The 144,179-nt window shown below is 39.3% G+C and overlaps 3 protein-coding genes and 1 long non-coding RNA gene across 20 annotated transcripts in view; 3 read left to right on the top strand and 1 right to left on the bottom strand.

Annotated features, from left to right (window-relative positions):
• Positions 1-45,051: 45,051 nt before the first annotated feature.
• Positions 45,052-56,357, bottom strand: SRSF3 (serine and arginine rich splicing factor 3). 2 transcript variants are annotated; one of them, XM_001369963.4, is made up of 6 exons: positions 56,218-56,357; positions 53,983-54,190; positions 52,340-52,474; positions 50,090-50,128; positions 49,336-49,422; positions 45,052-49,177 (listed from the first exon to the last, which is right to left on the bottom strand). In XM_001369963.4, the coding sequence occupies exons 2-6, from the start codon at positions 54,186-54,188 to the stop codon at positions 49,150-49,152; spliced, it is 495 nt and encodes a 164-aa protein (XP_001370000.1). In that variant the 5' UTR covers positions 54,189-54,190; positions 56,218-56,357; the 3' UTR covers positions 45,052-49,149. The 2 variants fall into 2 exon arrangements, with proteins under 2 accessions (XP_001370000.1, XP_007483848.1); XM_007483786.2 differs by lacking the exons at positions 45,052-49,177; positions 49,336-49,422; positions 50,090-50,128 and adding an exon at positions 51,568-51,736.
• A 686-nt stretch (positions 56,358-57,043) lies between these two features.
• On the top strand, positions 57,044-106,649 carry LOC103094191 (uncharacterized). Of its 2 annotated transcripts, XR_462454.3 has the most exons (5): positions 57,044-57,402; positions 58,030-58,258; positions 68,144-68,224; positions 93,911-94,095; positions 105,248-106,649. It is a non-coding gene; the product is annotated as an uncharacterized LOC103094191 (long non-coding RNA). The 2 variants fall into 2 exon arrangements; XR_001628251.2 differs by lacking the exons at positions 93,911-94,095; positions 105,248-106,649 and adding an exon at positions 73,757-73,889 and having other exon boundaries at positions 57,048-57,402.
• A 6,844-nt stretch (positions 106,650-113,493) lies between these two features.
• Positions 113,494-131,151, top strand: LOC130457358 (parathyroid hormone 4-like). The gene is made up of 2 exons (XM_056818139.1): positions 113,494-113,779; positions 130,792-131,151. Exons 1-2 carry the CDS (start codon positions 113,697-113,699, stop codon positions 131,057-131,059), a joined length of 351 nt encoding a protein of 116 aa, XP_056674117.1. The 5' UTR covers positions 113,494-113,696; the 3' UTR covers positions 131,060-131,151.
• Positions 131,152-139,426: 8,275 nt separating this feature from the next.
• Positions 139,427-144,179, top strand: part of STK38 (serine/threonine kinase 38) — a 38,478-nt gene continuing 33,725 nt past the window's right edge. For 4 of the 15 annotated variants that reach the window (XM_007483794.3, XM_007483793.3, XM_007483790.3 and 1 more), the window contains exons 1-2: positions 139,428-139,565; positions 141,605-141,656. The gene's annotated coding sequence lies outside the window, so the exon portion shown is untranslated. The other 11 variants (XM_001378866.4, XM_007483795.3, XM_007483791.3 and 8 more) reach the window with 5 other exon arrangements.

The raw sequence follows: 144,179 nt of genomic DNA, 5'->3' as shown, positions 1-144,179 counted from the left end.
TAGCTAGGTGACCCTGGGCCAGTCACTTCACCTCATGTGTCTCAGTTTCCTCATCTGTCAAATGAGCTGGAGAAGGAAATGTCAAACCACTAGCTAGGTGACCCTGGGCCAGTCACTTTACCCCATGTGTCTCAGTTTCCTCGTCTATCATATGAGCTGGAGAAGGAAATGTCAAACCACTAGCTAGGTGACCCTGGGCCAGTCACTTCACCCCATGTGTCTCAGTTTCCTCATCTGTCAAATGAGCTGGAGAAGGAAATGGCAAACCACTAGCTAGGTGACCCTGGGCCAGTCACTTCACCCTGTTTGCCTCAGTTTCCTCGTCTATCAAATGAGCTGGAGAAGGAAATGTCCAAGCATTCCAGTATCTTTGCCAAGAAAACCTCAAATGGGGTAACAAAGAGTAGGACACAACTGAAACGACTAAACAAAATAGGCCTGGGAAGGTAGAAAGAGGCAAGGTTGGGGAGGGCTTTAAAACCCAAATAGATTTTATATTTGATCCCGAAGGCTGCTGGGGGGTGGGTGGCTTTAGGAATATCAGTTAACAGCTGAGCAGAGGATGGGTTGGAGTTTCAAGAGACAAGGCAGGGAGACCCATCGCCAGGCTCTCACGCCAACGATCAGGAGGGTGAGGCGACGAGGACCTGTAGCAGGCGCAGCTGCCGTGAAGGATGGCCGATGCCTTTTGATTCTTGCATGAATTGGACTTAAGTGAGGCGGTCACACAAAGGCATCAGCCTCGCTCTCTCTTCCAGAAGATGAAAACGTGTGTGGGTTTGTGGAGTCTGAGAAAGGAGTCAAGAAAGATAGCTAGGCTGCAAGCCTGGGTAAGTGGAGTCTGGAGGTGTTTTTAGCAATAAGAAGAAGGTTTAGGGGGCAGCTGGGTAGCTCAGTGGATGGAGAGCCAGGCCTAGAGACGGGAGGTCCTGGGTTCAAATCTGACCTCAGACACTTTCCAGCTATGTGATCCTGGGCAAGTCACTTAAACTCTCTTTTTGCTTCCATTTCTTCATCTGTAAACTGGGGGTAATAACAGCAACCTCCCCCCTTCCCCAGAATTAGTGTTGGGAACAAATGAAAACATATTTATAAAGTGCTGAGCACAACATCTCTCTCATAGTAGGGATTCAATAAAGGCTCATTTCCCTGCTCTGTTTGTGTGTGTGTGAATGTGTATACAATAGTCCTAAGGCAGAAGAAGGGTCAGGGCTAGGCAATAGGAATTAAGTGACTTACCCAGGGTCACACAGCATTTGGTAAATAAATGCAAATATATGATAAATAGTAGTGTTTCTACAATTGTCTGTTCTAGCCAATCCTACTCTAAGTTTGGGCAGCTAGGTGGCCAAATGGATAAAGCACTGGGTCTGCAGTCAGGAAGAACTCAGACACGTCCTAGCTGGGTGACTCTGGGTAAGTCACTTAACTCCCATTGCCTAGCCCTGACCCTTCTTCTGTCTTGGGACCAATACACAATATTGATTCTAAAACAGAAGGCAAGGTGTTTTTTTTTTCTTTAAACAAAGAATGAACAGCTCTAACCATTAGATAGCACCATCCGCACTAGAGAAGAAAGTTAGCATCGATCACTAGAAATGATAAGTTAGTCTGCTTCAGCTGGAAATAAAGAACACAGCATTAGAGCTGCCTGACAGGGCAATGGGCTGTCCTGTAAGGTAGTAACTTTCCCATGACTGGAAGTATTCAAGCACAAACTGGGAGGAGGCTGTGTGGCAGCTCGAGGCAGAGGAGGCGGCACTAGGTGACTGGTCACAGGCATGGCAGGATGAAAGCAAAGTCACTGGAAAGGAGCCTCACCCAGAGCTGCTGGCCCTCTGTGCCACCTGTCTCCCTTTGAGAGGAAGGCTTTGTCTATTGTTCTGAGCAATCCCGACTTCAGCAAACAGGTGGGGGAGCCGCCTGCACTTGGGGGAGCCTTCTCCCCCTGTCAGCCTCCCCCTAGCAGCCCCTCCAGTGACATCACCCATCTTTTCTGTAAGGCCAGCACAGCAACGGGTGTTGCCACAGGGAGTTGGTCTCTGGAGCCCTGCTTTGAATTATTTTAAGACCAAGCAAAACAAGGCAGAGTCTCATCCCAGAAACGGCGGCCTGCCCATTCGTGAAAATCAAATACACCCATGGGGAGAGAAAGAGAGAGAGAGAGAGAGAGAGAGAGAGAGAGAGAGAGAGAGAGAGACAGAGACAGAGACAGAGAGAGAGAGAGACAGAGAGAGAGACAGAGACAGAGACAGAGACAGAGACAGAGACAGAGACAGACAGACAGAGACAGACAGACAGAAAGAGAGAGAGGGAGAGAGAGAGGGGGGTAGAGGGAGAGAGAGAGAGACAGACAGACAGACAGAGACAGAGACAGAGAGACAGAGACAGAGAAAGAGAGAGAGAGAGACAGACAGAGACAGAGAGAAAGAGAGAGAGGGAGAGACAGACAGTGACAGAGAGACAGACAGACAGAGAGAGAGAGGGAGACAGAGACAGACAGAGACAGACAGACAGAGATAGACAGACAGAGACAGAGATAGAGACAGAGACAGTGACAGAGAGACAGACAGACAGAGAGAGAGACAGAGAGGGAGAGAGACAGAGACAGAGACAGACAGACAGAGACAGAGAGAAAGAGAGAGAGACAGAGAGACAGTGACAGAGAGAGAGACAGGCAGACAGAGAGACAGAGACAGACAGAGACAGAGAGAAAGAGAGAGACAGAGAGACAGTGACAGAGAGACAGACAGACAGAGAGACAGAGAGAGAGGGAGAGAGACAGAGACAGACAGAGACAGAGAGAAAGAGAGAGAGGGAGAGAGAGACAGAGAGACAAGTGACAGAGAGACAGACAGAGAGACAGAGACAGACAGACAGAGACAGAGACAGAGAGAAAGAGAGAGACAGAGACAGAGACAGACAGAGACAGAGAGAAAGAGAGAGAGGGAGAGAGAGACAGTGACAGACAGACAGACAGAGACAGAGAGAGAGGGAGAGACAGAGAGACAGTGACAGACAGATAGACAGAGACAGAGAGAGACAGACAGAGACAAAGAGACAGAGAGTGACAGAGAGACAAAGACAGACAGACAGAGAGACAGAGACAGACAGAGACAGAGACAGAAAGAGAGAGTCAAAGGGAGAAGCAGGATCGCTTGGAAACCACACACACACACATAGAAGGTTTGTACCTGGAGAGAGGAGCCCATACCAGAAGAGCAACATCTTGGCCAATCTACTCCACCCCATGGGTGCCCCACCCTGATACTGAAACTGCAGCTGATGGGGAAATACAGACGCCGGGAGGGACAGGCTGTTTGGGGCAGATTCCCCACAGTAACTGGAAACAATATCTAAGAACCTTGACACTGCTCACACCCTCACCAGCTTGCTTAAGAGGCATTCATTCCTTGTAAGCCTTGTAAGCTCAGAGGCAAACCCACCTCTAGATAGCCTTTTATTAAGGTAAAAAGTGTTATAGGGTTTTGAGGCAGAGAGATGGGAAGGGAGGGGGGGAGAGACAGAGAGACAGAGACAGACAGAGAGAGAGAGAGAGAGAGAGAGAGAGAGAGAGAGAGAGAGAGAGAGAGAGAGAGGAGAATGGGGAGAGAGAGAAAAGAGAAAAGGAGAGGGAGAGAGAAGAGTGGGAAGAGAGAAAAGAGATAGAAGGAGAAGAGAGAGGGGAGATAGAGAAGAGGGGGAGAGAGAGAAGAGAAAAAGAAGTGGAGAGAGAAAAGAGAAGGAGAGAGAGAGAAGTGGAGAGAGAAAAGGAGAGAGAGAAGATGACAGAAAAAGAGAGGACAGGAGAGGAGAGGAAAAACAGAGTAAAGGAGAGAGGGAAGGGGGGAGAGAGACAGAGAGAGAAAAGAGAAGAAGAGAGAGAAAGAGAAGAGAAAAGAGAGAGAAGGGGAAGAGAGAGGAGAGAAGGGGAAGAGAGAAGGGAGAGAGAAGAGAGAAGCAGAGAGAGAAAAGAGAAGAGACAGAGAAAAGATGAGAAGAGAGAGAAGACAACAGAAAAAGAGAGGAGAGGACAGGAGAGGAGAGGAAAAATGGAGAAAGTAGAGGAAAGACAGAAGAGGGAGAAAGAGAAGGGGGAGAGAGAGAAGAGAAAAGAGGGAGAAAGAAAGTAAAAGAGAGAAGAGGGGAGAGAGAAGAGAGGAGAGAGGGGAAAGAGAAGAAGAGAAATAGAAAAGAGAAGAGAGAGAAAAGGAAAGAGGTGAGAGAGAAGAGTGAGGAGAGAGAAAAAGAGAGGGGGGAGAGAGGTGGGAGAGAGAGAGAAGAGGAAAGACAAAAGAGAAGAAGAGAGAGAGCAGAAAGAAGAGAGAGAAAAGACAAGAGAAGACAACAGGAAAAGATAGGACAGGAGAGGAGAGGAAAAACAGAGAGAGAGAGAGAGAGAGAGAGAGAGAGAGAGAGAGAGAGAGAGAGAGAGAGAGAGAGAGAGAGAGAGAGAGAGAAAGAGAGAGAGAGAGAGAGGAGTGGGGAGAGAGAGAGAGGAGAGAAGAGAGAGAAAGAAGAGAAGGGAGAAGGTTATGTTTATAGCTGTTTTCAATTGTTTGACACTTTGTGGCTCCATTTGGAGTTTTCTTATAAAGATACTGGAGTGGTTTGCCATTTCCTTCTTCAGCTCATTTGACAGATGAGAAAACTGAGTCCAACAGGGTTAAGGACTTGCCCGGGGTTACATAGTTAGTAAGTGTCTGAGTTCAGATTTGAACTTAGGACTTCCTGCCTCCAGGGCTGAGGTTCTATCCACTGCACCACCTAGCTGTCACAAGAGAGAAAGAGATAGGGGGGAAAAAATTGAAAGGTAAAGAAAGAAAGAATTCTTGAACAAATAAAGATGTTCAAACAAAAGGAACCCAGAATGCTATATAACAGAAGCATTTTGGAGTTTACAAAGTGTAGGGGTCAAATCTAGCTTCTAACAGCTGGAGCTGTGTGACTGGGCAAGTTGTTGCCTTCTCTGAGAGCCACTGTAGCTGGACCACCATCCCAAAGGGCTGTCTGTGATGAAGAAAGCCTTTCCAAATGAGAGCTATTATTGTCATCTTTAGCATCCCTCTTCTTGGTGATCAGAGCTGCCTCCCAAGCACTGATGGGATGCCAGTGAGGGCTGACAAAGGCAGCAAGGTTCTGTGAGCTTGATGAAATTCCCCGAGGCTGAAATTGCCTGGTGAATAATTCACCTGGGAGATGTGCTGGAGTCGCTCACTGTTTGCCATCCCTCTGAGTGTTTGCCATCCGTCTGAGGCTTTATCTGCCAGAGCAGAGACAGGCACAGGGCCAGCTCCCCATTCAAGGTAAATGACTTGGGAAGCTAGGAAAACAAACAGGCCGCCATGGGCAGATGTCATGGCTGGGCATTTAGAAAAAAATCTGGGCTGTTTTAATCCCATTTCCATCAAGCACCTTAGCATAACCTCACAGAAATATTTTTTTCTTATTTTTCTCTCTGTTTCTTCCTCTATAAAATCCTCACCCTAGCTCAAAGGATTTCTGGAACAAGGATCAAATGAGATTATGGACTTTCCATTACAAAAGAAGGTTGCTCTCAGCATCACAGAACCTGGGTTTGAATCCTGATTCTGCTATTTCTTGGCTGTGTGACCTTGAGCAAGTCACCTTCCCTGGGCATCGGTACCTCATTTGAAAAATGAGAGGGTTCTACAGGATGTTTTCTCGCGTTCTCTCCGGATCCTAGTCTTACGATGCTAGGATTACTATCCCCAGATCCTGAGATGTATACAAAAACTCCAGGTATTTATTTATTTATATTATCATAAGGAGAAACACCAAGCCCAGCCCCAACACTCAGCCACAGGAAATGTAGAAAGAGCCATAGCCTGAGAGAGAGTCAGGGGACCTGGAGTCCATGCCCAGCCCTGCCCATCGCCCACCCACAGGCCACAAGGGCATGCCTCTCACTGTGTCTCCAGAAGCTGGGTGCATGAGTCCTGTCATCTGCACTGCACAGAGCATCATGTTAGCTGCTTTGAAAGCTCCCCGTCAGTCCCTTACGTGCATGCCAGGCCATGTATACGAAGCAGCCAAATAAAGCAGTTTGCATGCAAAGTGTTTTAGCTGGCTAGAGTAGACATGCCCAGAATGGCTAAAAAGCACTTCTGAGTAGACTCATAGTATCCCAGATAGTGAGGAGGGACCTTAGAGATTTTCTAGTCCAACATGGCTCTTCTTCCCTCCACCCCGCAATACAAACATTTTACAGACAAGCCCAGAGGGGAAATGACTTGCCCAAGATTATGGGGCTAGGATATAACATCTCTAGAAGCAAGGGTTCTTAACCTAGGGTCTGTGAAATTTAAAAATATGTCTATTTGGTGGGGTAGCTAGGTGGCTCAGTGAAAGAGACAGGAGGTCCTAGATTCCAATCTAGCCTCAGATTGTATGACCCTGGGCAAGTCACTTAACCCTGTTGCCTAGCCCTTTCCACTCTTTTGCCTTGGAACAGATATTTAGTTTCCAGTTTAAGGTAAAGGTTTAAGATGATTTAACTATTCAAATAAAATTTCTTTCCTGTGTAACTATTCTCAGCAGGAGCCCATAGGCTTTCCCAGATGGCCAAAGGGAATCCTGGTGTACACACACAGAAAGATAAAATACCCTAATTTAGGGCTAATTCCTCTGCTGTTTCCATTATACTGTGATTCCCTGAGCATGTAAAATAGAGGTAAGATGGCACAGTGGGGAAAAAAAGACAGACGTGAATTCAAATATTTCCCTCCATTTCGACCTGTATGATCCTGGGCAAGTCCTTGTTTATCTGCAAAATAAAGAAGGACTAGATGACCCCTAAGGTCCCTTCCAGCTGTAAATGTATAATCTTAGAGGCCCAGAACCCTTATTCCCAGGACCTAGTTTTTGGGCTCACTGTTAGCCTGAGGCTATGCCGGTTCTTTCTTTTTCTTCCTTTAACCAAAAGTAAAAGTTTCTAATAAAATGAAATAGTTTTAAAAATTGTAGATGATTTTCCCATAAACTTGGGGCAAACCCTCACCCAAATGCAAACACAGCCAGTGGGAAGAATGGACAACAACAGGGAGTACTTGGGTAGGTCTAACATGAATAGATTCCATGTAGTCAACTAAAGACTCCATGTGGCTGGGGTACAGCACTCTCTATGGCTCTTTCTCTCTTTGTCTTTTTCTCTGTCTCTATTGCTACTTCTTGGTCTCTCCTTTTCTCTCTGCCTGTCTCTTCTTCTCTTTCTGTCTGTCTTTCTCTTTCCCTCTCCCTTTCTCTCTCCCTCTTTATCTCTTTTTGCCTCTGTCTCTTTTCTCTTTCTCTCTTTTCTCTCTCTCTCTCTCTTTTCTCTTTCTCTCTTTCTCTCTGTCTCTGTCTTTCGTTCTCCTCTTGAGAGTCTTTCAGAGGGCTGAGTTATATGCCATGAATGGAGATACAAACAACAGAGCCACTAAAATATGGTCTAGAGTGCTTTTTATTGGCATTTTTAAAAAATTTCTATTTCCCATGTTGCCACTAAAGTCTTACTCCCATAAATACTCCATAATTGGATTGTTACAGTTATTGCCATAACTTAGAACTTGGGGGCTGGAAGGGAGAAGGCAGAAAAACATAGTGAAACGAGTCTCAAAATGGAAATCGAGAAACTTTTAGTGCTAACTTTATCCTCTGTGACTTTGGGAAAACCACAGAAGCCCTTCTGGGAGCCTTAGTTGTTGTATCTGTAATATAAAGGAGGCTGAACCATAGGATCATAGAGAGCTGAAATGAAACTTAGAGGTCATCTCATTCAACTTCCATCCAGACAGACAGACAGACAGACAGACAGAAACAGAGAGACAGAGATATAAGGAGATGTCTACAAATAAGTGTTTTGCTGGCAGTATCAGGACTGAGATTTAAACCAGATCATCTCAACTCTAGAGTGAACATTCTTTCTGGTCTACGGGCCACTGGTAGCTGAATTTATGTTATGGGAAGAGTTGAGCTTAGACTACAGGTCCCCTGGTTCTCTCCCAGACTAAGGCTCTTTCTATATTGCCTATGACTGGCTGGCTTAGTGTTTCTTCTTAGGATGACATAAATGTAGCCTCAGACACTTCCTACCTGTGTGACCTTGACATTTAACCCCCATTGCCTAGCCCTTACTGTTCTTCTCCTTCAAACCAATATGCAATATTGATTCTAAGACAGAAGGTAAAGGTTTAAAAAAAAAAAAGGACATCAGTGTCAGCGTCAGGCACCTTATCCTGCCAGGTGATCTTCATAATTTTCATAAAACAATCGAATGGAAGCCATTCAATTTACTGGCATAGAACTGGGAGACAGCTCAGGTACCACAGATGCAACAACAGCAAGGTCAGCCCAATGGATTTGTATGCCTTCAGTTTGGTAGGCAGCCTAATACCTCTTCTCTCCCACCCTTTACTTCAGTCTCCCAAACACTGGGCTAGCTCTGACAATACATGTATCAACCTTATCATCTACCTGTACATCTCTGGAAAGCATACTGCCAAGGTAAGTGAATTTAGCTTTGATTCCACAGTCCCATGGTAGGCAACAAGTAAACAAAAGATGGAAAAAATCTGCAAAGCTTTTTTTTTTTTAATATCAACTGCTTTTGTTATCAAGGAAATTAAAGCCATCACACTTGGATTTAATATCACAGTTCCAGGTGGACTTACAAAGAAGGTAGAAAGGGCACTAAGGAAAACCGATTTTTAAAAAAATCAGCTAGATTAGACTAATTATACACAGAAGGGACCCATACTGGAGGTGACACAATTGCAAATGTATTGAGGGTTCAATTGTGACAATAAAACTTAATGTATTATTCTAGTTAATTAAGGCTGAATTGAGTCACTATTCTCATTCATTCTGTGAGTCTAAAAAAATTCCTTAAGCCTGCAATTTTAATTCCTTCTTTCTCTCTTATAAGTCACCTACTACCCACTTTTAGAAGCTTACTTAAGATAACAGTCAAATGTATCTCATGAAGTGCAGATATAGATATTCCAGGAAATCTAAGCTGTGGCTGTTGCCCTGAGCTGTGCAAAAATCCCCATTTTCCAAATCTAACAAGTCGTAAATTGTTAGTGCACACTTTGCTACAGATTGTGTCACTTTCTTTGCCCTCTCACAGATCCTCTTTTACAAGTATAAAAGAACTATCTAGATTGCCAAGGGGATCCTTGGTTAGTGATGAGCCTTGGGTCCCATTTATTGGCAATTGCCAGCTTTCCTAATAAATTGATGATTCTTGGGACTTTGTTGCCTCAGTTTCTCTTATTCCCAGGTTTCAACAGTGACACAGAAATAAGGTAGATAAAGGAGAAGATACTAAAGACACAGAAAAATTCTTGGACTTTATCATTCCCTCCCACACACACAAAAAAAAAAGACAACCAAGAGAAATCAATCATGACTTACCTTTCTATCTTGCCACTGAACTCTGGAAGAGTGAAGCCAACAACTTGGCACAGCTCAGCCTCATTTAAATCCAATTTATGCATGAGTCAGAAGACATCCCTAGTGATGTCATTTTGGTCTTTTTTTTCAAACCATTACCTTATGTCTTATAGTCAATCCTATGCACTGGCTCCAAGGCAGAAGAGTGGTAAGGGCTAGACAAATGGGGGTTAAGTGACTTGTCTAAGGTTACACAGTTAGGAAGTGTCTGAGGCCAGATTTAAAGCCAGGACTTCCCATCTCTAGACCTGGCTTTCTATCCACTAAGCCACTCAGCTGCCCCTATTTTGATGTTCTTTGAGTACAAAAGACAACAACCAATCGGTAGGGAATAGGTAAGCTTTCACAAGCAAAATTCCACAGTAGACTACATCTTTACCATCACACAATTGAAAGACAGAGAATACAAAATCCCACTATTCTTATTGTCCACTGAGTGTAATTTTTAAAAAATTTAGTACAGTATAATTCTCTCTTCTAACAAATGGTCTCCCATTCACATATCTAAATTATACAAAGTTTTTTTTTTTAAATTTGTATTTATTTTTCAGTTACATGTAGCAATAATCTTTGACAATTGTTTTCTGACCTTATAGGATTCAGATTTTCTCCCTCCCTCTCCTGCCCACCTCCCTAAGCCAGTAGATAGTCTGATATAGATTTTACAAGTGCTTTCATGCAATACATATCTCTATATTGCCCGTGTCGTGATAGAAGATGCATATCACACATAAATTAAAAAATAGAAAAAAGCAAACAAATAAAAAAGTCAGGAAGGAAATGTAGTGGAAGTTGCATGCCTTGATCACACTCAGACTCCCAACAGTTCCTTCTTTGGCTGTGGAGAGCATTTCCATCACAAGTCCCTTGTGGTTATCTTGGAAACGTGCTTTAGTCTTTCACACTTGATCCTTGTGTAATATTCTTATTACCATTATATAAGATTTCATAAGAGATATTAATTACATGGGAGATAATTTTGTTCAGCTCCCTCAGATCACTAATATCAAAGTATCCACAAGCAGACACTTATTCCCCGAAAGGGCTGACTGCTGGCATGATGGAGATATCCAACATGGAGTCCAAATTGAAGAGGGATTCTCTGTAGATGGTGAAGTCTCACAGATGTTCCTACTTGTGGATGACATCGATCTGGTTACAGCAAGTCCCAGAGCATTGCAGAAGGCTCTGGATGAGCTCCATAATCACTCCAGAGTTTAGCCTAACCAGCCACAGAAGAAAAACCAAGTCGACAAAAATGTCGTTCGTCCAGAATATTAACTGTGATTAGATAGTCAACCTATCTATCTCTGTGTTGCGTATGTATGGAATTTAATGGCAAATCATATATGAGATTTTGCATGTATATACATGCCTTATGAGACCACCAACCAATGTGCATGTGTATATACACACATACACCTATTCCTATGTATATGGCATCTAATAGCAAACCACATCTGTGATTTCACACATATGTACTTATATTCACATAGATGCATATGAATTTATTAAATCATTGCCCATTTGCAGTATCTGTGCAAGATTTGTACCCAGAATTCAACAGGGGAAAATGAGTGCCAGGATTGCCTATGGAAAACTGCAGAGCTCTTCCGATGACCACATACCCTTCTGTCAATCACAGCTTCTTTTCAGATCAGGGTTGAATCGGCAGTGACTAGCTGTGAGCCATGGAATACTCTAGTCTCTGAAGAATCAAAATTGATTAACATTCATCGGACAATGGAGAGGCATATGGAGAGTGTGAGCAGGTTGCCACACATAGTGAATAAGGAATCATCAGAGGAATGTATGATCCTCCCCCCAAAAAAAGAGTATAATTATTTGACCAGAGAAGGATGATGATAGATGACTCAAAGTATATCACTGTGATCCATTGAGGTGCCAAAAGAAATTAAGAGGGGCAGTTGGATGGCTCAGTGGATTGAGAGCCAGGCCTAGAGATGGAAGGTCTTAGGTTCAAATCTGGCCTGAGACACTTCCCAGCTGTATGACCCTGGGCAAGTCACTTAACTCTCATTGCCTAACCCTTACTGCTCTTCTGCCTTGGAGTCAATACACAGTATTGATTCCAAGACAGAAAGTAAGGGTTTTTTTAAAAAAAGGAATTAAGGAAGGTCCCTGTACATTGAGTGGACCCTGTGAAGTAAACATATGGGTAGATGGTAGGCAAGAGTTGTGTAAGGCTGGCAGATGTGGATGGGTTACAATCTTCATTGTTAGAGGGGACATCCCTATTGAAGACATCACAGATCTAAGCAACTGGGTGGTACCATGGACCTAGACCTGGACCTAGAGCCAGACCAGGAAACTGAGTTCAAATCAACCTCAGACAAGGCACTGAGCTGTGTGCACCTGGATTAATCACTTAAATGCTTCTTGTCTCAGTTTCCTCATCTGTAAAATGGGAATAATAACAGCACCTGCTTTCCAGGGTTGTTGTGAGGATAAAATGAGATGTTTGAGGGGGGAAGCAATTGGGTAGCTCAGTGGATTGAGAGCCAGGCCTAGAGACAGGAGGTCCTGGGTTCAAGTCTGGCCTCAGATACTTTCTAGCTGTGTGACCCTGGACAAGTCACTTGACCCCCATTGCCTAGCCTTTACCACTCTTCTGCCTTGGAACTAATACATGGGATTGATTCTAAGGCAGGAGGTAAAAATTGTAAATAAATAAATCTTTTTTTTTAATGAAATGTAAAGCACTTTGTTAACCTTAAAGCACTATATAAGTGCTGGCTATTATTGTTAGTACATTTGAACGTGACCCATTGAATGACCTTTCTCATGTTTCTCTGACTTCTTCATCTTTCATCATTTTTATGGTATGTGAATTTTAGATTTTCTCCACCCTGATTAGTCTATAAAATCCTAACAACCAGGAATGTCTACACCCCTACTTGAGGATTAAGTGTTGAGGAGGATGGCCTATGACAGACATGTGCTATCAAGTGACAAATAAGAAACAACTGACAGACCCCCTGGGCTATCCTAAGTCAAGCTTAAGCTACCATTGGTACATGTGAGATGCAGGAAGTAATGTAAAGAACGGTCTATACATTTCGTGTCACTTCCTCTCTCCGGCCTCTCTTGCAGAGACATGACTCTCTCTGGCTCATGTGGCTCGTGGCAGTGTGCTGGGCGTCTTGGCAGTTTGGGGGTTGTGGCTTGCCAGTGAGGTGACTGGAGAAGCTTTGTAGCGTGGGTTAGGTGAGGCGTCTTCCCTGAGCAGCCTGAGTGAGTGGTTAGGCTGATTCCTCCTTTCCTTTAACTCCTAAAGTACTATCCTCTTAGGAGGCCCCTCATCTCGGAGTAGACCTTGTGGCTGGAAGCCGAGCTAGTTTTTAATCTTCTGAGGAGGCCTTGTGGCTGAGTTCTCTGAACTTCCCTTGGCTTAGTCTAGGCCAGAGAAAATTTATACCCTTTTCCCTCTCTCTTCTTTTTAATTCCTTCCCTCTATTGTAATTAAACCACCATAAAAATCCCAAATTGACTTGAACATTTTATTGGGATTGAATTAATCCCTGGCAACTACTAATATAATATATTCAGTCAATAACCCCTAATTTTTACCCCTTACAGGTACAATAGATATAATGGCATGATAGATACATATACTGTTCTATTGGTACCACACATATATAGGGCCACATGTGAAACACTATGTATATGGCCCAATCATATTACAGCACATATTTAGATACCATGATTTATTGTTATTCTCTAATTAATGAGCACCTCTAATTTTTTCCAATTTCCTACAAGCATAAAAAGTGCTGATAGGAATAACTTAATAAAAGTGCCAGCCCTCCCAGTGTATTAAGGTCTAGAGAGGTAACTCAAGCAAAGATCAGGGTTCAAGGTCTCTTGTGCTTCTGATACGTAGTGGGTGTGTCGTTCTGGGCAAGTTCCCTTCGACTCTCGGTGCCCTAGGAAACTCCCAAGTTTCCAGTCTGCAGAGAAGGTGCCAAGCTGTAGGGATAGAGGGAGTTTCCTCATTGGGGGATTAGTTCTTTGTGGTAATTAAAATTATAGGCCAAACCAAGCCATCGAGATGCCCTTCTCTTTTCTTTTTTTCATCCTCCTTTCCACCTCCTCTCCCTAACTCTAAACTCTCTCTTATCTCTTTTAGCCTCAGCTCAGCATGTACTGCTCAGCTCTTTCTCCCTATCCCATAAAACATGGAGGCTGAGGTGGTGTGGTAGTGTTGGTGATGCTGGGGAGCCGGCTCTTTACCCCACTAATATGAAAGGCTCAAGTAAAATTTAAAATTATGGACTAGAGAGCAGCTTGGTGGCTCAGTGGATAAGGAGCCAGTCTTGGAAAGAGGAGGTCCTGGGTTCAAATATGACCTCAGACATGTCCTAGCTGTGTGATGCTGGGCAAGTCGCTTCACCCCACTCACCTAGCCCTTACCACTCTTCTGCCTTGGAACACAGTACTAATTCCAAGTCAGAAGGGAAGGGTTAAAAAAAATGACTAAGACTGGATTTGAACATAAATCTACAGGCATGCCATGTTTTATGATGCTTTTCTTTATTGCACTTCACAAATATTTATAGGGTTTTTTTAATCAACTGAATATTTGTGGCAACCCTGTAGCAAGCAAGTCTATGTACACTATTTTTCCAACAGCATGTGCTCACACAGTGTTTCTGTTGCATTTTGGTAATTCTCACAATATTTCAAATTTTTTCATTATTACCATATATTTTATGTAATACACATATTATATTACATTATTATAACATATGGTTTATATATTATATGAATAATATATAGCATGATATATTTAACAACTATAGTTTATTATATTTAATATATAACGTATTATATATTATGGAGATCTGTGTTCAGTGATGTTACTACTTTAATTGTTTAGGGGTGCCATGAACCGCATCCTTATAAGGCAGTGAACTAAATAGATAAATGTTGTGTGTATTCTGCCTGCTCCACTAATGAGCCATTCCCATCTCTCTCTCTGTCTCTCTCTGTTTTTCTCTGTCTCCCTCTCTCCCTCCCTGTCCCTGTCCCACTCTCCACCAACACTCTCTCGCTCTCCTTCTCCCTGTCCTTCTCCCTCTCTCTCTCTCCCTCTATCTTTCTCCTTCTCTCTCCCTCTCCATCTCCTTCTCCCTCCCCCTCTCTCTCCTTCTCTCCCTCCCTCTCTCTTCCCTCTTCCCTTTTCCCTCTTCTCTCCTCTCTCTCTCTCCCTCTCCTCTCCTTCTCCTTCTCTTTCTCTCTTCCTCTCTCCTCGCCCTCCCTCTCCCTTTTCCCTTCCCCTCTCTCTCCCTCTCTCTCCTCTCTCTCCTCTTTCTTCCCTCTCCTTTCTCTTCCCTCTTCTCTCTCTCATCTCTTCCCCTCTCTTCCTCCCTCCCTCCATCTCTCTCTACCCTCTTCTTTCTCTCTCTCTCTCTCTCTCTCTCTCTCTCCCCCCCCCCCTTTCCCTATTCTGAGACACAACAATATTGAAATTAGGTCAGTTAATAACTACAATGGGCTGTAAGTGTCAAGTGAAAGGAAGAGTCAATCAACAGAGACAAACTTGGTTGCCATAAGAAACTGCCATGGTCACCCCGACCTTCAGCGGCCACCACCCTGATCAGTTGGCAGCCATCATCATGGAGACAAGAGCTTTCACCAGTAAAAAGATTACAACTCAATGAAGACTCAGATGATGGTTAGTATTTTTTTTTGGCAACAAAGTATTTTTTAATTAAGAAATGTCACTATTGCACATTTAATAGACTACAGCATGGTATAAACCTAAGTTTTATATATACTGGGAAACCCCAAAAATTCATGTGCCTCATTTTATTGCGATATTTGCTTTATTGCAATGGTCTGAAACTGAACCCTCAATGTCTCTGAGGTATGCCTAGACTTGCCTCCAAGGCCAGTGTTCCAAGTGCCTCCCTGCTCCAAAAAAATACCTTGTCTTTACTTTATAGCTCCCAATACATGGGCACATTTCTCTCCTGTGGTAGAATGTAAGCTCCTTGAGGGAAAGCACCACCTCACTCTTGTCATTGTATAGAGTGCAGCGCCCGACACTCAAGGAGACATTTTTAATGAATGCCAGTTGAATGATTTAAAATCAATAACACTGACAACAAAAGTAAAGTAGGAGAAAGAAGGAAAACATTATGGAAGAGCTAGCTACCTAACCGCCTCACCAGATAGCTGTTAAAGCTCAAACGAGACTCCAAATACAGGGCATTCCAAAGTCTTGGTGCATTTATTATTATTAAAGTTTAAAACTGCACCAAGACATTTTGGACAGCCGTTATAAAGCTCTATTTTAAATCTGAAAGTGCTACATAAATGTCACTGCTCATTGTTACTGTTAGCAGTTGTCCAGTCTAGCTGGGACGTTGTCTGCATGAAAGCAAGTAATGCTAAATAGAGCTGGAAAAGTAGTTGGGAGCCACACTGGGGAGGCCTTAGTGCTAAGAAGTTGATGCTTCAACCCATTTGTTTTTGTGGTTTAATTATTTCAGTCATGTCTGACTCTTTCTGACCCTGGCTGGGGTTTTCTTGGAAAGGATACTGGAAATGTTTGCCATTTCCTTTACTAGCTCATTTACAGATGAGGAAACTGAGACTAACAAGAGTCAAGTGACTTGCCCAGGGTTACACAGTCAGTAAGTGTCTGAGGCTGGATTTGAACAAACTCCTGACTCCAGGTCCAGTGCCCTTGGTCATTGGTGCCACCTAGTTGCCCACAGATGTTACTTCATAAGATCTTAAGATGGAAAGGACCTTAGCAGTCATAGGTGCAATTAGGTGGCATAGTGGACAGAGTACTGAGGCAGAGAATCAGAAGTAAGCAATATGGAAAATAAGGGAGGAGAAAAGACTTAAAATGCCAAAGATCCCAGGGATAAAGAAACGGATAAATCTAGAGGAGAAACATGAACAACAGAAGAAAATGTTACCTCCAGATAGGTGAATGGAAAATAGGAAAGTGAGCCAACACTTGATAAGACAGAAGATAAGACAGCTTTAAAGCTGGGAACGTGGAAATACAATATGCAGCTCCAAAGTGTTTTAAAAGATAAATGAGAATTGTGAGAGCTGAATGAATATCCTGCACGGCAAAAATAATAAGCTGAACAGAAAAATGAGTCTGGAATAGTGAGTCTCAGCAAAGAAATAAAAAAGAGAACAAGAGATCAGGAATGCAAATACACATAGAAGTGAAAGGCAATCTATGAGAAGGGTAAAAAGCAAGAACATTAAAAGAAAATATGCTCATTATGCAAGCAAAATACATGAATCCTGAAGATAGGCAATGTAGAGACAAACTAAGGGGCACAAATCTCCCAGAACATGACAAGATTTTTTAAAAGGGGTCGGGGGGGTTGTAACTGGGTAGCTCAGTGGATTGAGAGCCAGGTCTAGAGATGGGAGGTCCTAGGTTCTCATCTGGACTCAGTCACTTCCCAGCTGTGTGACCCTGGCCAAGTCACTTGACCCCCATTACCTAGCCCTTACCACTCTTCTGCCTTGGAGCCAATACACAGTATGAAGGTAAGGGTTTAAAACAATAACAACAACAAAAACACTTAACACCACAATGAAGGAAATAATAGGATAGAACTGCCCAGAACTTCTAAATATAGAAAATGAAATTCTAATTGAAAGAATTCACAGATTGCCTATGGAAAAAAAAAAAACCTAACATGGCAAACTTCAAGACATAATATAGTAGTTAAATTTAACAATTCAATTTAGAAACAAGTTCTGTAAGTCATCAGGAGAAAGATCTTTAAATTCAAAGAAAAGGACATTCAAATAAAACAAGATTATCCTATATCCATTAGAAAAAGGAGAAGAGAATGGAATGGTTTTTTAAATTTTTATTTTTAAACATTTTTCCATGTTTACATGATTCATTTTCTTTCCCTCCCTGCTCCCAGAGCCGACAAGCAATTCCACTGGGTTGTACAAATATCATCACTTGATACCTATTTCCATAGGAATTATTTATTTTTAAGAGCATCGGAGGTCAGGCTGTCCAGGGTGTCCTTTCCTACAAATCTGAACCTAACTACTGGATGATAGATGGATGGTTAATAGTAATAAAAAGTTTGATGGAAATAGGTTTTGAGTGATAATACTATTGTATAACACAGTGGAATTGCTTGTCAGCTCCAGGAGGGGGATGGAAAAAGGGAAGGTGAGACCATGAATCATGGAACCATGGAAAAGAAATAATCTAAAAAAATAAAGTTGAAAAAAATAGTGAAAAGTTTGAAATGTTTTTAGAAAGAAAATGCTAACTGAAGAATTTTTTTGTCTCTAAGAAACAGTCAAAACCCAGGAGGAGTGAATATATGCAGACAGCAGCAGCAAGAGAGTAACTACAGAAAGAACAATTAGGGAAATCTTTCTAAAAGTACATGAGACAGGATGAAGGTAGAAATCTGGAAAAGGGATTATTGAAGAGGTGGTCTGGGGGCATTATGGACAGAACTTTGTGACACTCTATTTACAAGCCAATACTTCATTGGTGGGACTATAGGATAGTATGGGAGGGTACATGGAAGGTGGGGAGGGGAGAAGAGAGATCGAGGGGAGTCAGTGTTGTGGGAGGTCAAATTGTGGACTAGTAATGAGGGGAAGGTGATCTCTGTGGAGTTAGAAGAGAAAAAGCTTACAGGGGAATAGGTGAGGAAGAAGGTAAAGACTGAAAAGGTTGAGGAAAGGAAGATGTAGTCTTAATTTGAACAAGGGAAGGAGTTCCACTGATGAATGTTCCTAAGAGTGAAGGGAGATGAGAACTTTACTCTGGATGAGACAAAAAAGCCAACCTGTCCGGGGGAGTGGAGATGGAGTTTGGACCCTTATGGGCAACTGGCACCTGGAGGAGTAGGAAAGTATGGATCCAGGGAGGAAATGTCTAGACAAATATACTTCACTGTTCCGAAAGTGAGAAAAGGGGAACCATGGGGTAAGCCCTCCAAGGTGGTGACAGTGCCTAGAGGGCACTAGAATGAATACTAGCCTTTTTTTATCTAGTTATATATTTCTACCCTCTCTTTTTTCTTTTCATTTAATCAAGTGGTTTCCCCCTTCTCCTCCTTATCAACTGGTCTTGTTCATTAGTTTTTATTTCATTTTCTGTGCCCCTTTCAAAAAGGAATGTCTTTCACTCTCTTTATTATCCATCTCTCCTCCTGTTTACTATATTTACTCTAGACATCTACTCTCTGATTCAAAACCCCTATCGTTTTTTAATATTCTTCCTACAATTAAAACTTTTGGCTTTCTTGACTTACTTCAAGATCCAATTAAAATCTCACTTTCTTGGGATAGCTAAGTGGTTGAGTGGACATAAAAAGAGACCTAGAGACAAGAGGTTCTGGGTTCAAAAGTGGCCTTGGACACTTCCTAGCTATGTGACCCTGGGCAAGTCACTTAACCCCCATTGCCTAGTCTTTACCACTCTCTTGCCTTAGAACCAATACACACTACTAAGTTGGAAGATAAGGGTTAAAAAAAACACAAAAACTTGCCCTTTACAGAAAGCCTTTCCTGATCTCAATTATAATATCTTCTGATAATTTCCCATTTTTCCTTTATATAGACCTTGTTTGCTCTATTCACATGTCATTCTTTCAATTAGATTATGAGCTCCTCCAGAGCAAGGACTGTCTTTTACCTTTCTTTGAATCCCCAGCAATTAGCACAGTGCTAGAACACAGTAGGCTCACTGTTTACTCCCTGAGAAAAACCAATAATACCTAATTTTTATATAGCACTTTTAGGTATGCAAAGCACTTTGCCTATTCTATCTCATTTGATCTTCACAACATTGGAAGGTGTTATTATCATGTGGAAAATGCTTTATTATATTATTTGGCAATTAAATTATTATACTGTTAAATCTAACTTTATATAATTAGAGACTATTTGAAGCCAGAATGTTGCTTTGATCTCAGTAACTCTCTAGGAATGCTAGAGATGTCTAAAAGGAATCTGGGGACTGAATTCATTCAAAATAGGCTTCTTCTGGGTCCCTTCACCTAGGTTTTGTTTTGTGTCCACTCAAACTTGTGTTTTGGCTTTACCCAAATTTTATTGAATGTTTATATTTACTGATTTCCAACTCAGTCTATCTTGCTTTCGAGTTGTTCTCTTGGCAAAATTGCCTCAGTATATACCTGTGGTTTGTTTGCTAGCATCTCTGTCTAAATTCTATATAATGTAACCTTTCAGAGGCTGGACGATGCAGGATCCTTTCTGGCTCTCTCCTCTTCCAAATGACCTAGCAAATTTCTCTCTAAAATTATTTCAGATTTTTATTCAATGCCATCCCAATTAAGTTACCAACAAATATATTTTATTGAGCTAGGAAATATTTAAAAATTCATTTGGAAGAACAAATGATAAAGAATATCAAATGAATTAAGAAATGTAAAGAAAGGAGATCTAGCAGTATCAAATTTTAAACTACAAAAGCAGTATTTATTGAAACTGTTACTGGCTAAGAAATAGAAAAGTAGAACAGTAGAACAGAACAGACATACAACAAACAGTAGTAAAAAATACTAGTAATCTTGTTTTTGACAAAAATATAGATCCAAGCTTTTGGAATAAGAACACCCTATTTGGTAAAAATTACTGAGACAATTTGAAAGTAGTTTGGCAGAAACTAGGCGTAGGCCAATATTTTATATCATTCACTAAGATCAAAATAGATACATGACCTAGATAGAAATGGAGATATCATAAGCAAATTAGATGAATAGGAATCATATTACCTGTCAGATCTGTGGATAGGAGAAGAATTTGAGTAAACAAGAAATGAAGAGCATTGTGAGGTACAAAAATAGATCATTTTGGTTATATTAAAGTTTTTGGACAAAACACAAGTTTGAGTGGACACAAATAAAACACAAGTTTGAGTGGACACAAATAAAACTAATATAAGCAAGATTAGAAGGAAAACAAAACTGGGGGAGATTTTTTTATAGTTTCTTGGATGGAGGTCTCATATCTAGAATATATAGAAAATTTTGTCAAATTTATAAGAATAAGAGCCATCCCTCAATTGATAAATGACTAAAAGATGTGGATAGCGAGTTTTGGGATGAAGAAATCAAATCATAGGAACATGGAAAAATGCTCTCAATGTGAGGCAAAACAATTCTAAGATGTCATTTCATACCTTATTGGATTGGCTATAATAATAAAAGGGCAAAATGACAATTGTTGAAGGAGAGAAGTACCCCCTGCTGAGAGGCAGTTATTTTTTTTTGGTGAGAATTTTATTTAATTAGTCAATTTAGAACATTATTCCTTGGTTTCAAGAATCATATTCTTTCCCTCCCCTCTCCCCTTCCTTCAGGTAGCCGACTCACAATTCCACTGTGTTTCACATGTGTCCTTGATCAAAACCTTATTTCCATGTTGTTGATGTTTGCACCAGGGTGATCATTTAGAGTCTACATCCCCAATTATATCCCCATCAACCCATGCAATCAATTATTTTGTGTTTCTACTGCCACACTTTTTCCTCTGAATGTGGATAGCGTTTTTTCTTATAGACCCCTCCAAGTTGTTCTGGATCACTACATTGCCACTAATGGAGAAGTCCATTACATTTGATTGTACCACAGTGTATCAGCCTCTGTGTACAATGTTCTCCTGGTTCTGCTCCTTTCACTCGGCATCACTTCCTGGAGGTTGTTCCAGTTCCCATGGAACTCTTCCAGTTCATTATTCCTTTGAGCACAATAGTATTCCATCACCAACAGATACCACAATTTGCTCAGCCATTCCCCAATTGGAGGGCATCCCTTTATTTTCCAATTTTTTTGCCACCACAAAGAGTGCAGTTATGAATATTCTTTTTTTTCCCTTTTATACATTATTTTATTTGGTCATTTTCAAACATTATTCATTAAAACGGGCAACGGCTTCGACAGGCCGGCTAAACCTTGTGAGGGTGGCCAATCGGGTCATCGACCCCTGGTGAACCAGGGCTTTGCTCACCCAGCATGTGAAGACTGCTTTGGCTGAACAGACGGAAGAAACCAATAAGAAGGTTCAACGGCTGAGAGGGCGATACAGCAAGGCACTGTGGAGTGCTTAGGGCGTGTTGGAGCACAAAGGACAACACGGCCATCCAATGCAGCTGAGGAAGTCTCCAGGTGTAACGACTTTTCGTGCCACTGGACCCAGGCTTCCAACGCTGAGAGAGTGGGACTGTCTCTGTGCATCGACTTTTCCACTTAAATCTCCTTCACACACAAGTGTTTTTGTGCACACTCATCTATCGTAGATGAAAACGCACAAAGACAATCGTCATCCTCAGTTACCAAGAGACTACTACTATACCCTTAGAAACCCAACAATACCCTTGTTAGGTTAGGGGAAAAGGAAACAAACCTACGTGTTCCAAAATATTTATAGCAATTCTCTTTGTGGCAGCAAAGAACTGGAAATCGAAGGGATGCCCATCAACTGGGGAATGGCTGAACAAATTGTAATGGAGTATTACTGTGCCATAAGAAATAATAAGCAAGTTAGATTTTTTTTAAACCTTTAACTTTCATTTTAGAATCAATACTGTGTATTGGTTCTAATTTAGACAAGTGGTTAGGGCTAGGCAATGAGGGTCAAGTGATTTGACCCAGGGTCACACAGCTAGGAAGTACCTGAGGCCAAATTTGAACCCAGGACCTCCCATCTCTAGGCCTGGCTCTCAATTCACTGAGCCACCTAGCTGCCCCCAGGTTTGTTTGGTTTTATTTTTTTAATGGAGAAAGACCTACCTGAAATAATAAAGAGTAAAACAAGTAGACCAGGAGAACATTATATACAGCTTCCGAATTAATATTTGAAGAATGATGTCAATTTTTATTTCCAGAGAAAGAACTGATAAATGAAAACATGAAAGACATAATTTATATATATATATATACAAATCTTTTTGTTGGGTGTTGTCTTCTGCAGTGTGAGGAGGAGAAAGAAGGATGGAGATACTGAGAAATAAATTTTAAAAACAAAAGTTAATGAAAATAAAGGTGCAATTTTCTCCCCCATACAAAATTTTTTTTAAAACCATCTCAGATTTTGAAATTTGTTCTCATGAATAACAACCTCATTTTGCAGATAAGGAAACTGAAGTAGAGATCAATTGATTTGCCTAGCGCAGGGGCAAGGGCAAATAATTAGGGTTTGAAAGCAGTAGCTCTTCCACACAAGATGATACAGAGAAAAGAGTGATGGAGTTGGAATCTGAGGACTTGGTTCAAATCTCTGTTGAATCAGTTGTGTGACTTTAGGCAAATTGCTTAGCATCTTCTCTGGACCTCAGTTTCTACTTGTAGAAATTTAGGGATCCAGATCAGGTGAACTGTAAGGTTCCTCTTAGCTAGAAATCTTTTAAGTCTAAGCATCTTGGATTAGGAATTCCATGATCCAGGAGATATGGGGAGCAGTGAAAGGTAAAATATCTATAATCTATGAGTTGAGGGAGGGAGACAATTTGGAACTCATAATTTTGGAAAACATGTTGAAAATTATTATTATGTGTAATTGAGAAGACAAAACATCTTTTTGTAAAGATATTTTATTTTCCCAATTACATGTAATAACAATTTTCCCCATAAGGTTTTTGAAGTTATAAGATCCATATTGTCTCCTTCCCTCTTATCCCTCCTCCCTCCTAGGGCTGGTAAGCAATTTGATCTGGGTTATATATGTAATATGTGAAGAATGAATTTAACTCTTCCTCTGAGTGTGAAGATTAAATTGTAACCCCTGCTCATTTTTAGATTTAATCAGCAAAGGTGTAAACATCCCATTCACACTTGAGTGAGGGAGGTCTGTGACCCATATGTGAAATAGTGGGTGACGAATCAGAATTGACTGACTGCCTCCTGGGCAGTCCTAAAGCAGGACTTCAACTGTGATTGGTAGACGTAGAATTAGGGGAAGGCACAGGAAGTGACAAAAGAGAGTGTCTCTAAAAGGGAGTGACAACTTCCTGAGTGGAGTGATACTGAAAGTTCTTCATTCTTTGGAGTGGAGGCTGGTGGGGAATCTGCTGACTGGACCCAAGACGCTATTCCTGGTGAGGCTATTCTAAAATCTCTTCCTTTCTACTGACATGTAGTGAGTGAAAAGCTGACTCTTTCATAATGGATTTTCTAGAGACTAGCCTCAGGAGAGACTTTCCCAGGTCCTTGGCTTTGCCAAGGTCTAAGGACTAACTCTCCCTGTCTGGGTTGAGCCAGGGGCCAGGAGTAAATTACTTAGTGCTTAAGTTAAATATCTTACCCTAACCTCTCTCTGATTTTCTTACTTCATTCCTTCTATATTCTGTAAACAAATTGTAAATGAATCTCTTTGGAATTAATATAAATTCCTGGTGATCCTATTTTTAAATATAATCCAGTCCAACCTTTTTATATAATTAACACCTTTCCCCCTCACAATTACCATGCTAAACATACTTCCATATTGGTCATTGTTGTAAGAAAATTATAGAAAACCAAAACCTCAAAATAAAAACCCAAATAAACTAAAGTGAAAAATTACATGCTTTCATCTACATTCTGACTCCAACAGTCCTTTCTCTGGAAATGGATAGCATTCTTCTTTGTCATAAGTCCCTCAGAATTGTGCTGGATCATTGTATTTCTGAGAGTAGCTGAGTCTATCAGTTGATTTTCCCACACTATTGTTGTTACTGTGCATAATGATTTCCTGGTTCTGCTTATTTCACTTTGCATCAGTTCATGTAGGTCTTTCCAGCTCTGAGATCATTCCTTACAGCACAATAGTATTCCATCACCAACATGCACCACAATTTGTTCAGCCATTCCCCAATTGGTGGACATCCCTTCAATTTCCAATTCTTTGTCACCACAAAAATGGTTGCTATAAATAAAATATCTTTGAATAAAAATAAAGGTAAAAGCCCAGGTACCAAAGGCAAAAAAATCCTGGGTCTTTTCTGGGAAGATGTGTTGGTCCAAGAAGTTGCCTGGGTTCCTCAAGGCCTAAGGTTCAGACCTGCATCCTTTTCATTGATACACTGAAATATTAATATCAAGGAACCATAGAACGTTAGTGAGGAAGAGTTGGTGGGGGCTTAGTGACTGTAGGAATCCCCCCTGGAAGGCCATAATTTTCCAGACTTCCTGTTAACCCAACCTCCTTTCCATTTTATACCACAGGACAAACTGGAGGCCTGCTTTGGTCCCCGAATTTCAACAATTCAGAAAATAGTAATGCAAGGGTCAGCTGGGTGGCTCACTGTATTGAAAGCCAGGCCTAGAGATGGGAGGTCCTGGGTTCAAATCTGGACTCAGACTCTTCCTAGCTGTGTGACCCAGGGCAAGTCACTTAACCCCCATAGCCTAGCCCTGCCAACCTTCTGCCTTAGAACCAATACACCATATTGATTACTTTATTATTTTTAAAATTTATTGATATTATTTATTGATACAAATATATTGATATACAATACACATATCTACTATGAAAGTAAGAGTTTTATTTCTTAAAAAAATAGCAATGGACCATTGGATAAGAGTAAAGCTTTATTTAGGTGAGTGACAAAATAATAGCATTTGTGCTATGTGATAAGAACATAAGACTTGTACTGGGACAGACCATGCCAAATGTAAGGGGGCACATCTGTTCCACACCACTTCTGCCAATTATAGGGTGGCATATCCTCTGAGATAATACGGAGATCCCAAAGAAATATGGGCACATACCAGCTTGGGTATTACGAGGTTTTATTGGTTTCATCAGGGGAAGTCGGCTCTCAAGTGGCCAGTCCTGGGCAGGACAATGTAATAGGATGGATCCTTGCCCCATCCCCAGGCCGGGTCAGATATTATATAGAAACAGAACAAAGAAGGCACAGTGCCAAGAATGACCCAGAGTCATGTGCTCATTTTCCCATGGGAAGAGTTTACATTTACTCAAGGTAGTTTACATTCTGTGGAGTCAGAGGTCACTTTCTCACTGGCTACCACCTCGCCAGAGTGCTTTACAATATTATCTCATTTGATGCTTACCACAGCCCTGGGAGATAAGGGCTGTTATTATCCCCACTTTATCCTTGAGACTGAAAGTGACTTGCCCAGGGTCATAGTCATTGAGTACCTGGGGCCATATTGGAATTTGGGTCTTCCTGCCTATAAGCCCAGGTCTCTCTCCATTGTGCCACTTGATTGCCAAGAGCTACACATTTGAATGTAGAGGCTTAGAGAAGAGTTGGAAAAATGGTTGTTGTTCAGTTGTGTCTGACTCTTTGTGACCCCATGGCCCCTGGTCTACCAGTGCTTAGCAAGGATACTGGAGTAGTTTCTCATTTCCTTCACCAGTGGCTTAAGGAAGAAATTAAGTGACCTACTCAGGGTCACACTTCTAATAAGGGTCCAAGATAAAATTTGAACTCAGGCCTTCCTGACTTTAGGCTCCATACTCTATCCACTGAGCCACCTCGCTGCCTCCAGAGCTGGATAAGAGGAAGGCAGAAACACATTTTCTCATTTGTATTTCTCAATTCAATTTGATAAAATACTTAGGTTTATGTTTTGTATAAAAAACATTTATCTATGTTTTATTTAACTGTTTTATATTAAAACATTTGTTTTATTTAACTGTTTTATATTAAAACATTTGTTTTATTTAATTGTTTTATATTATCTATGTTTAACTATGTTAAATGCTAGGGGATACAAAAGGAGCCAAAAGACAGTTCCTACCCTCAAAGATGTTACAATCTATTGGGGGAAGGCAACATGAAATCATATTTAAAGCAAGATATATATAAGATAAACAGGAAATAATTAAAAGAGGGAAAGCCCTGGAAATAAGAGGGTTGGGGAAGGCTTCCTGTAGAGGGTAGAATTTTAGTTGGGACTTAGAAGCCAGGTGGGGCCAGTAATCACAGCAGAAGACAGGGAGCATCCTAGGCATGGGGGACAGCCAGAGAAAAATGCCTGATCACAAGAGACAGAGTGTTTTGTTTATGTAGCAATCAGGAGGCTGGTATCACTGGATTGAAGAGTACATGGTTAGGAGTATTGGAAGAGAATTTCTCTCTTCATTATGTTTCTTTGTTTAATGTCATCTCTCAGTGACCTGGAAGTCAAAGACCGCTGAGTCTTTGTATTCAAGTATAGATAATCCATCAGGGAAAGGGTGTTAAAGAACCAAGAAACCAACGAGAGGAAACAATGCACAGGCACTGTCCCCCTGAGTGGGCTAGGCAAATTAAGAAACTATGTTTGGTTTCTTAGATGTGACTGAGAGCTAGTGGGTGGAGAAAACAGCTTATAATGGGAGACCCAGGAGCCTGTGGAGGGCTTCTGGCTGGATCATGGAGGCTGGAGGAATCCTTGTTGGAGGTTAGCTTCAAACCATCATGGCGGCCAATAGATTAGTAAACTAAGTAACTCTCTACCTCTCCAAAATTTGCCTCTCCTTACTACAACTACTACTACTTTGATTTAATAATTATAAAGCTACTAACAGTCTTATAATTTTAATTATTATAGGAGAAAGATGAATTAAGACTGTAAAGGTAGTTGGGGCTAGGCTATGAAGGGCATTGAATGCCAGTGTTTTGCATTTAATCCTGGAAGCAATGGGAAGTTTATTGAGCTGGGGGGTAGGCAGGGAATAACATGGTCAGAACTGTGACAATAATATGTTATTTATATAATACTCAGAGAAAGAAATTGATAGAGAATTGTTAGAAGTTATGTCAGTCAACATCTGAGGGTCCCACATAACTGGAAATATGACTTTAAGTTGGTGAACAGCGGCATTGGTAAGGGGAATGTTTCTCATTAGAGTTTCACCACTGTAATAATTAAAAATGGGCTTAACAAATATAAGAATGTTTTAATTGTGGTTGCCATTTATAAAAATTAATGAACTTAAGTCAAAAATGACTGTTGACAGCTTTTATTTACAGCAAGGTAGAGATAGTAAAGTGGGAAATATAGGAAAGAGGTAGAAAAAATTGCTTAGCTACAAATATTCTAAGTCCTAATCCTAGTGCCTCCAGAATGGGAATGTGAATCCAAAAGCAAATCTCACCAGAATCCAAGGTCTGTAATCAGGAAGCCAAAATCCGAAGAGTCAAAAGACACTGAAAGATGGTCAAGAGCCTTCAGTGCATACTGAGGCCAAGACCACCAAGAGTCTTCACCAGAGCTCATACTGAAGACTGTCCCATTGAAGAGAGAGAGAATCCTCACCGAAGAGCCAAGGAAGGAATGCATTCTTCGCCTTTTATAGCCCTTTTTCCACATCATTTCCTGTCTCTCTCCTACTTCACAGGAACCAATCACAGCCTCCCAATTTGCCTAGCACTGCCCAAGGAGAGGGGCAGTGCACGTAGCCTTGGGGGTGTGAACTTTTTTTTCCTAGTGATTTGTGAATTCTCTTAGTGACTAAGTATTAAGTAGGGGTACTTTTAGTTCTTGATTAACTCAAAACAAAGGGAATAAAAAAACCTTTTACACCACCAATGTCCTAATCCTTTACATAATTGAAAATCGTATTACCCTAAAAAAAGAACTATATTTCCTGGGAGCCCACTGACTTCCTGTAGACAGGGGATATTAGGCAAGGACATGAAGAGTCCTGCCCTCTTTTTGGCAGTCGGTGAGCAAGGCGGTGGTGAGTGGGGATTTTGAAATGGCTAATCAGCCATGGGCACCTGTATCCCTTTTATTCCTTTATTTCTAATGATCCTTAATAAACCTCTTAAAATATAACATTTTATTATTAACAATTTTAATTTTAACATTGATGGCAAACACTTGGAGAAGTAATTCTCAATCTCCAAGATAGCCTAGATAAAAAAAAAATTTTTAAGCTATGTTTCTCCTGCCAAGGTTTTTCACCCACCCTACCCACCCTCCCAAACTCCAAACTCTCTTTGGAACTTCTGACTTTTTCTTTCCCTACTTTTTGCCCAGTCGCTCTCTCTTCATGCTATTTTTAGCCAGGGGATTCTTGGTGAAGAGATAAGTCACCTCTCTTGCCCATCTGCTTGAGTCCATGTTCCTCAGTTCCTTGCTGCTGCCTCTGGCATTGCTGATATTGCTGCCGAACCTGGGTTGTCCCAGCCATCTGCTCCTGACCTTCTTAATTCCGATCACTCCTCCTCCTGCTCCTGCCCCAGCCCCAGTCCCATCCCCCGGGCCCCCGGGCCCAACCCTGGTAGCTACCCCTGTTGCTGATCCTTTGGATGCTGCTGATTGCTGCTGTCAAGAAGCTGGGAGTCTTTGGAGCTACTCTGTGGGCAGCTGATAAAAAGACCTGGGTGTGCTTTCCCTAGGCAATAATTAGCTTCCACATGGCCAGGGACCTCAGGGAGGGAAGAAGGAAGTTACTCTTCCAAACAGGAAGTAAATTACAAGCATGGCCCATTCTATGAAAGACCAATGCATTACCCATTTCAAACAGCTTCTACCATTCATGAGTACACTGATCCTTTCACTTATCTTGCCTGAGATTCAGGGAAAATTCATCTCCCTACAACCCTTTGCCATGTGGGCTTGCCCAGGCTCTAAGATTCATCCAGTTTGAGATTCCCCAAACCCATGTTCTCCTTTGCTATGGGAAATCCCACAGTTCTGACAAAAGGAACCTAAATGGATAAAGGAACTTTAAAAAGACTGGAGGTGAACATTTTAAGCCTTTTCAGAATCCATTGTTTTATGAAAGTCTCTGTATTTTATTGTATTTTGTTGATTGTCTGCTTTAAGATTTTATTTTAAATTCATATATTAATGAATTCAATACTATTCTGTTACACTGAATCAGTTTAATCTACTGTTTGAACTATTAGATATATTCTGTTACATTTCCCCTATAACTACTGAACAAAATAGGTAAAATATTGTAAAAGCCCATAATCAGCTTTTTATTCCATTTTGGCTTTGTTATATTGTCACATAGGTGATGATGGATTCCATCAACCTGGTTAACAACCTTTAGAGACTTTAATGAGCTAAATATCTCAAATTGATTTTAAGGGATCTTTAGACATGATTTAAAAAAATTTTTTTTCAATAACTCTGACTGATCATTTTGCCTGCCTGAGTTATTTGTAACAAGAGGTAGAGTCCATTTTAGAAGCTGAAGTGAAGCATTATTATAATCCCCATCTCCCACATTTGTAAAAATGTGAATGGATGGGACGCAACAGTCTCATACCAAAGGAGCTGGGAAGTTGATCCCAGATGGCTCCCAAGAGGGAGCATCTCTCATTTGTAAATCTTCTGCTTATTCTACCCTTCCACCAGAATGATCTAGATTCTTGGTGACATTTTTAGACCAACATTAACAGTACAGGTTTGCTTTTTTCTAGATTCCTTTGCTACATTTTTGTAATGATGGCAGTAATAGATTTTTAAAAAAATATCTCAGCCAAGGTTGTAAGATTGCTACACCTGAAAAACCTGTGACAAAGATCCATTAGCTTTAAATGTCATACAACAGACTCATCTGAATTTTAATAATGGGCTTGTTTGCTATTGTCGTTAAATGGGCTATTACAACTTTGGGAATACTGATATTTTTTGAATGTGCATTACCTGTTATATTACTGTTCTTTATAAAAAACTGTTACTTTGTGAAAATCATTTGCTTGGACTCACAGTGGATCATGGCCAGGTTTGAAGGAGGATATGGATCTCCTTTTTTTGGTGAGAAACCTTTGTACTCTACCTTTCCTTAGCTGACAGTGTGTCAATGATTGTAAGCTATATATTTTTTATTAGAAAAAACATTATTGTTTTTGTTTGCATGTGCAATATACTATTTCAGTATTATTTTTTTTCTCTCCTTTTTGTATTTGAAGTACATGTCACCAGTATTGGGAAAATTTCTTTTAACTTTTTTGATTTTGCAATAATAAGTTTAAATTACATCTGCTATAATATTAACACATACCCCAAAGCTTTACACTATGGAAACCTGCCATTTATTTATAAATATTATGGGACTGTGATTAAGGTGATTAATGATTTTGTCTGATTCCAGAAGGGAACAAAAGAGCCATTATATAGTGCCAAGAAGCACAAGGTCAAAAAGGACCAAACCAATCCAGGTAGGATTGATGAACTTCTAAACCAATACAAAAGGACTTGTACCTAGGTGTGAGACTTGAGGTTGCAGCACTTGACACATATTAAGACACAAGATGCCTTGTATCCACACTCTTTGTGAAATGCCCACAGACAAGTACTGAAGTTTGGCTATCATTCTGGCTCCCCCTTATCCCTGAGAGTAAAGGAAAAATCAGACCAGGGAATAGCACTTTCCTATCACACAAAAATCTAGTTCTTTTCTTCTCTTATAGTATGGCAACTTCCAGTTCCACAGTTCCAGTTCCAGGCTGCAAATGGATAAGTGAAATACTACTGCATTTTGTCCTATAGACTTGTGGGATAGAAATTACCGTAACTAGGTTCTGATTCAAAGACCTGTTATAGTTTTATTTTCATTGACTAAGAATTTTTACACATAAGACTTTGATAGTCTCTATTTCATCCACAAATTTTTTCTTTTATTTGGATTTTTTATGTTTTTTATTTCTTTTGCCAATTGATTCATATACCTCATAACTCAGCCATGCATTCCTAAGTGATCCCTGTGTTTTTCAACACCCTCTTCAGGGGAGGATGTATTATTATTATTTTAAATTGAAAAGTTTAAATTCTTTTTGAGACTAATTTTAGGATAAGAAACATGCTACCTCTCCAAATCCAAAAAGTGAACTATTTGGAGAAGGCACCATTAAGATGCCTACACAGACCACACACTGCACCAGAGTGGTGATTTGAACTGTGTGGGATTGAATGCATTTGTTTTTGTATGTATACTCTTATGCTGAAGGGGACTGCCCCCTAATTGGCTTTTTTTTTTTAAACCCTTATCTAGTCAATACTATGTATTGGCTCCAAGGCAAAGGACTATTAAGGGCTAGGCAATGAGGGTCACACAGCTGGGAAGTGTCTGAGGCCATATTTGAACCTAGGACCTCCTGTCTCTAGGCCTGGCTCTCAATTCACTGAGCCACCCAGCTACCCTCCCAATTGACTTTTTGTAAATGTGCCTAGCAATCATTGGCTTTGTTCTCCTATCCTCTTATCCTCAAATTATTGTAATTTCAAAGTTGGTTATGTTTACAGGATCCATTGGAGAAACTAGTCTTCCACGGATCTCAGGGGGGTATGTATAATTGAAAATCTGTTACCGTAAAAATAGAACTACATTTCCCAAGAGCCCACTGACTTCATGTCATTACGTACTTCCTATAGACAGGGGATATTAGGCAAGGACATGAAGAATCCCACCCTCTTTTTGGCCGTCAGTGAGCATGGTGGCAGTGAGTAGAGATTTTGAAATGGCTATCCCTTTTATTCCTTTATTTCTAATGATCCCTAATAAATCTCCTAAAATATATTTTATTATTAAGATCTAATTTTAATTTTTACACCTTACCATGAAATTTATCTTTATGTGCATACTTTTAACTTTTTATATGTATATATATCTTCATACACACATACCTATTTTTTAATGTGTTTATGTGTTTAAGCTGGGAATCTCAAAAGTCTAAAAGCTTATTAAGCTTAAAGCTACACTAAAGGGCCAGGTAGGTGGCTCAGAGGTAGAATGAGAGATAGGGCTAGAGAGCAGAAGGCCTTGGGTTCAAATTTGGCCTCAAATAGTTCTGAGATGTGTGACCTTGGGCAATCACTCAGCCTCCATTCCCTAAGCCCGTACAACTCTTTTGCCTTGGAACCAATATACAGTATTGTTCTAAGATGGAAGGTATGGGTTTATTTAAAAGAAAAAAAAACTATACTAAGTGAGACACCTTGGTAGCACAGTAGATAGAGCTAATTATTATTCTCTTACAAAAACGAGTATGGAAATGTTTTGCATGATAATACGTGTTATAACCCAGATTGGATGGCTCAACAACTCTGGGAGTGGGGAGGGAAAGGAGGGAGACAATTTGGATCATATAACTTTGGAAAACTTATGTAGAAATTTGTTATTACAAGTCATTGGTAAAATAAAATCTCTTTATATTAGATATCTAGGCTTAGAGTTAAGGGGGTCCTAGCTCAAATTTGATCTCACATTCTAGCTGTGTAATCTTGGGGAGAAAAATCACTTGATCCCCCCCCCCCCCCTAATGCCTAGCCTTTACTGCTTCTTCTGCTTTGGAACCCATGCACAGTATTGATTCTAAGACAAAAGGCAAGGGTTTATTTAAGAGAAAAAAAAATACTAAGTGGGGCAGCTAGGTAGCAGGGTAGTCATGGAGTTGGGAGGTCCTAGGTCCAAATCTGACCCCAGGCACTTCCTAGCTGTGTAACCCTGGGCAAAGTAACATTTTAAACCCCCATTGCCCAGCCATTGCTGTTGTTCTTATTAGAATTGAAACCAAAACAATTAAACAAATAATAAAACAAGAAAACAAGAAAATAAAAAAAAATACATAATGTTAAGGTTAAAAAAAAAATAAACTCCCAAGACTTTTGAGATACCCAGTATGTGCATGTCTGCAGATTTTTGCACTCTAAGTACATTATCTCAGCAGTAGCAACTTTGTGAGGCACTGTGAGTACTATTTTACTCCCAGTATTACAGATGTAGAATCTGAGGTTTAAAGGATGAGTGGTTCATGAGCATACCTCCTCTTACAAAGCCTCAGAAGCTGGATTCGCACCCAGGTGTCTCCTGATGGCAGGGATTACCATTTTACAGCTACACCACATTTAATCATATTAAGGAAAAACACGTAAAAGTAATGCATCTGCTGGTTTAGCAAATGCCACCATAGGTGTATCTAAGTGAGGTCATCTCTTCCAAGTTAGCCCATCTTGGGAGATTATTCACTTTCTATAAGTCTGCTGCCACAGCTTAAAGGATCACTGGAACTCTGTGACACATCAGGCACTAGGACTGGAATTAGCTTTGAATTCTGGATCTGAAACTTGCTGGAAGACATGGGAGACTTACCTTTGTGAGCCTCGGTTTTTTAGTCTGTAATATGGGGACAATGACACGTGTAGAAAATTGTTAGCTTTGTCACGATCAACAAAAGTATTCAAATAGCAGACAAAAATGTTAAATTTCCATTTAACATGAAGGAATTAAGTTCTGTATTGTGCTTTTGTAACATTCAACTTCCTTTCTAGCTTCTATGCTTTTTTTCCACTTACATTGTTGTGTTTAATGTTAACTGTTTTCCTGGGTGTTTATTTCACTTTGTATCAGTTCATGTAAGTCTTCCAAGGTTTCTGGGTCTTCTCCATATTCCTCATATACCACAATTTGTTGGGCACTCAAAACAAGTACGAGGTGCATGGTTTGTTTCCATTTTTAAAAAATATTACAAATAGTACCCTTATACTTTTTATATATTTTTAAAATTTCATTATTTTGATCACAAACACATACACACACACACACACATATAAAATATACTGTCAAGACTTACGTTTCCCTGTTCTTGTGGCACATATATTCCCTATGATGAGATCTCCTAGTCAGAGGGAAATAGCAATGTATCGAAATATCGAATCAATGTATCAATGTATTGAAAGGCTACTGGGAAGGAAAGGCTTTGCATATTTGAAATGCCCTTACAAATACGAACTGTCAGTATTATTTTAGATCTTCTCCAAGGTTGCCTTTCTTATGGATGAGTGAAAGGCAGCAATAATGAAAGAGACCTAGATTTGGAGTCAAGATAGACCTGGGCTTAAATCCCTGGTTCTGATATTTACTATCTCTATGACTAGGGCAGTGAGACATACTGGATGGGAAGGAGGGGAATAAGCATATTGTAAGCACCAACCAGGCACTGTGCAAAGCGCTTTTTAAGTATTTATTATATTTATAATATCATTTGATTCTTACAACAACCCTAGATGCTCAGTTGTTTTCAGTCATATCTGTATTTTGTGACCCTATTTGGGATTTTCCTGGCAAAGATACTAAAGTAGGGGCAGCTGGATGGCTCAGTGAATAGTCAGAGCTGGAAATGTGGTATCAGACACTTCCTAGCTGTGTGACCCTGGGCAAGTCACTAAACCTCCATTGCCCACCCCTTTCCACTCTTCTGCCTTAGAACCAATACATAGTATTGATTTTAAGGTGGATGGTAATGATTTTTTTTTTTAAAGATACCAGAATGGTTTGCTCTTTTCTTCTCCAGCTCATTTTACAGATGAGGAAACTGAGACCCACAGGGTGAAGTAACTTGCCCAAGGTTCCCCAGCTAAGAAGTATCTAAGGCCAAATTTGAACTCATGTCTGGGCTCCAAGACCAGAACTCTATCCACTGCATCACCTAGCTTATGGAGGAGTGAGAGGGTGTTAGGCATCTGGAATGTTTCACTTACTTGGGACTACAGGGAAGCACGAGTTCAAATCTCACTTCTGATACATACAGGCTGGTGCCCTTAGGCAGCCACCTATGATCATCAGGGGCAGGCTAGGTTGGGCAAAGTACAGAAGTGGCCCTGAAATCAGGAAGATCCAAATTTGACCTCAGGCACTTACTAGTTGACATTGGGCAAGTCAATTAATCTCTGCTTGATCTAATTTAATTAGATGTCTATGGGAAGAGCTTCCTTGCTGGGAGAATCCTTTACAATGACAAAATTATGGGTCTAAATCACACCAAAAAAAAATGATTTGGGTAAACAGCCAAGAGACCTTAGAATTAAAAGTTTAGAGCTTAAATTGCCCTTAGAAGATGTCTAGTTCAGGGTCCGCGCACCGTTAGCTCACAGGCCATACAAAAGCAGACAGAGGGTTGGATTTGACCCATGGGACAACTGGCCAAATCCCAATCTGGTTCAACACCTTCTACCTGAAGAAAGGCAGACCACGGAACTCCCACATACCTATTCTAGCAAAAAGCTAACATTTGCATTAGAGGAAGTGTGGTTTGGGGGGTGGAGAGGGAGAGGGAGAGAGACAGAGACAGAGACAGAGAAGGAGTGAGAGAGTGAGAAAGAAAGAGAGGAAGAAACATGAGAAGGGAGGGGAAGGAAGAGAGAGGAGAGAGGGAGAAAGAGAAGGTGAGAGGGAGAGATAGAGAAAGGGAAAGAGGAAAAGAGGAAGTCAGAGAGAGGGAGAGACATAAAGAGAAGGAGGAAGAGAGGAAGACAGACAGGGAGAGACAAAGAGAAGGAGGAAGAGAAATATGAGAGGGAGGGAGAAGGAAGAGAGAAAGAGACAGAGATGAGAGGGAGAGATGGGGAAGGAAGAGAGGGAGAGGAGTGTAAGGATTAAAAGATAATTAAAAGTTTGAATTTGTATTGAGCAGAAAATTGTTTTAAATTTTAAAAAAGTCAAGGAGCAACTACGTAGATACTTGTCACCTTGGGCAAGTCCCTTAACTCCTTAGTTACTGTGATAGAGCAGTCAAAATTACATACCAGCTTTCATTAAAGGCAAGTTATATGTCTCTCTTGCAGAAGAGGGGATGATGACCACAGATGTGGAATACTTCATGTCCGATATTTTTTTTAACCCCCATTGCCTATCCCGTACCACTCTTCTGCCTTGGACCCAATACTCGGTATTGATTCTGAGGGAAGCTAAAGGTTAAACCATAGCATAGGATGTGGGGTTTGGGTTTTAAAAGATTACTCTTTGACACAACTGAATAATATGGAAATGGGTTTTGAACCATGATACATGTAGACAAGCAACCCAGTGGGATTGCTCGTCAGCTCTAAGAAGGGGGAGAGAAACAACATGAATCATGTAACCATAGAAAATTTTTTAAAATAAGATTTAAAATTAATTTAAAAATAAAAACAAAAACAAACCATAAGGTGAAAAAAGGTTCTTTGTTTATCAGCAGGCTCCTCGTGTCCCCTACTTCTAATATGAAAACACTAAGGGAACCCTTCAAAATGAGTTCGACAGATAATCTGTCCTTGTGCTTCTAGCACTGCCACTGCACGGCTCGGCTAGTCCCTTTACCTCATGCTACCTCATCTGCGTCTGGAGGAAAATGCTCTGACTTGGTATTTCCCTGGAAGAAGAGTCTAAGCCGCACTTCCCGATTTTCCTGTTTGCCTGGCTCTTCTGACAAGGAGAGAGACTAAGGAAAGTAGCTCCCTGCTAGAGAGGTGAACCGCCTTTCCCCATGGCACTGGGCTGGGACCAACGCCTTCTATTACGCACCCAAGAGTGTGTTTTGTTCGTGAGGTGAGAAGACCAGCAGGACAGCGGCGGCCGAGGGGGGGGCCAAGGGGGCTGAGGGGGGGGCCAAGGGGGCTGAGGGGGGGCCATAGCAAAACACCCCGCCAAGCTGAGCTGGCTCTGCCACAAGGATGAGTCACCTCTTCTGGCCCAGGTACAAACAGACCCATCTAATTAATCCACCCCAACGCATTAATGGATGGTTTGCCAAGTTCCACACATTAGGTTGCTAGGGAAACAAAGACAAATGTGAATCAGTCCTTTCCTTCCCTTGAAGAGCTTCCATTCTAAATAGAGACAGAAGTAACAAGTTCAAAGAGAAGTAAATAATCGGAAGGGATGAAATAAATTTTGAGTGATTTGGGGTGAAGACACTCGGCTGAAATTTTTTTTCAATAATTTCTTTCTCTTCCGTCTTAGAATTATTACTGTGTATTGGCTCCAAGGCAGAAGAGTGGTAAGGGCTAGGCAATGGGGGTCAAGTGACTTGCCCAGGGTCACCCAGTTAGGAAGTGTCTGAGGCCAGATTTGAGCCCAGGACCTCCCATCTGTAGTCTATACATTTCTATCCACTGAGCAACCCAGCTGCTCCCTACATGGTATTCTTTTTTTTCTCATTTGTTCTTTTTTTAAAACCCTTACCTTACCCCTTAGTATCACTACTGTGTATTGGTTGTAAGGCAGAAGAGCAGTAAAGGCTAGGCAATGGGGGTCAAGTGACTTGCCCAGGGTCACACAGCTGGGAAGTGTCTGAGGCCACCTTTGAACCAGGACCTCCCGTCTCTAGACCTAGAGCTCTATCCACTGGGCCATTCAGTTGCTCATAGAGCTGTCATTCTAAGAATTTTGATAAATAAGACTAGGAGCTGGTATTTTGAAAAAACAAATAAGAGATAAAGTATTGGTTATTCTAAGAAAAAGAAAGAGAACCAAATTAATAGTATATTATGGAGTGATCTCACTTCTAATGAAGAGGAAACTAAGGCAATCATTAAAAAACTATTTTGCCCAATTATATGGCAAAAAATATGGTAATCTAGGTGATATGGATCAATATTTACAAAAATATAAATTGCCTAGATTAACAGAAGAGGAAATAGAATACTTGAAAAAAATCACCATGGCCAGATGGATTCACAAGTAGATCAATTAATCCCAATACTCTATAAACTATTTGACAAAAGAGGAAAAGGAGTCTTACCAAAGTCTTTTTATGATACAAATATGGTACTGATTCCCAAGCCAGGAAGACCAAAAACAGAGAAGGAAAACCATAGACCAATATCCTTAATGAACATAGGTTCAAAAATATTAAATGAAATACTAGCGAAAAGGCAAAATGATTCACCATCACCAGGCGGGGTTTATACCAGGAATACAAGGATGCTTTAATATTAGGAAAACCATCTGCATAATTGCCCATATCAACAATCAAACTAACAGAAATCACAATTATCTCAACAGATGCAGAAAAAGCCTTTGACAAAATACAATGCCCATTCCTATTGAGAACACTAGAAAGTATAGGAATAAATGGGCCTTTCCTCAAAATAATAAATAGTATTTATTTAAAACCATCAGCAAGGGGGCAGCTAGATAGCTTAGTGGATTGAGAATCAGGCCCAGAGGCAGGAGGTCCCGAGTGCACATCTGACCTCAGACACTAGCTGTGTGACCCTGGGCAAGTCACTTACCCCCCCATTGCCTTCCCAATATGATCAAGGTGAAGCAAGGATGCCCAATATCACCACTACTATTTAATATTGTACCAGAAATGTTAGCTTTAGCAATTAGAGAAGAAAAAGAAATTGAAGGGATCAAAGTAGGCAATGAGAAAACTAAACTATTACTCTTTGCAGATGACATGATGGTATGCTTAGAGAATCTAAGAAAACCAACTGAAAAACTATAAGAATCAATTACTTGAGCAAATCTGCAGGGTACAAAATAAACCCACATAAATCATCAGCATTTCTATGTTCCCAACAAAACCCAGCAGCAAGTTAGAAAGAGAAACTCCATTTAAAATCACTTTAGACAAAATAAAATACTTGGGAATCTACCTGCCAAGACAAATTCAGGAACTATATGAACACAACTACACACTCTCCACACAAATAAAACTAGATCTAAATAATTGGAAAAACATCAATTGCTCATGGGTAGGACAAGCTAATATAATAAAAATGACAATCCTACCTAAGCTAATTTACTTATTCAGTGCTATACCTATCAAAACTACCAAAATGCTTTTTTATAGAATTAAAAAAAATTATTAGAGTTCATCTGGAAGAACAAAAGATCAAGTATATCAAGGGAAATAATGAAAAAAAAAGTGAAGGATGGAGGCCTAGCTTCACCAGATCTCAAACTATACTCTAAAGTAGTGATTATCAAAACTATATAGTACTAGCTTAGAGATAAAAGGGTGGATCAATGGAAGACTTGGGGTAAATGACAGAAGCAAGATAGTGTTTGATAAACCCAAAGATCCCAGCTTTTGGGACAAGAGCCCACTATGACAAAAACTGTTGGGAGAATTGGAAAACAGTATGGGAGAAATGAGGCTTAGATCAACATCTTACATCCTCATCCTCTACCAAGATTACCCAGAATAGTATACCTGCCGGATCTATGGGAAAGGAAGGAATTTAAGACCAAGCAGGAGGTAAAGAACACTACAAGATGTAAAATGAATAATTTTGATTATATTAAATTTAAAAAGTTCTGTACAAAGCTAATACAACCAAAATTAGAAGGGAAGCAACAAATTGAGAAAAAGTTTTTATAAAAACCTGACAAAGGTCTCATTTCTCAAATTTATGAGGAACTAAGTCAATTGTACAAAAAAAAATCAAGCCATTCCCCAATTGACAAATGATCATGGGACATGAATAGGCAATTTTGAAATAAAGAAATCAAAACTATCAATAAGCACACGAAAAAGTGTTCTAAATCTTTCATAGAGAAATGCAAACAAAACAACTCTGAGGTACCACCACACACCTAGTAGATTGGCCAATATGGCAGTAAAGTAATGAATGCTGGGGGGGGGGGGGGGGGGGGATTTGGCAAAATCAAGACACTAATGCATTGCTAGTGGAGTTGTTAATTAATCCAGCCATTCTGGAAGATAATTTGGAACTATGCCCAAAGGGCACTAAAAGACTGTCTGCCCTTCGATCCACCCATAGCACTGCTGGGTTTGTACCCCAAAGAGATCATAAGGAAAAAGACTTGTACAAGAATATTCATAGCTGCGCTTCTTTGTGGTGGCAAAAAATTGGAAAATGAGGGGATGCCCTTCAATTGGAGAATGGCTGAACAAATTATGGTATATGTTGGTGATGGAATACTATTGTGCTCAAAGGAATAATAAAGTGGAGGAGTTCCATGGAGACTGGAACAACCTCCAGGAAGTGATGCAGAGCGAGAGGAACAGAACCAGGAAAACATTGTACACAGAGACTGATACACTGTGGTACAATCCAATGTAATAGACTCTGCTACTAGTAGCAAGGCAACCAGCCAGGACACTCCTGAGGGACTTCTGTACAAGAATATTATCCACATTGAGGGAAAGAATTATGGGAGTAGAAATGCAAAAGCAAAACATATGACATCACTTATCTCACACATACACATATGGGTATGTGATTTGGGGGTTAGCCCTTACAAAAATCACTCTTCAGCAAATAGCAAAAATGAATAACATGGAAATAGGTATCAAGTGACATTTGTACAACCTAGAGGAAGTGCTTGTCAGCTCTGGGAAGGCAGAGGAAAGAGGGGAAAGAAAATAAATCATGTAAATGTGGGAAAATATTTAAAAATAAATAAATAAAATTTTAAAACAAATTAAGTGCATCTAAAAAAAAATCAAACAAAAAAAAGAATTTTGCAATTTGGCAGAATGGATTGGAGACTGGGGATGCCATTGCAATAAATGTTGAGATAGAATCTTAAGATTTGTCAACTGACAGGACGTGGGGCCCAAGAGCATGGGGCAAATGGGTCACTGATTTTGATACTTGTCCCTTCTTCATTCATCTCTTCTTGGGGTTGTTTTATTATTGCTTTGAAGGTCTCAGTTTATCTTTCATGAGATGTGGTGAGAATAGCATGAAACACCTAGTCCCTAAAGACCCATACTTTTTGTTTCAGGCACCAAACATACTCATTCTTTGGTGGCGTTCTGAAGATAAGACTTAGAACTGAAGGTTTTTTCAGTCACATTTGACTTTCGGTGACCCCATTTGGGTTTTTTTTGGCAAAGATACTGGATTGGTTTGCCATTTCCTTCTCCAGCTCATTTTACAGATGAGGAAACTGAGGCCATTTAGTGACTTAGCCAGAGTGTCTAAGGTCAGATTTGAACTAAGGTGTTTCTGATTATAGATAGACTCAGGGCTCTATCTACAGTGCCACCTAGCTGACTCAAGGAAAGGATTTTAGTGATCACCTAATACAACTCACTACTACCACAACCAGTTTTATTTTTAATTTTTCACAACCCTTAGCTTCTATTTTGCTTTTGACTTATTTATATTTTGAGACTCTTACCTTCTTTGAATCAATACTGTGTACCGATTCTAAGGCAGAAGAGTAGAAAGAGCTAGGCAATGGGGATTAAGTGACTTGCCCAGGGTCACACAGCTAGTAAGAGTCTGAAGCCAGAACTTTACTCAGGAAGATCAGTCTTCCTGACTACAGGCTGGGTACTCTTATCCAGTGGACCACCGAGCTCGCTTTGCTAACCGCTTCTTTAAATCAAGAGAGTATTTTTCCCCCTTCATTTCACATTCTTACCCACTGAATATTGGAGTGAATCAGATGATATAGAAATGTGGAAATGAAGTTTTTACTAAGCTAAGGAAAACATTAGGCTCTGATCCTGGCTTGAACACCTATCAGCTGTATGATTGCAAATAAGTTACTGAGCTTTTTTCCTTAATTTTTTTTAACCTTTACCTTCTGTTTTATAATCAATATTGGGTATTGGTTCCAAGGCAGAAGAGTGGTGAGGGTGAGGCAATGGGGGTCATGTGACTTGCCCAGCACCACACAGGAAGTATCTGAGGTCTCTCTCATTCAATGAGTCCCTTAGCTGCCTCTACCAACTTTGACTCTTCACTGTAGCAAGTCAAAAAAAATCAACAGGACCAGGATGGAGAATTCTAGTAGTTCCCAAGTTGTTATATTATTGTATTTTTTGGTTTTCTTTTTATATCCTTAGCACTTAGAAGAGTGCCTGGTAATGCAGAAACTGTAAACAAAAAAAGGAAAAAAAAGCTCGTAGTTTTTTTAGAATCCATGTTGGCCCAGTAACTCCCCATGAAAACTGGAGATGATGTTGTTCTTGCATGTGTCAGCATCCAGCATTCTGGACACCACTAGCCTGCCGCCGCCTCCAGGAATGCAAGTATTCCCCCAGAGCCTTTAACCAACCACTCTCAAGCAGCTTTTATTATCTGCATTTTGGGCTGTCCTTTGGTTCATCTGCAATTTTAATTCTTCCCAAATCATGGTGTTCCACCATGATTACACCCAACTACTAGATTTAAGGGCGTGGTCTTTTGCAGAAGCAGTTTCAGATCATTGGAAAACACTCCTGGCAACCCAATCTGATCTCGTTACTCAATTCTGGGCCCAGCACCTGAATACATGTGCGGCACCCTCCTCGAGGTACTGCTGATGGGGCTAACAGGATGGTTTACTTCTTTAACTTGCATGTCATAGTCTGGAGATGGAGAATGAACTTCCATTATCCTCCATCTATTCCATCAATACCTGCCTCTCTGCTATTGTTTCCTGGATACCTTCTGGAGATCTCCCCAAAAGCCATGCATTTTCACTGGCTGCGGGGAATTCTATGCCTTCTCATCAATACCTTCCAACCTCTAAGTCTCAAGCTAAAATCCTGTCTTCTGTAAGAAATCTTTGCCAAACCCCCTTTTAGTTCCTTTTCCTCCCCTAGTTCCTCCTTTGGATTCTCTCTAAATCTAAATCTCTCTAAATCTAAAATTTATATGTTTGCATGGTGTTTTCCCATTAGAATGTGAGTTCCTTTGAGGGCAGAGATAAGGCAATTTTTGTCATTTCCTTTCTATCTCCAGTGCTTAGTACATGGCATGAAGTAATCAATGAGCTTAAGTACCAGTGCTAGGGATTCTAAAGGAGACAAAAGCCAATCTCTGTCCTTAAGGAGCTTGTGATCTAATGGGGGAGACAACATGCAAAAACATACAATGCCACAGTAAGAAAAATGTATGTTATAGTATATAGAATATACTTATTCTATATATAGAATAAGAAATAATTATCAAAGGAAAGGCACTTACAGTTAGTTGGGAAAGACAAGATGGGATTTTAGTTGCAACTTAATAGTAAGACAAGCAAGTTGGAGTTCCAAGGATGGCTGGGGAACAGAGAAAATTAATGAAGCAGGAGTGTTCGGTTTGTGGGACAGTCAGGAGACAAGTGTCCCTGAATTGAAGAGTATGTAGTAGGGATTAGGCAGTTAATGCTTGTAGGCTGACCTCAAGGAGTGAGAAAATTCCAAAGAATGGGAAGAGGGAATACAGATGAGCAAATACTACAATTTCTTTAAAAACATTTTCTTCAGAGGCAGGTTAAGTTTAAACCGACTACCTTGAATATTGTGATAGATAGGGCAGTCAAAATTACATACCAACTTTCAGTAAAGACAAGTTCTATTTCTCCTGTCTCTTGCAGAAGAGATGACTAAAGGGTCTAGAATACTGCATGTTAATTTAAAAAATGTGACTGGTATTGCTTATTTAAAAAATCTTTTAAAGGTGACAGATATGAAAGGGGAAATTTAGGTTAAGTAAAAACAAGATATGAACAAAAATTAATTTTAAAAGTACAAGCCAGGTTAAACCATTTCCTTTTCTGACAATTAGAGGAATGCTCGCTATGGCCTTAGAATACTTGCATTTCTGCAAGTCAAGTGTTAAAAGACAAATACGGAAGTTATAAATTCCATGGTGTATTTAGGTGGATGGACGCAAAACTGGTGGCATGACCAGACTAGAGCAATGTTTGTTATCCTGGGAGGAAAATCTCTGGCAGAGTACAAGGAGTTCTGTCCATAAATGATGACCATTTTTCTCAGATGGAAAAGTTGATGTAAAGTAGGTCAATCCACAGGTGGCACAAAACTGACGGGATGGTTAACCCCACAAGATGACACATAACAAGGATAAATTTACTGAATCCTAAACTTGGGTTTAAAGTTTCCTTCTCAGAAACTGAACACCTCCTCTCTGATTTTCTCCATCAATCTGAATAACATCTAAAAGTGTTCTCTAGTCATATACAATTTGCTTTGGTCTTTCCTCCTATGCCTACAAGAACCTCATGGGTAAGAATTCAGACTTCTTTGTATGCCCCATAGCATATCCAGATTAAAGCTGGGTGTACAATTAATAGCTACTTAACATTTCAAATGGATTTTAGATGTCAAGATCAAAATTCAAGAAAATGAGGTTGTCTGCCAGGATCTACTTGAATGCACCACTTTCTACTCAAAGCAATCACTGTTATTAAACCATATCACATCAAGTTTAATAACTTGGCACTCAAGGAATACTTGTAGGTGCTACCTTCTAATACAATAGGTCATTTCAGGGTTACCTCCCTTCAACCCACAGATCCCAAACTGACTTAAGCATCAGCTCAGAAAGGCAGCCCAAGATCCAAGTTTAGATCCAGCCAAATAGTTATGTAACCCAAATCAAGCTACTTAACCTGTTTGCCTCAGTTTCCCCAACTATAAAATGGGGATAACAAGACCTCTGTCCCAGGGTTGAAGACCAAATGAAATATTTTGAAGGGCTTGGCAACATAATAGGTATAAAAGCTTATCACCTTTCTCCAAGGAAACCCAGCTGGTTAGTGCCATTAGGCACAAGCTCTTTTTGTGGTAGCCAGTAAGAGGAAACTTAAGGGAATCCATGGAAAGTGTCCATTAATTGGGGAGAGGTTGAATAAATTATAGCATATGAATAATGTACTCTGAACAAAAGTAGTTTCAGAGAAATGAGATGGTTTATATGTAAAATAGAACCAAGGACAATTTTTTTATATAATAAAAACTCTGAAAGATTTTAAAAATTCTATCAGAGAACTGAAGTATGCTACCTACCTCCTGACAAGTGAACTCAACACGAAGAATTAAACATCCATTTTTGGACAAGACCAACGTGGGGATGTCTTGTCTAACTTTTGCAGGTTTCAAGGGTGTTTTTCTCCCCGATTGTTTAGATGGTGGTGGTGAGAGAAAATAAAATGCTGTAGCTCATGATCTCAATGAAAAGGATTTATAGAAAGCAACCTTCCTCAATTTCACATACCATTCTACATGATAGCATGCCAACAAAGATTCATAAGTACATACTGACAATCTAATGTACAATCTTCTATACAGTCCTGAAAATGTTTTAAGTTTGAGAAACTCAATTTGGAACTTGAAAATCTTTCTCTTAAGATTCTTTTCATAGTTGACATATTTACATATTTACTGCCCATTACAAAAGCCACTGGATGCCAGGGGTTAGGATGGTTTTGTATTCTTTTCCCCTCCTTACAATCCCACAAAAACAAAACCCAGACTATTTACTTTAGTTAACACAAGGACAAATCTGATCACTATCTTCATATTACTAATGTCCTCTGAAATGATTAATTCAGCACCAGATTTTGCTTGTGTTTTATTATAGCTTTAGTTCCTGTACTATGTAATATTACAAAGATTTCTCCAAGTAAACGCTGTATCTCCTCACAGCAGTGTCAAATACATAAGCTGAAATGACTGCCAAGTAGAGACGTGGAGTAGACAGTTGTCTAGGAACCTGCCTAGTTCGTTCGGTTCATGCATAAAGGCTTATTCACTCCACAGTTGGTCATCAAGTTGACTTTTTAGCTTGCAACAACTATAAACTATTATGGAAAGAGAAAAATACAAACTCAGTGGTTTCAACACCACACTTCATATTTTTGAACTTCCTTCTAGAATGTAAGCTTTTGGGTTACAGAAAAACTGTTAATTCTTCCGACTTCCAAGGAAGACAAGCCATTTCACCAGAAACTGTGAATAAGGCAATTATCAGGAACTAAACTGCAATTCAAGGGTGAAGAACAAGAATCTAGGTTAATTTCATATTATCAAAAGTTTAGGACTTGCTCAATAATGTGGTCCAAGCTCTAAAAGTAAGCATGTCAGTCTGGATAAGACACTATTATTATACTTGCACAATTTTTGCAATCATTGCATCTTAAATATTTGGCTTCCTTATGACTACATACCTGGCAATAAGCCTGTATTGAACTATATTAAAGCTTTATTTTAATAATCAGACATTATTTTAAACAGCAAAAATGGAAACTAAAAGTTACGTAATTAGCAATGTATCCCATAAACCTTCTCATTGAGGAACTAATCATCACATAATTGCTTCAAGCACTAAATTTGATAATAAAAATACTTGCCAGTTCCCCCACATTTAGTAATAACTTTAATCAAATATATTCTTATGCAAATCTGAAATCAGGGAAGCACAAGACAGGGGGGTTTAAGTCCCAATTTCAACAGGAACTAAAAGGTATGACTTAAGGATATTAGTGAGGACCAAAAAGTGCCAAGTATTACAAATACAAGGTATTTAAGAACACACACTCATGTCAATTTAAGTCCTTTCCTTGCCTCTACCCACTGCCCCATCTGGGATCAAATGATCCAACACAGGACAAATTTGCTTTACATACACCCAGGGTAGTCACAAAGGGAATGACAGAACTGGCAGCACAGAAACACTCAACTAAGATGCATAAATATCTGAGTTTTGAATTACAAAATATAAAAATCTTCCTTCAATTAGAATCAAAATTAAGATAGTGACCTCTAGTGGACACTCTAATCTGTATACTGCAAATTGAACTTTTGACATGGTAGTTTAAATTGCCTCACAATTCCAAGTTTAAAGATTACTTTCTCAAAAATTTTAATGCTGGGGACAATTAAATAGAAGCTTGCTCCTTGACAACAGGGAATTATGTAAACTTTGTATCTCATCACCTAGTATAACTAATGATGACTGAAGAGCACAAAGGCAGCCTGTAGCTTTTAAGTGGGTTTGAATCCAATCCAGTTCTAGTCATGTGATGCTATGCAAGTTGTCCTCCTTGAGCCCATGTCTTTCCCAGGATTGTATAAGTAACATGCTATAAAAATGAGCTTGTTTCTCCCCAAGCTATTTCTGGCTCTTTATTTTAGACAAAAGTGAAGTCATGTAACTTATGCAGATTTACATATCCCAAAGCATATTATACTACAAATACCTCAAGGGAACATTTCTTGGGGGATATGGGGAGGACATGCCCATATATTTCAAGGAGTCCTTGGATAGCAACAAATAAGGTTTCATGGTCTGAAGGACTAAACCATGAGGTGAGGTTTCTTGAGGGGTATATGCCAAGATGAAACCCCCACCTTGGAATGGTGTGATCTGAGTGAGACCTCCCCAACCCAAGTCAAGAAGCAGAATATCAAAATGCTTTTAGCATTGTGGAATAAAAGGTATGCTTCATTTTAAGTAAAATTCTCCCCCACTCTTCAGTTTAGCTCTTTTGGGGGATTAGAAGGCTTCCTTTAGGAGCAACTAAAATCAGATCAAGCATCTTACTATTTTGCTACTGTTGCTAATTCTTGGTCTTCTCAGAGGTTAGCAAAAATCCTGTCCTAGAGACACACTTAAAACCCAAGCTGAGTTAGGTCTCAAATATCCTGAATTTTTCATAAAGGTTCAGGACATATTTCAAATGAAACTTACTCAGAATTTTCTCTCATTAACACAATGCCTGAACTGATATTAAGAACAGAACATCACCCACGACTACTTTTTAAAAAGCACATTTAAGGAAACTAAGCCACAAAACTGTTGCATTATGATTTAATCTAAGTGCACAAAAGTTTGAAATTACAATCCCTCCCAGTATCTAGGAAGGTTAAACATGCCTCCATATTATTCAGTTTTCTGCACTGTTACATTTGAGTTATAATGTGAATTTTACATCATGATGCTTAGTTTGGAAATTTCCATGCAAGACCTCAACTTATAGAATGGAAGCAATCTAAATTTAAGTGAGAATTGTTTTCATGCTGAAAGCCTTTATGGCCATTTCAATTTGGATTACAATGAAATATATCCTAGAATTATTTATCTGAGCAAATTGCGTATCATGAACCCTGAACTGGCTTCTCTTTTTAAGGAGTGGACAACTTATTACCTAAGCAGAAAAAAACCACCCCACCAAGAAACCACTCTCAAAGTAATTAAGTCCAACTCATAAAATAGCAGCTTTGTGCAATCAACTGCTTTCATACAAGAACTGTGATGAACAGTGGATTCAACTGGCTATCACACAAATAGGCTAGCTAGTATTTTATTACTCCAAAAGCACTTTAACAAGAAAAATATAAGTATGGCTTCTGATAGGAATGTCTAAACCTGGACTGCATATGTACCAAGCTCATAGGCTGAATTAGGTTCTACAAGGAAAACTTTTTAAGTATTCAAGTTAAGCAACAATTTGTAACCAAAACTTTAATCCCAAGGATCTCACAAAACATGTTACAAATGACATCATGAAAAAAATCTTGCACAGTAACTCAAAAGTTTCATCTCTACAATGTACCCTTAAAACTATTGTGTGAATGGTTAATTTTGAATATCACTGGTTATTTACTCATGGTGCTTAAACTACCAAAAAAAATCATCCATGACTTAGTGGAAAAACTAAACATCTTTGAAACCTCTTAAGGTTTTCACTTAAGGTATGTGTCCACTTAGAATTGTTTTCTTTTCTCAAAACTGCCACATCTTTTGAACAATAGTCTTAATTTTAGTATGTTTTTTATTTCCCAATTTACCTGCTGGCCTATTCTAAGAGGAGCTTTGAAACACTGGATTGTTTAACTGCAGTTGCATGAAAGAACTCTGCTGTGGACAAAAATTAAGGCTCTCTCCAATGTGGTCTATCATTTTCCCCCCAGAAGACACAGTCAAGATGTCATTTTTGGCCACTACAGGTTTTATGAGTTTATTTGCAAATTGATGCAAAATAAACTGAATAGCAATCAATAGAAATTAAAATTGTGTTTAAGGGAACATTGTAAAGTAACAAATTCTTGGTATTACATGCCTTATATGATCTGTTTCAAACCATACAGATACACATCTTTACATGTGTCACCGTTACAAGACAATAAACAAATTTTAACAGCTAAAACATTTTAAAAATGCACTGAGCTTATGAAGGCTCAAACAAAACTTGTAATGTTCTGTACATGCTCCTGTCAAATGAAGGGCTACTTCCTGTACATCACTCCTCTTGAAGGCCGATGTTCTATTTCCTTTCATTTGACCTAGAGCGACTGAACAAGGGGAAAAAAATTATTATATCTCAATACCTATGACTTGAATCTGATTTTTTAAAGTCTATTTTGTATATATTAAGCACTTATTTTGAAATCACTTTGTACACATATATAGTGATTTCTATAAGTTTGCTCAAATTATTTAAGGAACTTACCTACGAGACCTGGAAAAGGAACGAGAAGGCTTATGATTTCTCTCCCGTGACAGTGATCTCTCTCTTCTTCTATCTCTTGAAAGGGACCTAAAGCAGTAAAGGAAAGAAAAATCAGCATGGTTGCTCAATGGCAATTATTTCAAACCTACAGTAGTATTAGGATTCAAAGCTGACCTACCTAATTTATACAACATAAAGCTCAATTCAACAAATATTTATTAAAGTGCCTACTATGAGCAAAGTACCATGACAATCATTAGATTTATAGACAAAAGTTTCTGCTCAAGACTTTAGAATTCTACTGTATACATACAGATAAGAGCAGAGGGAAATGGAAAAAATCAAGGAAGATTGCCCAGATGGGAAGACAGCACCTGGGTTGAGCCTTGAAGGAAGTTATATATCCTGAAAGGCAGAGAGGAAAGGAGGGAATTGCAAGCAAGAGAAGCAATTTGTGCAAATGGAGAGGCAAAGATATAAAATGTTGAATTCAAGGAAAAAGCAATTGGCCACATAGCTGAAACAAGACAAAGAGGTAAGACTGGAAAAATTGTTAGAAGCAAAATTAGAGGGCCTTGAGAATCCCAAGTTGAAACTATACAGCCAGCTTGTAGAAAAGACCAATGAAATCACCTCTGATCCTTTGAAAATTCCTTAATTAATTTACCTAACAATTTATACTTCAACTTACAAACATGCAATAATTTACTGACAAAACCCCTTTTAAGAAAACAAAACAAAACAATTGCTTTACCTGCTCCGGCTGCGAGAAAAGCTTCTTCTTCGTGGTGATCTACAATCAGAAATAGGGAAAATTAGGCTCACCATCAATTTTAGCATTTATGGCGTGAGGCATTTCCCAACTTTTCAATCTCACTGTTGGGCCCAGTGATCGTGCCGAAGAACTGGCACCCATCGTCCAAAACAAAAAAAGCACAGAAGGATTAAGGAACAAAAAGCTCAAGTGAAAAGCAGGTATTTCCAACCATGAATTCACTTTAACAAAGAATGCTTCACAGCAGATCTGTCCAATGCAAAACTTCCACGTCAACTAACTTCACTACCCAAACACCACGCCAAAATGTAGTCCCACAAGTAGTTCCAAAAACAGTGCCATAGACCAGTATTTGGAACCCATGCAAACCTAGAAGTCCATGACAAGACTTAAGGTACCAAGTGGATAAAGTGAAAAACTGTGAAAACGCGCTCAGTGTAAATATTGATGCCATTAAGTGATACATTAGAACTGCATATCTGTGATTGTCACATTTTAAGAGTGTGTTTAGGCTTACAAAAAATTACCTTAGCTCGGCCCACTTCACCCCAAAAATTGTTTTAAATTTTGAAAACTGTTAGTAAAACCATTTAAAGGTGATAGGATTCAACAAAATTTTGCTAGAAAGGAAAGCTAAATTTGTTAGATATTAAATTTTAGTTTGGCATCTCACACATGCAAATGAGTTTTGCTGGAGGTTCTAGTTACATTAAAAGTTCCCTATCACCCTTAAAAGTTTTATTCAAGCAATATCTGTACGTTACCATTCAATTATGCACAGCCAGCCTTTGATCGAGAAAAGTAATTACTTAAGCCGCTTACTCCTTATTTTAACCAGCAGTAAACTGTATAAGCAGGAAAAACTTACTAGTTTTGGGTTTCAACAAGCTAGAAATGGTGAGGTGAGGCTGCCGGACTGACGGCCAGGAAGAATTTGCTGAAAAGGTTTTGCCAGATGTTGCGTTGTATTTAGTTGGTTGGCGAAGGGGGTGTTGTGGATTTTTCCTGCTTTTTTGTTAGCCGAAGGCTGCTGCTGTAGTTGTTGTGAAGACATTTGGTAAATAAACAGCTGAGCTGATTGGCCAGGAATGTGTGGGCGGTCGAGGTGGCTGCTGCCGATTTGGTTAAGGTTGGAGAGAAGGCTGAGAGAAAACAGCATGCTCGGGAACCAAAGGGCGGTGCAACCTGACGACTGGCCATGCCTGGGTCATGTGAAACGACACCAGCCAAGCTGAATGGGGCGCGCTGGTCACATGACGCTGAAAGGGCTAGTTGACTGGCTAATGCAGACTCAGAGGGTGGTGAGAAGAGACATGATGGTGACTCTGTAACGGGGTTCATTTTTATTAATAGATGGACCAAAAAGCACAAAAAAAAATGAAAAAAACAAGCCATCAGTACAACCATCTATTAGCTAACATATAATCTTATTACGATGGGCAACAAGTGTGGGGTGGTTTTTTTTTTCTTTTGGCCTTTTGTTTGTTTTATTTTTAAAATAGAAGGGGCAGTTTCAAACTCCCATCTCCTAAGAAGGACTTCACTCACCTTTAACAGGTAAATTCAGTCCTGTAGAAATCATGTTGGAGATTTGAGGAGATGCAGATAGCTTCCAGACAACAATGCCTGGGTCCAAGAGTGATGTGCCATTTTTAATTACCAAAAAAAAAAAACAAAACTGAAATTTCAGATTTGGGTTTGAAAAACTTAAGATGATTGGAATTACATCCTGTTTAGCCCCCTTTATTAAGTGACCTATGTTTAAAATAGTTTTAAGATTAATTTCTACTTCACCAGTTGTAACATTCTTGACAAATATTACAATTGTGCAAACAAAGTAGAAAGATACATTTGCGTGGAAAGCTAGACTGTTGTATGTTAAGTCTGTCATTATTGAGTCAAGGAATGGGAAATGGTCTAAATTGAAGTAAAGGGAAGACTGGAAAAGATGTGACTAGAAGATGAACTAAAATAACTTGAAGAAGATAGATCCAGGACTGAAGTTACTGACTATCAACTTGAACAGTGACCTAAAGACCAAAGCCAACATTCAGCATCAACTTACATAAAACTCCCCACTATAGCCCCAGCAAGGCTGCTTTATAAAAAACCTCAGAATCTCAGCAATAGATGTTACCCATCAACATGCTTTAGGGAAACACCTGCTCCTAGGATTGCTCTATGGTTTAACACCAAGGGCTCTAAACACATTCTTTGATTCTAAAGTACCTGCGGCGGGGTGGAGGACTTCTTCTCCGATAATCATCCCTTGGGCGACGACCCCAAGACGGTGGTGGACCACGATTACGACTTCTTTTTTCACCATTCGACAGTTCCACTCTTACCCGGCAGCCACAAAGTGTTCTTTAAAGGGGGGGGAAAAACATTATTAAAAATGTCCTTTAAAAAGAAAACAATTACCACAAACATTCCAGACATAGATCATTCTACCAGAGAACTTATCCTAATCTGCCAATTTAGAGCTGGAAAGACTGTCTAGTATGATTATACTTTACAATTCAAGAACTGAGTCACAAAAGAAGTTGTGACTGGTATGGACTTCAAATAGTCCTTTTTCTACTAAAAGCCCTTTAAATGGTGATACAAGAAACTCTATTGTTCTCTATTCCTTCCTGACATCATTTGATTTTATGCAAAATGGCTGTAAGCACTTGCAAATAAATAAGCATACTTATTTTAATATTTAAGTGACTACTATATTATAAGACATTGGGAAGAAATGTCAAATTACAAGTTGGCTTGCCTCCCTCAGAATGATTATCCTCTCTTAGGGCAGAGCTAGCTTAAAATAGACAAAACTTTACAAGGCAGAATATTAAATGCAAAAGCAAGGTCCAAGATGCTGAGCACTTTTTGAAGGAAGCCTACAAGATCAAACAAGATCAGGCTAGACCATATCTCATCAACTTTGTATGCCAACACTGTAGACAATATTTGTGTTTTGAATTCACTTTTAAGCACTTAGAATCCCTAACACTGTTCTTGGTTTACCTACTCCTGTTGATTGCTGTACCTTAATTATGACTTCATTTTAAAATTATTTTAATTTTAGCATTTTAAAATGGAAAACCATCTTTAAAAACAATTCATAAGCTTCCCTCAACTTTATTCTACTATGCAATTTTATACTCTTCTGATCATGTTTGCCTTAAACTATACTTCATAAGTATACATTAATGTAGCATTATTCAGACTTACTGATTAATATCTTCTGGCTTAAGCAGAAGCAATAAAATGGGAATACTAATTAAATGGGTTGGCACATATGTATTCTAGGTCTAAAAAATAGGAATATCTGAACACTAGATGGCATAGTATGAACAAATTTAACTTAAACACCAATCTTAATTTGCTTTATTTTCTGAAGTGGTTGTGCTCCCAATGTACAAGGAAATAATTCTGACAGCAACAAGGGAAAGTAGGTGGCTATGATTTTAACCTTACCCTAATAGTACTTTTAAAAAGTAGCTTCAGTAGTCACTAAAATAATTAGTCAAGATCTGAAGCAAAACCTGTTCGGTTGTCTGTACAAATGCTAATTTTATTGTGGCTAAGAATCACATAAAGTCTGCACTAAATTTGACAAATGATTTCTTTTGATCACTTTTATAGTAATGATCTAATTGTGTAGTTTCATGAATATCAAGTGTTCAATGACAATACTAACTGTACAAAGACGGACAAATTATGTCATATGCCTCAGTTTTCTGTAAAATTAAAGGATTTTCTTAAAAGGTTATCTGTGTAAATATAATTTTATAACGTATTTTATTTCTCCTAGTGTACAAATGTGCATTTTATGTACAAGTAAAAATTATTTCACAGAAATTATATAATTAAATGTTTATTACCTTCCATCTAGCTCTCTAACAGCATCAGCTGCATCTCTGGGATCTTCAAATTCAACAAAAGCAAAGCCGGGAGGATTTCTTGCAACCCACACACTTCGGAGTGGTCCATAATATCCAAATGCTCTCTCCAATTCAGTCTTGTTGCCATTGTTACCAAGGTTACCTACATAAACCTTACAATCCAGTGGACAAGAGTCTCGATGCATCTCTGTAATGAAACAATAATAAATGGTAAGAAATATTTAGTATTTGAAGAAATCTTTTTTTATCAGTATGATGACTTAAGCTGCCAACTTATTAACTTCAGTGCATCCCAATATAATACCAAAGAAAAGTCTAATCAAATCCAATTCTCTTCTGTAACTACTCACTACCCACACCTCTCTCCTGGAAATTATTCCTACATGTTCCTATGCAGTAGCACACATATATGAGGAAATAGCACCAGAAGCATTCTTTGGCAAAAGACCAGTATCACTTCATTCCAAGATCCCCACCCCTAAACCGGCCTTCAAGTGCCCTTGTAATCCAAGACTGTGGTCTATCAACATAATCAAAAGCAAGGCTTATTTAATGATTCCTTTTAAAGCAAGTCTTTTCTTAACCCCTCCCTCCTATAGAGATTATCTCCAATAAACCTTGCTTATACAAAGCTTTTTTTGCATGTAATATGAACTCCTGAACAACAGGAATTATTTGTTTTCCTTTGTCTCCCCCTCCCCAACCACAAGTACAGAGCCTTCTCCATATTAATTAATTAATTAAAGTGCTTAATGTTTGCTGTTTTGACTTGCAGATAAATACTTCAAAACTGCAAATCTATGCTGATTTTAATACTCTTCATAAAGCATTATTCTCTACTACCTTTCACCAGTAGGCCATTACTGCTTTGTGTATCCTTGGTGAGAAGGTACAGGAAGCGAAAAGGAAATAATTAACAAGCCTATGTTTAGAAATTCAAATATTGAGGGCAGCTAGATAGCTCAGTGGATTACCATGATAGCCAGACTACAGAATCCAGGAGACTCTGGATTCAAATCTGACCTCAAATACTTCCCAGCTGTGTGATCCTGGGCAAGTCACTCAACCCAATTGCCTAGACATTCCCGCTTAGGCCTTGGAATCAATACCCGGCCATTGATTCTAAGACAGAAAATAAGTTTTAAATTTTTTTTTCAAGCATGCTGAATCCTATTAGGTTGTCACGTTTACATACTATTTGAATATTAATACAATTTTTAACTTCATTGGGCACATATCAAAACCTTAATCCTAGTGTCAAAGATTTTAAGAAGGGATTCTGCACCAACTAAAGTGGGAGCTGTAAATAAACATCGAGCAAATTTTGCCTCCCAATTCACCAATCCAAGCCAGTCCAAACACATTCTAAGAATAAAAGTTGCCACACCCAGCTTTCGGATTTTTCCAGTTAGCATGTTACAACAGGCTGTATCAAAATTTGGATAAACACAAACGGGCCAAGAACCTCATACAAGTTTTAAACAAAACAATAACTGCGGACCCTCATCGCAACAAGTTTCAGGCCTGTAACCAAGGCTGCCTCCGAAAGGTTCCGTGGGGATTGAGCTGGACCCAAGAGATATCCATCTGGGTTCTACCCATTGGGTCACACTTAATTGGGACCCGATGGGGGGGAGCGCTAACACCAACAAAGCGGTCGCGCCACTTAGCCCGCCCGCTCGCTTCCTCCCTCCCTCCCTTCCCTTGCTCGCTCCCGGCAGGCCGAGCGTCCCGTTTGCAGCCCCCGCACTCGGGAGGCCCGAAGCCTTCCACTCCCCACTCCCAGCCTACGAAGCGCGGGAAGGAAGCTTCGCTGAGCGGGGGACTAGCCGGTTGTAAGAACCAAGGATCAACATGCCGTGGAGCGAGGCGCGGGCCGCGCGAGTAGAGGCGCCATGAGCGAGGAGGCCGCGCCCGGCTGCCTCGGTTCCTCTCCCGGATGTGTTGCTTCCTGAACCCCATCCCCATCCATCCTCCCTCCCCAGCCCCAGGTACTTCCCTCCCAGAGTTTCCCGGGTGCCCTAGCCCTGGACAAGGCCTTGGAGGACCAGCCTCGCAGTCCTGGGGGTAGCCTGATTGCTGGCCGCCGAACGTCACAAAATGGCGGCGGCGCTTCTTTGTCTGCGCCCGCCCTCGCTCGGGCCTCACGACTACGACGGTGGTAACAGCGACAGAAAAGAACCTAACAGCCCGCTCTGCTGCCCTCTTTCTTACCGGGTGCTGTGGCTTAACAGGCGGGGATCCGACTGCCACCGCTCGACTAGGTTTTTCCCGCTCCTCCCGGCTCCGTCCCCGCGCAGCTGTTGCGCTACTCCCCCGACGTCCACAAAATGGCGGAACGCCGCCTTCGCCACTCGGCTTATATGCGTCCGCCCTAGGCCACGTGACAGAGGACTGTAGCCAATCAGAGGACAAGGAACGCCGTGACCGACAACTCGAGCGGGCCCGCCCTTCGTCTTAAGTTGTGAACCACCGCTCAGGCAGCGGTTGGTTGCAAGGAGTAGGCCTGAGCTAGTTTCTGCGCTTGTCCCGCCACGAAAGGCCTGCTCCCCCAGCTGCTGGGTGCTGCTGGGTGCGCGCGCACCTGTGTGGGCTGTGATCCTGCGTCAGTCGGCCCCCTCCCCCCATCACTCTGTGCTCCGTTATTGTTTATCCGATCCATTCTACTTACCGGTATAGATGCAAATCATCGAAATCCATCCCAATACTACAGTGTAAATGCTGCAGACTTTTGTAATGTGGGAGTCTGGCTGGATGTTCTCAGTATTTACATGTAGGGCCCAGGTACACTGTTGTCACTCTATCTCCACCGCCCCCGCCCCCACCCCCACTACATTTAGACTGAAACCAGACACGATAAAAAAAAACCCGAATCGGCTAATATGTAGTAATATTGATTGTGCATTAGGCTAGCTGTTGGGAATACCAAGAGAGAGAACAAAACAAAACAGAGCCCAGTCCCTATTCTCAAGAAGCTCACCGTCTAATAAGGGAGACAACATGCAGACAACTGTGTTCAAAAGGGATGTATGTACTTTCCTATATGATTTCACATGATTTTATGTAAATATATGAACACATATAACACACAAACACACGTGTAATGGAGAAGATATGATGCAAACAACCGTGTATAAAAAAAGTAACCTAAAGTGGGGTGGGCTTCGGTCATCTTTCTTTTAAGCTGGAAGCCAGAAGACCGGAAAGCAAATGCAGAGACCAGAAGGGACTTAAGGAGTCAGAAGAAACAGCTGTAAATTAAGAGGCCAAAGTTCTCCTTCCTGATTCTCGCCCTGCCCCTCACACAGGCCCTGCTATTCAACATTTTTGTCGATGAATTGAACGAAGGCCTAGAAGGCATGATTGAAGTTCTCTAACGTTGCAGATGACTTAAAACTGGTAAAGATAAAAAGCAAACAATTAGGATGCAAGAAAAGATCTCAATAGGTAGAAAGATGAGCCCAATTTAACAAAACGAAATTTAGGAGTGATTAGTATGCAGTAGACATTAGGCAAGATGACTAAGACTTTCCTTCTCTATCATATCCTAGAAAAAAAGATGTACATTCCTTGGGAAATGTCTGAATTCTTCCTATGCCAGACTGTCTCATAAGACCTTCAGGCTCTCACAGCTATAGAGTATTTATACTAGCAGTAAGAATCACTGAAATGATAACTCGGGAACAGTGCAGTTCACAAACTTAATGTGCTATGCTGAGTGTTTACTACTTATCATTTTAAGAAAAGTTCTACTTATTCCTATGCTTTCATTGTTTTTAATAGGATGGTATTATATGTGGATTTTGCTATTTTTATTCTTGATATAGTCCATTATGCTTATAATTTTCTTTCTTAATGTTGAACCAGCATTGTATCCCTGATATAAATCCTACCTTGTGATATTGTATTATCGTTGTGATATATTGCTGCAATCTCTTTGCTGGTATTTTATTTAAAGTATTTGTACCAATATTTATTAGGGAAATTGGTCTCTAGTTTTCTTTGTTTTTGGTCTCTCTGGTTTAGGTACAACCCAAATAAAGGACTGGAAGGTATGGATTATGATATTCTGCAAGACAAAGGATCTAGAACTATCATCTATCACCTATCTAATGAAACTGAGCATAATACTACAGGGGAACAAACACTTATTTAATGAAATAGAAGACTTCCAGGCGTTCCTAACAAAATGACTATAGTTGAAAAGAAAATTTGATGATCAAAATTCATCATCACTCAAGAGAAGCATAAAAAGGTAAAAAAAAAGCAATTCAAGAGACTAAATTGATCACATTCCTAGAAAGTATTAACTAGGACATTTATCTATGATACAGGAGATCCTTAAGGTACTTTAGGTGCATAGGGTAATCAGGGATTAAAATTAGAGTTGCCTGATAAATAAGACACTTGAGATACTTATAATAAAGTAACTAAGATGCCTAAATTACTTAGGACACTTAAGGTATGGAAGATACCCAAGAACTTTATCACTATCAGGGCAGTGAATAGGAGCATACATAGACAAAGAGCAGGGAATAAGTTGAATATGATGAAAGGACATTCAAAAACAAAATCAAGTGGTAAGGAAAAGAAAGAAACTGGGAAAAGAGACAAGAAGAGAAAATTGGGGGTAAATTCTCTCATATGAGGAGATGAGTAAGAATCAATACACTCCATGGAGGTAAAAATTGGAGTTGGAGGGCTGGCAATTCTTGAATCTTATTCTTATAGGAATTGGCAGTAATAACATCATCACACAGTTAGCTATAGAAACCTATGTTACCTTAAAGGGAAGTAAGAAGGGGAAAGAGAATAAGAAAAGGCTTGAGGAGAGGGAAGGTAACAGACAAAAGAAAGGGTGAACTTGAGTAGCAGTCATAAACAAAAATAGGAAAGCATGAAAGGAAAGAGAGAAAGAAGGATAAATAGGGGGAAATAATATAGAGGAAAACACAGTAATAACAATGAATGTGAATGAGATGAATTCACTCATAAAACAGAAGAAAATAGCAGAATGTATTAAAAGCCAGAGAATCTCACAATAAACTGTCTACAAAAAAGCAGGGAGAAAAAACCTAAAGGACTGTAACAGAAGCTATATGTTTCAGCCAAAGTCAAAAAAGCAGGACTAGTAATTATGATGTCAGACCAATAGTAATGGAATTCTATTACACCATAAGTAATGATAAATAAGAGGATCACAAAAAAACCTAGAAAGACATATGCAGAACCAGGAAAACGTGTACAAAGTAACAGCAATAAATTAGAATGATCACTTGTGAATGATTTAACTATTATCAACAATGCATGAATCCAAGAAAACTCCAAAGGACCCTTGTTGAAAAAAGCTATTCATAGCTATAGAAGAAAATGAGAACATCTAACTACAGATTGAAGCATGCCATCTTCCACATTATTTCTTTTGTGGATTTTTCTCTTGTATAAGTGATGAATATGGAAATTGTATAATATAACATAGAACCTAAATCATATTACCTACTGTCTTGGAGAAGGAAGAGGGGTAAGAGAGTGAAAAGAAAAACATATTTGTGTCATAGAGAAATTTGGTAGGACTTCTTTGTCATTTTTTCAAATTGTTTATATAATATTGGAATAAATTGTTCTTTAAATGTGTGGTAAGATTTACTTGTCAATCTATCTGGTCTTTTTATTTCTGAAGGGGCTCATTTATGGCGTGTTTAATTTCTTTTTCTAAAATAATGTCATTTAAGTATTATACTTCCTTTTTATTACTCTGAGTGGTTTATATTTTTGTAAATATTCATATATTTTACTTGACTTGTCAGTTTTATTGGCATATAATTGGAGACAAAATAACTTAAAAATTGCTCTAATTCCATCATCATTTGGTGGTACATTCACCATATTCAATTTTGATATTGGTAATGTTGTTTTCTATCTTTTTTTTAATCAAAATTTAGCTATGGTTTTGCTTTCTCATTGGAGTTTTTCTTTCATAAAATTAGTTCCTAGTTTTATTTATTAGTTCAATAGACTTTTACTTTTAATTTTATTAATCTCTTTGATTTTCAGGATTTATGCTTTGGTTTTTAATTAAGGATTTTAAATTTTTACTTCTAGTATTTTTTAGTTGCATGCCTATTTCATTCACCTGCCCTTTCTCACTTCTATTGATTTGTTCAGAGATTAAATTTCCCCCTAAATACCTAAAAATTTTGATATGTTCTCTCATCATGCTTCAAAGACCTTCTATTGAATGTTTTTTTTCTTATATTATAATAAGATGCATTTAGCACTTCTTTTCCATATTTCTTAGTGAGATTTTTATGTCCTAATAACCAGCCAATTTTTGTAAAGGTACCATGTATAGTGAAGAAAAAGGTATATTCTTTTCTATTCCCATTCAATATTTTCTGGAGGTCTGTTGCATCTAATCTAAAATTCTATTCATCTCTTTAACTTCTTTGTTGTTTATTTTATGGTTAGATTTATCTAGGTCTGAGAGGAGTAAGTCAAGGTCCTCAACTAGCATAGTTTTACTATTTCCTCCTGTAACTTGATTAACTTTTTCTTCAACAATTTGGATGCTTCTTGTTTTCTCGTTTTACAGCCTATTTCCTGACTTTGGGTTCTGCTTATTTCTGGGGAAGAGAGCGGATAGGTGCCTAAGCCAACATCCAGATCCTGAGACCTTGCCTGAGCAAATAGAGGTAAAAGCCAATCCATACCCCTTTGAAATTTCAAACCTGACGAGAAGTCAGACCAGGGAATTCTAGTCTGGGCTTGGGACAAGACTTAATTCACACCTTGGTGTGGATGGTAGTCCTAAGTATTAAGTACTAAGTACTGATCTTTTTGCCTAAAGGTCAAGGTAGAGCTCTAAGACAGGACAATCAAGGGTGGACCTGATTGGATTCAGTACATCATGAGACTTGAGACTAAGCCTGAGGCTAGAATTTGATCACACCTGATCAAGAGTGGTAAGGGCTAGGCAATGGGGGTTAAGTGACTTGCCCAGGGTCACACAGCTGGGAAGTGTCTGAGGACAGATTTGACCCCAAGGCCTCCCATCTCTAGGCCTGGCTCTCAATCCACTGAGCTACCCCATGCCCCCAGAAGGAATAATCTTGATATTCTTGATCTCTTGTTCTTCCAGATGAACTTTGTTATAATTTTTTCTAATTCTATAAAAAAAAAAAGTTTTTTGGTAGTTTGATAGGTATGACACTGAATAAATAGATTAATTTGGGTAAGATTGTCATTTTTATTTTGTTAGCTCATCCTACACATGAGCAATTAATGTTTTTTTCCAGTTATTTAGATCTAGTTTTAATTGTGTGAAAAGTATTTTGTAGTTGTGTTTATATAATTCCTGTGTTTGTCTTGGTAAGTAAATTCCTAAATATTTTATACTATCTAGAATGATTTTAAATGGAACTTCTTTTTCTAATTCCTGCTGCTGAATTTTGCTGGAAATATGTAGAAATGCTAATGATTTATATGGTTTTATCTTGTTCCCTGAAACTTTGCTATACTTGTTAATTATTTCCATTAGTCTTTTAGTTGATTTTCTAGGATTCTTTAAGTATACCATTATATTATCTGCAAAGAGAGATAGTTTAGTTTCCTCATTGCCTACTTTAATTCTGATTTTTAAGATCTGATTTTCCTCTGTTCGGTTTTTGGTTCTCCTTTTTCGATTGGCTTATTTCTTCTTGCATTACTTTCCTTTCTCCTTGCATCACTTTAATTTCTCTTTCCCACTCTTCCACTTCCTGATGGTTTAAAGACTTGTCCTAGGCTTAGGTGTAAATTTTTTATGTCATTCAGATCTTGATCAGGTGTGATCAAATTCTAGCCTCAGGCTTAGTCTCAAGTCTCATGATGTACTGAATCCAATCAGGTCCACCCTTGATTGTCCTGTCTTAGAGCTCTACCTTGACCTTTAGGCAAAAAGATCAGTACTTAGTACTTAATACTTAGGACTACCATCCACACCAAGGTGTGAATTAAGTCTTGTCCCAAGCCCAGACTAGAATTCCCTGGTCTGACTTCTCGTCAGGTTTGAAATTTCAAAGGGGTATGGATTGGCTTTTACCTCTATTTGCTCAGGCAAGATCTCAGGATCTGGATGTTGGCTCAGGCACAGGTTTCTGAACATCAGACAGCAGATAGGAGGTGAGGAGTGTGGCTTGCTCTTGGCTTGCTCTTCCCTTCCTGCTTCCCTGGCAACTTGCTACGTCTGCTTTCCTCTCATCCCTATGCCCCAGATGTTCCTTGCCTACCTTTTGGGTTTTTCTTTTCTTGAAAGTTGTTTCACTCTGTCTCCTTGTTGGTTCTTTCACTCCTGTATTCGTTTTCTGGCAATATTTTAGTTTTGGTTGGGGAGGATTCTCATGGTAGCACAGAGCACAGGATTACTCCACTATCTTGGCTCTACCCCTGGAAGAGCAATTGTAATAATTTTTGAATGAAACCTTTCTTAAAGGTGAGATGTTATGGGTCAGTCAGTTTCCAAAATAAAGTGAATTACTCCCAGGTTTCAGGACATTTTTGGACTGGCTTTAGTTTGAGGCAGGCAAGGTCCTATCTAGCCACTATTTTGAACTATAGTGACTCAGCTATGTGGTGAGAAGGAAGGGGCAGGTTGGCATTCTCCTGAGACACTCCTCTTCCTGAGATGAAGTAATGAGGAATGAACTGGGTCTCTATGTCCACCTTCTGTAAGGATAATTTTAGTGTTGTGATTTGTAATCTAGATTTAAATGGTTGCCAAATAAAATTCCCAAGTCGTCTGGAAATTATGGAGATTTTAATTAATATAGAGAGAAGGAATTAAATAAAGGAGAGAGAGAGAATCAATTTAAACATTTAAACTGCCTCTGGCTCAGGCTGAGCCAGGCAGAAGTTAAAGGCCTTGGCCAAAGTGGCCTCTCTGAGCCTAAGGGTAAGGGAGTCAGTCTTATCACTCACCAGGAGACCATCTCCAAGCTGGGTTCTAGTCCTCCACTGAACTCAATCTCCTGAACTTAGTTCAGAATCTCCACTCTGAACTGAATTGCTTCAACTGACTTTTTATCCCTTCCTTTTAAAGAAATTTTCTCTTATGTCACCTCCCCTAAATTTTTACAGTAGATGCTTTTTTCCAGGACTGCCCATTCTTAGTTCTCACCACTCTTTAGTTCTCATCTTCTCTGGTTAGATTATATCTTCTAAGGTACTTCACACTTCTTTGTTAAGCTTGCCTTTTGTGAGTTACTTGACCTTTTTGTGATTAATTTAACCTTTACAGGTATTTAACACCTTTTTGTATTAGATCTAAAAATTGACCTAGCTTAAGGTTCTAGCTTTACAATAAGGTATGAGTTAAGTACCTTCATTGTTCAATCAGTCCCCTAAAGTATGTCTAATTAGGGTGAAGTAATTTTAAAAGTTCCCAATACATTCTTGATTCTTGTTAGACCAAGTATCTCCATTGTTACAATAAGGGAATAGCTAAATAAAATCTTCTAAAGTATAGTCTAAGTAGTTTTTAAGATTCACATTTCTCAGTAACTTTTTACCAATAAGAGATGTCTTGAGATGTCCAAGGAAGAGACTGAATGGTGAGGTCACAAGGGGTATATAAGATGCTCACCAGAGGAATTCTCTTTCTTTTGCTAGTCTCTTTTGGCCAAGCTCTCTTGGACCCCCAGTTTTTTTTCCTCATCCTTGCTCTTTGGTGGCCATTTAGACTGTGAAGTGATTCCACTGGCTAGTTTAGATTGTCTTGAGAGGTTGATTAGCAAATTAACTTAAAATTAAGAGAATTTCAATTGTTAGAGAGGTGAGATATTTGAACTCAAGTCTTTCTGACTACAAGTCCAATATCTTTTTCATTGTACCATACTGTTTAGAATAAATGTTTTGCTAAAAGTTTTTTTTCATATGCTAGCAAAAATGTTTTATTAGGAATATATGGAGAGAAACTGATCTGACTAGTGATTCAATTTTTTAAAATAGTATTAATGCATGGGAGTGAGTATAGGTCATTATCAAAACTAGGATTATAGCTCTGCTGAAACCTCTCTTTCCTCTTGGAGCACATAGTCTACAGATGTGTCATAGATTGAGAAACTCTGATAAGCAAAGAATTATTTACATAAGACACATGATTTTCAAAGATCAACAAACCTGCTTCAATAACTTTCAACCTTGCTTCCTCCTCCTCCCATCTTTAGAAAGCCAAACACACTAATACTTTGTTGGTAGAGCTGTGAAGTGGTCCTAACAGCTCTGTAAAGCAATTTGGAATTATGGGAGAAAAGAGACTAAATGTCCATAATGTTTGACCTGGAGAAACCAACTTCTAGAGATATGTCCCAAGGAGATCAAAGTTGCAGAAATAGGTCCCATATAATAGCATCACTTTTTGGGGTGACAAAGAACTGAAAAAATCAGTATTCATCAGCTGAGGGATAAGCAAATTATAGTACATGAATGTAATAGAATAATTTTGTTGTTGTTTAGTTGTTTTCTGGTGTTTGACTTTTCATATGTGATCTCATCTGGGGTAATTTTCATGATCTGATATTAAAATTTTTTCACATTAAAAATAATTCACCTGACATTAGAAGTGATCCTATTTTTCAGTTGAGATAACTGAGGCAGATAGAAACAAAGTAATATAGATCATATCAGAAGGCTAGCAAGTGCTTGAGGCCACATTTGAAGTCAAATCTTCCTGATTCAAGGGCCTTTGCTCTATCCATTTTGTCCCCTAGTTACTTGGGTGTTAGAATATAGAGGGAAATATAAAAGAATAATCAAGAAATCAATTTTTGATAATGATGATCTGAAGTTGATTCTAAATGAATAGTTCTTTAAAACCAATATATCAGGTCATCAAAATTATCCATTTGATCTCCTATAGACCTCTCTATCTCTTGTTATTAAATTGTCCCCATATTCATAGATCTGACAGATAATTTCTTATATGCTTCTCAGTTACTTCGTGTCATCCTTTAAGCCCAAGTTATGTATTTATTTAGAATTGTTGATCTGAATAAAACAAAACTATCAAAGTAATAATAATAAAGAATCTTTAATCAAAGTGATTTCTTGATTAGGATTCTTCATAGTATTGGAGAACTGGGGTATCCACTAGGGAAAAGGATAAAGGTGTTTCAATACTTTTGAAAGGATTGAGAAGGGATTTCATAAACTGTTTTACATAACAAAAGACCAGGAACTGGGAAAGGCAAGGCCAAGGCACTGGGAGATTAGGAAGTGGTATGTGACCTCAGGCAATGTTTGGCTCTGGGAAGAAGGTAGACAGAAAATATCCTGTAGCTAAAGTCTACAGATCTTATCTTGATATATGGTGTGAATGCTGGTCTACATTTAATTTCTGCCAGACGGTTTTCTAGTTTTCCCAGTAGTTTTAGTGGAAGAGTAAGTTCTTGCCCTAACAGCTAGGATCTATGAGTTTATCAAACACTAGATTATTATGCTGAATTGTTCCTGTATATGTGTACCTATTCCACTGATCAACTAATCAACCTCTCTACTTCATATCCAGTAGAATATTATTTTAACAATTATGACTTTGTGGTATAGTTTGAGATTAGGTATTGTTAGGGCCCCTTCAATCTTATTTTTTTTAATTGATTCCCTTGGTGTTTTTGACCATTTGTACATACAAATACATTTTGTTACTATTTTTCCTAGCTCCATAAAATAGTCTTTTGGTAGTTTGATTAATAAAACACTAAGAAAATTGATTTAGGCAATGTTGCCCTTTTTGTTATGTTGGCTTAACCTACCCATGAGCAATTAATATTTCTCCAATTATTTAGATCTGTCTTTATCTGTGTAAAGAGAGTTTATCTGTGTAAAGAGAGAGTAAAGTAATTGTGTTCAGAAAGTTCCTTGCATGGGTTTGAGCAAGTGGGCTCCCAAATATTTTATTCTGACTGTAGTTATTTTAAATGACATTTCTTTTTCTGTTTCTTCTTGTTGGGTAATTTGCAACTTAAAGTTGTTAAATGTTTCAACTAGCATTTTAGTTGCATCTCCAGGGCTCTCCAAGTAAGCCATCATATTCCCTACAAAAAATTATAGTTTTATTTCTTCATTGCCTCTGAATATTCCTTCAATTTCTTTTTCTTGCCTTATTGCTATGGCTAGTGTTTCTAGTACAATATTAAAGACTAATGATGGAAGCAGCTAGGTGGCTTAGTGTACAAAGAGCCAGGCCTTAAGATAGGAAGTCCTGGCTTCACATTTGGCCTCAGACACTTTCTAGCTGTGTCACCCTGGGCATGACACTTAATTTCCTTTTCCTACCCCTTATTGTTCTTCTGCTTTGGAGCCAATACACAGTATTGATTCTAAGATGGAAGGTAAAGGTTTAAAAAAAAAAACCCTAATGGTAATAATAGACATTCTTGCTTCCTTCATAATATTATATGAAAGAGCCTAGCTGGGGCAGGGGTTGTCTTTCTAAACTCCCCAAAAGGCTCAGTGAAAATGAGGACCAAACAGGAGGCCCAGCAGCCATACCCTGAGGGTAGAAAGAGGATGATACTGGGGAACCCCTTCCCACAGTGGGTCTCAGTTCGCTATGGAAAACAATTTTTCTTAGTATGATGTGTCAATTATTCTCTATGTTCTACTCTGTCAGTTCCTGGTAAATCTTTACCATTTCTCTCTTCCCCAGAATGTTGGGGTTTAGGAATGCCAGATTTTTGGCCAGGTGACTCTTCTCTCAGTGGCTGCCATCACTCAAGCCAAGAGACATTGCTGATATTTTTCCATGACTAAGATCTCTGGGGCTGAGGGAGAGACTCTAGGGGTGCTATGCAAAAGATGAGCTTTGAATTCCTCTTTATCTCCTCCTAAATACATAGGTTTGCTCTTTAGTCTGTTCTCTTCTCCATTTGAGTCTATCTGTAGCCTTACTTCCTCTTATTGGCCAAAGACCAAGGGAGAGAAGTGTCCTGAAAACTACTACTACTGCTACTCAGGCTCTGGTAGTATGAAAGGTCAAGGGAAGGTCTTTACCACACAGCCCTTGTAGCCCTTTCTAGTAGACACTAGAAATTTTATCAGCTTAGAGGTCCCCTGGCTCTGAGAGAAGGAAAAAAAACATAAAACATACCCTTATTTAGGATATGAATATTCTTTCCTAAGAGTTTTGTTTTCTTTATTAAAAACCTTTAGAATCGATACTAAGCATGAATTTCAAGGCAGAAGGGCATTAAGGGTTAAACAATTAGGTTTGTGACTTACCCACAGTTGGTTACACAGATAGGAAGTATCTGAGATCAAATTTGAACCCAGGATCTCCTGTTTCTAAGCCTGGCTCTTTAGGCACTGAACCACCTAGCTGCCTCTCCTAAGTGTTCTAAAATGGAACAGGAGAGCTAAGCTTTGTTTTCGTGATTGCTTGTTAAACTGACAAAGAATTTTAGGGTTTGCCAAGGTAACTACTAAGTCAATTAACATTAATTAAGTACTGTGCTATATACCAGAGATGTAAATATGAAAAGGATTTTAATGGGGAAGACAATACAAGGAAGCTGAAAGGGGACTTGGGGTGAGGAAGAAAGTATTCAATATAATGGATAAGTCCAAAGAAGTTAAAAAATTAGTACAACCAGATAGGAAATGAAGAAGTGGTTGGCCTGGTTCCCTCTTTAAATGAAGATTTGGCAAATGTAATGGACTTCTCTACTAACAGCACTGCAATAATCCAGGACAATTCTGAGGGACTTAGGAGAAAGAACGCTATCCACATCCAGAGGAAGAACTGTGGGAGTAGAAACACAGAAGAAAAACAACTGATTGATCACATGAGTTGATGGGGCTATGACTGGGAAAGTAGACTCTAAACGATCACTCTAGTGCAAATATTAATAATATAGAAATGGGTCTTGATCAATGACACATGTTAAACCCAGTAGAATTGTGCATCAGATACGGGAAGGGGGTGAGGGGAGGGGAGGGAAAGAACATGAGTCTCGTAATCATGGAAAAATATTCTAAATCATCTAAAAAATATACATTAAAATAAATAAAAATAAATGAAGATTTGGGAGATCTTGGCTCCACCCTCCCATGGGGGGGGGGAGGGTGCTGAGGAGGTGTAAATACCAAAGTTAATTTTGTCTTGCAGGATCATGAGTTTTCCCAACGTTTCAAGGAGTGAGGAAGTAAGGACCCAGAATGATAGAGATATTCAAAGGAAAGTAAGCAGGTAAGAAATGAAAATCTGAGAATCTCTGCTTGACTAGATATATACTCCTTCCCCAGCTACTTTATTAGATTATAGGGCATGGATCTTTGCTCACATAAAAGGATGTTATGGAAGGAGACATGTATTGCCCTTGTGGACAAATACATACTTAGTGTGTAGAAGCTTCTAGGTGTTACAAGGGAGAGAAATTGAAAGTCAGGGAGACTCAAATCTGAACTCAGATACTTCCCGGCTACATTGCATGTTACTGGGCAAGTCACTTAACCTCTGCTTCAACAATAAAATGAAAATAATAATAGCACTGACCTTCCAGGATTGTGAAATGTCAAAATAGATAATATTTTTAAGCACTAAGCACAATATCTTGCACATAATAGTCACTAATTAAATACTGGTTTCCTTCCTTAGCAGTGTCCTGATGCAATAACACAGGAAATTCCTCATTGGTCTCTGGAAATAGGGGACTATGTTGGGGGCAGTTGGGTGGCTCAGTGGATTGAAAGGATAGGAGATCCTAGGTTCAAATCTGGCCTCAGATACTTCCTAACTGGGTGACCCTGGACAAGCCACTTAATCCCCACTGCTTAGCCCTTACCACTCTTCTTCCTTAGAACCAATACACAGTATTTTGGTTCTAAGACAGAAGGTAAGGGTTAAAAAAAAAAAAGAGGGGGCTATGTTGATAATGGTTGACAACCAGGCACTGGGAGGATAAACTCTAATCAAAGGAACTTTCTCTCTAAGTAACTGATAAGATAGAGATCCCATTTCTTTTGGATTCTTCTGCCTTAGGTTTCTTTTCTAGAGTTTTCTTTCTCTTTGCCTTTCAGAGAGAGGGATGGTGATGATGTTTTATTAACCTTTTGCCTCTTCCCAGCAGCACTTATCAATGGCAGCTTATAACAGAAACATGATAGCAAGGAACCATGTTGAGGCTGCAAATGGACCTTGAATCCAGTGTGCCTTCTCTACTTTTTCTGTTTCCTTTATATAAGGGGTGACTCAGTGACTAGTGATCCTAAAAAGTGGAAGTTTCTAGCTTTGGTGATTACATCAAGGGTTAAGAGCTACTACATTACTTGATTCAATAATAGGATGAATAAGTGGAGAAAAATTCTGCAATAGTAACTTTTGGAGAAGAGAAATACCAAGACCACCCTCATTAGATATGAATTTTTTTTTTAATCCTTATTTTTTGTCTTAGTAACATCTCTAAGACAGACGGGCAAGGGCTAGGCAAATAGGGATAAGGGCCTTGTACAGGGTCACAGGGCTGTGGATATGAAGAATTAAAGTAAGTCACACCTCTGCCTCATCAGGTGGTATATGCCTTGTCAACCCTCTATCAAAATTGCAATGAGATTCTCGAACAGAAATATTAGTTGTAATCTATCACCAAGAATGTTGCAAATAAGAACAGCCAGGAATGTTTATATAGGAATATTAAGTGGAGGGAACTCTATGTAACTGTTTGGGCCTGTACAGTGGATAACTGCTGGAGACAGATATTAAAAAAAAAAAACCCTCTATTTAATAAATATTGGAAAAGGTTTGAGGAAATGTGACAAGGAAATCACATTAAAAGACTGATATATATTAATTTAAGGTCACCAAGGAATTCAGCTATGTAATTCCTAAATGAAAACTCAAGTCAGCCATCAACCTTTTATAGAGTTTAATTACAAACAGGAGGAAGAAAGGAATTAGAGAGAGAGAGAGAGAGAGAGAGAGAGAGAGAGAGAGAGAGAAAGGGGAGAGAAGGGAATAGGGCTTAAATACCCCTTCTGTTTAGGCTGGGCCAAAAGGCCCAAGCCCTTAGATAGCTGGGGCAAAGAAAGGAGATCAGTCCCTATTACTCACGTGACCAAAATGGAGAAACAGTCTCAGGGGCCTTCACCTCCAGCTTCCTTCAGAGCAAGCTTCTCAGAGCACCTCTCCAACCACTCAGAGCCAAAACTCTCCAACCACACTTCAGTCCTCAGACCCCTCTATCTTTAAGGAAACCATCCAAGTTCCCTCCCCTCAGTTCTCACATCTACCAATCACTGTCCATCATTTTCCCTGTGCCAATGGTGGCTCTAGCTTAACCCAGGACCGCCCAGAGGTCTGTGGCTTTGCACATGTCTGTTGAAGGTCATATTCTCAAATAATTAAATCTTGATCGTTTGCTACAGCCCTTCCTAAATCCTGTTACCCTGAGTAGGGTAGAGATTGGAATAATTAGATTTTGATCTATGCTGCAGCCCTTCCTAAATCCTGTTAGGACTGAGTAGGGTGGAGATTGCAATTTCCAAGACCAGGTTCTGTCATTCCAAGTATCTCCATTGTATCAATTCTAAAATCAATCATGACTCAAAGAAATTCTTGTTCTATGCTTAAGCATAGGTCAAAGCCCTTTCCATTGTTCAGCAAAAGGTTTCTGTCCTAAAGTAATCTTAAGAAGGGAGGAGGAGGAACCTCCCATGCCAATGGGGTTCACATTCCAATAGAGTTCCCACTCTCAATAGGAAATTTTTCAAGTATGAAATTTCCCAATGGTGAAATTTCCAACGTTTATAAGTCTAAGAAATTTTAAGGTTTACAGAAAGATAAGGAAAGGTAATAAAGATTGAGGATTAGGATCCCTAAATCTAACAGGGGGCTAAGCTTTTACCCACTTCCCTCTAGTTTGCAAAAACTTGCTTCTTGCTCAGGCTTCACTAAACCTAACTTACAACTCCTTATCACTGAACTAAATCCCTAGAATCTATGCTAAATAACCTATTCTAAAATTATCCATATATATATATATATATATATATATATATATATATATATATATAGAAAGAGAGAGAGAGAGAGAGAGAGAGAGAGAGAGAGAGAGAGAGAGAGAGAGAAAGAGAAAGAGATAAATAATTCACTGCTTCCTTGTATCCCTTCAGATCACTTCTCCAACTCTCAGTATTTTCTCAGCCTAGTCAGGCTTCTGGGCCTTTGGTAGGCCTCAAAGGCCCTGCCCACTCTATAGTCACACAGGGGAAAAAAACTGCCTTTCTCTTTCTTATATAAGTAAGTTTACTGTCTCCTTAGATCTCTTTCAGCTTTAAATCGATTTTCTTCTTCACTCTCTCTGCCAACTTCCAGCCCTTCTGGGCCTAGCTAGGCTTTTTGGCCTAAGCAGGCCTCCTAATGGCTTGGTCTTCTCAGCCGCCACATAGGAAAAACTGCCTCTCTCTTTCTCCCTTAAGTTGATTTCCCCCCACAAACTTATTCCAGAAACACTAACCTGTTCTCCTCCTTCACCTGCCACTAGGTTTTTCAGTGTTCCAGGGAACAGAAACACCAGCCTTCTCCTAAAGAAAAAAACCTCCAGGAGACCCCCTACTTTGTAGGTCAGCAGTTGGGAATCCAACTGACTCAGGCTACCTAAAATTCCAACAGGTAACCTTCTCAAGATTCTGTCTGGCCTTAAAGAAATCTTACACACTATTCTTTACCCTGTCCTTAGCTGCTAAGATCCCAATTACTCCAAATGGTCCTCATTAGCCCTATGGCTTAATTAATCCCAATATTTTCCCCCTTGAGATCCATTTGAAAGACTTGTCTTTCCAAATGGATCTTAGTAAACCATGCTATTTTAATTTTACCTAAACCATTATTCTATTCCTTAAATATAGTCCTTATCTTAACCTTATTCTGTTTTATCTCTATACCAAACTTATCCTAACTATACTATACCTATTCTACACTACCCTATGCTAAAGATAGGAAATAGAAATTCAAAAAGCAGAAAAAAAGAGTAAAAAAATCCTTGCACAATTGCAAATCAAAACATTACAATTACAAAAATTCAAAAATGCAAACATTTGCAATAACACAGTAATACAATAACAAACTGTAGCCTATACTGTTACACAAAGCAAAAGCCTGTTTAAAGCAATTCAAAATGCATCTTACAAATACTATAGAAAAATCTCAAACCAATCTTTTAACTAAGCTAATACAGGAAAACAACTATATACAGGTAAAACTCAAAAGTAACTTGTAATAGTAAGAAAATAAAAAACTTTGCAAGAAACTTATTATAAATATATACAAATATTTACACTATTTACATGTGTGAAAGAAAATTCTTGGTTCTCTTTGTCTATTCTGAGTATATACTTTTGAAAAGGGAATCTTTTATTCTCTTTGCCTAGTTGGAGTTAAAACTTTGGTTAACACTAACTTAAGTACTTCACTAGATTGTGAAGACAGGATTAATTCTCCTTTGTCTACTTTTTGAGTGAATCAACACAAGCTTGAACTAGGTGGAGGAGATTGAAAACCACTTAGTGAATTCACACTCTACTTAGTGCTAGGTGAGAAGCCAGTAAGATACTTGGAGAGCTCCACCCTTTTTTCTAACTCAAACAGTCAGAAACTTGTGAATTCTTTTAAGAGTTCACACACTCAGAAACATGTGAATCCAAAGGTGACAATTCAGAAACGTGTGAATCCTAGGAGGAGAGTTACCACCTTTAGAGGTGAGAAGTCAACCCCACAGACACTGTCTCTGCGCAGTGCTGGACAATTTGGAAACTGTGATTGGCCCCTGTGAAAAGGGACAGGGATAGGAAACCACCATAAAGTCACAAAATCCTTCAGCTGGGGCAGTTTTGTGGAGTTGAGTCTTGTGGAGAATATCTCCTGGAGATAGCCTTCGAGGGAACTTCATTGGAGACTGTGGCATAGATCATGACTTCAACTTAGACTCTGACTCCTGGACTATGTCTTTTGGTGAGTGAAAAGGATGACTCCGTTCCTAGTTTCCTAAAAGACTAGCTTCCATCTTGGAGAAGGCTGTGTGGTTACTCACTAATGGCCCTCCTGGCTGAGGACTAGTATAAGTATTTTCTCTAACCTCTTTCACATTTCTCAACTTTGTTTCCCCTCTATAAACTTCTGACTTAAGATATAATTTCGGCGACCACGTTATTTCATATAATTTAAGTCCAACCATTAAATTTAACCCTTACACATGCTATATACATACTATTTACATATTCCTTCAAACTCACTTATTAGCAAAATATAACATCTCCCTTGAAGTGGGTATAAAAACCTTGAAGATTTAATTTACTAAGCATATCACTTTTCCTTTGATGTTACCTCAAAGGAATATATGAAATCCTCCTCTCAGATAAGAATTGTACCCTAAAATCTAATTTTTATACCTAGTGCAATATTTCAAATATATTTAAAAACCTTCTATTTATTTATATTACTATGAATTCTTAGTACTAAGTTATGTAATGTTACAAATTATGTTATGAGCTATTCTTATGTTACTAATCATTTTAAACTAGACAATTTTCCCTACCCTGTATACTTATGAAATTTCTTTTTTATTGATTATAGCAATGAGTTCTTAGTGTGTTATGTAATTCTGTGAATTATTCTTACAATAATGTCTATAGCTATTCATATGCTCTTCTTCTATTGTCTTGGTGCAGTAGTTCTTGTTACCTTGATCATTGTCTCCTCATCCTTGATTAACCTCTTCACCTGCAGACATCTTCAACTGATGTTCAATTCTTTGCTTGCTGTTACTTTCTTGACATGTGCACAGTGAATCCAAGATGTCTTCTCCTCAACTTTTATAGCAGTGGGAGCTGTTAATAAAATTTGATAAGGACCTTCCCAAGCTGGCTGTGTTGCATTTGTTCTGCTAAAGTTTTTGATATATACAGAATCACTTGGGTGTATGTCATGTAGTGTGAAATCACTTGGTCCTGTTTGAGCCTCCATTTCTTGAAATTCTTTGACCCTGTGTTGCAATTCCTTTATATATTCAGCTATTTTTACATCTCTTCCCAGCATAGATGTAAAAACTGGAGTAAATGTTTTGTCTGTATAGGGGTGTATCCATGCAGTGTTTCATACAGTGAAATGTGTAAGTCACCTCTAGGTCTAGTTCTTAGATAGAATAAAGCTAATGGTAGTATATCAGGCCATTTTAGATAAGTTTCTGTGCACAGCTTTCCAATCATTGATTTAATTTCCCTATTCATTCTTTCAACCTGGCCAGAACTCTTAGGATGGTAAAGGACATGGAACTTTAGTATAATTCCTAAATTTTCATAAATTTGTTTTAATACTGAGTCTGTAAAATGTGCTCCTCTATCTGAATCTATCCTCCCTGGTATACCAAATCTAGGTATAATCTCCCTTAACAGTACCTTTGTTACAAAGCTTGATGTATTTTTGTGGGATAGAAAAACTTCTGGCCATCTTGTTAGCTGATCCACAATTACCAAGCAGTATTTATAATTCCCCGATTTAGGCATGTTAATGTAATCTATCTGTAAATTTTCAAAGGGTGTATAAGCTAAAAGCCATTCCCCCAAAAGCTTTTTGTTTAAATATGTGCTGGTTATACAGTTGGCAAATTGAACAAGATAAAAAGACCTTTGAAACAATGCTGGTAATACCAGGTGCAACCCACATTTTCTTCACTTATATCTATTATTGCCTGTGTACCAAAATGATCTTTTGCATGTATGACTTGGTAGATTTGATTATAAAAGGTTCTGGGGAGAATAGGCTTTCTTGCAGAGGCAATCCACACACTGTTATGTTGGTGTACTTTAAAATTTTGTTTTTATTTCTGTACCTCTTTCTCTGCATCGCTTTTTCTAAATCTGTTTCACGAATTACAGAGAGGTTCAATATGAGTTCAGGCCCTTGTTCTGCAGCACTGTGCAGCACATTTAGCTGTGACATCCACTCTATGATTTCTCAGTGTGACAAAATAATTATTATGAGTATGAACTTTGCAATGGACTACAGCAAGGTGTTTAAGAAGCTTCAAAGCTTGCAACAGTTCATGAATTATTTCTGCATATGCAATAGTTCTTCCAGCAGATATTAATAATCCACACTGAAGCCATAAAAAAACAATTGCGTGGCATATGCCAAATGCATATTTTGAGTCACTGTATATTGTTGCAGTCTGATCTTTTGAAATAGCACAAGCTTATTTTATTTTAATGCAATTAATTCTGCTGCTTGGGCATTCAAATTTCTAGGCCACAAAGCAAACCATAGAGTCTCAAATTCAGTCACTACTGCTGCACTGGTGTATCTTGTGCCTTCCCTCATATAGGATGAACCCTAAATCAAATCAGGGTTGGTTAGGGGTATATCAGAGAGTTGTTCTCGAGGTCTTTATACGGTGAGGTCAGCTGAACTACTGTGTCACAGTCATGTAAAGGTTCTCCTTGAGTAGGTAAATCAGGTAACAAAGTTGCAGGGTTTAAACTGTTACATCATTTAAGTGTAATATTGTCATTCTCCAATAAAGTGATCTCATTCTTTGTTAGCTGCTGGTCTGAAAAGGCTTGAGTTCTGTGTCTTAACATTAAGACTTCAACTTCATATAGACACATGACACTCAAAGGACATCCTAACACAAGGACATCTGCTTTTAACACAAACAAGGCTGTTGCTGCAACATTCCAGAGACATGGGGGTGCTCCTGCTGCAATGGGATCTAGTTGGGATAAATAATAAACTATAGGCTGTTGGAGTGGTCCTAAACTTTGGGTGAGGACACCAGATGCTACACCTCTCTGTTCGTATATATGTAGGACAAAAGGCTTTTTTGTAGTCAGGAATTCCAAGAGCAGGTGTAGATAAAATAGCTTCTTTTAATTTAGTGATGGCCTGCAAATATTCTGGTGTTAATTTTAATAGCTTTTTAACAATATCTCAATTAATGGCTTTGTATTTTCCCTATATCCTGGAATCCACTACCTATAAAATCCTGTGGTACCCAATATTGCTCTGAGTTGTTTCTTGGTCTTTGGAGCACTAAGTTTTTGTATATCTGCTATTCTTTTCTGTGAAATATGTCTGGAGCCTTCTAATAACACAAATCCTAGATATTTTACCCTGACTTTTTCATCGTTGTTCAGTTGTTTCAGTTATGTTGGACTCTTCATGACCTGATTTGAGATTTTCTTGACAAAGATACTAGAATGCTTTGCAATTAAATTGCCTTTTCCCACTCATTTGATAGATGAGGAAACTAAGGTAAAACTCTAGAAAAGAATCCGAAGGGTAAAGTGATTTGCCCATATCACACAGCTAGAAAGTGTCTAAGGCTGGATTTGAACTTGGGTTTTCCGGACTTCAGATCCAGCACTCTATCTACTCTACCACCTTGCCATGCTAGCATAAGTCCTAAGTCAATGCCAAATATCTATTTAGCTGTTCCACAAAGGGTCATTACCCTGTGAGAAAGAGCAAAATAAATGTAATAGATTATTTGAGTTTTTATGTTTTTTGTATTTGTTCATGAATGCCTTTGAACCCCTGATGGGGAAAAATAAGACTCTTGTACTGAATACTGTGAAATGGAATTTTTTATTCCCTTTGTATATTTTAAGTTAATCAAACAAGAACTTAAAGTACCCCTACTTAACACTTAGTAAGTCACTAACAAAGAAAGTTCACACCCTAACAGACCACAAGCATTGCTCCCTCCTGGGTAGCGCTAGGCAAATTGAAAGGCTGTGATTGATTCCTGAGATGTAACAAGAACTGATGGGTGGAGAAAACTGTCTATAAGCAGGAGCCTGAGAAAGATTCAGGCATTCTTAGATGGATTCTTGGATCAACTCTTCACTTGAATGCTGGACTCTTCATTCTTGGCTCTTGATTCTTGGCAGAGTGTGAGATCTGGAGGCGATTCTTGGTGGCCTTTAGCTTAGGGAACGTAAGCTCTGGTGGGATTCTTGTCAGTCTTGGCCTCATGTGTACTGAAGGTTCTCAACAGTTTTTCAGTATCTTTGGCTCTTGGGATTTTGGCTTCCTGACCTAGACTTTGGATTCTGGTGAGATTTACTTTTGGATTCTCAGTCATGGTCTAGAGGCACTAGGATTAGGACTTAGGGTATTTTTAGCTAGGTGATATTTTCTACCTCCTTCCTATATTTCCCACTTTAATACCTCTACCTTGTTATTACTAATAGCCTACTGACTCATAGTTTAACTTTTAACTTTTATAAACGGGGACCACAACAATTCTTTTTTTAAATTCTTATGTTTGTTAAACCAAACTTTTAACTATTATATTTAGCAACCAAATTTAATTATTATAATACATATGTTATGCATTAATTAGTACCTTCGAGGCAGAGAACCCTATTATGGACACTTTGGTGAAACCCTTGTGAATCTTAAAACTGCTCAGACTCTACTTCAGAAGATTTGATTAAGCTATTCCCTATTTTTAACAATGGAGGTACTTAATCAGGAATGTATTGAGAACTTTTAAAATTACTCCACCCTGCTCAGACAGTGCCTTAGGGGAATATAAAGTTGTAAATTCCTGATTGAATAATGAAAGTCCCCAACTCATACTTATAAGTGAAGCAAAAACCCTAATACAAAAGGGTGCTAAGTACCTATAAAGGTTAAATTAATCACTAAAATGTCAAGCAACTTACAAAAGGCAAGCTTAGCAAAAGAGATATGAAATACTCAGAAGATATAATATACCCAGAGAAGGTAAGAACTAAAGAGTGATGAGAACTAAGAATGGGCAGTCCTGGGAAAAAGCCTCTACTATGATTGGTAGATGTGAAAATTTAGGGGAGGTGACATAAGAGAAAATTCTCTTTAAAAGGAGCTCTGTGAACTCAGTTCAGGGGGAAGAGCTCAGGAGTTCAGAGCAGGGTCCCTGAACTCAGTTCAGGAGTTGAGGATTTCAGTGAAGGACTGGAGCTTGCTTGGGACAATCTTTTGGTGAGTGATAAAGACTAACTCTCTCTCCCTTAAGGCTCAGGCCTAGGCCATTTGACCTAGGCCCTTTCTACTATTTCCTCTTCTTCTCTCTCTCTCTTCTCTTAATTCTTTCATTTGTATTAATTAAAATCTCCATAAACCCCAGCTGACTTGGGTATTTTCATTTTTGGGAATTTTCCCATGCTGACCACTTATTTTTAAATATAAATCAAGACACTAAAAATTATCTTTACAGTTTGGCCAAAACCTTTACAGTTTTGGCAATTGGTCTTGGAAACCCACATTTTCGCAGTTATACCCTAGATATGAGCCATATTTTTGTTTTAGAGATTTCCCTATAAGTTCTACTTTTGAGTACAAGTAGAGGTAGAGAAAGAACCTGAACCTCTCAATTATCAGGCTGTTCTCCCTAGAATGAACTGAGGTTGGTCTGAGACCCCTTTAGGTGCCCCCAGGGACCAAGAGATGTTGTTTAGTCATTTTAATTATGTCTGACTTTTCATGACCCTATTTGGATTTTCTTGGCTAAGATGCTAGAATGGTCTGCCATTTCCTTCTCTAAGAGAGCTCATTTAACGATAAGGAAACAAGACAAACAAGGTGACTTGTCCAGGGTCATACAGCTAGTATCTGAGCCTGGATTTGAACTCATTATACCATCTTGGACCAACGAGGACACTACATGATCTTCTCTGAGCTTTAAGACAACTGTGTGAGGTGAGGACTATAGATATTCCCATTTGACAGATGGAAGATCACAAGGATGGTCCAGCACTGGATCATTCTGTGGGCAGTCAATTCTTAGTGTACAGATCCACTCTTCCCAAAGAACATTTTGGTTTAGTTTTATCCTCCAAATTTGAGAACTACATTAAGCCTACCCTGGAGTTGATCCAAGCTTTAAGTGGCTTGTGACTCCACTCAGAAGTCTTTCTGTAGGGTAAGGAATTCCAAAGCATTCTTCTTACTATGTAGTTTCTCTTCACTCCCAAGGAGAGAAACATAAACAGGCAATCCATTCTCTTAATCTTCCTACAGTTTAGCCAGCTTCTCCTGATCAACCCTCTATAAAAGAATGTTCATGTCAGAGTATATCTTGATTGCCCTGTGGTCTGACCAGTGATATGCTAGGAGAGCTATCTCAGACATTGTAAATATTCAGTCAAAAGAGGAAAAGAGTTAGAAACATGAAATCAGAGTTCAGGAAACATTCCAATGATCTAGGCATAAGAGTGACTCAACAAAACATGGATCTTGCCTCAAGGTGGCTTTTCAGGTTAGGGTGAACAAAAGACATGAAACGTGGGGGTCATTTTAAGCTGAGAACAAGGAATCATCTTTACCTAGGAAAATTCCATTCCAATTGTTCACGAGGAGTGAGCAACTTAATTTTGTTCTCCTTTCCTTTTCCTTGGTCATCTGGGACATGGATGCAAATGAGGAATAGCCTCTTCTTGCTTCCTTCCCCCCCATCTGTTATATACGAAAGCAGTTTGAAAAGGGAAATAGTCAAACTCAGGGCCTCATTTGCAATTTTTTTTACTGATCTTTATTTGTTTATTTGTTGCTTCACTAAGAGTTCCCACATATGAGACTAGGTTGACTTAGGTAAAATTATGAAATCAAGCAAAATTTATTATTAGCAACTAACCACAGTATGTCTCTGATTTTGGCTCTTTTGGCATTTTTCAGCAATCCCTCCAACTACATACCTGTAGAGCTCTGAGGAAAGTATAGCTTGATAAATTAATTCATAAATGAAAACATATTAAGTTCTCTTTATGTAGAATTTTGTTCTTCAATTGGGTATGACTCTTCATGAACCCATTTGGGGTTTTCTTGGCACAGATACTGGAATGGTTTGCCATTTCCTTCTCCAGTTCATTTGACAGATGAAGAAACTTAGGTAAACAGAATTAAATGACTTGACCAGGAGAATACAGCTAGTAAGTACCTGGGAAATTGATACTATTGTTATCTTTATTTTATAGATGAGGAAACTGAGGCAAGCGTGGTGAAGTGACTTGCTCAGGGTCACATAGCTAGTATGTGTCTGAGGCCAAATTTGAACTCAGAGATGAGTCTTCTTGACTCAAGATCCCAACACTGTCCACTGTGCCACCTAGCTACCCATTGTGTGGAAAATGCTGTGTTAACAGAAAAAAAAAATCAGGACTATTGGGACTCTGGAGGAGCTGACATTTCTTAGAGGCTTCACCTAGAAAACATGAGATCTTAGGCAAAGCTAAAAGGAATATTCGAGACCAGAGTTTCTCTCATTTTATAAATAACTTGTCCAGGGTCACTTAGCTAATAAGTATGTGAGGCAAGATTTGAACTCATATTGTCCTGCCTCAGCATCCTGCATTTTGTCCACCTCTCCACTAATGAAAATGGAAGGAAGGAAAGATTAAATGATCTTTAAGGTTCCTTCCAGCTGAAAAATAAATAATCCTATGTTTTTATATCACTAGATAAGTTCTCTGTGAACTTTAACTATGTCTCTTTCTTAAATTCTAAATAGACCAGTATACTCTCTGAGACAGGATATTATTCTCCTTGTCAGAGGAAATGGGAACAGTTGAGTAGTTCTGCTTTTTCTTGGCCATCTGTTCATATCATACCATCTGTGCCAGATCTAGACTTTTTTTTGTTCCTTGTTCTTTTTCTGGCACTGAATGCAGCTTTAAAAGCCCCACTGTTCCTTCATATTTTTCTTAAGCCTCATTTCATTCTAGTTAGGTGGAATAGCAGGTCGAGTGCCAGCCCTGGAGTTAGGAAGACTTATCTTCCAGAGTTCAAATCTAGTCTCTGATATTTAATAACTGTGTGATTCAGGTCAAGTCACTTTAGCTTGTTTGCCTTAGTTTCCTCATCTGTAAAATGAGCTGAAGAAGGAAATTACAAACCACTCCAGTATCTTTGCCAAGAAAACCCTCAAATGGGGCCACAAAGAGTGTTACACAACTGAAATGACTGAACAAATCATTCTAGGCATTAGCCGTCATAGCATTCTCCTTATAGGCTTAGCTTATTCCTATATCCAAATTGATTACCTGCCTCAGTTCCCCCCCTCCTTTTTTGAATATGAATATGTTGTTTTTTGAATATGAATTCATTACATGATTTTCTTCAAAAGTCTTTCTCTCTGCTGATCCTCAGCAGTCTTTTGTGATTATATTACCTAGATTTAGTTCCCCAAAGCCATTTTAAAAATCTTGAGCTCTGGGGCTTTCTTTCCTTTTAGCCAATTGACATGATCATTGCCAAGTCTGGCCTTGTTTGGTGTGACTGGAAAATTTATTTAATTTCTTTCAGCTGTTTCCTCATCTATAAAATGAGAGTTGGACTTGACACTTTCTATCTTGGAATCAATATTAAATATTAGTTCCAAGTCAGAAGAGCAATAAGGACTAGGCAAGGGGGGTCAAGTAGCTTGTCCAGGGTCACATAGCTAGGAAGTGTCTGTGGCTAGATTTGAACCCAGGAGCCTGTTATCTTCAGACCTGGATCTCTATTCACTGAGTCACCTCGCTGCCCTTTGCAAAATGGAGATAATAATAGCATCCACTTCTCAGGATTGATATGAGGATTAACATAGTTTAGCCTGATTCCTGGCTTATTTCCTCCCTTCCTAGCTCTAAATCAGTAATCTTATGGCTTAGCTATGGTCAGAATGAAATCAGTGGGTCCATAAACATTACTTCTAAGGTTCTCATATAGTAGGCACTATGCTAAGCTCTGAGGATACAAAAAGAGGCAAAAGAAAAAGAGTTGCTGTCCTCAAGGAGCTCCCAGTCTAATAAGGGTGACAACAAGGAAACAAACATGTACAAACAAGCTATGTACAAGATAAATAGGAAATAATTAACAGAGGAAAGGCACTAGAATTCAGAGGGGTTGGGAAAGGCTTCCATAGAAGATGGGATTTTTAGTTGGGAATTAAAGAAAGCAAGGGAAGCCAGTAGGTGGAGTTAAGGATGGAGGCCATTCCTGCATGGGGGACAAGAGAAAATGCATCATTCTTAGTAGCTAGGGAGCTCAGTGGATACAAAGCCAAGCCTGAAGAGAGGAGGCCCTGGGTTCAAATGTGACCTCAGACACTTCCCAGCTGTGTGACCTGGACAAGCCACTTAACCCTATGACCCAGCCCTTACCACTCTTCTGCCTTGGAACTAATATGTAATATCAATTCTAAGGCAGAAGGTAAGAGTTTAAAAAATAAAATAAATGAATGTATGATTGCTAGGAATGAAATTCAAGGATTAGTTGGACACTGAGTAATTGAAATTTCCCATCAAAACTACATCTTGCTTCTGTGCCAGCTTAATGATCTGCATGAGGACTCATTACCCATTTCCTTCACCTGGTCAGCCATAAAGTAATATAGCCCCAACTTCTTTTTTGCCTCTTCTCCTTGCCCAATTACCCTTCACTATTCATTTTTGATATATGATGTTTCTCATCATTCCTTATGTCAGATCTATTTCTTTTGAATTTGAATCAATATTGAATAAGGTCTGTTCAATTCACCTTATTAAACACTTCCTTAGCCCCTGCTATGTTCCATAAATTAGGGGGAAATACAAAGAATTTATTCTAAGTGGCTGAGACAGCAGCAGATAAATACGTAATACTCTATGATAAATGAAGCAGAGGGTTGCACAACAAAATACAGTATATGAAATTTGAGAAAGGAAAGTCATCCAACAGGGAAGACCTAGGACACTTCCAAACCATATTCCAGGCATTAGACCATTCCCATCAAGTCTGGCTGACTTTGGAGAGGCTATTTTCAACTTTTTTTTTTGTTTTTGCTCAGACCTATGATTTTAACAGTGGGGCACTATTGGAACAGAAACTACAAATATAGATAAACAGGTATATAATTTATAACCTTATAAAGGTATCTGTGGTAGCCAGAGGTTAAGAGATACCTCCAAGGTCATGCAGCTTGTGTGTATGTCAGAGGTAAGAGCCTGAAGTCATGCTTTTCTGATTCTAAAATTTAGTTCTCAATCAATAAACATTTATTAATCTCCTACTGTGTGCCAGGCACTATGTTAAGTGTTAGACTTACAAAAAGACAAAAAAGAGGCAACCAAGTGACTCAGTGGACAGAGGGCAGGCTTGGGGATGGGAGGTCCTGGGTTCAAATGTGAATTCATATTCTTCCTCACTGTGTGTGACCCTGGGCAAGTCACTTAACCCCCATAGCCTAGCCCTTACCATTCTTCTGCCTTGAAACCAATACATAACATCAATTCTAAAACAGTAAGGGTTTGGTTTTTTTTTTTTTAAAGACACCAAAAAAGCAGTCTTCATCCTCAAGGAGTTCATAAATAAATGGGGGAGACAACATGCAAACAAATATTTGCTTAACTACAAGGAGGTCATCATCTGAACCTAGGGAACCAATGGGAGAGTGGAAATGTGAATCACTTCCCAGATATTTGTCTCTAACACAAACCAAACCATCCTCTTTGCCATGATAGCTCAACACTTCTTCCTCTACCTTCTACTGCTGGTCTCCTGTGACCTGTGTGGTGGCCCCTCAGGGCAGTAGCTAATAATACATTTTGCTCACTTGATAATTTTGCCTACATCAACTCCATGATATGGCTCACTACCATCTCTACCTGGGTATTTACTTTCTCCTCTCTGGGTTGTTGAAAACAGACTAAGGATGTCTGTGACCTCTAAAAATTCCCATATATGAACACTTTAAAACATGGAAATGGAATTGACCAGCCTACATAAGACTTCCAAATGAAGAGCTTCTATAAGTTTTGAACCCCATTTGTTTAAAGCAGAAAAATACACTTTTCAATAAGTTTGCAAGTGTACCTGGTTGGCATCATAGAAAATGGAGTTGAATTTCAGCACAAGCCTTTGTATAATTGATGGGTGAATTGAAAAATGGATTCGTTGCCAGTGAAGCATTTATTCCATTTGGATCAACATATCTTTCTGAGGTAGCTTTCTCAGCTATGGCAACCATCAAAATACAATACCAAAACAAACCAAACTTCGAGTCAGTTCTATGAATCTCTGCATCAACAAAGCGTTAAACCAATATTTTGAAGACTAATGAAATACATTCAATCATACTGCTTTCATTAAAATAATACATATCAAAATATATATTAGCAAAAAAAGGCTAGGGTCCCATTAATTTGAAACTCTTATTTTATTTGGTACCATTAGTAAATATAATATTTTAATTTTGTCTCATCTTTTAAATGTTGATTTTGTAAGAGGTTTATAATGTTGCTAATTATTAAGTTATCACATGAATTTGGTTTATTAATTATTTGTCAAAAAGTAAATATAGGGATATTTCCATGCTTATATTCATATACTACTATGCTAATAATTCAGTATATTATATAAATATTTATAATGGGGGGGTTGTGCTCAAAATTTCTTTACTAATTGGGGTGCTTGATCAAAAAAGTTTGCCAGACCAGGCTTCCTCTCTGGGACTTAATTATTCCTTGTCAAAATCTTCAGTTCACTTTGTTTACCTTCCATACTTTGTAGTGATATAAGTATCTGGGGCCCCAATTATTGCTCCTTGGCCATCTTCCCAGTTATTTTCTCCTGTGAATTAACAAGTTCTGCCTCCCCTATTATTCAGATGTCCTTTATAGTAAACAAGTTTAAGAGTTTTATGTGGCATTTCCCTCCTTCCTCTTAATTTTCAACTTGAGAGAAGGCAATGAGAACTTCTGTGGGCAAGATGGAAATTACCTTTAACATAAATGTCACAGGATGAGAGATAAATCCTAAGATTTAGAACAGGAAGGAACTTTAAAGGCCACCAAATCATCATTTTAGAGATGAGGAAATAGTTGAGAAAAGTTAAATGACTTGTTTAGGATCACTCATTTAGGAACTGTCTGAGCTAGGATTTGAATTCAGGCTTTCTTGACTCCAAGCCCCACACTCTATCCATTGTGCTACCTAGAGAGTGATAAACCTGTAGACTCCAGCTAGGCAACAGGAAACCAACAAACCCCAGCTAGGCAACAGGAAACCAACAAACGGTTGCCAACAAAAAACCTACCCCTCTCAGGTATATCAAATGAAGTTAATCCAAGTAGCTCACCTTCCCCAGAGACAATCAATAGAGGCAACCCAAGTTGTATTACTCCTGAAACCCCCTAATGCTATAAGATTTCCCCACCTGGGTGGAACTCTGTAGTCACCTCTATTGGCATTGAATTCCTCCTTTATGCTTATTTCAACCATTAAAGCTTTGCTATATTACCTTACTCTGGTCTCATTGTCTCTTGGGTTGAACCCTTATCAATCAGACTAATATAATGGTGCCCAAACCTGGGAGTTGGTATGGTATGACTCACTTACCCACTCTTGGACCAGGTCAAGCCACCTCTGGTTCCCCAAACCTGGTTCAACCTTAAAACTTTCTGAGACTCTCTCTCTCTCAATCTTTCTCTCCTCTTCTTTCTCTCCTCTCATATCTCTCCTCTCCTCTCTTTCTCTCTTTCCCCTGAATGTCTGTCTGTCTGTCTCTCCTTCTCTTTATCTCTCTCCTCACATCTCTCTCATTTCTCTCTTTCTCTCCTTCCCCTGTCTGTCTGTCTATCCTTTCCCCCTGTCCCCCTCCCCCCCATTGTCTCTTGTATTGACAGATAACATGGATAAATACTTGAATGGGGGTAATTATTATTACTTTAGAAAGGAGTCATTTAGCCTTTATTCCTATGTCAATGGTTGGAGTGAAGCCAGAGATAATGAGATTTCTAGAGGCCACCAAACTGATGAGAGGTGGTGATGGATTCTCCCCCATGGTGTGTTGGTCCAGGATTGGTATCACCTGGACTGCTTGTGTATAGCTACACTCCTGCTCCTAAGACCCAGTGTCACAAAAATAAAAAATGATGTACTCTTTTTTTTTAACCCTTACTTTCCATCTTAGAATCAATACTGTGTATTGGTTCTGAGGCAAAAGAGTAGTAAGAGTTAGGTAATTAGGGTTAAGTGACTTGCCCAGGGTCACACAACACATAAGTGTCTAAGGCCAGATTTGGTTTTTTTTTTAAGTTTATTTAATTAATCAATTTAGAATCTTTTTCCATGGTTATATGATTCATGCTCTTTCCCTCCCCTCCTTCCACCCCCCTCTCATAGCCAATGAGAAATTCCACTGGGTTTTACATGTTTCATTGATCAAGATTTATTTCCATATTATTAATATTTGCACTAGGGTGATCATTTAGAATCTATATCCCCAATCATATCTCCTCCAAACCATATGATCAAGCAGTTGTTTTTCTTCTGTGTTTTTACTCCCACAGTTCTTCCTCTGGATGTGGATAGAGTTCTTTCTCATAGGTCCCTCCAAATTATTCTGGATCATTGCATTGCTGCTAGTAGGGAAATTCATTTATTACATTTGATTGTGCCACAGTGTATCCATCTCTGTGTATAATATTCTTCTGGTTCTGCTCCTTTCACTCTGTATCAATTCCTGGAGGTTGTTCCAGTTCACATGGAATTCCAACAGTTCATTATTCCTTTCAGCACAATAGTATTCCATAACCAACAGATACCACAATTTGTTCAGCCATTTCCCAGTTGAAGGGAATCCCCTCATTTACCAGTTTTTTGCTACCACAAAGAGCATGGCTATAAATATTTTTGCACAAGTCTTTTTCCTTATTATCTCTTTGGGGTATAAACCCAGCAGTAATATGGCTGGATCAAAGGGCAGGCAGTCTTTTAAAGCCCTTTAAGCATAGTTCCAAATTTCCTTCCAGAATGGCTGGATCAATTCACAACTCCACTAGCAATGTATTAGTATCCCAATTTTGCCACACCCCCTCCAACATTTACTACTTTCCATTGCTGTCATATTAGCCAATCTGCTAGGTGTGAGGTGGTACCTCAAAGTTGTTTTGATTTGCATTTTTATAATAATAAGATATTTAGAACACTTTTTCATATGCTTATTGATAGTTTTGATTTCTTTATCTGAAAATTGCCTATTCATGTCCCTTGCCCATTTATCAATTGGGGAATGGCTTAATTTTTTTGTACAATTGATTTAGCTCCTTATATATTTGAGTAATTAGACCTTTGTCAGAGGTTTTTGTTATGAAGATTTTTTTCCCAATTTGTTGCTTCCCTTCTAATTTTGGTTGCATTGGTTTTGTTTGTACAGAAATGGTTCAATTTAATGTAATCAAAATTATTTATTTTACATTTTGCAATATTCTCTATCTCTTGCTTAGTCTTAAATCCTTCCTTTCCCATTCTGAGGCCAGATTTGAATTCAGGACCTCCTCTCTTTAGGCCTGGATCTAAACTTACTAAGTCACCTAGCTTCCCCCTTAAATGAAGTTCTTTTAATGATGAGCAGGAGGATTTCCAAAAAACTTGGAAAGACTTACATGAACTGATATAAACTGAAGTGAGCAGAACCAGGAGAACATACAGCACAGTAACAGCAATATTGTATGATGAACAAATGTGAATAACTTAGCTATTCTCAGCAATACAGTGATCCAAGACAATCCCAAAGGACTCATGATGAAAAATGCCATCCTCCTCCAGAGTAATCTGATGGAATCTGAATCCAGACCAGAGCACACTATATTTCAGTTTCTTTCTTCATTTTTTGCTCAAGTTTTCTTACACAAAAGGATTAATATGGGAAAATGTTTAACATGATTGCAGATATAAAATCTATATTATATTGCTTACCATCTTGGTGATGGGTGATGGGAGAGGGGAGAGAGGGAGAGAATTTCAAATTCAACATAAAAGTCCTCTTAAGGCATCTTTGCCTGAAACTATAATAACTTTCTGCTCTACTGGTGTCCTCCTTGTATCTTGGGGAGAGACTTCTAATTTCGTTGGTTGGCTTGTCCCTGAGGGTGCTGAGGCTTGCAAAAATCCCTGTTGAGTAACCAAGGAAGATTTTTAGGGTTTGTATCTGACAGGAAGGAAGGCATAACAGCCTATGTTTCTATAGCTCTTTTCAGTTTACAAAGTACTTTCCTCACAACATTCTCCCTATGTATATGTATGTATAGTAAGTATTATTGGCTTCTGTCCCTTCTCCATTTTGTAGATGGGGAAACTGAGGCTCAGTGAGAAGAAATGACTTATCTCTAGTTGCACACATAGCTAGTAAGTAGAAAAAACAACACTTGAACTTGGGTTTTCCAAATCAATGGAAGTTTCAGATTCTTTTTCTGTGAGGACCATTGGGAGGTACCTAACACAGAACCTTAGATCTAGGTCTCAGAAAGACTGAGTGTGGTTCATGACTATTTTTTCATTTTAATGATAAAATTATAGTTGTTGGAAAGTTAGAAAAGTCTTTTGTAATTTGTGTTAGTTGATGTGAATGAACATTAACCAACCAATCAAATCAATAGGAATTTATTAAGCACCTACTGTGTGCTAAGAGAATACAAAGCCAAAATCAGGTCCCTGCTCCCAAAAACCTTAGAGACAATACATATGTATGAATATATACAGAGTACATAATCCATCAGCCTATCAATAGTTACTTATAAAATGCCTACTGTGTGCCAGGTACTGGCAAAGATAAAAAGGAAATCTTACCTGTTCTTAAGGAGTTAATCTGCAGGGGGATGAAGAGAAGAGAATAACATGTACTTTTATAAATACATGCAAGAGGGGCAGTGAGATGGCTCCGGGGATAGAGTCAGACCTAGAGACAGGAGGTCTCAGGTTCAAATCTGGCCTCAGGTACTTCCTAGCTGGTTGACTCTGAGCAAGTCACATAAGCCTCATTGCCTAGCCTTTACCATTCTTCTGCCTTGAAATACAAACTTAGTATTGATTCTAAGACAGAAGGTAAGAGTTTGGAAAAATAAAAATATATAATATATATAGAAAATAAATGTAAGGTAATTAGGGAGAGGGGAGAGATGAACAGCTTCAGGGAAAGTATTGCTTGTGGTGATCTCTGAAAGATTCTTCAGGCACAGGTGTTATTTGTCCTTTGGTTTTTTGTTTGTTTGTTTGTTTTTAAATTTTAAGTAGTCCAGAGTTGCACAAAGTCCTCAGCCTCACTCTCTCTTCCAGAGTCCTCCAAGACAAAAATGAGGATGACTGGTGGATGGCCCAGGATGCAGGGGATGCCCTTTCCAAGAGGCCTGACCAAGCTCTAAGCGCTCCACAGGACCTAACTCAGCCTCCTTCATGGCTGTTTAGAATGGATTGCTCTCACCTGCCCATTCTGCCTGGGGAAGTCGTGCCATCCTCAAACAGGTTTAGGCGCCCCCCCCCCCTTAAATACTTTTACTGGGTTGTGGCCACTGTGCACACCATGGCTTCTTGGAGCCACAGGTGAGAGCTGGATGAAAGATGGACCCCAAAGGTCCATTCAGGCCATTAAAGGGTTTGGCAAGCCCTCACACCAGAGGTGCTAATCCTTCTTAAACATCTCATACACTCCAAGAGTGAGGGAGCAAATTCCAAGCATGAGGGGAAACCTACATGAAAATGAGTCAGAATATTGTACATAGAACCTACCATTTGTTGTTGTTATTATTATTAAAAACCCTTACCTTAGAATCTATATCAGATCCAAGGCAAAAAGAATTGTAAAGGCTAGCTAATTGGGGTTAAGTGACTTGCCCAGGGTCACACAGTTATGAAGTATCTAAGTTCACATTTGAATCCAGGCCCTCCTGTCTCCAGACCTGGCATTCTTATCTCCTGAGCTGCCCCATAACCTACCATTTTAAAAACTGCTCTCATAGAAAGAACTCAGAAATTAGGAGATCTGGTCCTGCCACTTACTAGCTGCCTGGCCTTGAGCAAAACACTTCTCTGGCTTGAGCCTCAGTATCTCCCCTTTTAAAACGAGAGGATTGAACTAGCTAATCTCTGGCATTCTCTTTTGCCTTCTAACTTTTGAGATCTAAGGCCTCTTCCCGTTTTGACAGACATTCTCTGTTCTGTGACCCCATAGCTGGCATTACAGGGTGTTGGCTTTGTTCATAAACACATTCCTTAGACCCTGGAAGCCCTGGGGAAGGAAGCCTGAGGAACAAAGCGTTCCATACCCAGGTCCTGTCTTCATGCATTCCTCGTGCCCCCAGCAGGATAGCTGAACAACTGCTGCATTTCTGTCCCTGGGAAGATTCAAGGCAAACTCCCTCCCCCTTCTTTCAGATCTGCCCACTTTCTCCCCACATCCTTCTGGTCTCTCATTTCCCTCCCTCCTGTCCCCCAAACCACGTGGTTCTCTGGAAAGAGGATTGTAGCTCGGAATAAAAGCCAAAAAAAACACAAAACTTCTTAGGAACCAGCAGGGAGAGGAATCCTTATTTCAGAGCCTTTTAAGCTTCTGCCTACTGCAGCAGAGTGAGTAGAGATAGGAAGAAATTGCATTTTGTGGACAGTATTGAACTTAGATTTAGAGTCGGATCTGAAATTATACAGATAAACACCAATCTAAGGTCCTTTTCTTTCAGAAGGTCTTTTAGGTGGCACGTGGATAGAGCACTGGGCCTGGAATCGAGACCTGAGTTCAAATGTGAACTCAGACACATAATCGCTATGTGACCAGGGGCGAGTCACTGTTTCTTCAGTTTCCTCATGTATAAAATAAGCTGGAGAAGGAAATAACAAATCACTCTCATATCTTTGCCAAAAAAATTCTAAATGGGATCATGAGGAATTGGATAAAAACTTAAAAAAAAAAAAGGGGGGGGTCTATTCCCTGGATTAAAAACAAAACAAAACAAAACAAACAACCCAACAACAACCCAACAGAAAGCCAAATGTCCAAGATGAGTCTTTATTGTATTATGACTTCATTATAAGACAGAGGATTATAGATATGGAGATGGACAGGGCCTTAAAGTCATCCAGCTCAACCTCCCCCTTATTTTATAGATCAGGAAACTGAGGAACAGAGCAGTTACATGACTTAGAATAATAAATTTAAAACTAGAGCAGAAAAGATTTTTGGAGGTCACAAGGAAACCTCTGAGGCCTCAGATGTACACAGGTGTTAAGTGGCAGAGCCAGGATTTTAATTCAGGTCATCTGACTCCAGACCCAACAGCAGTGGTTCTTTTGTTTGTTTTTTTTTTTTGTTCTTTGAACACCATAGAAGAGGGACAAAAAATGTTAGCTCCCCACAGTAGCCGAGTGGTGCTCTTCATGTGTTCAAATCTGACCTCAGACCCTTACTAACTGTGTGATCCTGGGCAAGTCACTTAATCCTGATTGTCTCAGTTTTCTCATCTGTAAAATGAGTTGGAGATGAAAATGACAAGGCACTCTAGTGCCAAGAAAACTTCAAATGAGGTCAGGAAGATTTGGAAGTGATACACCAACAACTTACAATATTCTTTACAATTATTTACTGCTTGAGATACCACCAAAGAATTTTTAATGGGAACCATCACACTATACCATACTGTCTTTACATATCTGTTGGGGAAACACAAACAAACAAACTGTGGGAACTGTGGGGATTCAGGGAACTTCCATATGGCCCCCAGATGTCCTTTTACTTTCCCATCCATCAGTCTATATTACAAAAGGGGAAATAGAGAAGTCTGGATCAGGACTAGTCTTTGCTGAAATGGTGACATTTTATTTCAAAATTTATTTCTAGCTTCTCTCAGCACTCTGAGGTGATAAGAAATTTAATATAGGTTATAATTGTGCTACTATGGAATGCATATGTCCATATTCGTCATGTTGTAGACAATGACATGCAGATGGATAAATTCTGTTTTCTTCAAATCCTTACTTTCTGCCTTAGAATCGACTCTAAGTCAAAAGGGCAAGGGCTAAGCAAACAGAGCTAAGTGTCTTGCCCAGGGTCACACAGCTAGGAAGTGTATGAGGCTATACTTGAACCTAGGTCCTCTTGACTCTAGGCCTGGTGCTCTATCCCAGTGTGCTACCTAGCTGCCCCAACTGATAAATTCCTAAAGTGTGATCCTTTTTATTTTAATCCTTTTATTTTATTTTTTTAAATAACTCTTACCTTCCATCTTGGAATCAATACTGTGTATTGGTTCCAAGGCAGAAGAGTGGTAAGAGCTAGGCAGTGGGGGTTAAATGACTTACCCAGGGTCACACAGCTAGGAAGTATCTGAGGCCACATTTGAACCCAGGACCTCCCATCTCTGGGCCTGGCTTTCAATCCACTGAGCCATCTAGCTGCCCCCCCCCCCATTTTTAATAGCAAACTCATTTCTACTTTTTATTAAAGTCTTTTTTAATTTTATTTTTATTGTTATGCAAAATACACTTCCATATTGGTCACTGTTATAAGAGCAAACTCATACAAAACCAAAAGCCCCAAATAAAACCATAAATAAGTGTAAAATACTATTTTTAAGAGTATTTGGATATTAATAATATGGAAATGGGTTTTGAACAATGATACATGTAAAACCCAGTGGAATTGCCCATCAGCTATGGGAGGGGGCTGGGGGAAAGGGAGGGAAAGAACATGAATCTTGTAACAATGGAAAAAGATTCTAAATTAACCAATTAAATAAAAATTTCCAAAATTAAAAAAAAAAGTATTTGGAGGGCAGCTGGGTGACTCAGTGGATTGAGAGACAGGCCCAGAGATGGGAAGTCCTGGGTTCAAATTTGGCCTCAGATACTTCCTAGCTGTGTGACCCTGGGCAAGTCACTTAACCCCTATTGTCTAGCCCTTACTACTCTTCTTCCTTGGAGCTAATACATGGTATTGATTCTAACGCGGAAGGTCAGGGTTTTAAAAGATTTTTTAAAAGAATATTTGCTTTCTAATTGAGAATAAACTTTTAAAGCAAAGGATTAAAAGTCATGCTGGTTAAATATCAACCTCAGGGAGTAGGAGAGCTATGGAGGGAGAGGTAGGGAGCCTTCCTGGACTTGCCACTGTCAGGCCAGGCACCCAATCTAGGGAGACTGGAGGAAGGTTTCAGTGTAGCTAAAACTATGTATACCCAGTTTCGTATAGTCAAGCTATTTGCTCATCCTTATGGGAGGTCTCTATGCAGGGCCATTTTCTGGTCCCTCTCTCCAGCTTCTCGTTATTTCAGGTTTTAAACCCTGATCTTTGGTGCCTTTATGCTGCCCCCTGGTGGCCTCGAGTGCCCCAAAGCAATGGCCCACTAGGCTTCCTTCCTGAGGGTGATGTGGGATCCCCCCAAGCTTTATGACTAATGTCAGGGAACCCCACCTAGACTATAGTTCAGCGAGGGGTTGGGGGAGGGGGGAAGAGCCCTAAGCCAATGGTTGTTGTCCTACTTTGTACTCAGAGGACCAAGATGGCATCACTACGTTGGGGTCAATGGACGTACACACAGTGGCCGATCCCACCCATACGAGCCAGGAAGGCCGGGCACAGGCCGGGCGCAATGAGCCTATATGAACATTTGGGATGGACGCGTCTCTGCATCTGTGCTCCTCGTGTTTCTCTGGAGCTATTGACATTCTGCACTGCTCCTATAGGACGGTGCCTTCTTTGATGGAGGCACGTCCTGCAGGATGGTCCTGCGCCAGTGTCTTATCATCAACACCAGAGTTCTCCAGAAAGACCTTGAGGGGCAAATTGGGTGGCTCAGTGGATTGACAGCCAGACTTAGAAAAGGGTTCAAATCGGACACTTCCTAGCCGGGTGACCCTGGGCAAGTCACTTAGCCTTCATTGCCTAGCCCTGACATATTCAGCATTGATTCTAAGATGGAGAATAAGATAAGAATTTAAAAAAGAAAAGATTTGAGAGTGTCCCTGTATTACTTCTTGTGTGAGTTCTCTGGAAAAGTCTTTCAGGCAAAGGTGTGTTTGGCTTTTGAACAACATGGCCCTCCCATTGGAGCTGGCCTCTCTTGAGTGCTTAGCTGCTGAGCCTCAGAGAGGACCTCTGTGTCCTTTGGACTTTAGGATCAAGAAAGAGGAGCAGCAAGACCAGAGAAGACAGAAGCTGCAAAGGCACTGGCACCTTCAGGAACAGAGAGGAGGTCATCAGAGGCTGCTAGGATAAAGCCTTCACGTCTAGGGAGAATGGCACTACGAAGATCCATTGAGACCGTTTATCTTTATTTCCCTCGGACTCTACCATCCCTGATGTAAGTAAATGGAAGCCAGCGTAATTTGAGGAGCCTAAATTGAGGAAGACTAAACTGGGGAAAGGCTTTACTGAGGAGGTAGCAATAGGGATGAGTCTTGAGAGAAACTGAGGACTGGCAGAGGCAGAGATGAGGAGGGAGTAGATTCCAGATGTCAGGAAAGACAGCCTGTACAAATGCATTGAGCCAGAAGATGGGAGTGCTGAGGTCAGTTCAGTTAGAATATGGTATTTGAAGGAGATCATGGGTTTCCAGGCTTTTATTTCAGAAAGGGGCGCAATGGATTTTCTCTCTATTTCCTACCAGCACTGCTTTAGGATTTCTTTTAATTCCATTATGCCTCTTGTAATAGATAATATTGAGGGGGTACATTTGATGGGTAAATGATAACTAATAAAGCAGGTAGTTATCTTTTGCCTACCCCCCTTCCTCTATTCCTTCCTTCCTCACTCTTCCAGCCTCCCTTCCTCCCCTCTTCTTCCCCTTAGCTTCCCCTTTCCTTGTTCTTCTGGTTTCTAAATCAGTCAGGGTGAGTTAATGATGTTTCAAATGAAATGACTATCTTCTATTATCTTAGGTAAGAGTTTATTTGGGGAAGATAGGAAAAGATGGAGGATGGAGGTAAGAGGGTTGGGGGTTTCCCTAATTCCATAATTAACCTTAGATTGGAGGATATTGAGAGAAATGGTCGATAGGCCTAGTATTTCAGTCACCATCACCAACAGAGCAAGTCAGAAAGATATATGGACTATTATCCTTCTTCTTCTGCCTTCAGTCACTACGCTACCTCCAGCTTGATTGTCCCAAGTCCCAGAGATAAACCCAGCTCCTTCCTTCCCTGATTCAAAGGCAATCAGGAACTCAGTCAGGACCCTGATTCAAAGGCAACCAGCATCAGTCAGGTCCAGAAATCAGCCAGCAGTTGGTTTGGCTCCAAACTGCCTTTCCTGGTAACATTCCAAATCAGAACCTTCATTTGATTCACAGATTACCATTCAGTCACTGCTTCTGTCCTTTTGCATGCTTTATAATTTCTCTCTTCCACACTCTGTTTGGTGTATCTTCTCCATCACCCCCAGCCCTCTCATTTCCTTTTGTGTATTGTCTTCCTCCATTATAATGTAAGCTCCTGGAGGGCAGGGATTGTCTTTGTTTCACTGTATAATAGGGCTCCACCTTGGAGGGGGATAAGTTCCAAGACCAACTGTGGATATAAGTGATCACCTGCTGACTCCATATATATGTTCTCTCTCTCTCTCTGCTCCTGCCCCTCAGCTTGGTGCTTAGTGCTGTGCCCCCCCCACAAAATCCCACTAAAAACAGGGAAAGTGAAAGCAGAACAAGCGACTGGGAGAGACCATTCCAAGAGACCTTTGCCTCTGGGTTGACTTTGGGTAATTGAAGCTGGAGAAAGAAAAAACAGTGGATAAGAGGAGAGGGGGCACTGCTCTACTGGTATCCCCAACCCTTATCACAAAACCTATGAACATTGATTGGCTGGCTGAGGTATGGGCTGGATTGGATGATTTCCAAGTCATTTTATGACTGAGATTCTGTGATTCTATTGCTTCTATGATGATAACAAGCTAGAAAACGAAAACGAATATGGACCAAGCTAGACTTGTCTGCTAAATTCCAGTCTGATGAAGTTTGGGGTGGCTCAGTACCATATCAGTGTAATATGGTAGCCAAAGAAGCTAATGCAATCTTTTAATTTTTTTTTAAATACTTGCCTTCCATTTTAGAATCAATACTAAGTATTAGATCTAAGTCAGAAGAGCAGGAAGGGCTAGACAATGGGGGTTAAGTGATTTGCTCAGGGTCACACAGCTAGAAAGGGTCTGAGGCCAAATTTGAACCTAGGACTTCCTTTCACCAGGCCTGGCTCTTTATTCACTGATCCACTTAATTGCCCCGAAGCTAATGCAATCTTGAACTGTATAAAAGAAGCATAGCTTCCAGGAATGAGATGAGGGGCAAGTACTTTAGTAATCTGCCAGGGCTAGATCACATCTAGAGTTTCAGTTCTAGTTTAGGAAGGAAATCAATGATGATGAACTGCTCTCTTTTCTCATCTCTGCATACTGGTTTCCTTCAAGTCCCAACTAAAATTCTAACTTTTTTTCAAACCCTTACATCATAGAATCAATATTGTGCATTGGTTCCAAGCCAGAAGAATGGTACGGGTTAAGCAATGGGGGTGAAGTGACTTGCCCTGGGTCACACAGCTAAGAAGTGTCTGAGGTCAAATTTGAACCCAAGACCTTCTGTCTCCAGGCCTGGCTCTCAATCCACTGAGCCACACAGCTGCCCCCAATCCTAAATTCTATAGGAACACTTTCCCAACCTATTCTATTACCTTTCCTCTCTTAATTATTTCCTATTTATCCTATATATAGTTTATACATATTCATTTGCTTGCTGTCTCATTTACCATCTAAGCACCAAAGATACAAATACAATTTTTTTTTAAACCCTTACCTTCCATCTTGGAGTCAATACTGTGTATTGGATCCAAGGCAGAAGAGTGGTAAGGGCTAGGCAATGGGGGTCAAGTGACTTGCCCAGGGTCACACAGCTGAGTAGTATCTGAGGTCAGATTTGAACCTGGGACCTCCTGTCTCTAGGCCTGGCTCTCAATCCACTGAGCTACCCCCTACAATTTTTTTAATTGCCAAAATTAGTTTGTTTGTTTTTCTATTAAAAATTTTCCAAGATTCCATGATCCATGTTTTCTCCCTCCCCTCAACCCTCTCAGCTCCTAGAGCTGACAAGCAATTTCACTGGGTTATATATATAATATGAATGTGTAAAAATTAACATACAATAACTAAAATATTATATTTTAGGAGATTTATTAATGATCATTAGAAATAAAGGAATAAAAAAGGTAACAAAATAAAAAGACCACATGCCCATGGCTAATCAGACATTTCAACCCGCCCCCCCCCCAAGCTTACCATCTCTGCCTTCAAGCCCAAGGGAACCCTCCAAGTCCTGCCTAATATCCTCTGTCTATAGGAAGTATGTAAGGACAGGAAGTCAGTGGGCTTCTGGGAAATGTAGTTCTTTTTTTAGGGTAACAGATTTTCAGTTATATGTTTACAGTTATACATTCCCTCCTGATGATCAATTTAGGGGCTAGACTCCCCAATTTGATCATTTAACATAATCAACTTTTAAATTACAGTAATTTGGGGATAAAAGTGAAAAGAAGAAAACCATGACTGCTAGGTGCATTGTATGTATGTATGTATATATGTATATATGTATTCACTTGAATCCATTTCCATATTATTCATTTTTGCAAATAACAATTTTTAAAAAAAGGTCTCAGAGGTTTTAGAAGAAAATATTTGTACTCACAGTCGCCCAGGGATAAATTTCAATCACCATTTTGTTTCCCATATGTTCCATCTATTATACAAGCATGTCGCAGAGGCTACTCAATGGTCTTTCCTATTTTTCCTTCATTCCCCCCTCAGTGGTGCTTCTGAATCTCCAGACTTCAGTCATCAGAATTCATTTGCCTCCTTACCCTGGAAAATGCTTCTCCCATGCTGGGAGCCTCTTCCACTGGTGAGGTCCTCGCCAGGGCCTCCACGTTGGGAATGGGTCCTGGACAACTCTGACTATACTTCTGAACTTTGCCACCATCCCCATCCCTCCTTTCCCCATTCTTCTTTCTTCTCCTTTTTATATGTTGCCTTTCTTCTAGTGGAATATAAACTCCTTGAATGCAGGGATGGTCTTTTTCTTTTTTTGCTCATATCCTAAGCACCTAGCCCAATAACTTGTATGTAGTAAATGCCGAGTAAAAGCTTATTTAAAAACAAACACCTTATCTTCTGTCTTAGTATCAGTTTGAAGACAGAAGAGTGACAAGGGCTAAGCAATGAGGGTTAAGTGACTTGCTTAAATCAAGCCCAAGTACAGAGCTGGGACGTGTACAGAGCTAGATATGGAGCCAAGTTCTCCCAGCAACCAGCCTGGCACTCAATCTACTGTGCTCCCTAGCTGCCCTTTAATAAAAGCTTATTGCTTGCCATGGAGTGTTATGAAAGCGAATTGTACTCAACCCCATATGTTGGTATTACAGTTTAATTATATTCTAGATAATACAAATTATAGATCTTTCAAGTATTGACATTTTAGGGAAGCCTGAATCTTTTTCTTGGTATTAGAAAAGAAACCAGTAATGAGATACAGATTGAAAGTGTAAGAAGGAAAAAGTTCTAGACCTTTGATTTCATCACAAAAAGAAATCCTAGATAAGAAAAATCCTGCCAATACTGGTCAACACCTTCTCTTGGTTGTTGGTTTTGTTGTTTTTTTGGTGTGTGTGTTTTTTAAATAGATTTGGTGGGTTTTTTGTTGTTTGTTTTTAGATAGGGTTTTTTTTTTCATTGACTTTAATTTATTGGAAAATATATTTTTTTGAGTAAATATAAGATCAGTGAGAGTGGTATTAGAATTATAATCAGATTAAGGCCATTCCATTAAACCTAACAGAATTATAGAAAGACAATATTTTTTTAGTTAATTGGTTTTACTTTTCAAACAGATGGAAAGCTGCAAGTGGGGTAAAATCTCCTACATGGATATATATGTCTACTGTCTTATGTATTTTTGTGCTTAACCATTGTATGATTATTTTTACCTCTTGAAATATGAAACCTCTCATGTGCCAGGCACTGTGGATATAAAAATAGACAAAAGATAATCCCTGCCTTCAAGGAGCTAAAAGTCTAGTGGAGGAAATAGCAAATAAACAAATATGTACAAATAAGCTTTATACAAAATAAAATAGGAAGTATTTTTTTTCAATCCGTTTGGAATTTATTTATTTTTAAATGTTTTTCCATGGTTACATGATTCATTCTTTTTTTAAAAATATTTTTCCATGTTTACATGATTCATTTTCTTTCCCTCCCTTTTTCCTTGCCCCTCCCAGAGTCAACAAGCAATTTTACTGGGTTGTACAAATGTTATCACTTGATACCCATTTCCATATTATTCATTTTTGCAGTAGAACAATCTTTTGAAACCCAAACCGCAAATCATTACCCATATAAACAAGTTATGAATCATGTGTTTTTCTTCTGCATTTCTATTCCCACAGTTCTTTCTCTGGATACGGATAGGGTTCTTTCTCATAAGTCCCTCAGGATTGTCCTGGATCATTGCATTGTTATTAGTAGCACGTAACATTCAATCATTCCACAACGTTTCACTTTCTGTGTATAATGTTCTCTTGGTTCTGTTCATTTCACTATGCATCAGGTCATGGCGGTTCTTCCAGTTCATATAGAAATCCTCCAGTTTACATGATTCATTTTCTCTCCTTCCCTTTCTTCCCTCCCTGCTCCCAGAGCTGACAAGCAATTCCACTGGGTTATACATGTGTTATCACTTCATACCTAAAACAGGAAAGAATTAAGAGAGGGAAGGCAATAAATAAAGAAGGTTGGGAAAAGCTTCCTATGGAAGATGGGCTTTGAGTTGGGACTTGAAAGAAGCCAGGGCAGAGAAGAGGAAGGTGAATATTTCATATATGGGGACAAGCAGAGAAAATGCCCAGAGGCAAGAGATGGCCAGTGTCACTTGCTCGAAGAATATGTGGCAGAAAATGCGGTCTAAGAACACTGGAAAGATAGGAGGGCTAAGTTATGAAGGGCATTGAAAGCCACACAAAGACTTTTACATTTGACTCTGGAGACAATAGGGAGCCATTGAGTAGGGAGACAGATGGCATGATTGCACCTGCATTTTAGGAAAATCATTTTAGTGGCTAAGATGGATTGGAGTGGGGAAAGACTTGAGGTAAGCTGTCCCACCATCAGACCTTAATCTAAGTATGAGGTGACGAGGGCCTGCACCTGAGTTGTGGTGTGGTGACAGAAGAGAAAAAAAGGGCTAAGGACTCAAGAAGAAAGACTTCAAGTCGCAGCAGCATTGAGAGACCAACTAAATATATCAGGAATTTGTAATAGACTCAAGTCAGCACATTTTACTAACTGTGGTCTAAAAATGAATCTGGAAAAATCAGATAGTGAGTGACATTTGTGTGTATGTATGCTATGCCAAGAAATTTGAAGGTATTTTATTTTATTTTTAAAATTTCATTTAATTGATTAAGAAAATTTTTCCATGGTTACATGATTCATGTTCTTTCTCTCCCCTCATCCCAACTCCCTCCCATAGCCAACGAGCAATTCCATTGGGTTTTACATGTCTCATTGATTAATTAAGGGTATTTTAAAGGACAACATTGATCTGACTGACCCCAAGAGTCTAGTGGGTAGGGAAGAAAGTAAAACATGAAGAGGCCTGAAGAACCCAGCCAAACATCTCAGTGCAAGTCACCTGAGCTACATTCTCCCCTCAATCAACAAAAATATATTTCTCTCCCGCCTACATCTTGTCTCCTCCCACCCCCATCTTACCTTTGATAAAGAAAGTACTTTGAAACAAATATACATAGACATGCAAAATAAATTCCCACATTAGACATATCCAGAAAATGTCTTCATTGATATCCTGAATTCATCTCCTCTTTGCTGAGTCATTTTAAGTCTTTTAGAATCATATTTGATCACTGAATTAATCAGAGTTCTTAAGTCTTTGAAAGTTTATCTTTACAATGTTGTCATATAAATTGTTCTCCTGATTCTGATTTACATCAGTTTATACAAGTCTTTGAAGTTTCTTTCAAAGTATCTTCTCAGAGGGGCAGCCAGGCAGCTCAGTGGCTAGAGGGTCAGTTTAGAGACAGGAGGTCCTGGATTCAAAACTGGCCTCAGAAAAATAAATCAATAAATAAACACACAAATAAGTAAATAAACAAACACATACATACATACATAAATGAACTAGCCTGGACACTTCCTAGCTGTGTAAACCTGGGCAAATCACTTAACCCCAAATGCCTAACCCTTATGCCTTGGAACAGATGCTTATTCTAAGACAGAAGGTAAAAGTTTTTTGTTTATTCGTTTTTCAGAAGGTAAGGGTTTGTTTTTTTTTAAGTATCTTCTTGGGATAGTTTCAGGAAAACCTAGGAAGATTTATGTGGATTTATGAAATGGAATATTCCAGGCACTATGCAAAATGCCTTTTACAAATAGTATCTTATTTGATCCTCATAAAAATGTTATGAGGTCAGCGCTATTATTATCTCCATTTTACAGCTGAGGAAACTGAGACAGCCAGCAGTTGAGTGACTTGCTCAGGATCAAACAGCTGGGAAATCTCTGAAGTTGGCTTTGAATTTGGGTCTTTCTGATTCTAGGCCAAGCACTTTATCTACCATGCTACCAAGCTCCTTGGGAAGGAAAATGGACTGGTGAGAGATTGAGAAATAGCACCTGATGTGGAGGCTGACAGTGCTATAGAATGCACTAAAGAGAAACTGTTAGTACTGGGCCTATGCAACTAGAGAGGTCCCATATTAGTAGTATCTTACCCCTCTGCTTGGACTTCTTAATTTCTCTCAAGGGCATTTTTCCAGTCACCCATGTTCTCAATGTTGGCATCATCCTCAATTTTCAGCTTTTACCCCACATCTGTGATTAACTGCTGAATCTTATCCTTTGCACCATCTTGGTATCCTTTGCATCTGTCCTCTTCCCTCTACTCACATGGCCATGCTTTCATTTTGGCCATTGTCACTTCTTTCTTGACTACTTTGGAGGCCACCTATTTGGTCTCCTTCCTGCCCTCAAGTGTTTCTCTGACTCCAATTCTTCCTCCTTACAGCTGCCAAAATTGTTTTCCTGAAAGGCAAGTAGGACCGTATCATTTCCCTATTCAATAAGAGCCATGAATTTCCTATTAATCCCAGAGTTAATAGGGACCCACTGGAGTTTACTGAATACTTAGATTTGAGGTTTAAGAAAATCATTTAGGTGGTGGTGTGGAAGGCAGATTGGAGTGGGCAGAACTCCAAACACATAAAGCCCTTATACTCTGGCCCTAATCTTCATTTCCAGCCATATTACTCATTCATTCCTCCTTCCCTCTCATTTGGGGCTGCAAGAAGCTGTATCACTCATAGTGTCCACACCCTGAAGTAAAACCATCTTAGCAGATGGGCTAGACCAGGTTGAGGGTGTTCAACAGGCCTCAAATCTGTTGATGAGCTAGGAAGATGTCCATCCCAAGCTTGTGAAGACTTCCCAAGGGGGAATGGTCAGATGAGAATAGTTTGTTCTAGGCTATCGGGTGCTTAGGGCTTGGCCAGACATTAAAACTCTTAAGATTATTATCTTACATTACCAGTTATCTTGATTTCTGGCTTTCCACTGGATTTTGATGACTCTGGAAGAGTGGGGTTAAGCTGATGATTTTGTGCAACTCTGCCTCATTGAAATCCAATTCATAAGTACATGAAAAAAATGCTCCAAATTACTACTGATTAGGGAAATGCAAACCAAAACAGTTCTGAGGTATCATCTCACACCCGTTAGACTAAAATAACAAAAGGGCAAAATGACAAATTTTGGAGGGAATGTGGAAAAGTGCGGACACAAATATACTGTGGGTGGAACTGTAAACTGATCTAATCATTTTGGAGAGCAATTCAGAATTATGTCCAGTTTGGAATTACATCTATGTATATCTGTAGACCCAACAATATTAATCCTGGGTCTTTTCCCCAAGGAGATCAGAGGAAAAGGAAAAGAACATATATGTCCCAAAATATTTATTGAGGTTCTCTTTGGGGCAGCAAAGAACTGGTAATCAAGGAGATGTCCATCAATTGAGGAATGGCTGAACAAACTGTGTTATATGATTGTAATGGAATACTACTGCACCATAAGAAACAATGAGCAGATTATTATTTTTTTTTGTGGGAAGAACTACATGAGATAATAAAGGATGAAAGGAATAGAACCAAGGGAACATTATATACAGCTATAGGTTTAATATTTGAAGAATAACTTGAGGGGCAACTAGGTAGTTCAGTGGATGGAGAGCCAGATCTAAAGATGAGAGAGGTCCTGGGTTAAAATTTGGTTTCAGACACTTCCCAGCTGTGTGACTGTGGGCAAGTCACTTAACCCCCATTGCCTAGCCCTTACCTCTCTTCTGTCTTGGAACCAATACACAGTATTGATTCTAAGACGGAAGGTAAGGATTTAAAAAAAAAAAGAAGAATTTGGGAATGTTCACCTCCAGAAAATGAACTAAGAAGTAGAAACATGAAAGATATAATCTATAAATACATATCTGTTTGCCAGATGATGCCTTCTGTGGTGGTGGTGGTGGGGGGACTGAGAATAAGTTCTACTAATAAAAAAGAGAAAAAAATTTCACTCAGAAATTAATCGCCTTGTGATGTCATTGGTCCTTTGAAAATGAAGGACAAACTACAACTCACTTATTTCCCTTTCTATATTTATGGTCTAGTCAAACTGGCCTACTTACCAATATATGATATGCCATCACCAACCTCCATGCTTTTGTTATAGGTTCTCCTTCTTGACTAAATGTGGCACCCTGAGTTACGAGCTCCCTGAGGACAAGGAATGCTCATGCCTTTCTTTGATTTGCCAGTATTTATCTTAAAGCCTGGAACCTAGAAGGTGTTTATTAAATGTTTGTTGACCTGACTCACCTCTGCCCTTTAAAATTCATAGTTTCTGTCAAGACAGCTCCGAAGGCACCTGTCCATGAAGCCATTCATGACCCCCCTACCCTGAAGCCATTATCTCCCCTCAATCACTTTGATTTTTGCACATACACACACGTTATCTCCCTCTACAGAAAGAGAGTTCCTTGAAAACAGGAACAGTTTTGCTTTTTTCCTTGTATTTTCAGCATTTAGTACTAAAGCTTAATAAAAGATACATGACTGAGTCAGGCCTAGAGACGAGAGGTCCTGAGTTCAAATTAGAGTAAATCACTTAACTCCTATTGCTTAGCTCTTACCACTCATCTGCCTTAGCACTGATTCTTAGTTCTGATTTTAAGACAGAAAGTAAGGGTTTAAAAAAATACACAATTTCATCAGGGTTGGGTACTCCCTTCCCCCAGGATACCATTGTATCTTTATGAGAGGCTCATAGCTTCATGTGAGTTGCTACCTGAAAAAAATTCACCTGCTGGCCAACCTTTGAACAATGAGCTTCTCTGGACCTGAACTTGAAGGCCTTTTAGGTCGGCTGGAGCTGGAGAGGGTTTGCCTTCTATTGGCCTAGCCTCTGAAATTGTAGGGCCAGTGCCCTGCCACCACGAGGTATAAGCGAAGGACTTTTCATGAAGGCCTCAGAATTAGTTTATTATTTTACTTGGACAGTTCACCGACGAAGGGAGGCTGGAACTTTATCATTGCTTCCAAGGCAGACAGAACTAGCATGGACAGTCAGTGCTGTCTGCTAACCTTGTCTAAGGAGTGAGTCATTTTTTGGTACAATCTAACTGTTTACTTTAGGTCTTAAAATTCTCCAGACTTAAGTCCTACCAATCTAAACCATGTCTATGAGGACCATGGACAGACCAAAACTGGGTGACATAGTTACAGTGTCTGAGGTAGGATTTGAATCCAAGTCTTCTTAACTTCAAGATAAATGCTCTGTCCTCTATGGCATTCTTCCCACTCTGTACAGAAGAAATATGGGACCTCTAGGTGGAACGGTGCTGGGACTATAGTCAGGAAGGTCTAGGACAAAATCCAGCTTCAGACACAATGACTAGTATGACGGTGGGCAAGTCACTTAACCCTTTTCCCCTCAGTTTCCTCATCTGTAAAATGAATTGGAAAAGGGAATGGGGAACCACTATAGTATCATTACCAAGAAAGCCCCAAATGGTGTCATGAAGAATCAGACATGACTGAAAAGCCTGAACAACAACAAAGAAGTATAAAAGATTAAGAACTAAAACTAAGGCAGGATTTGATTTAACTGTTCTATTGTGGGGGTGGAATTCTAAGTGATAGAGGAGGGAAGAGAAGACTTGTGGAGGAATGGGATTGTTAGGGAAGGTTACCATAATGGAAAGTATATTGGCTTTGGAATATGAAAACCTAAGCTTCAACTTTTGCTCTAATGGTAATGAATAGGAAATTGGGGAAACTACTTAACATCCAGGAAAATTAGTTTTCCTTTGGTAAAATGGAGACAATAATGCCTGCCTTGTCTATTCACAGGAATCATGTGAGGACTGAATGAAACTTACGTAAAACACCTTGCAAACCAAAAAGTGCTATATAAACATCAGCTGTTCCTCATGACGGATGCTGGCCTTTGGAGAACGCCAGGATTTGGATAGACCAAAGAAAAAGTCACTAAAGACCCTTTCGACTGTAGTTCTTCCTAGCTCAGAAAGTGATGAAGTTATCGTACCAATAAGAACAGAAAAACAGAGGATGTTGTTTTTCTCTCCTGTAGCAGCAGCTTTAAATTTCTCTGGAGAGAGGGAGGGGAAGAAGCGTAAAAGGAGGAGATGGAAAGAGTGAGCCGCAGTAGCAACAGCAGATGGAGGATATTTTTTGAGAATGACTTTAAGCCTTGTAGATACTAAATGCTTTTCCATTCCCTGGTTCTCTCCTTGGTTTACTAAACTAATCTAACAAGGAGTGCCTGAATTAGGCCTACATGGAGAAACTGCTGGGCAAAGTTACTCTACTCTTTGTTTTTCCCTTCTATTTTATAGCCATATGCAGTTGGTGGTATGGTTCACTACTATTTCTCTGTGTTTTGATTACTGGTTATTTTTGTGTTTTTTTAAACAATCTACTTCTAGATAAAGATAATTTTTAGCGTGTCCTGAATTGGCGTTTTTGCTGCACAGTGTGATAAGAGGGTAGGTGTAGGAAGGGAACCTGTGTGGAGAATTGATTGTACAAAATTAAACTGGCTAGAAATCTCTTTTCTAGCCTATGGATCAAAAGAATTGCCTGGGGGCTCAGAGCTTTTATGAATTTAAATAATGATCTGTATTTTTAATCTTTCTAACTTGTCAGAGAACGGAAGCTGCTCAGAGCTGGGATCTTTGCTCTTGAATAAAAACAAAACAAAACAAAAAAAAAACTCTTAAACCATAACTTTTTCTCCCAGCTAACACATCACTCTACAAAGGTGGTGGTGGTGGAGGTATCTTTGGTTTTTCTTCTCTTTATCCCAACCCTCTACAAGAGAGAGAATGGAGAGTAGAAGCAGGAACCACCAGAGTAGGTTCACCTCCCATAGGTACAGAAAGATGTGGTCAAGAAGAATTAATCCTAGGGAGTAGCTAGGTGGTTCAGTGGATAAAGAGCTTAATAAAAGACACATGATTGATTCAGGGCTGGACACAGGAGGTCCTAGGTTTAAATCTAGCCTCAGAGCACTTCCTGCCTCTGTGACTCTAAGTCATTTAACCCCCACTGCCTACCCCTTACCCTTCTTCTGTCTTAGAACCAATACATAGTGTTGATTCAAAGAAGAAGACAGAAGAAGAGGAACAGGAAGGAGGAGAACAAGAAGTAATCGGAGAAAGAAGAATGATGACATTTGCTGAACAATACTACATTGGGGAGTAATAAAGAGAGTTCTGAAATTAACTGTAAATATTTGTCATTTGCATGTGTTATCTATTGTCTTTGTAGGGACAGCTAGGTGGCACAGTGGATCAAGCAATGGATTTGGAATCAGGAAGTTCAAATCTGTCCTCAGACACTTAACTAGCATATCACTTAGTCCTTTTTGCCTCAGTTCCTCATCTATAAAAATGAGCAGGAGAAGGAAATGGAAAACCACTCCAGTATCTTTGTCAAGAAAATCCCAAAATAGGGTCAAAAAGAAATGGACACAATTGAAACAAAGAGATAGCTCTAGGTGATACAATGGTCAGAAAGTAATGAACTCAAACTATATGACTCTGGATAAGTCATTTAACAGGTCACTTAACTTAGTCCTTAACACTTCTGCCTTGGAAGCAATACTGTGTATTGATTCTGAAATGGAAAGTAAGAATTTTAAATGAGAAAAAATAAAATAAAAGCCAAACTGAGGATTTCATAGTTGATCCTAGAGAACCCACTTCTCCCACTTCTTTGTAGAAGGAAGAGTCCAAGGATATGGAATCTCTTTCATAGAATGTCACTTTCAATATCTTGGTTAGTTTTGCTGATCTGCTTTCCTCCTTTTTTATTTTATGTTATAAGGCAGGGGGGAATTACTTTCAAGGAGAGAGGGAAAAGGAAGGGAAAGAGGGAGGAAAGAAGCATTTTTATAACATCTCTTAGGTTCTGAACTCTGTGCTTAGAGCTTTACAAATATTATCTTATTTGATCCTCATGACAACATTGGAAAGTAGATGCTATTACCATCTCCAGTTTATAATTGAAGAAATTGAGGCAAGTAGTGGTTAAGTGACATACATAGTGTCACATAGCCTAGTAAGTATCTGAGACCAGATTTTGGACTCAGGTCTTGCTGATTCCAGACTCCGTGCCCTATCTACTGTGCCACCTAGCTGCCTAAAGGGAGATACACTAAGAAATTTAGGTTGTATTAAAAAAATTGATAAAAGAAACATTTTTAAAGAAACACCTTCAAGTGTAATTTTTTTCAGGTAGCATAGTTTGAGAGTAAAATGTGGGGATCACAGGAGATCTCAGCATCTCTCAAGTCATAATATATTGAGAGCTATTTACTCTACATACACTGAGCAGGCCCCACTGGGAAATCTTACAAAGAGGGCAGAGTGCAAATTTAGCAAAGTAAACTTCTGATCAGGATGTATGGGTGTGGCAATGTTTTCACAGAGATCTGAGAAGTCAGGACCCACTAATGTTAGCTCAAAAAACAAAGCAAACCCCAAGACAATTTAAACATTCCGGTGCTGGCCTTAGAAATTACCTAGGGTTAGGATACATTCATTCAACTATCATTTATTAAGCAAATACAAGAAACAAATAAGACATCTCTACCCTCAAAGAGTTGCAATCTAATAAGGAAGTTAAAATGAGATTTCATTTGTAGGGTAGGTATACTAATTGCTTAGTAAAATTCAACATACTTAAGTCCCTATGTCCAAATCACTGTGCTAGGTTTCATATATATTATATTTATATACCCGTATATGCATATCCTTGGACTCTTCCTTCTACAAAGAAGTGGGAGAAGTGGGTTCTCTAGGATCAACTATGAAATCCTCAGTTTGGCTTTTATTTTATTTTTTCTCATTTAAAATTCTTACTTTCCATTTCAGAATCAATACACAGTATTGCTTCCAAGGCAGAAGTGTTAAGGACTAAGTTAAGTGACCTGTCCAGGGTGTCTAGGGTCACACAGTTAGGAAGTATCTGAGACCAGATTTTAACCTAGGACTTTCCATCTCAGTTTGGCTTTTTTTTTCTTTTTGCTTAAAAAAGAATTATACTTTATTTAACATTTATTTTTAGAATTTCGAGTTCCCAATTCTCTCCCTCTCCAGTCCCTCCCCCAGCCATCGTGAAGGGAAGCAATATGAGATCGATTATGCATGAGAAGTCATGGAAAACATATCTCCATTTCAGCCATGTGACTCAGTTTGGCTTTTAAAGACCATCACAACCTTTTTTTCCCCTACCCTTCCAATCTTCTTTTACCTCCTTCCTTCCCATTTACACTGAAATCTGGTGACATTGGCCCTCTTGATGCTCCTCACATAAGACACTCCATCACCAGACTCCAGACATTTTAACTGGCAATTCCCCAAGCCTAGAATTCTCTCCTATTTTATTTCTACCTCTTGGCTTCAAGTTCAATTAAAAATCTTTGCCTTCTTCAAGAAGTCTTTCCTGTTCCCCCTTAATGCTAGTGCCTTCACTGTATTGATCATCTCCAATTTATCCTGTATACAACTTGTTTGTACCTAACTATTTATATATTATCTCCCTTATTTAACTGTAAGCTCCTTGAGAACAGAGATATTTCCTTCTCTTTCTCCTTTTTTGGGGGGGGGGATTTGCCCTCCCCTCCCCCCCAATATTCAACACAGTGTTTGATGTCTTGACTTTGTTGTGAATTGGATTTTTTTAATTTTTATTTAAATTAATTTATTTAGTCAATTTAGAACATTATGCCTTGGTTACAATAATCACATTATTTCCCTCCCTCCCCTCCACCCACACTTCCCACAGCTGACACCCAATTTCATTGGGTTTTACTTGTGTCCTTGATCAGAGCCTATTTCCATGTTGTTGATGTTTGCACTAGGATGTTCATTTAGGGCCTACATTCCCAGTCATATCCCCTCGACCCATGTATTCAAGCAGTTGTTTTTCTTCAGTGTTTTTACTCCCACTGTGTTTCCTCTGGATGTAGATAGTGGTTTTTCTGGTAGGTTCCTCTGAGTTGTTCAGGGTCATTGCATTGCCACTAACGGAGAAGTCCATTACATTCGATTGTACCACAGTGTATCCGTCTCTGTGTACAATGTTTTCCTGGTTCTGCTCCTCTCACTCTGCATCACTTCCTGGAGGTCATTCAAGTTCACATGGAATTCCTCCAGTTCATTATTCCTTTTTAGCACAATAGTATTCCATCACCAACATAGACCACAATTTGTTCAGCCATTCCCCAATTGAAGGGCATCCCCTCATTTTCCAATTTCTTTGCTACCACAAAGAGTAAAGCTATGAATATTTTTGTACATGTCTTTTTCCTTATTATTTCTTTGGGGTACAAACCCAACAGTGATATGGCTGGATCAAAGGGCAGACAGTCTTTTATCGCCCTTTGGGCATAGTTCCAAATTGCCCTCCAGAATGGTTGGATCAATTCACAACTCCACCAGCAACGAATTGCCACATCCCCTCTAGCATGCATTACTTTCCTTTGCTGTCATGTTAGCCAATGTGCTAGGTGTGAGGTGATACCTCAGAGTTGTTTTGATTTGCATTTCTCTGATTATAACTAACTAACTCTGATTATAACTAACTCTGATATAAAAAGAACACTTTTTCATGTGCTTATTAATAGTTTTGATTTCTTTAACTGAAAATTGCCTATTCATGTCCCTTGCCCATTTTTCAATTGGAGAATGGCTTGATTTTTTGTACAACTGGTTTAGCTCTTTATAAATTTGAGTAATTAGACCTTTGTCAGAGGTTTTTGTAATGAAGATTGTTTCCCAGTTTGTTGCTTCCCTTCTAGTTTTGGATGCATTAATTTTGTTTGTTCAAAACCTTTTTAATTTGATGTAATCAAAATTATTGATTTTACATTTTGTGATTTTTTCTAGCTCTTGCTTGGTTTTAAAGTCTTTCCTTTCCCAAAGATCTGACATGTATACTATTCTGTGTTCACCTAATTTCCTTATAGTTTCCTTCTTTATATTCAGGCCATTCACCCACTCTGAGTTTACCTTGGTGCAGGGTGTGAGATGTTGATCCAAACCTAATCTCTCCCATACTATCTTCCAATTTTCCCAGCAGTTTTTTTTTTATTATCAAATAGTGGATTTTGGTCTCCAAAGCTGGGATCTTTGGGATTATCATAGACTATCTTGCTGAGGTCATTTACTCCAAGTCTATTCCACTGATCCTCCTTTCTGTCTCTTAGCCAGTACCAAATTGTTTTGATAACCACTGCTTTATATATAGTTTGAGATTGAGATCTGGGACTGCAAGTCCTCCTTCCTTCACATTTTTTTTCATGATTTCCCTGGATATCCTTGATCTTTTGTTCTTCCAAATGAACTTTGTTATGTTTTTTTTCCTAATTCAGTAAAAAAGTTTTTTGGTGGTTCAATGGGTATGACACTAAATAAGTAAATTAATTTGGATAGGATTGCCATTTTTTTTTAAACCCTTACCTTCTGTCTTTGAGTCAATACTGTGTATTGGCTCCAAGGCAGAAGAGTGGTAAGGGCTAGGCAATGGGGATCAAGTGACTTGCCCAGGGTCACACAGCTAGGAAGTATCTGAGGCCAGATTTGAACCTAGGACCTCCTGTCTCTAGGACTGGCTCTCAATCCACTGAGCCACCCAGCTGCCCCCTGGATTGCCATTTTTATCATGTTAGCTCATCCTACCCATAAGCAATCAATGTTTTTCCAATTGTTTAGATCTAGTTTTAATTGTGTAGAGAGTGTTTTGTAGTTGTGAATTGGATTTAAGTGAGGCAAAGTTGCACAAAGTCATCAGCTTCACTCTCTCTTTCAGTCATGAAAAGTCCAGTGGCAGGACAAAAGTCAGGACAACTGGCAATAGTCCAGGATACAATGGATGGCTTTGGCATCTTTGATGTCTGAGAAAGCTCCTGCCTTCATAACCCTTGGAACAAATTTTTCTCATCTGCCCATTTCACCAGGGAAAGCCTTCACATGTTTGGGGTAGACATCCCCCTAAGTCAGCAATGGGTTTGAAAGGAAAATGATAAATGTTGGAGATGTGGCAAAATTGGAACACTAATACATTGCTGGTGGAGCTTTGAACTGATTCCAGAGAGATTAAAAAAAGAGGAGAAATTTAAAAAAGGAAAATATTTATACAAAAATATTTATAGCTGCTTTTTATCATGGCAAAGAATTTGAAATTGAGAGGATGTTCATCAATTAGGGAATGGCTAAACAAATTGTGGCATACGATGATGATGGAATACTACTGTGCAATAAGAAACAATGAGCAAGATTATTTCAGAAAGAGCTGGAAAGACCTATGGGAACTGATGTAGAGTGAAGTAAGCAGAACCAAGAAAACAGTTACAACAATATTGTGGAATGATCAACTGTGATAGATTCAGCTACTCTCTGCAATACAGTGATCCAGGACAATTTTGAGGGACTTGGGACAAAGAATGCTATCCACCTCCAGAGAAAGGACTGTTGGAATAAGAATGCAGATAAAAGCATGTGATTTTTCATTTAAGTTTATTTGGGTTTATGTTTCAGGGTTTTGGTTTTATAAGATTACTCACAAAAATGAACAATATGGAAATATATTCTGCATGATAATTACTTGTATAACCCAGATCAAATCACTTGTCAGCCCCAGGAAGGAGAAGGAAAGGGAGGGAGGGAGATAAGATCAATCATATAACTTAGGAAAATTTGTGTGAAAAATTGTTATTACATGTAATTAGTAATAATAATAATAAAAACAATGGGTTTGAGTCCTGTTGCCCTTTACCTAGTTTAGCCCATGTGCTGAGATTGGAGTGCAGCTGCTACTCATGCTACAGCTTCTTGGTGCCAAAAAGGTGATGCAGTGGATGGAGTGCCAAGCCTGGAATCAGGAAGACACACCTTCCTGAGTTTAAATCTAGCCGTAGATGATGACTATGTGGCCGTGGGCAAGTCATTTCCCCATATTTGCCCTAGTTTTCTCATCTGTAAAATAAGCTGGAGAAGGTAATGACAAATGACTCCAGTATCTTTGCCAAGAAAACCTCAAACAGGGTCACAAAGAGTCAGATATGACTGAAAATGCAGTTCTGAGTTCCTTATCCCATTTGATCAGTATAGTCTCATGAGGGAGGTATTTTCGGTACTCTTTTTATTCATGAGGAAACTGAGGTGCAGGAAGGATTAAGTGATTCATTCAAGGCCATATGGTTACTGAGTGGCATAACTGGGATTCTGAATGGAAGTCTTGACTCTATGGGAATTAACTAGAGGTCAAAACCTTTGAATATCACTTTCTTAATCACACTCTAAAAGGCAAATTCAAAAGCATATTCAAGTCTAATATTTAATGCTTCTCTGGATTCAATCTACTCTGATAAGAGAGTGAATTCTTTAGTGATTAGAGGGACTAGACAACCTTTGAGATGGGTTTTATTTTTTTTTTTAAACCCTCACCTTCTGTCTTAGAATCAATACTGGGTATTGGTTCCAAGGCAGAAGAGTGGTAAGGGCTAGGCAATGGAGGATAAGTGACTTGCCCAGGGTCACAAGGCTACAAAGTGTCTGAGACCAGATTTGAATCCAAGACCTCCCATCTCTAGGCCTGGCTCTCAATCCACTGAGCCACCTTGCTGTCTGAAATGTGGTAGGATTTCTAAGTGGGTATATGATTCTGAATGATAATCACATAGAACTTGGACCACAGGTACTTCCCCTTAGCTCTAGCAACCAGACAAGCTTTGTTGGCAAGGAGTCCTAAGGCCCAATGGTGATTATTTGCCAATAAGGTAGGTGACTTACTGTCATCTTGACTGCCCATCCTTTCTAAATCAGGTCTCCGGCTTCTTAAAAAGTCTCCATCCAGATTTAAATGGGAAGAGATCGCAAGCCTATTTTAAGGATTTTCTCAGATAGTCTGTGTTTTCTTGTTTTTTTGTTTTTTACTGTATACCTAAAGGTCATTATATTTGATATATTTTTCAAAGAAATTTTTTGAACAAAAAAAAAATTCAATGGTTTGTAGATACTAAGAAACAATCTAAGTAGAAAAGGCAGATAATTAATTGTTAACTGAATTTAGGTACAACTGCAGGCCGTACTTAAATATGCCATCACCTTGGCAACTATGCCATAAGAGAAAATTTACATTCTTTCCCTCTAAAAAAAGTAACATTGCAGATGAAATGCTACATCCTGGACTATTGGAAAGATAATAGGATTTTGCCACTAAGCTCCTCTTGTATTATTTCCTTCAGCAGGTTTTGAGTCACTTCCAAATACTGATGGCCCAGAGATCTCTGAAGACAGCGGTTTTTCTGGTTTTCTTTGTCTGTACTTGTTTGGGGATATCTCTTGAAGCTCAAAAGTAAGAAAAAAAATCTTTATTTATTCATAGTTTGAATTGTAAATGTGAAAGGTTTTCTGTTGACTTCATTACATTTTGGATTACTAGCTTTAATGCTGCCCATTGAGTTATTATTATTGATATTAAGATTATTTTGTTGGGACCTGTGATTTACCTGTGTGGGGAATTCCCCGTGTGGAAACTTCCTCCACTGATCATAGCAGCACCTTATCTGAAACTTGTATATTTAAAAATTGTCTCAGGTCTTTGAGAGGTTGTAACTTGATCTTAAAGCTATGATGCATCACAAGTTAGATCTTGGATTCAAATTGGCCTGACTCCGACGCTGCTTTCTCTCTTACTGTTGTTGAGTTAATTCAGTCTCCTGTGACTCTATTTGGGGTTTTCTTGACAAAGATCCTGGAGTGGTTTGCCATTTCCTTCTCCAGCTCCTTTTACTGATGAGGAAACTGAGGCAAACAGGTGAAGTGACTTGCCCAGGGTCACAGAGTTAGTAAGTGTCTGAAGCTAGATTTGAACTTAGGAAGAGGAGCCTTCCTGACTTCGCCCCAGCACTCTATCTACTGCACATCTAGCTGCCCTCCTGTCTACTGTGCTATAAGACAAGTCACTTAGGCAGATCAAGGATATCAGAGAAAAGGATAATGGCAAGATCACGTCACAGAAAAGAATGTGGGGGGGTGAGGTCGGGGGAGGGTCCTGTGTGTTTGGGGCAAGGAAGAATATTAATTCTTTTTTTAAAAAACCATTATCTTCCATCTGAGAATCAATATTGTATGGGTTCCAAGGCAGAATTGCAGAAAGGGTTAGGCAATGGGGTGTTAAGTGACTTGCCCAGGGTCACACAGCTAGGAAGTATCCGAGGTCAAATTTGAACCCAGGACCTCCCACCTCTAGGCACTGAGCCCCCTTCCTGCCCCCCCATGAATACTGATTCTAAGAAACAAAATGCTAGTACTTGTAAAGACCTTAGACAGTATGGTATAGTAGAAAATGGGCGAGATTTGGTGTCTGAGGACCAGATTGAGTTCAAATCCTGCCTCTTCCAGTAAATATTGGTGTGTCCTTGTTATGCAACTTGGGTTTCAGTTTCCTTATCTGTAAAATGAGAGGATTAGACTATGTGACCACAAAAGTCACTTTCATCTCTAAATCTATGGCATTGTGATTCTTCTGTTTTCCGCCAATAGATGGGGGAGGGAAGCAGGTCTTGGAGAGGGCAAGGCAATTTGCTAAGGACATTCAGAGGGACAATAGAGTCTGGAACATCTCACACAATTGTCAGTTTTCTACCTCTCTGATGCACTTTTCTAATGCATTCTCTTTAGAGAAGTAGGGGACAACTAGATGGCAGAGGGCTGGGCGTAGTCAGGAAGACCTGACTTCAAAGCTGTGTGACCCTGGGCAAGTCACTTAACCCTGGTTGCCTCAATTTCTGCATCTGAAAAATGAGTTGGAGAAGGAAATGTCAAAACCACTGCAGTGTCTTTGCCAGGAAAACCCCAAATGGGGTCACAGAGTCAGACACTGCTGAAAAATGACTAATCAACAACTCCTGACTTGTAATCCAAAGCTTTTAAAGTATAAAAGTGATAGGGAAAAAATGAACAATTTAGAAGGTAGCTACTTTAAATCTAAATGCTTTTAAGAGGACAGAGCAGTTCTGCGTAAGACGCAAAATACTGACAACATTTTTCAGTGGTATATTCATCGTGTCTTTGCAGATAGGAGGGAAATCTTGACTTTTGCTATATTTAACTGCATACTTATTAGGCTGCTAGGTGGTGTGATGATGGAGAACTGGGCTTGGAGTCAGGAAGACTCGTCTTTATAAGTTCAAATCTGGCCTCTGATACTTCCTAGCTATGGGATCCTGGGCAAGGCATTTGACCCTGTTTGCCTCAGTTCCTCATCTATAAAATGAACTGGAGCAGGAAATGGCAAACCACTCTAATATCTTTGTCAGGAAAACTCCAAATAATGGCTGAACAAGTTGTGATATAGGATTGTAATAAAACTCTATTGTGCCTTAAGAAAGTTTAAGTACAATTTTAGAAAATTTTACGTACAATTTTAGAAAAACCTAGAAAAGTTATATGAACTGACGCAAGTGAAGTGAGCAGAACCAGGAGAATATCATCCACAGTACCAGAAATATGGTTCAGTGATCCAAAGTGAAAGACTTAACTGTTATCAGCAATGCAAGGATTCAAGGTAACTCCAAGGGACCAATGACAAAAAGGGTGAGCCACTGCCATAGAAGGAACGGATGGAGCCTGACTGCAGATGGAAGCATCTTTTTTCATTTCATTTCCTTTATGGGTTTTTTCTTGTTCTTATGATAAGCCTTTCACAACATGAGGAATGTGGAAATATATATTTCATGACGGCACTGGTGTAACCTATATCATATTATTTGCCATTGCAGGGAGGAGGCAGGGGAGGAAGGGAGGGAGAGAATTCAGAGTGCAGAATGTCAGAAAGCAAATGTTAAAGATTTGTTTCTTTGTGTAATTGGAAAAAAACCCAACCCAAACAGTGTCACGGAGAGTCAGACAGGACTGGAATAATTGAACAACAACAACCCAAAAAAGAAAAAACAAAGAGAAAGGTTCCATATATACAATACTTGTAGAAAAAAACTGGAAGGAGAGTGGCATGCCTTTATTGGAGAAAAACTGAACACGATAGAAGAATATAATGGCGTTCTAGTTTGAAACAAGGGATAAAAAACATCCCAAAAAGCTCGGGAAGATTTTTGTAAACTGATGCCCAGGGAAGTAGATGGAACTAAGAGAATAACTCACATCATGACCCTAAGAAGGTGAAGGAGAATAATGTTGAAAGGCTTCAGAATTTTGCTAAATGCAGTGACCAGTTGTGGCTTCAGGACAGGCTTCTAGCAGAGAGATGATGGATGGTGGGGTCAGAATAATGCATATATTTTCAGGCATGGCTGATATAGATTTGTATTGCTTAACTAACTACCCACTTTTGTTACTAGAAGGAGTTCTATGGGGAAGCGATGGAGTGGGGAGTAGAATTATTGCAAAGTGCCTATTATAAAAAAATTAAATTTTGGGGGCAGCTGGGTGGCTCAGTGGATTAAGATCTAGGCTTAGAGATGGGAAGTCCTGGGTTCAAATCTAGACTCAGATACTTCCTAACTGTGTGGCCCTGGGAAAGTCATTTAACCCCCATTGCCTAGCCCTTACCACTCTTCTACTTTGGAACCAATACATAGTGTTGATTCTAAGTTGGAAGGTGAGAGTTTAAAAAAATTACATTTTAAAGAAAAGAATTTGAAACTTAAAGACAAAGTGAGGTGCTTAAGTTCTGCTATTATAGCCCTTTATGAAAAAGTATGGCTAATTTTAATTGCTTTGTGGTTTGGGGAAAAGACATGTTAAACTTGGGTAAGAATTGGGAATAAAAGACCCAATTCTAATTTTAAAAATGAACAAGGTTAATTTGAGATGGAAACAATTTGAGATTCATCTGGTAAGACCAGGAGAAGAGAACACATGTTCTATTTGTTTGGCATGAATTGTTCCTCCCAGCATGCACTGTGATACAAAACAAACTGTCTACATGTACTTTTACTTTATATAATAGTTCTTTAAAAATTCTGAGTAATTGAAATTTGGGAGAAATGCTCACTTTTTCAAGCAGTTCCTTGGTGAATATTTATGTAAAACGAATAATTACTTGGTAGCACAGTCACCTCTAATTTATTTGTTTTGTAAATTCTAATGTGTGTGTGTGTGTGTGTGTGTGTGTGTGTGTGTGTGTGTGTGTGTGTGTGATTCTTAAACTAAGGCACACCCATATTTGTGGTTTCTGAATTTGGGAGGAACAACAAAAAAAAGCTATGTCACACTATTTCCTTACTGGTGAGTAGTGAATTGTTCTGATATTTTGAAAACAGTTTGGAATTATGCAAGAAAGGTTACTAAATCATGAATGCCCTATAACCCAGAATTTGTACTCATAGGACTTATAGCCCACCAAGGAGATTAATGAGAGCAAGAAAAAATACATATATACAGGGGGTACTAGAGCTAGTTCTTACTAGCTCACAAGAGCTGACTGTTAAATTTTTCATTGTGAGCATTTATATCTTGGAAATGGGTAAATGCTTCAAATCATGGTTTGATTTATTGTTTTGTGGATTGAAAAGACTTAAGAAAATGATGGAGGTGGGGCAGCTGGGTAGCTCAGTGGATTGAGAGCCAAGCCTAGTGATAGGAGGTCCCAGGTTCAAATTTGGCCTCTGACACTTCCTAGCTGTGTGTCCCTGGGCAAGTCACTTAACCCCCATTGCCTAGCCCTTATTATCCGTCTGCCTTGGAACCAATACACAGTATTGACTCCAAGATGGAAGGTAGGGGTTAAAAAAAAAAGAAAATGATGGAGAAAATGTTAATAATGGAAATTAGACTGAAAAATATAGTTTGCATGTGTTTTGGTTTTTTTTTTACCCACAAACTCAATTTTTTTTTTTAAACCCTTACCTTCCGTCCTGGAGTCAATACTGTGTATTGGCTCCAAGGCAGAAGAGTGGTAAGGGCTAGGCAATGGGGGTCAAGTGACTTGCCCAGGGTCACACAGCTGGGAAGTGTCTGAGGCCAGATTTGAACCTAGGACCTCCCATCTCTAGGCCTGGCTCTCAATCCACTGAGCTACCCAGCTGCCCCCCAAACTCAATTTTTTTAAAAGAACATATTTGAGTTATTCTTTTTCCTCATACTTCAAATTTGTCAAGTTGAATGTTTTTATTGGTAGATAAATTAACTTTCTTTCTTTCTTAAAAAAAAAAAATCCTAGTCTTTCATCTTAGAATCAATACTATGTATTGTTTCTAAGGAAAAGGAGCAGTAAGGCCCAGGCAACTAGGGGTTTAATAGTCACATAGCTAGGAAGTGTAAGGTCAAGTTTGAACCCAGGACCTCCTATCTCCAGGCCTGACTCTCTATTTCTCTTTCTTTCTTTTTCTCTTTCTTTCCTTTTCTCTTTCTTTTTCTCTTCCTTCCTTCCTTCCTTCCTTCCTTCCTTCCTTCCTTCCTTCCTTCCTTCCTTCCTTCCTTCCTCAGGGTCACACTGCTCTAAGGCCACATTTGAACCCAGACCTCCTGCCTGTAGGCCTGGCTCTCTATCCACTGCACCACCTAGCTGCCCCAATAAATTAACTTTCAAAAGATATACTTGTACATTCCTATCTGTGTGATTCTGGGTTCTTTATTTAACCTCAATCACCTCTCCCTTGCCACCCTTTTGCCTTAGCATTGATACTAAGACAGGTAAGGGTTTAAAAAACAACAAATGATACACTTATTTAAATGTGTGAATAAGAACCAAAGGAAGACAGTTACAAGCAAAATCATAACAATGACCAAAATAAACTCCCACCTCCAAAATCATTCAACCAAACAATATAAAAACCACCGGTGGTAAATGTCTAATCATATCTTTGTTATTTTTGTTGTTGTTCAGTCGAGTCCAAGTGTTCAGGACTCCATTTGGGGTTTTCTTGGCAAAGACACTGGAGTAGTCTGCCATTTTTTTCTCCAGTTTATTTTATAGGTGAGGAAACTGAGGCAAACAGGGCGAAATGACTTTCCCAGGGTCACATAGCTAGTAAGTGTCTAAGGCCAAATTTGAATTCACGTCTTCCTGACTCCGGACCTGTGCTCAATTCACTATACCACATGGCTGCTCTGTGATTCATCAAGCACCAGAAGAAACAAATGCCACCTGCATTGAATTTATTAAGACAGCATCAACATGATTCATTGTATTACCACCCATTTTGCTGCTTTTTGTAGTAGGACCATATTTATTTCAAAATAAGAATTTGGAAGAGTGCTTTCCTTGCCAATTTTTAAAAACTATTTATGCAGAACAGGGATTATTTATTTTTAATTGTTTTATAAGGTTTTTTAATCTCTCTGGTCCTGGAGCTTCCCCCCACCCCACACACACACCATTTAATTTACAGCATAGAGCTATTCAATTTCTCTTTCTGAGACTAGTCTATTTAAGATTTTCTTCTTTCTGTTTTGTAAATATTTTTGAAACCTTTCACCTATTTAATTTAGACTACCACTTTTGTTGATGTTATTTATGAATTTTGATCATTTTCTTTCTCTTTTGTGATTTTCTCCATACTTTTAATTATTTTGTAATACTTTTTTTTTAAACCCTTATCTTCCATTTTAGAATCAATACTCTATTGGTTCCAAGGCAGAAGAGTGGTAAGGGTTAGGCAATGGGGGTTATGTGGCTTGCCCAGGGTCACACAGTTAGGAAGTATCTGATTTGATTTGAACCCAGGACCTCCTGTCTCTAGGCCTGACTCTCAATCCACTGAGCCACCCAGCTGCTGCCCCCTAATCCTTTTCTTTTAAAACGTTACTAAATTGACTAATAGTTTATCATTTTTATTATGCTTTAAATTTTTTTATTCTAATCAAAATTTTTGTTTTGTTTTCAAATCAGTTTATATTATGAGCCATCTTTCTTCTCTAAGAGATGGGAGGTTTATTAATTTATTTTTCTAAATTTAAAAAAACAACTCTCCGTTTAACTCTTTAGACAGCTCATTCAAGGACAGACATTCATTTTCTAAGGACTATTGAGCTGCATCTTGTATATATATCAGTATGTTGTATTGCTGTTGTCATCTTTTTTTATGTTATTGCTAAGCTTTGTTCCTTGATCCAATCCTAACTTAGCAAATGGGCCTAATTCTTTTGATCCTACCTTCTGGGGCAAACCCTTATCACCTCATGCCTGGATGATGGCAGCAACTTGCTGGTGGATCCCCCTGTTTTAAGTAATTTCCCTAATTCATTCTATCCTCTCCTGCCCTGTCAAGTTGATCTTGTTACAGTGTGGGTCTGACCGTATCATCCTCTCAAGCCTTCCCTAAAATGCAGTGGCTCCCTGGAGCCATCAGGATTCAATATAAAATAATTTGGCATTTAAAGCTCTTTATAATCTGGCCCATTCCTACCTTCCCAGTTTTCTTACACTTTATTCTCTTCCATATACTGACCTTGCTCTTCCTCATGAAAAACATTCCATCTCTGGGTCTTTTTTGTTTGTCTGTTCATTTTCAGCTGAGTCCCACTTTACTTGACTTCATTTAGGATTTTCTTAGCAAAGATGGTTTACTATTTCCTTCTCCAGCTCATTTTAAAGATGAGGAATTGAGAGACAAATAGGGTTAAAGGGCTTGGCCAGGGTCACAAAGCTAATAAGTGCCTGAGGTCATATTTGAACTCACAAAGATGAGTCTTACTGATTCTAGTCCCTGGTCCTTTATTGCTATTTCACTGAACCTCTCCCTACCCTCTGCTCTTCCCCACTCCAGATTTTTGCTGACTGTCCTTAATTTCTGGAATGCTCTTCCTCTTCATCCCACTTCTTGGCTTCCTTCTAGTCTCAGCTAAAATCCATATCTCTCTTAATGCTAGAGCCTCCTCCCCTTAAGATTACCTCCAATTTACTCTGTATATTTCTTTATCATACATAGTTATTTGCTTGTTGTCTCCCCTATTAGACTGGAAGCTCCTGTTTTTGCCTTTTTTTGTTCCTAGCACTCAGTACAGTGCCTGACACATAGTATGTACTTTAGCATTTATATATGCTAGTTAATATAATTAAATGCTATTATTATTAAGTCTGAAACTTCCTTCGTGTTTCTCTTTATGTTAGCATTTTCCAGGTTTGATATAGGAGAGTTAAATTCTCCTAGTTACTGTTTAGGTCTTTTTGCATTGAAGCTAACATTTCCTTTATTTAGCTGCTTTGCCATTCGATGCATTTACTTTAAACACTAATACCATTTTATCACCTTACTTTAAGTACATCATGATGTTTGTGCTATGAGACACTGGACTTAATTTTTCCACTTACATGTCCACCAGCTGGATGGCACTCTCCATGGTTCTATCTTCCTGAGTTCAAATCCAGCCTCAGTCACTTACTGGCTGTGTGATCCTGGGCAAGTCACTTTGCCCTGTTTGCCTCAGTTCCTCATCTGTAAAATGAGCTGGAGAAGCAAATGGCAAAAAGAGTATTTCTAAAATGTTTTCCATGATTGCACCTATAAAATCTATATGATATTGCTTAGCATCTTAAAGGAGGGAGGGAGAGAATTCGAGGCTCAATTTTTTTTTAATGTTGGAAACTTTTTATGGTTTATTGAAGGAAAAATAAAATAAAAATAAATTAAAAGAGTATTTTCAGTACCTTTGCCAAGAAAACCCTAAAATGGGGTCATGAAGAGTTGGACATGATTGAAACAACTAAACAATAGCAACGAGCCTACATGCCACTGGAAAGTTGAGTCACCCCAATTGTCACTGTCTACATTTTCTCCTCAGGATTCTCTAGTTACTCCTGAGGAGGGATGGGGCTCTTATTCATTTGAGTTTCCATTCTGGTGTTTTCACTTTCTACTCCCATTATCAATTGCTGCTCATTACTGCCCCAGTTTCACCACCCATTGATGTTTCTTCAACAACATTTAGCCAGCTGTCATCAATTAGCTGCTAAAAAGAGATCTTCATTATAAAGGAATAATGAGACACAAAGTACAAAAATGTACCATAACCTGGTTCCTGGGAAGATCTGGTTCAAACGTTTAGCAGGAACTCTAAATGTTCATCTCTCTACCTTCAGGTGAGTCACTCCCTTACTTACATCTTGGCTGCTAGGTTGATCCACCTTTGTATTGGGTCAAAGTCCCTTTATAGGGCTGGCTCCTCCTCTGAGTCAATTACTAGGCTCTTCTTTCTTTAGGGATCTCACTAAGCCTTATCCCAAAGGAAAGAAGGCACAAATACGAAGTGGCCCCATCTTGGACAGTGGCATGCCTAGAAGGTCACATGCTCATCAGCCCCTTAGAGCTTCTAAAACCCTCCATCCCATTAAATTGTGGGCAATTCTCAAGGGCAGAGACTGTATTCTGTCTCTCTGTATCCTCAGCACATTGGCTGGTCTATAGTGATGTAGTGTTTGACACTTCATGGCCCTATTTGGGGATTTCTTGGCAAAAACACTGGAGTGGCTTGCCATTTCCTTCTTCAGCTCATTTTACAGATGAAGAAACCAAGACCAACAGAGTCAAGGGACTTGCCCAGGGTCATACGGCTAGTAAGTTTCTGAGGGCCAGATTTTAAACTCAGGTCTTCCTGAGTCCAGGTCCAACTCTATCTACCGTGCTACCTAACTATCACCTGGTCCATAGGAGGCACTTAATAAATGTTTATTAATTACTTGACTTCCACCTTGTAGCTAGAAGGAAGGAAAGAGATCAAGTTTCTCCACTGGCACCTTTGCTATACATTTTCTGTTTTAGCTCAGTAACCAATCAAAGGGCTTTTTTTTTCTTTCATCATGCAATGAGCATACAGGAACTATTTGTGGAATATTAATGAGCCTCAGAGCAGGGACCTTCCATTATATATAATAACTCACTTTCAGGAATAAGCCCACTAAGTCTTCTCACCTGGGTTGGTGATGGATTACTGTCTTGTGCTACTGGGTCTGGACCTTCATTGGCCAGCTCTACTTATCTCTGCTTGGTTTCTCTCTTTCTCTACACTTTACTTTGCTAAAAGTTCTTCATTGTGTATGTAGTGTTTGCATAGCTAAGGCTTAAGTTAAATCTAGCTTCTTCCTTGAAAATACTGCACCTGGGGGACTCAGTGGATTGAGAGCCAGGCCCAGAGATGGGAGGCCCTGGGTTCAAATCTGTCCTCAGACACTTCCCAGATGTGTGACCCTGGGCAAGTCACTTGACCCCCACTGCCTAGCCCATACCACTCTTCTGCCTTGGAACCAATACACAGTATTGATATCAAGATGGAAGGTAAGAAATACTGTATCTGGAAGGCCTGGAGTGCATTAAAAGGTTTAGTTCTGCTAGATAGGCAATTTGGCACATCAGGCTTATTCCCCTCACTTTTTGATATATTTTACATCATATCCCTTCATCTCTTATCTAGATTAGAATCCAAGTATAATTCAAATTGATGGAAGTTTTAAAATGGGTTTTCTGTGTTCTTTTGCTATTTAATGTCTTCTAAGTTGCTTGCAAAATCCTCTTTGTTATTGCAAATCTGGATTTAATGACTACATTTTGAAATTAGTTGAATTTGAGGTTCATCTCTATTGGAATTCTGTTTTTTGCTCATCTTCAAGCTGCCCTCAGCTTCCAGTTGCATTTTGTATTGCATATTTTCTTCCTCCAACCCTCCCTTCCTTCCTTCTGTCTTCATATCAATTTTATTTTATTTGTTTGTTTTTTTAAAACCCTTATCTTCTGTCTTGGAATCAATACTGTATATTGGTTCCAAGACAGAAGAGTTGATAAGGGCTAGGCAATGGGGGCTAAATGACTTGCCCAGGGTCACACAGCTGAGAAGTGTCTGAGGCCACATTTGAACCCAGGACCTCCCATCTCTAGGCCTGACTCTCAATCCACTGAGCTACCCAGCTGCACCCCTTAGTATCAATTTTAAAGCACAAGAGTGGTAAGGGCTTAGCAGTTTGTAAGGTTAAGTGACTTGCCCAGGATTCATACAGCTAGGAAATGTCTGAGATCACATTTGAACCCAGGTCCTCCCAACTCCAGGCCTGGCATTCTACTGTTACCTAGCTGCACTTGTACAATTTCTTGAATTGTGGCTTTTGAGTTCTTTGTTTCTTGTCATTAAACTGGATTATTGCAATAGCTTGCTGGTGGATCTACCTGTTGCAAATCTCTTTCCTTTTCAATCCATCTTTCATTCAGCCACCAAAGTGATTTTCCTCAAGTGCAGGGTTGACCAGGTCCTCTTGGTTTTATTTTTACTCATAATTTTATACACATAGGATTTATATATATATATGCATATATATATATATTTATTTATTTATTCATTTATTTATTTATCCAGATTTTTTTTCTCTTCTGTTTGGTTTTTGGTTTTCTTTTGAGAATTGATTCATGTACCTCACAGCTCAACCACGCATCTCTGGGTGATTCTGGTATTGGTCAACACCCTCCTAAGGGGGGATTGTATAATTATCCTAAAATCCAAGGTTTAAGATCTTTTAAGGCAATTTTAGGAAAAGAAAATTGCCAATATCCCTAATCAGGAAAGTGGATCTTCTGGAGAAGATCCCATAAGGTTGCCTACAGAAAACACATACTACATCAAAAGATCCAGAGTGAACTTTAGGATATAATGAACTAAACGGAAGGGGGCTGAATCTATCAGTTATTCTGAATATAAACTCTTATGCCAAAGAGTAGTGCCCCCAGTTGGCTTTTTGTCAATGTGTCTATCAATCATTTTTTGTTTTCTTTCTCCTTTTTCTCTCTTTCTCTTAATTTTCTACCTATTTCTCATCTTTTACCTATCCAAGTGATTGTAATAAAGTATTAACTTAAGGTCAGTCTCAGAATTTCAATTCTTATAGACTTATAACAAAGAATGCTACCCATTTCCAAAGAAAGATCTGTTGGAGTAGAAATACAGATCAAAGTATATGAATTTTCACTTAAATTTATTTGGGTTTTTGTTTTATATGATCATTCTCTTATAAGAATGAACAATATGGAGATAGGTTTTGCATGATAATACATGCAGGACCCAGATAGAATTGCTTGCCAGCTCTGGGAAGGGGGAAGGAAACAATTTGGATCATATAATTTTGGAAAACTTATGTAGAAATTTATTACATGTAATTGGCAAAAAAAACCCTAAAATAATAAAATATCTTTATAATTTTTAAAATGATGTCAAATATTCCAGAATTTCTCCTATTGAGCCTATTATTCCTTTTGAAAAGTCTTGTGAAAGATCCATTTTTTTGCTTGTAGGGCATTTTCCTTTCTGGTTTGCTCTCCAGTTTCTTTTATCTCATATTTATTCATTGTTTTAGAGCTTCTCTTTGCTTATTCACATATTCAGGTTATCTACTTTCCTTCTTGGTGAAATACTTTTCCTTCTGGGGATTTTTATTCTTTTGTACTGATGTCTTTCTTGCTATTCTTGAACTGATGGAAGGGAACCAGACTCATACATGGCAACTCACTTTGTCACCTAGCTTTTCCTCTTCCAATTATATTAAATGTTGCTTGAAATAACCTGGGGCCTGGAAATTTTTTTTTACCCTACAGAAGTTTTGGTTGACATGTAACTACCCATTATAAAAAGTCTTGCCAGCCCATGGGCTCAGTTATAAAGTAAGTGAAACTAGAGGATTTTATTCATTGGAACTGACATTATTTCATTCAATCCCATCATTTGAGGGAGGAAACTGAAGCTGAGAAAAATAAATAGATTTGTCCAAAAGTCATTCAAGCAAAGAAAAGACTAGAACCCAGATGCCCTGACTCCCAGGCCAAAGCCCTTTACATTATACTACCAAATCATAACCACCTCATTCCTATTCAGAATGATATATTTATTGTGTCCTCTCACTATAACTTGGAAAGCCTAAAAAGGTAGGCTTGTCCCCTGAAAGAATTGCTCTAACAAGGTTCTACCTTATTTGGTATAAGAGGACTTCATCTTGAATGGTTGGATGTACCACTCAGTATCTTCCTGGAATTAGAGGGAAATGGGGTAGGTGAGTAATCATTAACTGCAGCCAAGTTATCGAGGTCTCTGAAAACTTGTATATGTGCTGGAAAAGGAGGGAAGCCTCAGGAAGTCCTAGGGGAACTACAGGGAGGCCTTCTGATTCATGCTGGGCTCCTTACCCTTTCTCCACCCCTATTTCCCTAATCCAGAAAACCAAATAACATTCCTAAGACTAGCAGAAAGCCTCAGCATGTGGCTTCTTCTGAAAAATGGCTCTCCTCCAAACAGGATGATGTCAGTGGGCAATTTCTCCTGTTTACTTCTTGCTCTTAAGTTAATTTTTATTTTTTGTTCTTTGGCTTGCTTTCCCAACTCTTTTTCCTGAGAAATTATAGTTCCACCTCTGTCTCTTCTTGACACACACCATAATTACTTGTCAAACCTCCTTGCCTTTCTCTTCTGACATTTATACTTTAGAACAGGTGAGGTGAGGTAGGTAAGTGGGAAGAATCATTTAAGCTCCTAGTCTGCCCTCAACCACCATTGACTAAAGAAAAAAGATGAACTAAGAGTTACATGGTAATTGGTGGTGATGTTGACTTCTAGCTTCATCTCCTAAGACATTCATTTCTCCAAATCAAGTTTGAGTTCCTAAGAAGGGTTACCTATAGTGGAAGTGCTTTAAGCAAGCAATTTAAAATGAGAATTTCGGTGTGAAAATGTCATTCTATGAGTTATATACACAGGCATGTATAACACATTTGTGAAACAGTAATAGGTGGAGAGGGAGATGATTTGCAAAGTAATTTAAACATGGTGTTTAAAAGTGTTTTGGGCATGTCAAAGATAGAAAGAAAATTTCAATAATCCCCAGTTTTTCAGCCAGGACAGGAGAACTTAGCATGAGACACTCCTATATAGTGGAGAGAATACTAATCCAATGCTGTGTGCCTTGGTGAGAGGCAGAATGGGTGAGAGAAATTTAGGAGGAGATTTCTTTGAGAGAGACACTCATAGTTGCAGACACTTGGAGGCAGACTCCAGACCCATGGAAAGAAGCAAACAGAAATAGACTCTGGAAGCTACAGCCACATAGAGGAAACCAGATCCTCAACATGCCTCTAATTTCCAGCTTGCTTATCTAGAGACTTGGGGCCTCTTTCTTAGTTGAGCTGGGATCTCAGCTTTCTCCCATGTAAAGAGTTCATTTGCTCTTAAGTATTTTCTGGCATAGTCCAATCTGTCTTTTTCTGATTTCTGTTTACTGGTTGCTGAGATAAAAGGGTTTACTGCTATTTTATTTTTCTGTTGGTCTTGAATGTAACCTAGTTTAGTGGTAAGCTTGCAGGTATAAGCTTGGGCTAACCTTCCCCACCTTAAGAGTGACCAGAAAAATGGCTTTTTGTTTTGGATCAGTTGTACTCCTAGACTAGCGATATTTAGTGGGGATCGGATATGATTCCAGTTTGGTGGCCCCTCAGAAGCTGAAGGAAAAAACATCCAGCCTAGCTGCGCTCTGAAGGCTTACTTGTCTCTTCTCAATCCCCCATAGTGTTCAGGAGTACAGAACTCAGATCATATCTATCAATGCTTCTAATGAGCAGCATTTAGACAATCCAGGTGGACATACATGTTTTGTAATAGACCAAAGTATTCATGGCAGTATTTTTAAGGGGAGCAAAGAGTGGAAATCCAAGTGGATACTCATCAATTGGGGAATGGTTGAAAATACAAATATGGGAATGAAAAGGAATGTTGTTTTGAAAAAAGAAATGACAAATATGAGGAACTTGGAGCAACTTTATGGGGAAATTTATATTAAGGAATATAGAAGAATGTAGAGTGAAATAAACAGAACCCAAAGATCAACATATAAAATGTAAATGAAAATATTCCTAAGAGAATGATGAAATCTGAGCAACTGAAAAATAATAAGGGTTTGAGAACAGATAATGAAATATACCCCTCCCTTTTAGACAAAGGAGCAAGGATGTGGCCACTATTGTTGTTCAGTTGTTTTTCAGTCTTATCTGACTCTTTGTGAACCCATTGGGGATTTTCTTGGCAAACATACTATAATGGTTTGCTATTTTCTTCTCTAGCTCATTTTACAGATGAGGAAACAGAGGACAAGTAATTTGACTAGAGTCACACAGTTAGTAAATATCAGAGGCCAATTTCCTGACTTCAGGCCCAGCACTTTATTCACTATCCCACTTTACTGCCCTAGATGGGGTCACTATAAGGTATTTTTGTGGACTTGTTTTTCTTTGTTATAAGGAAAGGTTCAATTTAGAGGATAATTCTAGAAGTGATATAAAAACAATAAGTATCAATCAAATTTTTAAAAAGTTTTATTTACATTTTTGTTTTTTGGTCAGAGAAACACTAGCTCTGACATAGCTTGCCAATCTTGGGGTCAGGATGACCTGAGTTCAAGTGCAGTTTATGTCATATACCAGTTGTATGAATTGGGGTCAATCTTAAATAAATCCTTGGCAATCCAGCCAACTCCCTAGCACCAGAAGTTGCAGAAGAGCTGCCCATCTACATTGATAGAGCTTGTTCAGTTGTTTTGGTCATGTCCGACTCTTTATGACCTCATCTGGGGTATTCTTGGCAGACACACTGGAGGAGTTGCTTGCCATTTCCTTTTCCAGCTCATTTTACAGATGAGGAAAACTGAGGCAAACAAGGTGAAGAAATTTGCACAGGATCATCCAGCTAGTAAGTATCTGAGGCTCAATACGAACTTAGGAATGTGAATCTTGCTGACTCCGGCCCCAATGCTCTATTCACTACACTATCTAGATGTCCTTGTAATTTTTAAATCATTATATAAGGGACCTGAATATTAAAGATAGTGCTACGGAGCAGTTGGGTGGCTCTCAGATAGAGAGCCACGCCTAGAGATGGGAGGTCTTGGGTTCAAATCTGGCCTCAGATACTTCCTAGCTGTGTGACCCTGGGCAAGTCACTTAACTCCAATTGCCTAGCCCTTACTGCTCTTCTGCCTTAGAACCAATATACAGTACTGATTCTAAGATGGAAGGTAAGGTTAAAAGAAAAAAATTCTATAGATCTAAGGCAGCTAGCTGGTATAGAGTATACAGTGCTGAGCCCAAAGTCAAGAAGATATGAATGTGTTTAAATTGTGTGACCCTGGGCAAATCACTTAACTTCTCAATTTCCTTAACTGTTAAATGAGGATAATAATAATAGCAACCTTCCAGATTGTTTCGAGGAACAAATAAGATTAATTGTGAAGTGCATTTACCACAGTGCTTGGCACAAACCAGATGCTTAATAAATGCTTGTTCCAAGGGGTGGCTGGGTAGTTCAGTGAATTAAGAGCCAGGCCTAGGGACAGAAAGTCCTGGGTTCAAATTTGATGGTAGACACTTCCTAGCTGTGTGACTCTGGGCAAGTCACTTAACTCTCATTGCCCTCATTGCCTAGCTCTGATTGATCTGCTTTGGAATTGATATGGAATATTTTTTTTAATTCAAAGGTATCTTATTTTCCCAATTACATGTAATAATAATTTTCAACATACATTTTCTAAAATTATAAGATCTTAACTGTCTCCTTTCTTCCCTTCCCTCTCCCCACTCAGAGATGGTAAACAATTTGATCTGGGCCATATATGTATTATGCAAAACACTTCTATATTGGTCATTATTGTAAAAGCACACTCATACAAAACCAAAACCCCCAAATAAAACTATCAATAGACTGATGTGAAAGATAATATACTTTGATCCACATCTATCCAACTCTAACAGTTTTTTCTCTGGAGGTGGACAGCATTCCCCATCATATGTTTTTCAAAATTGTTCCAGATCAGGTCAGTGCATTGCTGAGAGTAGTGAAATTTTCCCAGTTGATCATCCCACAATATTGCTGTTACAGTGTACAATGTTCTCCTGGTTCTGCTTATTTCACTCTGCATCAGTTCATGCAGATCATTCCAGCTTTTTTGGAAATCATTCTGCTTATCATTTTTTACAGTTCAATAGTATCCCATCACCAACACGTACCACAATTTGTTTAGTCATTCCCCAATGAATGGACACCCCCTCAATTTCCAATTCTTTGCCAGCACAAAAAGAGCTGCTGAAAATACTTTTGCTCAAGTAAGTCCTTTCCCTTTTTTTATTATCTCTTTGGGAGAAATCCATATATAGTATTGATTATAAAATGGATGGTAAGGGTTTAAAAAATGCTTGTTCTCTCTAGATAGGAATACTATTATTTTCTATTAATTAATCTAGTAATTAATTAGCAATTAATCTAATAATCTTTTTATTCATTTATTATCTGATATTATATCAGATATTATAAATATCTGAATAATGCCTTCAACTACTTTATACTTTGGATGATTTTGTTCAAATCTAACAATTTTTCCTGTTTCATTCTCTACAGGAAAAGGAGTGTGTCTGAGTATCAGTTCATGCACGATAAAGGGAAGACCATTCAGTCCCTGAAAAGGCTAATGTGGTTATACAATGCCATGGGTGGGGTGCACTCCACTAGTGGCAGAGCCGCTTCCCAGTCTGACAGCCTATGGAAACGGCAGAAGCGCCTGACCCACCCCAGTCGGAACAGAGATATAAGAGGGCTTTACACTCACAACCTGGTGAAGCAAATTCTCATTAGCCTGATCACTGATGCCCATTTTCCTAGACTGTAAAATCCACCGGAGCAGAAGCCATTTCTTATCCAAACATGGTGCCTGGAATAATGTTGTGTATACAGGAGTTGATTAATAAATGCTGCTTGAATGAATACAAATGAATGAATGATGAAGGAGCAGGTATTTCCCATGTTATTGAAGAATAATACAGGGTACTATCTAAAGATGGTAGGGAATATCAAGGTATGATGGAATTATCTCCATCAGCTGAAATTAATGGAACTAATTACAAATGAATGTTGGCTTGGTAGGGCTAGGCCAAAATTATTAAGGCTCTCAATGCTCCATGGCATCTACTTACATTTTTCCCTCTAAATTCTTACTGTGGAGTGGATTCAAGGCAGAAGAGTAGTAAGGGTTAGGCAATAGGGATTAAGTGACTTGCCCAGGGTCAAATAGCTAGGAAGTACCTGAAGTTGTACCCAGGACCTCCCATCTCTAGGCCTGGCTCTCAATCCATTAAGTCACTTAGCTTTTAATTTGCAAAAAATTGCAAAAAGGTTTGCTTTTAATTTAGCAAAAAATAAAATAAAATAAAATAAAAAGGGAAACTTTCATGAGAAAAAAAAAGAAATTGATGGGAATAGTAGCAAGAAAAATTATTATGCTCATACCAAGTACCCATTCTCCTATAGCAGGAGTTCCTAATCTTTTGTTGTTGTTTCACAGTCTGCTTTGGCAGTGTGGTAAAGCCTCCTGACTCCTCAAAGTAAATATATTTTTTAAAAGTATAAAGTACACAGGACTGGAAAGGAAGATAATTATATTTAAGTAGTTATAAAAATATTAAAAATAGAAATTCCACTAGTTGTGGCTTATTTTTGTGATGGAATGCTATTGTTCAATGAGAAATGATGAAGAGAATGGTTTGAGAAAAACCTGGGAAGATTTATAAGCTGATGCAAAGTGAAGAGAACAGAAACAGGAGAACATTGTACACAGTAACAACAATATTGTAATCATTATCAACTATGAAAGATATAGCTACTTTGATCAATACGATGATCTAAGACAATTCCAAAGGACTCATGATGAAAGATGCCATCCACTTCCAGAGAGAGAACTGATGAACTCTGAGTACAGACTGAAGCATATTTTTTTTCACTCTCTTTACTATTCTTGCTTTAAAATTTTTTTACAACATGGCTAATATGGAAATATGTTTGCATATTTCCACTTATAGAATAAGTAACATATTCCTTGCCTTCTGGGTGAGGCAAGTATGTGAGGTAAGCTGAAAATCTGAAACCCAAAATAAAAAAAATTACTGCTCAAAAAATCCAAGGTTAATATTAAAATACAAAAATATGAGGCTAAAGTTAAAAATTCTGTCCTATGCTGAACTAAGCACAACTTCTTTAAATTATTATTAATTTGTTTATTGGTTACATTAAAATTCTTGGATATCTCCCTTCCTCAAGAAGGCATCATTTGACAAAAAGAAAAATGTATATGTAAATGATGTCTTTTGTGTTTTTGTTAATCAGTTCTTTCTCTGGAGGGTGGACATTCACAAGTATTCTTCAAACATTAATTCTGTAGCTTTATATAACGTTCTTTTGGTTCTACTCATTTCACTTTGGTATTTTCATGGCTTTTTTTTAATTACCCTGCTCATCATTTCCTATAGAGCAGCAGTATTCCTTCACAATCATATGCCACAACTTCTTCAGCCATTCCCCAATAGATGGGCATCCCCTCAATTTCTAGTTCTTTGCTACCATGAAGAGAGTTGCTACAAATATTTTAGAAAATATGGGCCCTTTTCCTTTTTTCCTGACCAATCACCTTGGGATAAAGACCCAACAGTGCTAGGTCTAAGGATATATACAGTTTTATAATTCTCTGGGCAGGATTTCCAGATTAGGCATAGCTTCTTATAATTTTGATTTTCTCAGGTTACAGAGACATCTGTTAAATACAGTGTAACAATTAAAAACCCTGTTGTGTTCAAGGGGCTATGCCCTCTCCCTCACCACTAAATTTGTGGTTGAGTCCACAGGGAACCAGACCATCGAGAAGTGGGATAAGACTTTTTTTTTTATCCCTACCTTTGTCTTGTTATAGCCCTGGGAGAAAACTACTTAAAACTTAAGTTTTCCTCACATCTAAAGTCTCCTCAAATGGAAGAGTAGAAAGGTACTCTGTACAATCTACTTCAGGTATGGGACAAGTATTTATTTCCTTCACACAAAAGAAATGCTCTCATAAGTATATATATTTAAACAAGCAACAAGTAATAACCACTGCTATATTAGGTTGAGACTTAAATACCAGAACATGAAAGAGTTTGTTGGATTGCTAGGTAGGCACTAGGTAGCTTATAGTTCACCCCAGTTCTGCATTGCCCAGCCCAGATTCTCTTAGTTCATGCCTCCTGGCAAGTCATATCAGGACTTGAACTCCTCTTTTTGGTGTTAGCTAGTTTGATATAGAACTCCCCCTGTAGCTAGCCAACTCTGATCAAAAATTCAAAAACTCTGTGCCTTGAAAAATCACAAGGTTTTTCCAAGCCTGAACATCCCTATTCTGGGATCAACCATTGTTATCTATATTCAAGAAAGGAAATACAATGGGAAAACTCAGTCAGGGGCTCTAAGGGCAATCCTCAGCTTGCGTAGTTGAGTACCAACTCTAGTTGCCATGCTGCCAGGATGGGGAGGAGGGTCTCTTCCTCCAACCCTGACAGGAGCCTTACTTTCCACAGAGAGGGTGAAAGGAAAAAGAGAAACAAAGGGTAAAGGCACTCCCTTTTAAAAGTAAAATCCTTAGTGACCAATGAGGAAATTATTTTCCTATCCTCAAAGTGCCCTTGCCCTTTAGTGCCAAGTCACACTTGATGGGCCTGAATCAGCCAGGAACTTCATCATCCCCAAAGTATTCAAGTACTGAGCTAGCTGGCATATTTCCAGCCGCCTTTTTCACACCTTGCTGTCTACACCTGACTTTCATCTAAATCTCCATTCCCCCTTCCCCAGGACTTTGGATTCTGCCACTAGGATGTCCGGCTCTGATGAGTTTTTGCTGTATCTCGCCTAGAACTAGGCTCCTCTGTCATTTCCTGGTCAACATTTTCAAACCTTGACACTGTGTACCTTATACACTTTTAAGGTCCCCTTTATGTGTTCTCTTCCCCCATTAAGATGTTTCCCAACTGTGAATGACTTGGCTATTCTTAGCAATACAGTGATCCAAGACAGTCCCCAAGGCCTCATGATGAAAAATGACATCCACCTCTAGAGAAAGAACTGATGGAGTATCAATCTAGACCGAAGCATACTATATTTCACTTTCTTTCATTTTTTTTGTTCGATTCTCTTCCACAAGATGATTAATATGGAAAAATGTCTTACGTTATTGCACATGTAAATCTATATCAGATTGCTTGTCATCTTAGGGAAAAAGGAGACGAGGAAAAGGAAGAATTTGGTTAGATTTTTTAAAAAATGGTTAAAAACTGTTTTTACATGTAATTATAGGGGAAAATGAAATATTATTAAGACGTAAAAAAGATATAACTTCCGTAAGGACAGGGATGGTATGGTTTGCTTGAATTTATATTTCCAGCGCTTGGCATAGAGTAAGCACTTTATCTATATCCTCAATCTGGTTTAACCTGTCTGTTAAGGGGAATTTAGAGGGTTGTGCACATGCTACAGCTTCTTGGAGTCACAGGTGAGAGTTGGGTGGCAGGTGGACACCAAAGGTTGGTGATCAACCCCAAAAAGGGCTTAGCAAGCCCTTATACCAGAGAGACTAATTGTCTTTGAATACCCTATAAACCAGCCTACAATCTTTAAACCTGTTGGTGATCTAGGGAGAAGTCTACTCCAAGCATGTGAAGACTGCTCCTGGCAGAATGAGCAGATGAGGACAATTTGTTCCAATGGCTATGAAGGTGGCTGAAGCAAGCAGTTTGGAGCACTTAGAGCTGGGTCAGACATGGAGGACACGAAGGTCAACCATTGCATCCCAGGCCATCACCAGTCATTCTGATTTTTGTCTTGCTACTAGACTTTGATGACTCTGAAAGAAAAGAGTAAGGCTGAAGATTTTGTGCAGCTGTCTCACTTAAATTTAATTCACTTGAAAGTTAAGACACCACTCATCATGATGTCATTGGTCTTATTAAAAAACAAAGGATGAACAACAATTATCTATCTATATAGCTATGATAGATAACACATAGTAGGGGTCTAATAAATACTTGTTGATTAATTGATATCCAAAGCTTGGGTTAGAAAAAGGAATATCATGGTTGGATAAAGGGAGAACACCAAAATGGGGAAATATGAAAAACAGAAGAGAACTTTATAATTGGGGGATATGTTTTGCCACAGAGAACTGCAATGGGATAGTGTGGTAGGATCCCACCGATGCATGTTGAGGGATTTTTTTGAAACTGGGGGCAGCTAGGTGGCTCAATGAATTAAGAGCCAGGCCTAAAGAGGTCCTGGGTTCAAAGCTGGCCTCAGACACTTTCTAGATGTATGACCTGGACAAGTTACTTAAGCCTTATTGCCTAAGCCCTTACCACTCTTCTGCCTTGGAACCAATACACAGAACTGATTCTAAGACAGAAGGTAAGAATTAAAAAAAAAAATAAGCCTGACCTCAAAGAAGTTACCCACATCCTACTCTTTTGCAGAGGTATGAAATCCATGAGTGTGGTACTTTGCACATATTTTCAGACTTTTTTGTTTTCCTTAAAAAAAATATATCATTATACCAGGTCCCCCTCTGGGAGGTGGATACTAGGGAAAATTTCAGTGATGTAAAAAACAAAAACAAAACTCAGTGATAAAAAACAAAACCCTACCCTTATTTTTAAAAAATCTGGACTTGTAATTTCATTGGTATAGGGAACTCCACATGAGGAACTCCTTTTATTCATGCAGGTCATTGATTCCTCCATAACTTAGTCTAAGAGTTGCATGGGGGCCCTGTGAGGACAAATGGCTCACCCAGAATCAGGAGCCTCACCAACCTAATGATGACTCTTTAGGATGATTCTAAGGTTCCTTCCAGCTGAGAGATCTGCTTCAGACTTTGCCCTTGAAATGGCCATCTTGAGTGTTTATTCCACAGACTCAATGGTACAAAACTTAAGGGATTCTGAAATCTGATCTAGGGAAAGAATCTTGGAGTCATTGTGGGCTGCTGTTTTAGGCAAACTACTCCAGTATCTTTGCCAAGAAAAACCCAAGAACAGGGTCACCAAGGGTTGGACGACTAGAAAATAACTAAAATAGAAGCAAAGCCCCATGATTTGAGTTATTGTTTCTCAGTAAAGATATAACAGAGAACTGGAGAGAATACAGGGATAAGTCATCAGGATCATTGAAGAGGATAGAGTTAACTCATATGACAACCATCATTAGGTTAGGAGGTTTAGGAAAGATGAAGGCTGAGAAAAAGAGGGTGGAAGATAACAAAATCACTGAGGTCTCAAGGGATGCTGGAATACTAAAACTAACCATCTTCCTTCCTTTCCCCTCCCCCCAAAACTTTTAGGCTGATAAAAGGAAGTCTTTACTTCCTCTAGCAGGTAGCAATTCAGGGAACTCAACCCACAAAAGGTCACACAAGTTAAGTCTTCTGGTACATGTGGAAAGTAAGGGCCTTCACTATAAAATAGGCCACTTAAGAGCTGAAAGGGACCATATAGCCCCAACCTGTGATTTTCAGTGATATGGGGTCCAGGCATTAAACACTTAAGTCACAAGGCCTAAAATACTCCTGGTATGGCCCTCTTTTCTCCTCTGACACTGCCACCACCAGACACAAGACCTATTCATCTTATGCCTAGACCATTGCAATAGTATGTTTCCCTTTTGTGTTCCCCATTAGAATGTAAGCTCCTTCTTATAACTATCAGACTGGCCAATACAGCAGCAAAGGAAAGTGATAAATGTTGGAGGGGATATGGCAAAATTGGGACACTAATGCATTGCTGGTGGAGTTGTGAATTGGTCAACTATTCTGGAGAACAATTTGGGACTATACACAAAGGGCTTTAAAATATTGCATACCTTTTGATCCAGCCATACTACTCATTGGAGTTTGTACTCCAATGAGATAATAAAGAAAAATATTTGATATTCATAGCCACACTCTTTGTGGTGGCAAAAAATTGGAAAATGAGGGGGTGTCCATCAATTGGGGAAAGGCTGAACAAATTGTGGTATATGTTGATGATGGAATATTATTGTGCTGAATAATGAACTGGAGGAATTCTATGTGAACTGGAAAGACCTCTAGGAAGTGATGCAGAGTGAAAGGAGCAGCACCAGGAAAATATTATACACAGAGACTGATACATTATGGCACAATCGAATGTAATAGACTTTTCTACTAGTAGCAATGCAATGATCTAGGACAATAAGAGGAACTTATGAGAAAGAATGCTATCCACATCCAGAGAAAGACCTGTGGGAACAGAAATGCAGAAGAAAAACATATGATTGATCATAGTTTGATAGGGATATGATTAGGGTTTTAATGTTAAAGGATCACTCTACTGCAAATATGAATAACATGGAAATAGGTTTGAACAATGATACATGTATAACCCAGTAGAATTGTTTGTCAGCTTTGGGAGGGGGGAGGGAAGGAAGGAGGGTAAATAATGAATCATGTAACCATGGAAAAATATTTTGAATAAAAAACTATCAATAAGCCAAAAAAAAAGTAAGCTCCTTGAGAGGTAGGACTGTCTCTTTGCCTTTATTTGGATACTCAGTGCTTGACACCTGGCATTATGTGATATTCATGATTTTGGCAAAGATTCTGGAATGGTTTGCCATTTTGTTATACAGTGTGTCCCCCATTTTACAGATGACGAACTGAGGCAAATAAGGATTAAGTGACAACCATGATCACATTTAGTTAAGTCAGATCTTCCTGATGCTAGGCCTGTACCACCTAATAAGACATTGGCAAGAGCTTAATAAATGCTTGTTTCCTTTTCCCCTCTCCCCACTGCAGTCCATTTTTTCAATTGTCAAATTGATCTTTGTCTCTCCCCATCACCACATTAAACTTTAATTTTTCTCTATTACCTCTAAGATCTGTATTTGCCTTCCCCCCCCATCTTTAAATTTATTTAATTAATTAATTTTGAATGTTTTTCCATGGTTACATGATTCGTGTTCTTTCCCTCACGAGCAATTCCACTGGGTTTTACGTGTATCATTGGTCAAAACCTATTTCCATATTAATCATATTTACAATAGTTATCATTTAAGAGTTTACATCCCCAATCGTATTTTGCTTTTTATAATCTGGCCCCTTCCTACGTTTTGCCTTACAACTCACTCCAGCCCCCTTTCCCTAAACCTTTTCTCTGGGGTCCAGTGACAGTGGTCCCTTTGCCCCTGCTTATAGAAGACGCTCCATATAGGGTTTTCTCTGACTGTCTCCAAGCTTGGAATGCTCTACCTCTGGATCTTTTCCCCCTGGCTTCTTTTTTCCCCTTTCCTTCCTTCCCTTCTCCCTTAGAATCAACACTGTGCATAGATTCTAAGGCAGAGGAGTGGTAAAGCCTCGGCAGTGAGGGCTGACTTGCCCGGGGTTCTGCTAGGAAATGTGAGGTCACATTTGAACCGAAGACCTCCCTTATTTAGACCGGACTCTCAAATCCACTGAGCACCTACCTGCATCCCTATGCTTCTTTCATGCCTCAACTAGCTGGCGCCAACCTTCAGTGATTATCTCCAGGTTACCCAATCTATATCTTGCAAAACATAGCTGTTTTTCTTGGGGTCTTCCCCTTGGGCATGTAAACACCTTGAGGGAGGGGGAGAGGTTTTTGCTTTTCTCGAAATCTTCAACGGTTTAGCGGGATACTAGTAGGCGCTCTAGTAGGTGCTTAATAAATGCTCGTCTTGACCTGAAGGGCGAGGCCAGGAATTGAAATCAAATTTCCGGTTTCCTAATACAGCGCTCTTTCTGCAGTACCGAGCTGGCGGGGGGCGGGGAGATGCTTCATGAAGAAAGGGCACTCTTTAAATTTATGACTGCAATTGAATAGATGATTGAGGCTCAGACCAAGGCGAGGGATGAGGATAAGCGGCGAGAACTAAGATTGTAAGCAAGATCTGACTTAGCATTACTACAGCTTCTCTCCGGAGCATGTGCCGTAGCCCCGCTGGCGTAGGAAAAGCGAGCTCGCGGAGGCGTAGTCAGGCATGCGCACCACATCACCACTTGCCCCTCCTATTCTCCGAGCGAGAGGCCGCAGCGTTGCCGCCGCCGCCGCCCCCAGGGAAGGAGTCTTGGACCTTCTCCGCCGCCGTCTTTTTCCGGCAGTTAGGGGCGCTTCCTGTTATCCTCGCCCTCCCCGATAGCCTCTCCTTCCCTTCCCCTGAGAACCACCCCAACAGCAGTCGAGAGGCTCCTCCCCTCTTCCGGCAGGCTGGCCGCCGCCGGTGGTCCTGGCCTGACGACGAAGCCAGTAGGGAGATCGGCGCCGGGGCTCGATCCTGTGGCCCGGGGGGCTCTGGTGAGCGGCCTCTTCTTTGTCCTCCACCCCGCGTCCCAGACCTTCCCTTCTCCGAGCCCCACGCCGTCCGTTTCCCACCTTCTCTGACCCTTCCAAGTTGACCTTTTCTGCTCCCTTCCTCTGTCCGCATCCAAGCTCACTCTCAACTTCATTTTCTCCCAACTCTGCTTGCTCTCTTTCTCTCTGCTCTTTCCTGACCCTTCCTTTTCCCCATCTGCTTCTTCCCTCTCCGCCTTTCCAAGCCCACCTTTGACTCTTCCCCTTCTCCCATCCCTGCTTCCTCCTGCTCTCCACCTTCCGTGCCCCCTTACGAGCTCACCCTCAACCCGGTTCCCTTCTTCTCTATGTTCCTCTCCACCGTTCTCTATGCTCCTTCCCAGCCCACTGCTAACCCTTCCCTTCTCCCAGCTCTGCTCCCTCCCTTTCTCTCTGCTCTTTTCCAAGCTCTTCCTCTGCCCCTCTCCTCCCAGCCCTGCCCCCTCCCTCTCCTCACCGCCCTCTTTGTTCCCTTCTCTCAGCTCTGCTCTTACCCTCTTAAAGGCTTTCTCTCTTCGACGTCTACTTCCACCTCTACCACCAAACCTTCCTTCCTCTGAGCCCCCCCCCCCCAATTTTCCTCTTTGTCCTTCCAGTTCTAGATGTACCTTCTCGTTCTCTTCTCACAGCTCCCACTGGGATCTCCACACCTTCCTCTACTCCCTCACTGAACTGCCCCCACCTTTTAAGCCCTCTCCGGATGTCTCCCCTTTACTGCACTGCTCCACCCCAAATCTCTTTTCTTAGTCCCTCTTAAACTGACTTCCCAACCATGCCTTCAGCCCCTCACCTATCAAATACCTCCCATTACCAACTTTCTGTTTTCCAAGCCCTTCTCCAAGTTTTTTCTGCTTTCTCTCCCAAAACTGATTACATAGGCAAGTCACCTAACCCGAAATGCCCCTATTTCTGAGCCCCTCTCCCTATATTAATCCTGCCCAATCCCAAACCATGCCCTTTCCCAGGATCTCCTCCACCTACCCAATTACCTGCTCCAGAAGCTACTGCCACCTCTCAATGGGAAGATCCCTTCTTAATCTTCCCTTCTCTGAATTCCCTCCTTCCTCAGACCCAAACCTTTCCTTCTCCTACTTCTCCAAACCATTTCCTTCTTTTTCCCTTTTGATGAACTCTGCCCTCTGCCTTCTACCCATTCCCTGAATTTTCATCCTGGAATTAACACCACTTTCTAGGCACCGCTCCCCTTCCGACTGCACACTCTTACCTACAGCTTTCCATTTAGAATTTTCCTTCCAAATCTTCCTCCTCCAAACAACACCAAACTTCTCTTGAATTTTCTTCTGTTCCTCATGCCCTCTGTTGGAACAACTCTGTGATTCCCACCTCTTTGCCCTCTCCCTAACCCCACCCCCCTTCTTTTCTCTGCTAACCCTCCAACTACTTCCTGTTCCAGTGCCCTCCTTTCAGAATGACTTCTTTGTTGCCCTCTCTACAACCCTAAGCCCTCTTCACACCAAGCCCCTAGCACATCTCTGAAATCTTTTCTGTACCACCCCTCATTCTTCAAATCCTCATTTGTTCTGTATTCCCTAGCCCCCTTACACCCCCTCATACCCTTGATTCCAATGGAGAAGAGTAAATACCTAGTCTCCTGTTTTTTTCTTTTTTCCTCTGGCCTCCACTCCATATTTTTAGCTAATTGTGTTAGTTCCTTTCTCTACCTCCAAGCCCTCTTGTATGCCCTCTAAATTGCTTCCCTTTCCCAGGTTGCCATGAACATTTTTTTGGAAAAGGAATGTTTCAGAGCTCCCTAAAAGCCTTGGTACTTTTATACAAAAATATCTTGTTTATTTTTAGGATACCAGACTTTGGGTTAGGGGAAGTAGGAATACTTAAAATGAAATAATATAGAAAATGTGAATAAAGTAAGTAAAATAACCTTTTTTAGATGTAGAAATTGAGGCAGAGTAGGTTTATAGTCCACAGATTTAGAGCAGAAAGGGATCTTAAAGGTCATGTAATATAATTCTCATATTTTACAGATGAAGAAAATGAGGCTTGGAGAGGTTAGATGACCCGCCCACAATCACACAGGTAGTAAGTAGCAGAAACTGATTTGAACTCAGGTCTTTTGACTTCAATCAGTGTTGTTCTACTCCACCATGTTGCCTTCTCAAAGGTTATGTGTCTTGTCCAAGGCTACTAAGTGCCAGACCTGGGATTTGAATCTCTGAGCAGAGGAGGGAAGCAGATAAAATATTGAGGGAAGGTAGGTATCAGGTGGTGTATGGAAAGGGTAGTCCTAGTCTTGGCCCTCCAGATAGGAATGAAACTGAAGGGATTTTAAAAAGCCAAAGAACTAGGGAGGGGAGAAGAGTTCCCATGTGCCTAAGAGGGTGGCTGTTAATTGAGATGCATGTTTTGATCTTGTAGACTGGAGATGCAATTTCCAGAAATTACTTGTTTTAACTGAATTTTGTTTTCACATATCTTTTTACATGTTGTTTCTTCCCAGCATACATAAGCATATTGAAGACAGGGACTGTTTCTTTTTTGTCTTTGGAGCTCTATTTCCTAGCACAATATGTAGCATATAGAGGAAGCTAAAGTGCTAAAGTGAAACACTCTTCTTACCATTCATAATATGAAGGCAGTGAAGTCAGGATTGGAATGAAGGAAATATTCTCTCATTTCCAAGTGAAGATGGATTGGGGGAAGGGTCACCTAGGCTCTGAATCAACCTAATCTATATCTGAAAAAAAATGTCCATGAGTCTAAAAAAATTACAGATTTTAACCAACTAGGTACTAGCTTACTTTTTCTTTGAGTGATTGCAAAGATTCTGTCCTCTTGTTCTTAATAGCTATCAGCTCTCTTCCCCATCCCTCTTTACAAGCATAAGGAAATCAGCAAGTATGTTTCAGCAGGTGTTTTAGTGCTTATCTCAAGTGCAAGAGTTTACTGTTGAGCAGAAGAGAATGGGTATACACCCAGAAAATAGTTAAGTGACCGATTAACCTTTGATAAAGGATTCCTTATATGTAATACCAGCTTTAGAGGCAAAACAATAGTCTAAGTAAGATGTATTCAGGATTTCAAAGGAACCGTGTAGGTATTGACCATGCCATATCATAAAGCCAACACAGGGAACTTACCCAGTATGCTGGGATGACTTCTTTTAAAGATTTCTTAATATAAACTAGGTACCAACACAATTTTGGGCTTATACATCTGTTATTCCTCACACTTGGTACATGACTGACCTTTCTTCTTTTCCCTATGTATCTTTCAATATCATTTATATCATTCCTTTTGCATAATTTGTTGGTAAAATTTTGCAGTTTATTTACCAGGGTATTAAAAAAAGTCATAGCAAACTTACTGAGGTTTTCAAAATACTTTATATACTTGATCTCACACAATAATCTGTGTTATTTGAGACAGCATCAAACTTAAGACCTTTGCTGACTTGGGATCTAACCCTCTTTCCTCTATACTGCCCTGCTTCTTATAAGTCCCAGGGATAGACAAGGTCTTGCCTAGGGGGAGCATGTTAATAGAGTAAGTTTAATATACTGACTATATCTATAAAGTTAATCTGCTAACACAACATTGCTAACCAACCTGATTTGTAACTCTTTGGGAGTTAAGGTTTCTTTCTGAGTATTTTCTTGAAAATTTCACCTAAATGTTTAGAATGGAAGGATTCATGTTTGTCTATCTCAGTGATCACCAAATTTTTTGAAGTTGTTACCAATTGCCATAAGTGGTTTTTCCTCTAGGCAGAAAAAAACATTGAAAGATCTCCATCAAAATCTCATTTACCTGAATTCTTTCCAAAAAGAGAAAGTGTTCAATGAAATATCCTCATTTTTTAAAAATGCTAATTTTTTTCATAAATCAAAGTGTGTGTAAAATTTCTTCTCTTAAGAACTTTGAATTTTAATTGGTGAGGAAAAAACTTTAGTGTATTCATAAGTTTAATTAACATCCTTCCACTGCTGTATATTGTAATTATTCCAAGTTTTCTCATCCTGTGTCTTTCTTTTCCATTCTACTTCATGTCTATGTCTACTATACAGTTGTCATTGCTAAAAGGCATCAGCCTTCTAACATTCACTTTCCATTGTCCCCTGGGTCATTTGCAGTGTGATTCTTCCAATATTCCATGATTCACAACTATGTAACATGAGTATTTTCCTATGTTGGTGTTAAAAAGATGAATTTTTATAGAATGAATAGCTTGGTATAGTGACAGTGCTATGTATTTTCACAGATGTGACCAGCCATAGCTCCTTTTCTTATTCAATTTCCATCAGCCTTATTTACATATTTGTAGCCTCTAAGGTCCATTTGGTTGATGGACTAAATGAATTGGTTGCTTTTCAAAACTGCCTATCACTAAATTGGCAATCTAAGTCTTTAATCCATTGCATTGCTGCCATATGTATGGCAAGACTAATTTCTTTTGAATGACAATAGCCTTTTTAAAAAATTAAGGAAGATTCAAGTGAATTTCAAATGAAAAGTTTGTGACACCCTTTTGAGATAACTAAAGAAAAATACTCAAGGGTTTTAAAACCAAGGTTGGGAATCACTCATATATTTGTTATATTT

The sequence above is a fragment of the Monodelphis domestica genome, chromosome 2, assembly GCF_027887165.1.
Source record: "Monodelphis domestica isolate mMonDom1 chromosome 2, mMonDom1.pri, whole genome shotgun sequence".
NCBI classification, from domain to species: Eukaryota; Metazoa; Chordata; class Mammalia; order Didelphimorphia; family Didelphidae; genus Monodelphis; species Monodelphis domestica.
Note: the sequence above shows the minus strand (reverse complement) of the source record. Positions and strands in the feature narration are given on the sequence as shown.

Bases quoted from the DNA above. Each gene is read 5' to 3' on its own strand.
- SRSF3 (XM_001369963.4), bottom strand. From the start codon at position 54,188: ATGCATCGAGACTCTTGTCCACTGGATTGTAAGGTTTATGTAGGTAAC. The intron at 52,475-53,982 runs GTAATAAACATT...CCCCCTTTAAAG, and splicing joins GTTAGAGAGCTAGATGGAAG to AACACTTTGTGGCTGCCGGG. The intron at 49,423-50,089 runs GTAAAGCAATTG...TTACTGCTTTAG, and splicing joins TTTTCTCGCAGCCGGAGCAG to GTCCCTTTCAAGAGATAGAA.
- LOC130457358 (XM_056818139.1), top strand. From the start codon at position 113,697: ATGGCCCAGAGATCTCTGAAGACAGCGGTTTTTCTGGTTTTCTTTGTC. The intron at 113,780-130,791 runs GTAAGAAAAAAA...CATTCTCTACAG, and splicing joins ATATCTCTTGAAGCTCAAAA to GAAAAGGAGTGTGTCTGAGT.